Here is a 127443-nt window from a genome sequence, read left to right as displayed (position 1 = left end):
GTGGAAAAATTGGAACCCTTCTACACCACTGGTGAGACCTTAAAATGTAAAACAGTCTGGCAGTTCTTCAAATGGTTAAACATAGAGTTATCATATGACCCAGCAATTCCACTCCTATGTATTTACCAAAAAGAAAAGAAAACAAATGCTACACAAAAAGTAGTACACAAATGTTTATAGCAACAAAAAGTAGAAAAGAACAGAAATGTTCATCAACTGAGGAGTGGATGAATAAAATGTGGTGTGTCTATAAAATAGAATCTTATTTCTTAACAAAAGGGAAAAAAGTGTTAATGCATGCTCCAAAATGGATGAACATTAAAAATATGTTAAGCGAAAGAAGTGAGTAAGAAATGACTATGTGTTATTATGATTCCGTTTATGTGAAATGTCCAGAATAGGCAAATTCATAGTCAGAAATTAGATGAGTGGTCACCTAGACTAGGAGGGGTTTTAAAAAGGCTGGAAAAAATAGGAAAAGATTGCTAATGGGTGCAAGTCTCTTTTAAGGGCATTAAAATGTTCTAAAATTATCTTATGAAGATTATTTGTCCACCCAGTTAATATACTAAAAGAATTTGAAGTTTGTACTTTAAATGAGTGAATTACATAATGTATGAATTATATCTCAATAAAGCTGTGGAAAATTAAAAGCATATGTAGGATGCATACAAAAATACTACTTATCTTTATAAATGAATGAAATTCTGTCATTTGCAAAAACGTGGATGAATTTAGAGGACATTATACTAAGTAAAATAAGCCAGACACAGAAAGACAAATATCTCATGATACCACTTACATGTGAAATCCAAAAATGTGCACTCATAGAAGTTAAGAGTAGAATGGTGGTTTATCAGAGGCTGAGCAGGTCGGGTGGCGGGGGTGGAAAAAGGGGAAATATTCAATGGGATAATGCTTCAGTTAGGAGAAATACATTCTGGTGATATGATACACAGCAAAGTGACTGCAGTTACTCATAATATAGTGCATATCTTAAAAGCGCTAAAATAGTACATTTTAAATGTTTCACCATAATGTAATAAATATCTGAGGTGAAGGATATGTTATTTAGCCTAATTTGTCCACTTCACAATATTTACATGTATTGTACCACATTGTACCCCATATATATTTATCGATAAAAACAAAATTTTCAAAAGTTAGAAAAACAGATGTGCTAGATCTTCATCTAAAGACATTTCTGAGAAAAATGTATCTGTTTTCTTTCAGAAGAAATTTACACTTAATAGATATTATGGTAACTAAAGTAAGGCAGATAATTTTGGCCATCAGCTTATATTGTGGGATAATCTCTTTTTGCTGACCTTGAAAAGCTGTGGCATATTCACAACAAGTAGGAAAATTTTTTTATCATGATCAGGTAAAGGTTCTGCATGCTTCTATTTTGAATAATATTTTCCCCTTAGAATCACAAAGTGTGAATGCCTTTTATTTCAGAGGTCTAGCCCTAAATGGTTTAGTCAATTACATCATGCATTCTGAAATAAGTACTGGTGCATTTGTGAAGGTACTATATATAATTGTGTTTTTAATTTAACCATCATGTAAGTCTACTTTTCTAGTTAAGAGTCTATATTTTATAGAGGCCCTCCATATATATAGAAGAGCTTTTCTGACAGTATATCCATTAAATTGCAAAGATAAATAAAGGAACAATTTTGCTTTCATTTTTTATTATTGTTATTATTTTTCAAGGCTAGTCAAGTGAAGCAGTGGGAGTGGAGAAGGAACTGCTTTCATTTTTATATGTTGGTGTTACAGGCTGTATGTGACAGGCTATATATTTGTCTGCTGAATTTTAGAAACAAAGTGAAATATTTATTTCATATTTCATTAGATAGGGATGATGATTACATTGAGGGATTGGGACTAGACTGAAGGCACCACATCATCAATCACTTGGAAACAAAATTTTGCCTATGTGTTATGTTATATTGGCAAAAACTTTTATTGTGTCAGGCGATATAGCTCCCTATTGAAATATGTGAAAAATGCAGAGAAAAAAAGGCAGGATTGGTTATCAAGGGATATTTAGGCCTGAGATACATGATGCAAATATTGAAAACGTACACTTTTTAAAATTTAGATTTAAAATGTAAATTGAAGCAGAGCATTTAGAAAAAGACATAATATCTACTATAAAAGTCCTGGGTTAGAAAAGTTAAAATACTAAATGAAAAAATAATGCTTCTTGGGTGGCTTAAAATCAAATATGAGACAAAAAATTACTCAGAAATTTTTCTAAGATTAAAAACATGTATACAGTTTCTTTGATACAAAATGAAATAAATGTCTGGATGTAACTTTAATAGAATAGAATAGGGAGACAAGGGCAAAGAGCAGGTGTATGCAGAATGAAGTGAACATATTATTGTAACAATGAGAGGGACAGAGTTGAATGACTGCTCTTGGAGACAAGGAGTTTTGATGTCTAAGTTAATGACAAATCTTTTGTTTGCAAGTTAAAAAAATGTAACTTAAACTTGGTGAAGGAATAAAGGGTGGTTGGGGGGATGACTCTTTGTACATTAAACTTGTTTTAATGACTGATGAATTAATCATAAGTTCAAATGATTTTATGGAGGCCCTTTCTTTTTTATTTGATGTTTCTGGACTCCTTTTTTCTTTGTATTTGCTCCATTTTTACCTACTTGAACAATTTTTACCCTCGAAGTTTAGGAAACACTGTAACCAAATGTTCCAACAAGATGTGATCCCTGAAAGCATTTGCAGCTGGGGGATTAGAAAAAAAGGGCTTTCTCTTTCAACAAATGCATGTTAATCTCGATGAAAACTCAGAAGTTTAAACATGGTCCTCCTTGGGTCATGTGGCTACCCCAGGACCAATCATTGCACAAACATAGGAGATACTCTCAAAAGCCAGGCTGGAGTCAAGGTTATCCAGTGGAGTTTCCACTTTAAAAATCAGTTTTGTCAGCCTTTGTGTTTGCATATTACAGACATGATAGCTGTCTATTCCACTTCTATTAGAGATGAAAACTAAGAGCATATGCCCATTCAGAGGATTTTACATGAATCTTCATAGCAGCTTTACTTGCAACAGCCAAAACCTGAAAACATTCCAAATGTCCATGGCAGGTGAATTTGTGACTTATAAACTTACTATGGCATACGTATATAATGAAATAATACTCCCTAGTAAGAACAGAACAATTGATAGATGTAGCAACATGAATTAATCTCAAAAATAGTGATGCTGAGTGATCAGAAAGTATACATACCATATGATTTCATGTATTTGGAAATAAAAACTCATGGATAGTGACTGGAAGTGGATCAGTGGTTACCTGTGGAAGAGATGGGGGGATAGGCAGGAAAAAGTGAGTAGAAAAAACACAAGAAAACTTTGGTGGTAAAGGTAATGGATATGTTTGCTATTTTAATATGTTGCTGGTTTTATAGAGCTACAAATGCCAAGAATTACCAAAATGTACAATTGAAGTATGTGCAGTTTATTGCATGTAAATAAACCTTTTAAAAATTAACCGATACAAGTTGACTTACATGACCAGAAAGCTCTTGAAAAACTCTCCTGTTTTCTCCCCTATTTTTATTCTTGCATGCCCTTATAGACTGTGTTAACACATTTCTCATCTTACGGTTCTTTTGTGTCTACATTTCTCCAGGTCAATATAACTATCACCATGATTTCTTGGTTTCTCTTTAGTTCATCAGTAATTATGAGTAATGTATTGAAATGTTAATGATATGTTCATGCATTCAGAATCCTCTGCTCTCCGATCTACATAATAGTGAATTATGCTGTCAACGATTACACAGTATATTGCTTTTTTTTTCTTTTTTGAGACAGAGTCGCGCTTGGTTACCCAGGCTGGAATGCAATGACACATTCTGGGCTCACTGCAACCTCCACCTCCCGGGTTCAAGTGAGTTTCCTGCCTCAGCCTCCTGAGTAGCTGGGATTACAGGCATCTGCCATCATCCCCGGCTAATTTTTGTATTTTTATTGGAGACAGGGTTTCACCATGTTGACCAGGCTGGTCTTGAACCTCTGACCTCAGGTGATCTGCCTGTCTTGGCCTCCCAAAGTGCTGGGAATATAAGCATGAGCCACCATGCCCAGCCAGAATATTGCTACTTTTGCAAATAGCTACAAATGATCCTGATCTGGACACACTGAGTTGATCATAGCTTTGTAAAAGAGGATAGCATTGTAAAACTACAAAATTAGACTAATAATAAATAACATAGAATGCTTTCACTATAAGAAATAATACTATCCTAAGCAAAAATAAATAAATAAATAAAACTGGAGGAATTATATTTTCTGACTTCATATTATACCACAGAATTATAGCAACCAAAAGAGTATGGTACTGGCATAAAAATAGACCCATAGATCAATGGAACAGAATAGAGAACCCAGTAACAAATGTACAAATGTACCTACAGTGAACTCATTTTTGACAAAGGTGCCAAGAACATACACTGGTGGGAAATGGTATTGAAAAAACTGGATATCCATATGCAGAAGAATGAAAACAGACTAGTATCTATCACCAAATACAAAAGTAAAATCAAAGTTGTTTAAAGATGTAAAGCCAAGACCTCGAACTATAAAACTAGTACAGAAAAACTTTGGGGAACACCTCCAGGACATTGGTCTGGGCAAAAATATCTTGAGCAATACCCCACAAGCACAGGCAACCAAAGCAAAAATGGACAAATGGATCACATTAAGTTAAAAAGCTTCTGCACAGAAAATGATACAATCAACAAAGTTAAGAGACAATCCACAGAATGGGAGAAAATATTTGCAAACTACTCATCTGACAAGGATTAATAATCAGAATATATAGAAAACTCAAACAACTCTTTAGGAAACAATCTAATAACCTAGCTAAAAAAAGGGGGGCAAAAGATTTGAATAGGTATTTCTCAAAAGAAGACCTACAAATGGCAAATAGGTATAAGAAAAGTGCTCAATATCACCGATCATCAGAGAAATTTAAATCAAAACTACAACAAGATATCATCTCACCACAGTTTATATGACTTGTATGCAAAAGACGGGCAATAACAAATGCTAGCAGGGATGCAGAGAAAAGGGAACTCTTGTACACTGCTCCTGGGAATGCAAATTAGTAAAACCACTAAGGTGAACAGTTTGGATGTTTCTCAATAAACTAAAAGTGGAGCTACCATATGATCTAGCAATCTTACTGCTGGGTGTATACCAAAAATAAAGGAAATCAGTATGTCAAATACATATCTGCACTCCCGTATTTGTTGCAGCACTGTTTACAACGCTAAGATTTGGAAGAAACCTTAGTGTCCATCAACAGATGAATGGATAAAGAAAATGTGGTACATATACACAACGGACGACTATTCAGCCATAACAAAGAATAAGATCCAGTCATTGTCAGTAACATTGATGGAACATTATGGATCATTATGTTAAGTGAAATAAACCAGGCACAGAAAGACAAATGTCACATGTTCTCACTAATTTGTGGAATCTAAAATCAAAACAAACTCATGGACACAGAGAGTATAAGGATGGTTATCAGAGGCTGGGAAAGGTAGCGGCAGGGGGTGTTGTGGGAAGGTGGGGATGGCTAATGGGTATAAAAATAGAGAGTTAATAAGACCTACTATTTGATAGCACAATAGGGTGACTATATTCAATAATAATTTAATTGTACATTTTGAAATAACTAAGACTGTAATTGAATTTTTTATAACTTGAAGGATAAATGCTTGAGGGGAGGGATACCCTATTCCCCATGATGTGCTTATTTCACATTGCATGCCTGTATCAAAACATCTCATGGACCCCACAGATACATACACATACTATGTACCCACAACATTTTTAAACAATCTAATACAATTTTTTAAATGGCACTTACTTTTTGTTACCTTCAACTATTGTAAAATATATTCTATTATTTATGATTAGCCCTGTTGGAAAACAAATTTTAAAAACACTATTTAAAACCAAATAAATGGACTAGGAGTAACTTGCATAAAAATGACAGAAATTGCTGCTACTTCTTCTAATTATTGAGATGGTATTTCTGTATTTGTGAAATTATCTGTGATAGAAAGTTGAATTGTTTCCAACATTATTTTTATAATTAAATGTTATATTGCTATTTCTTTAAAAGTAGCCTTTAAAATATTACCAATCTACTTTAAAGTCTACTTGCCAAAATATTAAACTATTCTTAAAAAAAGTAATTTATTTAATTACCTAACTTCCTCAAAGCAATGTCCTAATTTTCTCAAGCAATTATCTGATTTTCTCAAGCAATTGATATTAGCAAGTTGTGCTAGTTAACTGCTGAGAATCATGGTCTACATATCAGATAAACCATCTGTCAATCCTTTAAAGAAGACTTTATGAGCCTTAGATATGTTAGTCCAATCTGTATCACTGACTTTAAACACTGGATAATTGACACTCCATGTTGCCTGTAAGCCTATTTCACAGCAGCTGAGTGATGTTAATAGGTACTTCTTGGAGTGCCATTTTCCTTGTAACCCTTAGATTAATTCAGATTGACTGAGTTCTGTGTCAGTGGAAATTGCCAGAATTACATCATTGTGCTTTGCATCTAGTTTCACTTTTCCAAAAGCCTACACAGATTTCAGATGTTTAGAAAATAGCTCTTGTTTTCCTTCTGGGTAATCTTTTTCATGTCACCACTCTTGTCAGCATCTGCACTGGGCAAATTTCCTAGGACCTCCCTTCTGCTTCTTTTAAAATACGAAAACAAAATCAATGTAGCGCAGCAAGCCAGGGAAAGTCTGCTTTGATTGACTTACGACCATAGTCACCCAGCAGTTCCTTCAGAGGTGGCTTCCCAAGTCAGACACTGAGTGCACGCGCTGTCCGCCTGCCTGCAGAAGTGGCTCTGAGAGCTGTTTGAGGAGAAAATGGGGGACTTTGGGCTTCAGCCCGAGGAGAACACGGTGGAGATGGAGGAGCCCCTGGGGGTCCGCAGGTTAACTGAAAACATGGGAGGACACAAGCGCGGGACCAAGTCTGTCACTAACCTGTAAAGAACTCTGACCAAGCTGACTGGGCACTCTGTCTGCGCGCCTTTCTTTGCCACCACGTGTGCGGGAATGCCTGGGGCACGACTGGGCCATCTCAGTGTTCTTGTTTCTAGCCATTCCGAGGTTACCCCTCAGCAAAACGCCAGAGGCCGGCAGACACAGTGGAGCATCCTGCAGTAGGGATCCGAAGCCGTGGAATCTCCAAAGGGCCACGACTGCTTCCCAGAAGCTCTAGCACGTTGCCCGGAAAGCCCAGGTGGTCTTTGGCAAGACCTCCCGGATTGTGGTTTTGATTTGCATTTCTCTGATGACCAGTGATGATGAACATTTTTTCATGTGTCTGTTGGCTGCATAAATGTCTTCTTTTGATAAGTGTCTGTTCATATCCTTCGCCCACTTTTTGATGTGATTGTTTGATTTTGTCTTGTACATTTGTTTAAGTTCTTTGTAGATTCTGGATATTAGCCCTTTGTCAGATGGGTAGATTGCAAAAATTTTCTCCCATTCTGTAAGTTGCCAGTTCACTCTAATGGAAGTTTTTTTTTTTTTGCTGTGCAGAAGCTCTTTAGTTTAATTAGATCCCATTTGTCAATTTTGGCTTTTGTTGCCATTGCTTTTGGTGTTTTAGACATGAAGTCCTTGCCCATGCCTATGTCCTGAGTGGTATTGCCTAGGTTTTCTTCTAGGGTTTTTATGGTTTTAGGTCTAACATTTAAGTCTTCAATCCATCTGGAAAAGTTAATAATAATAATAATAATGAAATATGGAAAAAATAAAAAAAAAAAAGACCTCCCGGAGACCAGGAACTTGGTCGGTGCTTGCGGCCTGAGATCGAGCTCTGGGGCACCTTCCTGTCCTTCTGCTTTTTCCTTGGCCGCCTTAGGGGGCGCGCCTCGCCATGGGTCTCCCTGCGGGCGGCGCGGTGGTGCTCCTGGATGTCACCTCCAGGCGCTTTTGAGACTGCGACCGGCATCGGGCGCCCAGCACCTGCGGATTGGCCTCCCCATGCCTGGCTCAAGGACCTCCAGCACTCCGCAGTGCGGGCTGCAGGCGACCTCAACGTGGAGCTGCTGCCAGCGCCACAGGCCCCAGGGAAGCCCAGGATCTGCTTCCCAGGCCCAAGAAGGGCAGTTTCGGAAAGTCTTTGGCGTGATGGAAGGCAGCGCCCATCTGGGGCGGGGCTGAGAACTAGGCTGGCGCCGCTGCCTGGTAAGCGGGTACCAAGAGGCCCACGGCCTCCATCAGGAACCAGGTGCTTCTCCAAATCCCGGACTTCAAGGAGCAGCAACGGCGTCAAGCTGGCTGACACCAGGAACACCCAGAAGTCCCCACTCCTGTCCTTCCGCACTCAGGAGTGGGGATGGCCACAGGGACACCATCCGCCCACAAACCACTGGCCTTTGCTGCCATGGTGCGCGGAGATGCGGTCCCCGAGGCCACTTTCGGCCAGGACGCCGGGATCTTATCAGCGGCAGCATCCCGCGCTGACACTCAGTATTGACTTTCCCCAGACATTGCTGGATTTTTTTCCTTTTTAAAACAATTTTGCAGTGGGAGAACAAAAAAGGGCATCCTCAGAGCTTTTACAAAATTCTCCTGGACCTGTGGTTCTATGGTGTTCACCTCTGCGTTTTACTGACCACTAATTGGCCAGAGCTCCTAAGGCCTATAGGGGTCCCCCTGCCCCACCGGGTGCTTTAGACACTCCTGAGGGACATTCATGGCTCAGGAGGATAAAGGTCCTCAGGGGCCTGCTGTGAGGAGGACATGCAGCCCCTCTGCCGCCGCATCTTCCGCCATTCCAGCCTGGAAAGAGAGACCTTGTCCTCCACCCCACAGGCCTTCATGACCTTGGGACCCACTCTTTAGAGGCCACGTGCGTTTCCACTGCCAAAGCAATGACACAGGAGATGGAAAGAAATTCTTGGCCTGGCGCGCTGGCTCACGCCTGTAGTCCCAACACTTTGGGAGGCCAAGGCGGGCGGATCACGAGGTCAGGAGATCGAGACCATCCTGGCTAGCAAGGTGAAACCCCGTCTCTACTAAGAACACACAAGAAGTTGGCGGGCACCTGTAGTCCCAGCTACTTGGGAGGCTGAGGCGGGAGAGTGGCGTGAACCCGGGAGGCAGAGCTTGCAGTGAGCGGAGATCACGCCACTGCACTCCAGCCTGGGCAACAGAGCGACACTACGTCTCAGAAAATAAAAAAAAAATTTTGCCTTCACTATATGTCCAAGTAATTTCTCGATTAGAGCCCAGAGTCGTGGGGCCCACACCGCCAGCTGACACATGAAAGTGTGGCAACGATGTGGTGGTGTCTGTATGGCAGTGTGTCCGCATTTCTGTGTGGTGGTGTATCTGTGTGGCAGAGTGTCTGGTGCTATGTCCATGTGGTGGTGTATCTGCATGGTGATGTCTCCGTGTGACAGTGTTTTGTGTATCTGTGTGACAGTGTCTGTGTGTCCTTGTGTCCACATGGCAGTGTGTGTGGTGGTGTGACGGTATGGAGGTGTGTCCATGTGACAGTGTGGCAGTGTGTGTGGCAGTATCCATATGGCAGTGTGTCGGTGTGTTCATGTGTGTGATGGTGTGTCCATGTGACAGTGTGATGTCTCGTGTCCCTGTGGTAGTGTGACAGTGTGTCCATGTGGTGATGTCTCCGTGTGTCTGTGTCCCTGTGATAGTGTGGTGGTGTGTCAGTGTGATTTCTCCATATGTCTGTGTGTCGTCCATGTGACTATGCCAGTGTGTTCGTGTGACTGTGTGACGGTGTCTCCATGTGGTAATGTCTCCGTGTGTCTGTACATGTGAGTCTGGTCATGTGTCCACGTGGCGGTGTGTCCGTGTAACAATGTGGCGGTGTTCCCTCCCCGGCTTGCGGAGCTAGCATCTTTCTCTCTCAGCCCAGGACGCCTGAAGAGGCCCCAGCTTGAACATAAAGTATTGATATTTTACACATTTGCACATAATTAGAATTTTGAAGCCGTAATTTCAGATAAGGTGTCTAGGACATAACAATATTGATGTAAGAAAGCCATAAGCAATGTTTATTTTCAATCAGATTTACTAAAAAATTTTATTGAACTGGTCAATTTTCTTTGCCAATATTACTGTATTCTTATTTCTAGTAATAGAAGTGTGAAAAAGCATCAAGGAAACTTAAATTGCATTCTCATACTGACTGCATACAATAATTCTGAAAACAGCGGAAGTTATATATATCCCCCATAAGTAAAACATGAGTAACACAACAAATGAAAAACGAATAGGAGACAATTCAAATAATGGCGACCTGTTATTCTCATCTAGTTAAGTACTATTATTTTCTAACAGGAATTTGCTATTTCAAATATATTATCTGAGATGTCTATATATTTATATTTTGAGATACTATACAAATTTGAGCCAATGACATAGAATTTTACAAATCAAGAAGCTTATTCTGGGGCCATTTCTTTTGACGTTTTCTCTAAACTACTAAAGAGGCATTAATGATACATAAATTATATTATCTACATTTACAGCATTTAAAATGTGTTCAGCATGAAATATTAGCTACAGGGGAAGCTAAATAAATTAAACATGGAATAAAGATTTGTCCTTAAATATAATCTACAAGAAGACTTTGATATTTGTTTTTCACAAGTGAAGCATTCTTATAAAGTGTCATAACCTTTTTGGGGAAACTATGGGAAAAAATGGGGAAACTCTGAAGGGTTTTAAGTATCTTACCTGAAGCTACAGACTCCATAACCTCTCTTTACAGGGAGCTCCTGCAGCCCCTACAGAAATGAGTGGCTGAGATTCTTGATTGCACAGCAGAGCTTCTCATCTAAACCCTTTCCCTTTTTAGTGTCTGTGTATCAGTATAAAAGTTCTATAAACTGTAGTTACTTATTTTAATCCCAAAGCACAGTAACAATATACTTCATCCTAGGGTTGGCAGTTTCTCTGAGTGTTTTGTTTAATTATCATTATTATATCTGCAGGATTCCAAAGCGCCTAAAAAGTAAAATATTTTAAAAAGGGGAAAGAGAGAAAGAGGAAGAAAATAAAATTAATAGCCCATTCTGTCACTGTTATTACACACCAGAATACCTTTTTGTTAATCTAATTAAAATTAGTGACATCATTTAACATTTATGTCTTCAACAAAAGTTTGGAATCCTGAAAAAGCCATTTAATTTGCTAATAAATATATTTGAATTGAATTGAAATCCTTATGTATTACTTTAAATAAAGAACACAAGATGAATTATGATGTAGAAAATTCTATCCCTCATTGTCCAAAATCTAATACTTAAATTGAACTTGTTAAATAATATTTTTGTCCAGGCGTGAGGCTTACACCTGGAATCCCAATAGTTTGGGAGGCAAAGGCAAGTGGATTGCTTGAGCTGAGGAGTTGCAGACCAGGCTCGGCAACATGGTGAAACCCAATCTTTACCAAAAAAAAAAAAAAAATTAGCCAGGCATAGTGGCTTGCCTGTAGTCCCAGCTACTCAGGAGGATGAGACGGGAGGATCACCTGAGCCTGGGGAAGCTGGGGCTGCAGTAAGCCATGATTGTGCCACTGTACTCCAGCTTGGGTAACAGACTGAGACCCTGTCTCGAAAGAAGGAAGGAAGGAAGGAAGGAAGGAAGGAAGGAAGGAAGGAAGAGAAAGAAAGGAAGGAAAAAGAAAGAAAGAAAGAAAGAAAAGGAAAGAAAGAGAAAGAAAAAGAAAGAAAAAGAAAGAGAAAGAAAGAAAGAAAGAAAGAAAGAAAGAAAGAAAGAAAGGCAGGCAGGTGAGAGAGCGAGGAAGGAAGGAAGGAAGCAAAGAAGGAAAGAAGGAAGGGAGGAAGAAAAATAATGGTTTTGGTGCCAATAATCTTTGTGGAATTTTGCTTTAATGAAATAGATTTAACTAAGTAGTGACATGATCTGCTTAAGTGTACTGACCCTAGCAATCAGAGGCATCTGAATCCCCACAATGACTTGACACTTACATTTGACAAACATTGATTCTCCTATCATACCTAAGGCATAGTCGGAATTTCAGAATTCCAACTTTCCCTATGCTATTTGAGCACATTGCTTAACATCTCTAAGACTCGATATTTTTACTCTTAAGATACTACTAATAATAGTACATAGTTTATATGATATAATGTGTATCAAAAGCATTATACTTTCAGGCAGACAGCAATTTCTCAATAAATATTTGCTAATGTTTTAGTACAAACAGGAGAATTGGATTATGATACTTATGACACTGTTGATCCTCCTTCTAGAAACATTTGTTTCTAAAACTTGTTTTCAAGTTAGAGCACTATTTTGTGTTCAAATTGAAAATACTGTATGTTCAGATTTTTTAAAAAACAGTATTGCATTAATGTTTTAATAAAAATATTCCTAAATGAGCTTGAGCAAGGAGGATGGGCAGATAAGTAAAATAAGGCTTTGTGGCATAGGAGACATTTGGTGGAAATCTTTCAGCTCAACTAAGATTTGAAAAAAAAAAAAGAGAATTTTTATAAAAAATGTAAAGGCAGGATTTACCCTGATGAGCTTGTGGAGAAAATACAAAGTCTAACGTAATTCAAAAGAGACTAATCAGTCAAAGTAGTTTTGAAGGAAATATCTTGAAGAGAGAGAACATAAAATGAAGATCAGGTATGTAATTATTTTAATAATCTATCCATGAGATAAAAAGCATTGGGATTTTTTTTATTTGTCAAAAAGGGACAATAGTTTTAAGAACCATTCTTTGTTCAGCCTAAAGAGGATTTTACATTTTGAGCCAGTGACATATTGTGCTAAGTAGGATAATATCCTAATTTGTGTCTATATCAACAATTTTGTTCTCAATAAAAACACTTTATTCACACAACTGATGATCATCTGCATTTGATTTAGTGCTGAACTGTCAAAGGGGGGCTAATAAAAACAAAATATTAGAGTTGCAAGTGGCATAAGTGGAAAATAATGATCATACTCATCACTACTGAAATAATAAAACAAAGCAAAAAATAAATAAGAAAAAAATTGACTACATGAACATTTGCTTCTCTCCTAAGAATCAAAACCCTTCGTTTTCTGTGGCAAAAAAGCATCTGGGTCCATGAACCCACGCAAAAGTCTACTGTTTCTGGGAGATAAGAAGCAGCAAAACACATCAGCTTTCCGAGAAGGTTAAGAAACCTCTCATAGCCTACCCTATCCCACCTGAGACCAGGCAAAGGATCACTGCTTCTGGGGGAGGGATGCAAGAAAAATACTTCTCCATCAGGAGAGGAACAAGGATTGTTTTGGGGCCCAGGATTTTGCACTAATGCAGAGTTGTGCTACTGTGGTAAAGGGTTGGAAAATCTCCATCCAGTGACACAGACAAAGGTGCATTGTTCCTATGGAAGAAGAAATAAAATAGTATGTCCTTAGTGTGGGGTTGAAAACTTGCAATGATATAAATCAAAGGTTTTCTACCACTGAGGTGGGAGGAGGGCAAGGTATCATTTCTTCCTCAAAAAACAACACAGATATGAGACAGTTTGATTCCCACTAGAATAAGAGTCAGGAAGTGCTAAAAATACCCCTTCTCTGAGTGTCCAATGATGAAACTGGCTCAAAAATAACATGAATCATCCCTCTGCCCCCAACCTGAATTTTCTGCCTAGTCACACACACACACACACACACACACACACACACACACACACAAAATGATGTTCTACAGTTAGAGAGGAACAAGAAAGTGGAGAGAGACCCTCCTATGACATATGTGGTAAGGACTATGGAAAGATAACTGGAACAGGAGCACTGGAATATGCCCTCCAGAGCCTAAGGCCCCACACAAGGCACATGATATAGCAGCCTGCTGCTGGAGAAATCTGAGTTACGTGGTTCACTGAATGTTTCAGACACCGTGGCAAAAACCAACCTTTGTTCCTGCCCACACTAATAGCATGACACAAACCAAAATGAAACATAAATATAAAACAATCTCAACATAAACAATTATCTCATGATCTACTGATTTTCTACATCTGATGATTTGCATTTTTTAGAAACTGGGAGACACATAAAACCAAGTTAGAAATTTGGGTTATGAGTTATAATATTTTCAAAAGATAAAAAGTCAACAGAATCAAATTCAGAGATAATTCAGATGTTGGAACTAAATGCAACTAATTTAAAATAATAATGATCAAAATGTTAAAGAATCTACTTAAAAAAAGACAACATGTATGGAAAAATGAGGAATTTCAGCAGAGATGGGAACAGTAAAAGGCAAAAGCTAGAAATAAGTGAAAGCATGAGAACAGAAATGAAGAATTACAACAGCAAGCTGATTAGCAGACTGGTCATCAGAGCTAAAGAAAGAAGCAGTAAATTTTATGCTAGGTCAATACAAATTATTTGAATGGTAGCACAAAGGGAGGAAAGAGAAAAACAAAATAAACCAATGAGCCAAGCAAATAAAATACTCCAGTGAATCCAAGAATTCTCTGGTAACATGAAATTAAGTAAAATACAATTAATTGGAATTCCAGGAGAGTAAAAACAGAATGTAAGGGAAGAAAAATTTGAAAAAGATGACTAAGGAGACCAAATAAACTCAAAAAGATCCAAGAAAGATAAATACAAAATTTAAAGAACGCTAGAATAATCACACTAGTCAAACTGCTGAAAACCAACGATTAGCAAAAATCTTGAATTCAGTCACAGAAAAATAGGAACACTGTGTAGAGAGATAAACAGAAATAGCCATTACAGTGAACTGCGTGTCAGCAACTCTACAAGTCAGAAACCAATGATACAAAATTTTTAAATAACTTAAAAAAAGTCAACCCCCAATCTTACATCCATTAACTATATAGTGAAAATAACAATGAAATGAAGACATTTTCAGATTAACACTGCAAGAGTCCCTTGCTAACAGGTCTGCACTAAAATAAATGTCAAAATCATTTCTTGAGGCAAAAGGAATATGGAAGCAGATGAAAGTTGAAACTACACAAAGAAATAAAGAGTGCCAGAGAAGATATAAAGATATATAGCCCAATTATTTTACATTGCTCTAAAGATAATTGTCTTATTTTTTTAAAAAAAGAGTAACTTTATATTATGGAATTCATAATATTTGAGACTATAATGCATGACATAAATAGTATAAAGGAGAGAGAAAACAAAAATATACATTTTAAGGTTTTTATACCATAGTTGGTATAATACAAATTATAGGTTACTATAATAAGCTAGAATAGGTATTGAAATCTCTAGAGAAACAATGAACATTTTCAAAAGATGGTATGTGCATTAATATTTTCATACAACTTCCAGCTTTTGTTTTTCTTCATTTAATTTTATTTATTTATTTATTTATTTATTTTTGAGATGGAGTCTCACCCTGTTGCCCAGGCTGGAGTGCAATGACCTGATCTCAGCTCACTGCAACCTCCACCTCCCAGGTTCCAATGATTCTCCTGCCTCAGCCTCCCAGATAGCTGGGATTACAGGTGCCCACCACCATGCCTAGTTAATTTTTGTATTTTTAGTGGACATGGGGTTTCACCACGTTGGCCTGGCTTGTTTCAAACTCCTGACCTCGTGATCGGCCCACCTCAGCTTCCCAAAGTGCTGGGATTACAGACTTGAGACACTGTGCTAGGCCCCAGCTTTTATTTTTTAAGGTAGTTGTTGTGTTATTACATGTGAAGTAAGGTTATTCTTGAATATCCACGTTTTGAGAATAATGACAAATTAATTTATCTCAACCTAAATAACATTTTATTATTGAATATTTAAATATTTTTATTATTTTTACTTTGTAACAGAAGTCATTCTAACTGGTGTGAGATGGTATCTAATTGATGTTTTGCTTTGCATTCTCTAATGATTAGTGATGGTATGCATGTGTTAATATGTTTGTTGGCCACGTATGTGTTCTTTTGAAAACTGTCTGTTCATGTTCTTTGCCCATTTTTTAATGGGGTTATTTTTTGCTTCTTGATTTGTCTAAGTCTCTTATAGATTCTGGATAATAGGCCTTTGCTGTATGCATAGTGTGTGAATATTTTCTTCCACTCTGTAGGCTGTCTGTTCAATCCCCCTTGAGAGTTTCTCATGCTGTGCAGAAGCAGCTCTTTAGTTTAATTAAATCACACTTCTCAATTTTCGTTTTTCTGGCAATTGCTTTTGAGGACTTACCCATAAATTCATTGCCAAGTGCAATGTCCAGACGAATATTTCCTAGGTTTTCTTCCAGGATTTTTATAGTCAGAGGATGTAATCTTATGCCAACGGGTCTTAATAATCAAATGACTCCACAGTGAGAATCATTACTCTGAAAAATTGATTTTGTTATAATGATGGAAATTTAAATATTTGAAAGTAAAAACACATGCCACCTTTTTCCTAGAACTCTGCAAGGCAAATTGCTGTAAGACAGGCAGAGGAAGCACAATATATATACATATCCAAAATATAATTTGCAGTGAAATAAATGAAAGCAAATTATAAATAAACTTACCTGATTTTACAAACTAACCTTTAAAGGGATTTCTACTAATTTTTCTATTGCCTGCATTGCCCTTTCTTCTAGATCCAATTTATATTTTTGTACTTCACCAATGTGTCTTCACCATTGTGTAGTTTCCATATGTTTTTTAAGATTTAATATTACTTTTTCCAACATCTTTTTATCCTCTTCAAGTTTTTTATATTCCTGTTGTATTTTTTTATAGATAATAACTCCTGTTGAATAACTTTTTAGTCAAATAGACATATTTTGAAGATACAGCTTTCAGCTTTGCTGTAAGATCATCGAACTACATTAATAAAATAATATAGCTTGATAATGAAGTAGGCTGAGAATAATCGCATACAAAACCAATAACAAATTTTGAAATACATTTACTTGCAATAAAATGTTATCTATAATGTAGATTCTTTAAATGTTAACCCGTACTCAGAAATTCAAGAACAAAGTAAAAGCCACCATGAGTCACAAACATATATTCTTTACTCTCATCATCTTTGCCACAGAACTTTTGCACTTGATCTTACTGTTGTTTTTCTGATAATTTGTGTTTTTTCCTTTCTTAAATGGCTCTAAGTTAACTCTTATTAGAAAGTTTCAAACCCCCTTCTCTCATCATCATGCCCCAAAACTTGTCAAAAAAAAGTTTCAGAGATATTATATTGAGTTATTTAGGCCAAAGGCAATAAATGGCTCTTACAATAAGACTTTGAAAATAATGTAATACTCTACAATAGGCATGGTGTATCATGCATATAATCCTAGCACTTTAGGAGACTGTGGCAGAAAGATCCCTTGAGGTCAAACATTTGAGATCAGCCAGAGCAACATAGTGATACCATAATCTCGACAAAAAAAAAAAAAAAAAAAAAAAAAAACGTGAAAAAATTAGCCACGCATGATGCCTTATGCTTGTAGATCCAACTGGTTGGGAGATTAAGGCAAAAGGATGGCTTGGACTCAAGAGTTCAGGGCTGTGGTGAATTATGATCAAACCACGGCACTTCTGCCTCGATGACAAAGACCATATCTCAAAAAAACACAAAATAATCCTATAAATAAGGATTCTAATGCCACAAGCCTTTCCATAGGCTGTAAATGTTTTATGCTAATTTGAATTGCATTTTAAAAAGTAATGATTCTTGGGGTAAAGGCCATAGAATACAGTCCCAAGAAATAAATCCACATATTTACCTTACAAGAAATAAATCCACATTCTTGTGTTACAAGAGCTCCTGAAGGAGACACTAAACGTAGAAAGGAAAAACCAGTACCAGCCACTACAAAAACATATCAAATTGTAAAGACCATTGACACTATAAAGAAACTGCAAACTAATGGGAAAAATAAAAAGCTAGCAACATCATGACAGGATAAATTTCACATGTAACAATACTAAATTTAAATGTAAATGGGCTAAATGCCCCAGTTAAAAGACACAGACTGGCAAGTTGGATAAAGAGTAAAGACCCATTGTTGTCCTGTATTCAGGAGACCCATCTCATGTGCAAAGACACACATAGGCTTAAAATAAAGGGATGGAGGAATATTTACCAAGCAAATGGAAAGCAAAAAAGAGCAGGGTTTGCAATCCTAGTCTCTGATAAAACAGACATTAACTGAAAAAGATCAAGAGAGACAAAGAACAGCACTACAAAGCAGTGCCATCTGCTTTTCCTCAGGCCTCTGCTCCATCAGCCATCAGGTGGCAGCCACTCAGGATGTTGGAACCTGGCCATCCCTGCTTCTTTCAGTGGGTGAGGTTGGTGGCTGCTCCACCTGCTCCAGGCACACCCTTAACAGAGGTGGCTGCTTGCTCTTTAAGCCAGCTTGGCCTTGCCTGGCATGCACAGGCCCCAGGGACCGACATGCTGCTCTGACTGAGACTGTCCTGACTTTGTCAAATTCTACGTCTGGCCTGGGCCACAGAAGCACAAGTCCCCTGGGTGGTACCACTGGCTGCTTTCTGGACTGGAACATAAAGTCCTCCTCAAGATGACCTGTGGTCTGCCTCTTGGCAACCAACACGCCCGCAGTGTCATACGACCCATGAGACATGGACTGAAGGCCCAAAGGGAGTGCACACCATGCTCCAGAGCCAGCTGCTCCTTTCCTCTATATGGCCCCATTTGTAGCACAGTTGTTGCACTGAGGCTTGTGCATGCTGGGCAAGGGCAAGCTGGCTCAAAGGGCAACCAGCTATCTTTGCACGGATGTGCCAGCAGCAGGCAGACCAGCCATCAACCTCACACGCTGCCAGTCAGGCTAAATCAGCTCTTCTACCATAAAGGTAGGGCCACAGTGCCATCTGGTTTTCCTAAGGCCTCTGTTTCTTCAGCCATTAGGTGGCACCCACTCAGGCTTTGGGAACCTGGCTACCCCGGCTTCCTGGAGTGGGTGAGCTGGTGGCTGCTCCACCTGCTCTAGGTGCACCCTTGCAGAGGTGGCTGGTTGCTCTTTGAGCCAGCTTGGCCTTGCCTGGCATGCACAGACCCCAGCTACAGACACGCTACTCCAAGTGAGCTTGTCCTGTCTACGGCCAAATTCTAAGTTTGGCCAGGGCCACAGAAGGCAGAGTCCCGAGGGTGGTAATCCTGGCTGCTTTCTGCACTTGAACATAAAGTCCTTCTCAAGACAGCCTATGGTCTGCCTCTTGGCAACCAAGAAGCCCACAGTGACATAAGACCCTTGAGGCAAGGACTGGAGCCCCCAAAGGCAGCATACACCTTGCTCCTGAGATGGCTGCTCGTTTCCCCTATATGGCTCCATTTGTAGCACAGTAGTAGCACTGAGGCTTGTGCATGCTGGGCAAGGCTAAGAGGGCTCAAAGAGCAACCAGTCACCTCTGCGAGGGTGTGCCAGGAGCTGGGGGCACAGCCACCAACCTCACTCGCTGCAGGACATGGAACATCAGTTCTTCTAACAAGAAGGTAGGGCCAAGGGCCACCTGCTTTTCCTAAGGCCTTTGCTCCATCAGCCATCAGGTGGCAGCCACTCAGGCTGTGGGAACATGGCCATCCACTTCCTTGACTGGGTAAGGTTGGTGGCTGGTCCACCTCCTCCAGACGCACCCCTGCAGAGGTGGCTGGTTGCTCATTGAGCCAGTTTGGCCTTGTCTGGCATGCACAGATTTGAGGTACTAACACGCTGCTCTGAGTGAGCTTGTCCTGCCTTGGCACAAATTCTATGTCTGGCCAGGGCCACAGAAGACCAAGTCCCCTGGATGGTGATCCTGGCTGCTTTCTGCAGTGGAACATAAACTCCTTCTCAAGATGGCCTGTGGTTGGCCTCTTGGCAACCAAGAATCGTGCAGTGGCATAGGAGCCCTGAGGCATGGATTGGAGAGCCGAAGGCAGCGCATACCCTGCTCCTGAGCCTGCTGCTTGTTTCCTCTCTGTGGCTCCATTTGTAGCACAGTTGTTGCACTGAAGCTTGTACATGCCCGGCAAGGCCAAGCTGGCTCAAAGAGCAACCAGCCACCTCTGCAAGGAAGAGCAGGTGCACCAGTTACCAACTACAGGTCGGAGATGGTACATCAGTTCTTCAACCCTAGAGTTGGGCCACAGTGCCATCTGCTTTTCCTAAGGCCACTGCTCCATCAGGAATTAGGTGGCAGCCAAGGCAGGACAAGCACACTCGGAGCAGTGTGTTAGTACCTGGGGCCTGTGCATGCCAGGGAGGCCAAGCTGGCTCAAAGAGCAACCAGACACCTCTGCAAGGTTTGGCCAGGGCTATAGAAGGTCCCCCTGGATGGTAATCCTGGCTGCTTTCTGCACTTGAATATAAAGTCCTCCCCAAGATGGCCTGTGGTCTGCCTCTTGGCAACCAAGAAGCCCGCAGTGCCATGTGACACCTGAGGCATGGACTGGAGCCCCAAAGGCAGGGTACACCCTTCTCCTGAACCTGCTTCTTGTTTCCTCTATATGGCTCCATTTGTGGCAAAGTTGTTGCACTGAAGCTTGTGCATGCCGGGCAAGGACAAGCTGGCTCAAACAGCAACCAGCCACCTCTGCAAAGGTGTAGCAGGAGCCGGTGTACCAGTCACCAATTAGCGTCCGGACATGTACATCACTTCTTCCACCCTAAAGGTAGGGCCACAGTGCCATCTGCTTTTCTTAAGGCCTCTGCTCCATCAGCAATAAGGTGGCAGACACTCAGGCTGTGGGAACCTGGCCATCCCCACTTCCTCGAGCGGGTGAGGTGGTGGATGCTCCGCCTGCACTAGGCGCACCCTTGCAGAGGTGGCTGGTTGCTCTTTGAGCCAGCTTGGCCTTGCCTGGCATGCATAGGCCCCAGCTACTGACACGCTGCTCCGAGTGAGCTTGTCCTGCCTTGGCACAAATTTTAAGTCTCGCCAGGGCCACAGAAGGCTTAGTCCCATGGATGGTAATTTTGGCTGCTTTCTGCACTTGAACGTAAAGTCCTCCTCAAGAAGGCCTGTGGTCCGCCTCTTGGCAACCAAGAAGCCTGCAGTACCATACGACCCGAGGCATGGACTGGAGCCCCAAAGGCAGCGCACACCCTGCTCCTGAGCCTGCTGCTTGTTTCCTCTCTGTGTCTCCATTTGTAGGACAGTTGTTGCACTGAGGCTTGTGCATGCCAGGCAAGGCCAAGCTGGCTCAAAGAGCAACCACCCACCTCTGCAAGGGTATGCCAGGAGCAGGTGCACCAGTCACCAACTAGCGGCCGGACATGGTACATCTTCTTCTACCCTAAAGTTGGGCTACAGCGCCATTTGCTTTTCCTAAGGCCGCTGCTCCATCAGCAGTTAGGTGGCAGCCAAGGCAGGACAAGCTCACTCAGAGCAGCGTGTTAGTACCTGGGGCCTGTGCATGCCAGGGAGGCCGAGCTCGCTCAAAGAGCACCCAGCCACCTCTGCAAGGTCTGGCCAGGGCTACAGAAGGCCCCCCTGGATGGTAATCCTGGCTGCTTTCTGCACTTGAACATAAAGTCCTCCTCAAGATGGCCTGTGGTCTGCCTCTAGGCAACCAAGAAGCCCGCAGTGCTACCCGACCCTTGAGGCATGGACTAGAGCCCCAAAGGCAATGCACAACCTGCTCCTGAGCCTGCTGCTCGTTTCCTCTCTGTGGCTACATTTGTAGCAGAGTAGTTGCACTGAGCTTTGCGCATGCTGGGCAAGGCCAAGCTGGCTCAAAGAGCAACCAGCCACCTCTGCAAGGCTGGGCCAGGAGAAGGTGGACCAGTCACCAACCTCACTTGCTTCAGGACATGGTACATCCGTTCTTCTACTCTAAAGGTAGGTCCAAGAGGCAGACCACAGGCCATCTTGAGGAGGACTTTATGTTCAAGTGCAGAAAGCAGCCAGGATTGCCACCCTGGGAACTCGGCCTGCTGTGGTCCGCAGTGCCATACGAGCTCTGAGGCATGGACTGGTGCCATGTGCTTTATAGAAAAATTAACTTAAGATCCATTAAAGAGCTAAATGTGCCATCTGATTTTCCTCAGGCCTCTGCTCCATCAGCTATCAGGTGGCAGCCACTCAGGCTGTTGCAACCTGGCCATCCCTGCTTCCTTGAGTAGGTGAGCTTGGTGGCTGGTCCAACTGGTCCAGGCCCACCCTTGCACAGGTGGCTGGTGGCTCTTTGAGCCAGCTTGGGCTTCCCTGGCATGCGCACGCCTCAGGAAATAACACGCTGCTCCCAGTGAGTTTGTCCTGCCTTGGCACAAATTCTAAGTCTGGCCAGGGCCACAGAAGGCCGAGTGCCCTGGGTGGCAATCCTGGCTGCTTTCTACACCTGAACGTAAAGTCCTCCTCAAGAGGACCTGTGATCTGCCTCGTGGCAACCAAGAAGCCCACAGTGACATACGATGCCTGAGGCATGGACTGGAGCCCCAAAGGCAGTGCACACCCTGCTCCTGAGCCTGCTGCTCGTTTCTATATGGCTCCATTTGTAGCACAGTTATTGCACTGAAGCTTGGGCATGCCGGCCAAGGCCAAGCTGGCTCAAAAAGCAACCAGTCACCTCTGCAAGGGTGTGCCAGGAGCAAGGGCACGAGCTACCAACTAGCAGCCGGACATGTACATCACTTCTTCTACCCTAAAGGTAGGGCCACAGTGCCATCTGCTTTTCCTAAGGCCTCTGTTCCATCAGCAATTAGGTGGCAGCCAATCAAGCTGTGGGAAGCTGGCCATCCCCACTTCCTTGTGTGGCTGAGGTGCTGGATGCTCTGCCTGCTCTAGGCGCACCCTTGCAGAGGTGGCTGGTTGCTCTTTGAGCCAGCTCGGCCTTGCCTGGCATGCATAGGCCCCAGCGACTGACACGCTGCTCCGAGTGAGCTTGTCCTGCCTTGGCACAAATTCTATGTCTGGCCAGGGCCACAGAAGGCCGAGTCCCCTGGATGGTAATCCTGGCTGCTTTCTGTACTTGAACGTAAAGTCCTCATCAAGACGGCCTGTGGTCTGCCTCTTGGCAACCAAGAAGCCTGCAGTGCCATACGACCCCTGAGGCATGGACTGGAGCCCCAAAGGCAGCGCACACCTGGTTCCTGAGCCTGCTGCTTGTTTCCTCTCTGTGGCTCCATTTGTAGCACAGTTGTTGCACTGAAGCTTGTGCATGCTGGACAAGGCCAAGCGGGCTCAAAGAGCAACCAGCCACCTCTGCAAGGGTGTGCCAGGAGCAGGTGCACCAGTCACCAACTAATGGCCAGACATGGTACATCACTTCTACCCTAAAGGTGGGCCACAGTGCCATCTGCTTTTCCTAAGGCCTCTGCTCCATCAGGAATTAGGTGGCAGTCATGGCAGGACAAGCACACTCGGAGCAGTGTGTTAGCACCTGGGGCCTGTGCATGCCAGGGAGGCCAAGCTGGCTCAAAGAGCAACCAGACACCTCTGCAAGGTCTGGCCAGGGCTATAGAAGGTCCCCCTGGATGGTAATCCTGGCTGCTTTCTGCACTTGAATATAAAGTCCTCCCCAAGATGGCCTGTGGTCTGCCTCTTGGCAACCAAGAAGCCCGCAGTGCCATGTGACACCTGAGGCATGGACTGGAGCCCCAAAGGCAGGGTACACCCTTCTCCTGAACCTGCTTCTTGTTTCCTCTATATGGCTCCATTTGTGGCAAAGTTGTTGCACTGAAACTTGTGCATGCCGGGCAAGGACAAGCTGGCTCAAACAGCAACCAGCCACCTCTGCAAAGGTGTAGCAGGAGCCGGTGTACCAGTCACCAATTAGCGTCCTACCCTAAAGGTAGGGCCACAGTGCCATCTGCTTTTCTTAAGGCCTCTGCTCCATCAGCAATAAGGTGGCAGACACTCGGGCTGTGGGAACCTGGCCATCCCCACTTCCTCGAGCGGGTGAGGTGGTGGATGCTCCGCCTGCACTAGGCGCACCCTTGCAGAGGTGGCTGGTTGCTCTTTGAGCCAGCTTGGCCTTGCCTGGCATGCACAGGCCCCAGCTACTGACACGCTGCTCCGAGTGAGCTTGTCCTGCCTTGGCACAAATTTTAAGTCTCGCCAGGGCCACAGAAGGCTTAGTCCCATGGATGGTAATTTTGGCTGCTTTCTGCACTTGAACGTAAAGTCCTCCTCAAGAAGGCCTGTGGTCCGCCTCTTGGCAACCAAGAAGCCTGCAGTACCGTACGACCCGAGGCATGGACTGGAGCCCCAAAGGCAGTGCACACCCTGCTCCTGAGCCTGCTGCTCGTTTCTATATGGCTCCATTTGTAGCACAGTTGTTGCACTGAAGCTTGGGCATGCTGGCCAAGGCCAAGCTGGCTCAAAAAGCAACCAGTCACCTCTGCAAGGGTGTGCCAGGAGCAAGGGCACGAGCTACCAACTAGCAGCCGGACATGTACATCACTTCTTCTACCCTAAAGGTAGGGCCACAGTGCCATCTGCTTTTCCTAAAGCCTCTGTTCCATCAGCAATTAGGTGGCAGCCAATCAAGCTGTGGGAAGCTGGCCATCCCCACTTCCTTGTGTGGCTGAGGTGCTGGATGCTCTGCCTGCTCTAGGCGCACCCTTGCAGAGGTGGCTGGTTGCTCTTTGAGCCAGCTCGGCCTTGCCTGGCATGCATAGGCCCCAGCGACTGACACGCTGCTCCGAGTGAGCTTGTCCTGCCTTGGCACAAATTCTATGTCTGGCCAGGGCCACAGAAGGCCGAGTCCCCTGGATGGTAATCCTGGCTGCTTTCTGTACTTGAACGTAAAGTCCTCATCAAGACGGCCTGTGGTCTTCCTCTTGGCAACCAAGAAGCCTGCAGTGCCATACGACCCCTGAGGCATGGACTGGAGCCCCAAAGGCAGCGCACACCTGGTTTCTGAGCCTGCTGCTTGTTTCCTCTCTGTGGCTCCATTTGTAGCACAGTTGTTGCACTGAAGCTTGTGCATGCTGGGCAAGGCCAAGCTGGCTCAAAGAGCAACCAGCCACCTCTGCAAGGGTGTGCCAGGAGCAGGTGTACCAGTCACCAACTAACGGCCAGACATGGTACATCACTTCTACCCTAAAGGTGGGCCACAGTGCCATCTGCTTTTCCTAAGGCCACTGCTCCATCAGGAATTAGGTGGCAGCCAAGGCAGGACAAGCACACTCGGAGCAGTGTGTTAGTACCTGGGGCCTGTGCATGCCAGGGAGGCCAAGCTGGCTCAAAGAGCAACCAGACACCTCTGCAAGGTCTGGCCAGGGCTATAGAAGGTCCCCCTGGATGGTAATCCTGGCTGCTTTCTGCACTTGTATATAAAGTCCTCCCCAAGATGGCCTGTGGTCTGCCTCTTGGCAACCAAGAAGCCTGCAGTGCCATGTGACACCTGAGGCATGGACTGGAGCCCCAAAGGCAGGGTACACCCTTCTCCTGAACCTGCTTTTTCTTTCCTCTATATGGCTCCATTTGTGGCAAAGTTGTTGCACTGAAACTTGTGCATGCTGGGCAAGGACAAGCTGGCTCAAAGAGCAACCAGCCACCTCTGCAAAGGTGTAGCAGGAGCCGGTGTACCAGTCACCAATTAGCGTCCGGACATGTACATCACTTCTTCCACCCTAAAGGTAGGGCCACAGTGCCATCTGCTTTTCTTAAGGCCTCTGCTCCATCAGCAATAAGGTGGCAGACACTCAGGCTGTGGGAACCTGGCCATCCCCACTTCCTCGAGCGGGTGAGGTGGTGGATGCTCTGCCTGCACTAGGCGCACCCTTGCAGAGGTGGCTGGTTGCTCTTTGAGCCAGCTTGGCCTTGCCTGGCATGCATAGGCCCCAGCTACTGACACGCTGCTCCGAGTGAGCTTGTCCTGCCTTGGCACAAATTTTAAGTCTCGCCAGGGCCACAGAAGGCTCAGTCCCATGGATGGTAATTTTGGCTGCTTTCTGCACTTGAACGTAAAGTCCTCCTCAAGAAGGCCTGTGGTCCGCCTCTTGGCAACCAAGAAGCCTGCAGTACCATACGACCCGAGGCATGGACTGGAGCCCCAAAGGCAGTGCACACCCTGCTCCTGAGCTTGCTGCTTGTTTCCTCTCTGTGGCTCCATTTGTAGGACAGTTGTTGCACTGAAGCTTGTGCATGCCGGGCAAGGCCAAGCTGGCTCAAAGAGCAACCACCCACCTCTGCAAGGGTATGCCTGGAGCAGGTGCACCAGTCACCATCTAGCGGCCGGACATGGTACATCACTTCTTCTACCCTAAAGGTGGGCTACAGCACCATCTGCTTTTCCTAAGGCCACTGCTCCATCAGCAGTTAGGTGGCAGCCAAGGCAGGACAAGCTCACTCAGAGCAGCGTGTTAGTACCTGGGGCCTGTGCATGCCAGGGAGGCCGAGCTCGCTCAAAGAGCAACCAGCCACCTCTGCAAGGTCTGGCCAGGGCTACAGAAGGCCCCCCTGGATGGTAATCCTGGCTGCGTTCTGCACCTGAACATAAAGTCCTCCTCAAGACGGCCTGTGGTCTGCCTCTAGGCAACCAAGAAGCCCGCAGTGCTACACGACCCCTGAGGCATGGACTAGAGCCCCAAAGGCAATGCACAACCTGCTCCTGAGCCTGCTGCTCGTTTCCTCTCTGTGGCTACATTTGTAGCAGAGTAGTTGCACTGAGCTGTGTGCACGCCAGGCAAAGCCAGGCTGGCTCAAAGAGCAACCAGCCACCTCTGCAAGGCTGGGCCAGGAGAAGGCGGACCAGCCACCAACCTCACTCCCTGCCAGACATGGTACATCCTTTCCTCTACCCTAAATGTAGGGCCAAGAGGCAGACCACAGGCCGTCTTGAGGAGGACTTTATGTTCAAGTGCAGAAAGCAGGCAGGATTGCCACCCAGGGGACTCGGCCTGCTGTGGTCCGCAGTGCCGTACGAACTCTGAGGCATGGACTGGTGCCATGTGCTTTATAGAAATATTAACTTAAGATCCATTAAAGAGTTAAACGTGCCATCTGATTTACCTCAGGCCTCTGCTCCATCAGCCATCAGGTGGCAGCCACTCAGGCTGTTGTAATCTCGCCATCCCTGCTTCCTTGAGTGGGTGAGCTTGGTGGCTGGTCCAACTGGTCCAGGCACACCCTTGCACAGGTGGCTGGTGGCTCTTTGAGCCAGCTTGGCCTTGCCTGCCATGCACAGGCCCCAGGTACTAACACGCTGGTCCAAGTGAGTTTGTCCTGCCTTGGAACAAATTCTAAGTCTGGACAGGGCCACAGAAGGCCGAGTGCCCTGGGTGGCAATCCTGGCTGCTTTCTACACTTGAACATAAAGTCCTCCTCTAGACAGCCTGTGGTCTGCCTCTTGGCAACCAAGAAGCCCACAGTGCCATATGACGCCTGAGGCATGGACTGGAGCCCCAAAGGCAGTGCACACCCTGCTCCTGAGCCTGCTGCTCGTTTTTATATGGCGCCATTTGTAGCACAGTTGTTGCACTGAAGCTTGGGCATGCCGGCCAAGGCCAAGCTGCCTCAAAGAGCAACCAGCCGCCTCTGCAAGGGTGTGCCTTGAGCAGGTGCACCAGTCACCAACTAGCAGCCAGACATGTGCTTCACTTCTTCTACCCTAAAGGTAGGGCCACAGTGCCATCTGCTTTTCCTAAGGCCTCTGCTCCATCAGCAATTAGGTGGCAGCCAATCAAGCTGTGGGAAGCTGGCCATCCCCACTTCCTTCAGTGGGTGAGGTGGTGGATGCTCTGCCTGCTCTAGGCGCACCCTTGAACAGGTGGCTGGTTGCTCTTTGAGCCAGCTTGGCCTTGCCTAGCATGCATAGGCCCCAGCGACTGGCACGCTGCTCCGAGTGAGCTTGTCCTGCCTTGGCACAAATTCTCAGTCTGGCCAGGGCCACAGAAGGCCGAGTCCCCCGGACGGTAATCTTGGCTGCTTTCTGCACTTGAATGTAAAGTCCTCCTCAAGACGGCCTGTGGTCTGCCTCTTGGCAACCAAGAAGCCTGCAGTGCCATATGACCCCTGAGTCATGGACTGGAGCCTGAAAGGCAGCGTACACCCTGCTCCTGATCTTGCTGCTTGTTTCCTCTCTGTGGCTCCATTCATAGCACAGTTGTTGCACTGAGGCTTGTGCAGGCCGAGCAAGGCCAAGCTGGCTCAAAGAGCAACCAGTCAACTCTGCCACGGTGTGCCAGGAACCGGTTCTCCAGCCACCAACCTCACTCGCTCCCGCAAATGGCACATCAGTTCTTCTACCCTAAAGGTAGGACCAAAGGGCCATCTGCTTTTCTGAAATCCTCTGCTCTATCAGCCATCACGTGGCAGCCACTCGGGCTGTGGGAACCAGGCCATGTATTTCCTTGGTTAAGTGAGGTTTGTGGTTGGTCTACCTGCTGCAGGTCCACCCTCGAATAGGTGGCTTGTTGCTTTTTGAGCCAGCTTGCCCTTGCCTGGCATGCACACGCCCGAGCGACTGCCACACAGCTCCGAGTGAGCTTGTCCTGCATTGGCCCAAATTCTAAGTCTGGCCAGGGCCACAGAAGGACAAGTACCCTAGATGGTAATCCTGGCTGCTTTCTGCAGTTGAACATGAAGTCCTTCTCAAAACGGCCTGTGATCTGCCTCTTGGCAACCAAGAAGCTCGCAGTGCCATACCATCCCTGAGGCACGGACTGGAGCCCCAAAGGCAGTGTACACCCTGGTCCTAAGCCTGCTGCTCATTTCCCCTATGTGGCTCCATTTATAGCACAGTTGTTGCACTGAAGCTTGTGCATGCCAGGCAAGGCCAAGCTGCCTCAAAGAGCAACCAGCCACCTCTGTAAGGGTACGCTTGGAGCAGATGGACCAGCCACCAACCTCACCCACTCAAGGAAGCAGGGAATGCGCGTTTGTACCATGCATTTCACTACAAGTATATTTCCCCTGAGGTTGGTGGCCTATGTTTTCTTCTAGGTTTTTTGCTTTTAGGTCTTACATTTAACTCTTTTATCCTTCTTAAGTTAATTTTTGTATATAAAGTGTAAGGAAGTGGCCCAGTTTCGGTTTTCTGCATATGGCTAGCCAGTTTTTCTAACACCATTTATTTATAAAATGGGGAATCCTTTCCCCAGTGCTTACTTTTGTCAGTTTTGTCAAAGATCTTGTGGTTTTACAAGTGTGGTGTCATTTCTGAGGCCTCTGTTCTGTTCCATTGGTCTATATACTTGGTTTTGTACCGGTACCATGCTGTTTACGTTACTGTGGCCTTGTAGAGTAGTTTGAAGTCAGGTACTGTGATGCCTCCAGCTTTGTTCTTTTTGCTTAGGATTGTCTTGGCTATGCGGACTCTTTTTTGATTCCATATGAAATTTAAGGTAGTTTTTCTAATTTTTTGAAAAAAGTCAGTGGTATCTTGATGGGGATAGCACTGAATCTATAAATAACTTTGGGTGGTATGGCATTCAGGCACAGAAATGTCCTTGTGTTAGGCAATACCATTCAGGACACAGGCATGGGCAGAGACCTCATCACTAGAACACCAAAAGCAATGGCAACAAAAGCCAAAATTGACAAATGGGATCTAATTAAGCTAAAGAGTGTCTGCAGAGCAAAACAAACTATCATCAGAGTGAACAGGCAACACACAGAATGGGAGAAAATTTTTGCAATCTATCCATCTGACAAAGGGCTAATATGCAGAATCTACAAAGCACTTAAACAAATTTACAAGAAAATAAACAACCCCATGAAAAAGCGGGCAAATGATATGAACAGACACTTCCCAAAGAAGACATTTATGCAGCCAAAGAACACGTGAAGCAAAGCACATCATCACTGGTCATTAGAGAAATGGAAATCAAAACCACAATGAGATACAATCTCACACCACTTAGAATGGCCATCATTAAAAGATCAGGAAACAACACATGCTGGAGAGGACGTGGAGAAATAAGAATGCTTTTACACTCTTGCTGGGAGTATAAATTATTTCAACCATTGTGGAAGACAGTGTGCTGATTCCTCAAGGATCTACAACTAGAAATACATTTGACCCAGCAATCCCATTACTGGGTATATACTGAAAAAATAATAAATCATTCTAATATAAAGACACATGCACACGTATGTTTACTGCGGCACAGTTCACAACAGCAAAGACTTGGAACCAACCCAAATGCCCATCAGTGACAGACTGGATAATGTGGTATATATACACTACGGAATACTATGAAGCTATAAAAAAGGATGAGTTCATGTCCTTTGCAGGGACATGGATGAAGCTGGAAACCATCATTCTCAGCAAACTAACACAAGAACAGAAACACATGTTCTCACTCATAAGTGGGAGTTGAAAAATGAGAACACATGGACACAGGAAGGGGAATATCACACACCAGGGCCTGTCAGCGTGGGGGGCTAGGAGAGGGATGGCATTAGGAGAAATACCTAATGCAGATCATGGGTTGATGGATGCAGCAAGCCACCATGGCATGTGTATATTATACCTACGTAACAAACCTGTATGTTCTGCACATGTACCCCAGAACTTAAAGTATAATTTTAAAAAAACAAATTTTCTTTTAATTAAGCTTTTATCATAGAACTTGTAAAGAAAATCGTTTTGAGTCTCTTACTACCACATCATAGCTGGGACAAACTGCTGATATTTTAAAAGCAACACAAATATCAAACAGAAAGAACTAGACTTAGGAACCAAACTCAGGTTTCTGTAGTGAACAGGGCAGAATCTTAACATTCGGTCCCCACCATTACTCCTTCAGTTTGGCCTTTGCTAGCAAAAGATGGCCTTGTTATGTAGATGAGACCACTTATATAAAAAAAAAGTTTTAAAAAATTTCCAACTGGATTTTCTGTGTTTTTTTTTTGTTTGTTTTTTGGGTTTTTTTTTTTGTTGTTGTTGTTGTTGTTGTTGTTTTGCCTTTTTTTGTTTTTTTTGGGGGTTTTTTCTTTTGGCTTTTTTGTGTTTTTTGTTTTTGTTTTTCATTTTTTGTGTGTGTTTATTTTTTTATATATTTTTTTTTATTTTTATTTTTTGCAGCCACAGGAGTTTTAGCCATTTCAGATGCCTTGCTCCCCACAATTTGGAAGATTCCTTTGGATTTGACCAAGTCAGGAAGAGATGGGAGAAAAGTGAAACAACAACAATAAAACCCCAAACATAAACAAACAGAAAGAGTTAAGCAAAACAAACAAATGCACAATTCATATGATTACTGAGTGTTCTAATGCTAAGGAGAAATTAAAAGCAGCTGGTGGGTAATCTTACATTTTATTCATTAAGGAAAAATTTTAAGACAAAACTCTAATTCAGCTACTTACCTGGAAATAAGGCTCAGGCTGGTGATCGTTCTCTGCCATCTTAGAAGCTGGAAAAAACTTACACTCACCTTCCCTGTCAGAAGCAAGCTGAAACTCAGGAAAGGAGATGCCTGCTCTCCATCGTCATGGAAGCAGGAAAACTTGCCTTCCTTTTTGGAAATGAGTAAAACTTCAGAAAAGGAGTTGTACAGCAAAATCAACCTTACATCTCAACCAAATTTTGGGAGATCAGGGACTCTCTGCAGGGGAGAAGCTCCACAACCTCAGCAAATTATCCTATTGGTTTGGGCAATTAAAACAGCCCAGGTTGGTATCAAGCAATGAGATTTATCAAAGGTCAGGACCACCTTTGTAATGTCCTTCTCTTTTTTATCTTTATTCGCATAGTCTGTTTTGTCAGAAAGTAGGAGTGCAACACCTGCTTTTTTCTGTTTTCCATTTGCTTGAAATATTTTTCTCCATTCCTTTATTTTGAGCCTATGTATGCCACCGCATGTGAGATGGGTTTCTTGAAGACAGCATACTCCAGTGGGTCTTGGTTCTTTATCCAGCTTGCCCCGTGTCTTTCAATGGGAGCATTTAGCCCATTTTCATTTAAGGTTAGTAATGGTATGTGTGGATTTTATCCTGTCGTCATGCTGTCAGCTGGTTATTTTGCAGACTTAACGTATGTGGTTGGTTTTTAGCATCACTGGACTGCGTAATTCACTGCGTTCTTCACTGCATTTTTGTAGTGGCTGGTGATGGTTTTTTCTTTCCATATTTAGTGCTTCCTTCAGGAGCTCTTGTAAGGTAGATCTGGTGATATTGAATTCCCTCAGCATTTGCTTGTCTGAAAAGGATCTTATTTCTCCTTCACTTATGATGCCTAATTTTGCTGGACATGAAATTATGGGCTGAAATTTCTTTTCTTTAATGGCAGTTGATGTGGGTTGGGGTGTGTGCTGCCCTCCTGTGTGCTGTCAGTGCAAGTAAAGCAAAATCCACCTGTGTAAACACACACAGCAAAGTGATGTAGGAAGTTTCCATATAAAGGGCTGCAGTATGGAGAGGTAATGTGCAGGCTGGTGCGTGGCCGTAGGGGCCACCTTGCTGCAGCTCTCCACTGATATGGTACGGTCCACTAGCACAGAAACTATGGTATGGGCATCTGAGAGTGCCCTGTAAGCAGGTGTGGCCAGGCTGGGGCCCTGGGAGAGGCAAGCAGACTAAGGAGTGCTGAGATCAGACCAGCCCCATCTCATGTGCAAGACTGCCCAGCCTCTAAAGATCAGGTCTCAGAGGAGAACTCTCTCAAAAGTGAATCTCCAGCACAGCACAGCTGCTCTACACAATCGTGGCTAGACTTCTTTTTTAAGCAAGTCCCCTTTTTTAAAAGGGGAACTCTCAGACCTGATGTCTGCTGGGCAATCTTGCACATGAGATGTGGCTGGTCTGACCTCAGCATTCCTAAAGTGCTGGGACAAAGTGTCTCACAAGGGCAAGTGGAGCCTAGAGAGATAGCTGTCCCTGCCCTCTGGGCTCCACATCACCTGACTTGCTGCTCCACCACTTTGCTTGTCTCCTGGGTGCTCCATCCCAGAGACATGTGAGTTAGCAATCACTCAGTGTAATCGGCCCAGGATGGAGGGTCTGTGCTGTGGGCCCAAGCCAGGGTTCCCTGTCTGGTGATGAGTAGTGGAGTGTGTGTGGTACCTATGGGAGATGGATTGGCTTGTTCTTTGGGTCAACTGCAGCTTATTGGAGGTGTTGATATGGCACTTAGGGTCTTTGCTCCCGTGATATATCTTCTGAGGATAGCAAGGGCAGTTCACTGCAAAGGCAGTGGCAGAAAGGATTTCATTTGCTCCTGGAAGCTCTGTCCAAGGAACTGCTGAGTTGCTACTGGCTTGATAGCTCCAGTGGTGGGCTGGCTAGAGACACAGGCCAGGAGGATCTGCCCATCAAGTACAGAGTCTGGCCACTTTTCTGAAGGGCTGCTGTGGAATGCTGGGGGTCCCCTCAAGTCCCTAATTGACTCGTATTTTCCAGGGAAGATGATAGCCTACCCCTTCCTCTGGGAGCTCTGTACCACTGAGGTACGAACCTGTTGCCAATCTGAACACACCAATAAGATGTGGCTGGAGGCAAGTTGAGAAGTCTTACCTAGTCAGGAGGAATAAGAACAGGGACTTGCTTAAAGAAAAAGTCTGGCCACGTTTTTATAGAGCAGCTGTGCTGTGCTGGGGGTTCACTTCAGCCCCTGGCTACCTCAGACACTCTGAAGCCCTAAGGCTGAAATGGCTGGGTCACCCAAACAGCAAAGATGACAATCTGGTCCTCCCCCCGGGAGCTCTGACTCAGGGAGGCCTGAGACCTCTGTCGGCCAGAGAACAGCAGTCAAGGTAGCCAGAGACCCTGGTTGAAAGACTTCACCCACTGACTAGAAATGTGTTCGGGGACTGACTTAAACAAGAGTCTGGCCATGTTTTCGTAGCGTGGCTGTGCTGTGCTGAGGCACCTCTTCTACCCCTTGTCAGCTTGGGCTCTCCAAAGCCTGCAGGCCAGAACGGCTAGTCACCCAAACAGCAAAGGTGGTGGCCTGCCCCTCTCTCCAGGAGCTCTGTCCCAGGAACATTTCAAATTTCCATTGGCCAAGGGATGCTGGTGGGGGTAGCTGGAGGCCCCAGTTGGGAGGTCCTGTCCAGTGAGGTGGAACAGGATCAGGGGCCTGCTTACAGAAGCAGTCTGGCCATGATTTGGTAAAGCAGCTATGCTGTGCTCTGGGATCTCTTCTTTCCCTGGTCAGTTTGTACTCTCCAAAGCCCTCAGGCTGGAATGACTAAGTTGCCCGAACGGGAAAGATGGCGGCCTGCCCCATCTTTTCTCTCAGAGTTTTATCTTGTTTCATGGAACTTAATTTTTAGCCTGTTGATTTTACTGTCTACATTAGACTTGTTGAGAAAGATTCTGTAATCTTTTAGGTTAGACAAATGAGAATTCATTGTCTTCTGTAAATAAACCTGTTCATGTCTTGTTCTCTGGAAAGAAGTCTCTTTCAGCTCTCTGACTTTGGTCACAATCATGTAGAGCAGTAGCCAGTCTACAATGATGTAATTGAATTTCCATTTCCAGTGTTTCGTCGTTGTGTCTTACATTGTCCAGTTCAGAACTGAGCATTTTATTCTCAGTTGTCAACATGCTAAGCTGTCCACTGTACAGAAATACTGTTTTTGTTAATGCTTCCTCATTGAATTTTTTTTAAGGTGTGCACTTTTTTCCAACTCTCCTTAAGTCAGAGTACAGGTAAGCCCTGGCTGCCTCCAGCCACTCTCAGGGAGACCAAAAGCCTTCATACACCCCAAGTTGGGGTACAAAAAAGGGGGGCCGCGAAGGCTGATCATTCTAAATAAAACAAAATTAAAAAGTATTTAGGCAAAGATTCAAAAAATTCTGCATTACGTAATTTGCATGAAAGCAATGCCATCACCTCCCCTGTGTGAATTAGGGAGAGGACTGGGCCATTCTCCTTAGAGAGAAGTGGGGTGGCTTTTAGAAGGGCAAGGGGCTTCCTGAAACAATGCATCTCACAATATTTGGAATGACTATTGAAAAGAAAAACAATGTACGATCAAAGTCCTCAGCCACATTGTAGAACTTTGGGGGAAGCTCACTCCAACCAACTGCTCTCGCCTTCACCATTCCAGTTTTTAAATCCTGAGTCAAGCCAATAAAAAACAAAACAAAAAATGAAATAAGAAAACAATTAAAGCCATACCAATCTCATGTGGCTTTCTGCGAAGTTTGGTTTTGTCAAGAAAGGGTGTAATGCAACTAAGTCAGCGTCCACCTAGAAGCATTTGCGGTGGACAATGGAGGGGCCTGACTCATCATACTCCTGCTTGCTGATCCACATCTGCTGGAAGGTGGACAGCGAGGCCAGGATGGAGCCACCGACCCACACGGAGTACTTGCGCTTGGGAGGAGCAACAATCTTGATCTTCATCGTGCTAGGCGCCAGGGCAGCGATCTCCTTCTGCATCCTGTGGGCAATGCCAGGGTACATGGTGGTGCCACCAGATAGCACTGTGTTGGTGTACAGGTCTTTGTGGATGTCCACATCAGACTTCATGATAGAGTTGAAGGTAGTTTCGTGGATGCCACAGGATTCCATGCCCAGGAAGCAAGGCTGGAAGAGCACCTCGGGGCAGCGGAACCGCTCGTTGCTAATGGTGATGACCTGGCCGTTGGGCAGCTCATAGCTGTTCTCTAGGGAGGAGCTGGAGGCCGCTGTGGCCATCTCCTGCTCGAAGTCCAGGGCAACATAGCACAGCTTCTCTGTGATGTCACGCACGATTTCCTGCTCGGCCATGGTGGTGAAACTATAGCCACGCTCGGTGAGGATCTTCATGAGGTAGTCAGTCAGTTCCCGGCCAGCCAGGTCTAGGCGCAGGGTGGCATGGGGGAGGGCATTCCCCTCATAGATGGGCACAGTGTGGGTGACCCCGTCACCAGAGTCCATCACAATGCCAGTAGTACGGCCAGAGGTGTACAAGGACAGCACGGCTTGGATGGCCACGTACATGGCTGGGGTGTTGAAGGTCTCAAACATGATCTGGGTCATCTTCTCACGGTTGGCCTTGGGGTTCAGGGGTGCCTCGGTCAGCAGGATGGGGTGCTCCTCGGGAGCCACACGCAGCTCATTGTAGAAGGTGTGGTGCCAGATCTTCTCCATGTCGTCCCAGTTGGTGATGATGCCGTGCTCCATGGGGTACTTCAGGGTCAGGATGCCTCTCTTGCTCTGGGCCTCATTGCCCACATAGGACTCCATCTGACGCATGCCCCCCATCATGTTCTGGTGCCTGGGGCACCCCACGATGGAAGGGAAGACAGCCCGGGGGGCATCGTCACCTGCAAAGCCGGCCTTGCACATGCCAGAGCCGTTGTCAATGACGAGCACGGCAGTATCATCATCCATGGTGAGCTCATTCAGTTGTAGACCCTTTAAAAGATTATCATTCTTTTTTTCCACACTTTCAATTTCCTCCAAATATTTCTTTTCTCTTAGCTGGCTCTGATGTTTCATTACGTCTAGTTCCAGTCTTAGCATGACAATTTCTTCCTGCAACGTACTATTTTCATGCAAGAGGTCTTTTTCTTTCTTATAACTAAGAGAAAGCTAAGTAAACAAAGGGAACTTTTAGTTAGCACTCAATAGATTGATATACCATGATTTCTTCTGAAATTAAAAAATAACATCTGTATTTGTATAATGAAAGAATCCCCATAGTGGATATTTAACTGGAAAAAACTGGACAAAACTCCAAACCTAGCAGAGTGTAAATTCCTCCAGTGATTTATTTTTCATAGTCTTTAAATAAAGATTTAAACTTTTAGGAATCTGCTCCTGAATTCCTAAAAGTTTAAATATTTATTTAAAGACTATGAAAAATAAATCACTAGAGGATTTTTAAGAATCTCAGAATTAAAAAAGCCTTTCTCTGAGTTACAAAAAACCCAGAGGCATAAAATATAAGATTAATACATTTGACTATATTTTTAAGATTAGGTTTATACTCTGATATCTAACCTATCAACCACACCATCCTAAGAGCCTTAGCTATGCATATATTTGGACAGAAGCAATTTCTCAAAGTTCTTTAAGTTTCTTTTACTGAAGAACGTTTTACCGATATTCTACATTTCTAATATTTTTATACTCAGTTATAAGAATTATATTTATTCATAACTTAAATCTAAGCACTGTACCCTTCTACACTGTACACATCTGTATCTAAGCATTGCACTCCTACATACAACACTGAACTCATTTAAGATCGTGATTCTTAAAAGGAGAAGTCAAAAAATATATACAAGATGCAGGATTTTCCCCAGGTCTGCTGATGCTACTTCTAGTGATCCTCCACAAAACCACAGTTACTTCTGTGGTGTAAATATATAAATACAAAAGAAGCCTTTTGTTTCAAAATATGAATGGTAAGTAAGATGCAACTTATAGAGATTTTCTTAGAAATCATGAGATTATTTGTCATTGTGATAACTTTTATTTCCTCTTTATAATGTTTGAAACAGTAGTAACTGTGAAATAGGGGAAATATACTCAACTATTTCTCTAGGAACAAAATACTTATCAATAAATTATCACTAAATGTATATCATGGCATGTCATTGTTTTCAAACCTCTTTACATTGAAATGAGAAATTACTTGGAGCAAAGTGTTCCTCTCCACAAAAGTAAGGATGATGACATCCACAATGTGGCCTCTGACCCAACTATACATTTCCTACTTTCCTATCAGTGAAAACCATCAATTGACTTCTCTATTAACATTTTTTAACAAAACTAATGTCCAAAAACTAGAAAATTTGTTTTTAGTAGCAAAACTTAGTTTTGATATGGAAAGATCATCAATTCTTATGAAAAATATCAAATGCTTCTCCTTTGGATTGAGGCCATTGTGAAGGTCACTACTCGACTGTTGCAGGCAAATGGAGTTGAATTAAGAACATGGCTTTCTCCTATATGTACAGATATAGATACATGACAAAGGATATATAGAATATATACACACATATATATGACTTAAAAATCCTTTGTATATCCAAAATACATAGTTTTTAAAAAATATATACACATATAAAAACATTTGAAAATAACTAAATACCTCAGAATTCATTTTCAGCCACTTCTATCTGCTTTTCTTCATGAATCAGAATCTCATCTTGTAATATTCCAGTGTTCTGTTCTTCAGAAAGTTGCTTCTGAGTATCATTTTGTTCATCACTAGAAAAAAAATTAATTTTCATGAAATACTGGAGGTGTCCCCAAAATGATCTACAGGGCAAGATGGCGCCATCAGATGTCATTCACACAATGTATATCTGCACATTATTCCAAGACAAGGCAAAGGGGTCTCACATCTGTTAACCGAGTATCCCCAACCATGCTGGCACCAGGGACTGGTTTTGCGGAAGATAATTTTTCCAGGAACCTGAGGTTTGGGATGGTTCCAGGATGATTCAAGTACATTACATTCATTGTGCACTTTATTTCTATTATTATTAATATATAATGAAATAATTATATAACTCACCAAAATGTAGAATCCGTGGGAGCCCTGAGCTTGCTTTCCTGCGACTAGATGGTCCCATCTGGGGGTGATGGGAGATGGTGACAGATCATAAAGGCATTTGATTCACATAAGGAGTGAACAACCTATATCCCCTGCATGAGCAACTTACAACAGGGTTCAGGTCACACTCTTAGGACGATCTAATGCCACCGCTGATCTGACAGGAGGAGCAGCTCGGGTGGTAATGCGAGCGACAGAGAGTGGCTGCAAACAGATGAAGCTTTGCTTGCTCACCTGCCTCTAACTTCCTGCTGTGTGGCCCAGGTCCTAACAGGCCAGGGACTGGTACTGGTCTATGGCCTATAACTCATACTTTTTGTGTTTATTTTTTGGAAACATTTTCCACTTATATTCTTGATTCCTATGTATTTTATAAACAACTTAGAAATTCCTTTTAGAACAAGACAGGGTCTAATATTATGTTTTTAACATAGGACTTTGAATTAATTTTATCTGTGTATGAGAGAGAGATGTGAAATAAACTCATCGTTAAGCACTTTCCATTTTACTTTTATTTCATGCATATTAAGAATAAAACTGGGAAGTCCTAGGCAAAGCAATTGGGCAAGAGAAATAAAGGGCATCCAAATTGGAAAAGAGGAAGTCAAACTATCTCTTCACCAATGATATTACCTTATACCTAGAAAACCCTGAAGACTCCTACAAAACACTCCTAGATTTGATAAATGAATTCAGTAAAGTCTCAGAGGTTACAAAATGAATGAATACCAATCAGTAGCACCACTACACACCAACTACGACCAAGCTGAGAGTTCATATCAACAATCCAATCCCTTTTACAGTGGCTGCAAAAAAGTGTGAAATACCTAGGAATATGCTCAATGAAAAAGGTGAGTGATCTATATAAAGATAACTGGAAAACACCACCAAAGAAAATAACAGATGACACAAACAAATGAAAATACATCCTATGTTCATGGACTGAAAGAACTGATATAGTGAAAATGACCACAGTGCCCAAAGCAGTCTACATAGTCGATACAATTCCTACCAAAGTACCAATGTCATTCTTCACAGAATTATTTTAAAATGCTGACATTCATGTAGGACCACAAAAGAGCCTGAATAGCAACAGACATACCAAGCAAAAGGAACAAATATGTTGGCATCACGTTACCTGACTTCAAATTATACTCTAAGGCCACAGTAACAGAAACAGCGTGGTACTGGTATAAAAACAGATACATAGATCAACGGAACAGAACAGACAACTCAGAAATAAAGCCGCTACAACCAAGTGATCTCTGAGCAAGCATACAAAAACATACACTGGAGAAAGTACAGGTTATTCAGTAAATAGTGCTGGGAAAAAAAGAGAGCCACATGTGGAGGAATGAAACTGGATCTCTATCTCTCAACATATACAAAAATTAATTCAAGATGGATGAAAGGCCCAAACCTAAGACCTGAAAACATTGGCCTAGGCAAAGAATTTATGATGAAGACCTTAAAGCCAATGCAACAAAAATGAAAATAAATAAGACCTAATTAAACTAAAAACCTTCAGCACAGCAAAAGAAATAATCATCAGAGTAAACCAACAACCTACACAATGGGAAGAAAATTTGAAAATTATGAATCTAACAAAGGACTAGTATCTATAACCTACAAGAAACTCAAACAAATCAACAGGAAAAACACAAATATTTCCATTAGAATGTGGCCAAATTACATGAATAGCCATTTCTCAAAAGAAGATGTACAAACGGTAAACAAGCATATAAAAACATGCGAAATATCTCGAATCATCAGGAAAATGCACAATAAAATGACAGTGAGATATCACCTCGCTGCAGCCAGAATGGCCACTATTAGAAAACAAAAAACAACAGATGTTGTTGTGGATGTGGTGAAAGGAGAACAGTGATACACTGCTGGTGGGAATGCAAATTCATACAAATCTATGGACAACAGTATGGAGAGTTCTCAAAGAACTAAAAATAGATCCTACCATTTTATCCAGCATTCTCATTTCTGGATAGCTACACAAAATAAAAGAAATCGTACTCTCACAAAGACACCCGCACACATATGTTTACTGCAGCACAATTCACAATATGCAAAGATATGGAATCAGCCAGTGTCCATGAACTGATGAATGGAATAAAGAAAATGGAGATATATAAAAATATATATATCTCACATCACATATATATATCACATATACGTATGTGTGTATATACACTCACACATATACGTATGTACATACCCGAGACTGGGTAATTCATACACATACATACCTGAGACTGGATAATTCATAAAGGAAAGAGGATTAATTGATTCACAGTTATGCATGGCTGGGGAGGCCTCAGGAAACTTAACAACCATGGTAGAACGTGAAGGGGAACCAGGAACCTTCTTCATAAGGCGGCAGGAGAGAGAGAATGGAAGGGGAAAGAGCCCCTTATGAAACCGTCAGCTCTTGTGAGAACTCACTCACTATCACAAGAACAGCACGGAGGAAACCGACCCCATGAGCCAATCACCTCCCAGCTGGTCTTTCCTCAACACCTGGGAATTACAATTTGACATGAGATTTGCATAGAAACACAAAGCCAAACTATTGTGGGGGGGTATCCTTATTTTTAAAATATCTAAATGTCATTATTTATAATTCAAAATAATAATTTTTATTAGTGATGATTTTGTTTGAAAATAGAATGATCTGATAAATTTTTTTCACTTTTAACCTATTCAGTCAAAATATATAAAAAGCTAGATTTGCCAGCAGAATATTGTAACTACTTTTTAATGAGATAAAAATGTATAACAACATCACTATTATTGTACAGAGAAAAAAGTGAACATAAAAAGGAATTTAAAAAGACAATATGACAATATGACTATCATATACATACATGAACTGACAGACTAAAATCTCCTACTGGAGATTATGTTAGGACTTGAGCAAAAGCTTCTAAAAATACCCAAAACAAACACAAAACAATTATTTTTAAGAAATAAATTATACAGAGAACTCTTCTGGTTAAGACGATGTATCAAAAAAAAATCTCCGTGAGAGCTATTATTAACCAAGTCATCATAACCAAAACTTTAAATCCACAATTCTGAAATATTAAAAAGTTTCATTTTGAACATAGTTAATGGAAGGCAACTTTTGAACAGAAAATTTCTGTTTAAAGTTGACTCAAACTTAGGAAAGAATTGACCTGTAGCCATGGTAACAAGAAGCCACCCAGAGCCAGTTCAAAATCTAGTCAATCGATCAATGACCACTGGCTTTGCTCACCAACCAATATCAATGTGAGCAGCTTGCTTCTGAAAGACAGCCAAGCAGCAACAGCTGCTTCATCAGAATAGACAGTGCCTGACCAGTATAGTCTTACTATCCGAAGCAAAAGATTCCAACTGTCTTTTTATTTCAAATACCAAAGGTCTATAATCCCTTGGAAACAATTTGTGAGTCCATTACATTTACCACCCTAATATTTTTTTAAATAAAATGCTAGTGGCCGGACATGGTGGCTTACGCCTGTAATCCACCCAGCACTTTGTGAGGATAAGGCGGGTGGATTGCCTGAGGTCAGGAGTTCGAGACCAGCCTGACCAACAGGGTGAAACCCCGTCTCTACTAAAAATACGAAAATTAGCCTGGCATCATGGCACGCGCCTGTAATCCCATCTCCTCAGGTGGCTGAGGCAGGAGAATCACTTGAACCCAGGAGGCGGAGGTTGCAGTGAGCCGAGGTCACGCCACTGCACTGCAGCCTGGGTGACAGAGCAAGACTCTATCTCTAAATAAATAAAATACCAGTAAAGTTTGCAATTCCTCTGACTCATTTTACCATAATTGCAATTATCATGATTACCAGTAAAAGAATAGTGAATAACCACAATATTGGACTTTTCTCCCTAAGTGAAAAAATATTAACATAAAGAATGTAGATTATAAAAAGCCAAAAGAATTTTAAAAATACATATAATTACCAGGCAAAATTGTTAAAATGAACTCTGTCAAACACTTTTTAAGTGAGAATCAATCAAACAATATAGCCAGGATAAACTCCATTCATTCATTTAATACTTATTTATTAGGTAGCTACGTCTGATAGGCTAGGCCTTTTTCTAAGAAGTAAGGATATGGTAATGAACAATAAAAACCCTATTCATGAGAGTGAGATAAACACACAATAACAACAGACAGATAAGGCAAAATACACAGTACATTAGAGGAGAAAAACTAAAGCAGGAAAATGAAATGTTTACCTGTTTGATGGGAAGGGTCGTGGGAAAGTTGGGATGGCCAGAAAAGTCCCTGATGAGAAAGAGGATTTTTCTTTAACACAAAGAAACTTTTATTTGTACATCAAAGACTCTAAAAAATGATGATGTTAACAGAGTTGATGTCAAGACACAAATAGGTTTGAAGTTAGAGATGATAAATCACTGTTTCATTGAACCTTCCCTCAATTACGTTAGAGAGAATCCCTGGTATGCTCCCAATTGAATCTTAAGCCTGATGCGTCCTGGTGATACAATCGTAATTCCTTTCTGTTAGTCCTCGTTATCTCTTTTTCTTTTTCTTCATTTTTCTCTGGACTAGGAATTGTGCTGGTACATGGTTCTTCCTCCGAAAGTGGTTATTCCTTAATGTGTTTCTTTTTACCCTTTTTCTTCTTCTTAGAAAGGGGATTTTAAGTAAAAAACTGAAGTAATGGAAACAGTAAGCTAGAAGAATATCTGGGGAAAAAGCATTCCAGACACGGGGAACTGCTAAGTGCAGAGGTGTGACTGGAGTTTTTAAGCACTAGAGATAGGTAAGGAATAGCAAGAAGTTCAGTGTGGCTGAAACAGAGCAAAAGAGATAAGAAACAGAAGTTTAAGCAGGAGAGATAACATGCCAGATGGTTGACTGCCTTTTAGTTATTAGGAGGAACTCTGACACATACTCAGCATGAAATGGGAGGCAATCAGAAGGGCTGGGGCAGGGGAATGACACAATTTGACTTATGTTTTAAATACATCCACTGAGTTAAGAATTGATGAAAGGGGAAATTTTTAAAAACCAGGACTATCAATTCCCAGTCTATGACACTCATCTAGATGGCAGATGATGGTGGCTCACATGTACAAGATATGACTGGCTTCTGGACATATTCTTCAGGTAGACCTGACGAGATTTACTGAGAGATTAGATGTGAAGTGTCAAGAGAGAGAGAAAGATGAGTCTAGAATGACACCGAGGTTTTTGGCAGAGCAACTGGAAGAGTTGCCATTAACCAAAGTAGGAAAGACTACATGAGGTGTAGATTTCAGGAAGGCCATCAGTAGCCCAATTTTGGATCTGACAAGTGTGTGATACTCAACAGCTAATCAAATAACTATTTATTAGGTAGCTACGTCTGATAGGCTAGGCCTGTCAAGTAGCCAGGCTGATACAGAGATCTGGAATTAAGGAGTGAGATCTGAGTTGGAGACATGCATTTGGAAATCACTAGCATATATACAGTAGAAAAAGTCAGGAAGGGCCAGGCACTGTGGCTCATGCCTGTAATCCCAACACTTCGTGAGGCCAAGGCAGGCAGATCACCTGACATCAGGAGTTTGAGACCAGCCTGGCCAACATGGGGAAACCCTGTCACTACTAAAAATACAAAAATTAGCCAGGTATGGTGTCACACACCTGTAATCCCAGCTACTCAGGAGGCTGAGGCAGGAGAAGCGCTGGAAGCCAGGAGGCAGAGGTTGCAATGAGCCAAGATCGTGCCAATGAACACCAGCCTAGGGGACAAAGCCAGACTTCATCTTAAAAAAAAAAAATGTCATGAGAAAGAAGATTGAGGACTGAGCCATGAGAAACAGCAATGTCCAAAAGGAGAAACATGAGGAGGAGCAAGCAAAACAGACCGTGATGAATGGACTAGAAAGGCAGGAGTAAAAGCCTGAGGGAGTGAGGTCCTGAAAGCCAAGTGAAGACGCCGTTAGGGAGAAGATGCCCTCCATTGGCTCAAATATTGCTGACAGATTAAATAAAATGAGGTGTAAGAAAAAAATGCATAGATTTATTTACAGAAAAAAGTAGTGATAACCTTGAGAAAAACAACTCTGGAGGAGTGCTGAAATTGAAGACTTACTGGCATTGAGATCAAGAGTGAATGGAAAGAAAATTTGAGTTCGTGAGTGTAGACAGTTACTTAAAGGACAACATACTTAACACTCACGACTGAGAATGATGTAATTTTCATCCACAGTCATGGAAAAGTGATAGACAAGAAATAGTTTCCAAATTTTACATAACAGGTGGAGGTTTCAAATGCTATGTAACAATTATATATTTCAAAGGTTATAAAAATTATACACATGTGGCATTAAATGCCAGACCAAGGTTTTAAAGGCCCCTAGAACATTTCTAGATTACATAAGCTGATTATCATTTTGTTCATGCTTATACATAAAGACCAAGAAATACTAAAGGTCTCAACGAGAATATTTCTTGCTTGATAAAAATCAGCCAATTCTAGGACAGTTGACACTCATCAAATATACAAAGTAATTGATCACAGTAAAATACTGAGTTCTATTAACAGGAATAAAGAGAGAGAAATGCAGAAAATAATCTTATTTTATAAATGAAGTTTTTAAAATTATATGAAGTCACTGTGGAAAAATATGGTGAGGTGAATACTCAAATATATCCTTTTCTCAAAGGAAAGATAATGTCACCCATGCAGGACACTTTTACATATAAGAGTCAATGCATTAGCAGCACCTTCCTTTTAGCACAAAGGTCAGCAAATAAGCACCTGTGGGCCAAATCCAGCCCACTGACTGTTTTTGTAAGTCAAGTATCCTGGAACACAGCCATGCTTATTCACTTTACAGTCCATAGTGACAATTAGCTGGGTGTGATGTTGCACACCTGTGGTCCCAGCTAGTAGAGAGGCTGAGGTGGGAGGATCACTAGAGCCCAGAAAGTCGAGGCTGCAGTGATCACACAACCATGATCACACAACTGCACTCCAGCCTGGGAAACAGAGCCAGACCCTGTCTCAAGAAAATAAATATATGTAGTCCACAAAGCCTAAAATATTTACTAATTGGTTCTTTGCAGAAAAAGCTGGCCAACTCTTGGTTTAGTAGATCAAAGATCTTTGATGTATTTTAATAAAAGTTTTACCCAATACACTGAAATGTTTATATTAAATATAGATCCCCATGTACAATCCCTTGGCAATATTCAGACTGAGGGTCCAATATTTCAGCACTCAGGCACTGACAACAAAAATTTAATAATTAGCAATCTTGTTGCTAACAAGGTACAGTGTCAATGTAGCATGTAGCTTCCATTTCCAACACAGCAGATATTACAAGAATTTTAACAAGAACTCCTAAGATGTGTCATTAAACTAAATGCTTTAAATACATTTTAATTGTGAAATAATCAGTATACCCTAGATCTAACCTCATTTTTCAAAAACGGTTGCATAATACATTATTTTGGGGGTATGGACATTGAGCTATTTCCTATTGATAAGGGAGTAGACTAGCTCCAAATTTTTAGTATAATAATGCTATAATAAATGTCCTTATATGTAAGTATGTATGTAACATATCTACACAAATATCCTTTACATGTATTATACATCCTTACTCTGTTATATATCTGTGTGTGTGTGAATATGCTACTAAATTAATGTTCAAAATGTATTTACCAACAGTGTATGAAATGTCTTTTTCAGTGAAACCATTTCCCTTGCAGCAACACAGATGGAGCTGGAGGCCATTATCCTAAGCAAACTAATGCAGGAACAGAAAATCAAATGCCACATATTCTTACTCATTAGTGGGAACTAAACATGAGAACTCATGGACACAAAGAGGAGAATAACAGACACTGGGGCCTACTTGAGGGTGGAGAGTGGCAGGAGGGAGACGACCAAAAAACTACCATTCGAGTATTTTGCTTATTATGTGGCTGATGAAATAATCTGTACCCCAAACCTCCATGATACAGTTTACCTATATAATAAACCTGCACATGTACCCTGAAGCTAAAATAAAAGGTCACTGAAAAGAAAAGAAAATGCCTTTTCCCTCACATTTGCCAATACTGGCTATTTTTCAAATAAATTAATGACTGGAAAAAATGGTAACTCATTGTTTACTGATTTTCATTTTTCTGATTAACAGGCAAGGCTGAATATCCTAGTAAAAGTATAAAATTTGTTCATCATGAATTAGATTCACAGCATAGAGTTATCTCCTGTTCAATGTTGCCACAGACTTACCTGTGATACTGTTCATTCTCAGTGTCAGGAAATTGCTGGCTTTCAGGTGTTCTGCTTTTCCTTGGTGGAATTAATCCATCATCACCATTGTCAGCAGTGGCACCGTTAGGCAGGTTTTCTGGGAATCCCATATGAGTACTTCCGTGCTTCTTCATTTCTTCTTCAACCTTGAATGAAAGTTTGATATTAAGGATAGTTATCCCTTTACTGAATAGAAAGAATATTTTTAATTGATTTTATCACTTGACCAGTTTATCATTATTTTAGTCATTAAAAACATTTCACTCTTAAATTGGATCATATACACAGAACTATTACCATATAATTTTAAGATGTACTTATCATATCACTAATATATCACAGAAATTTTTGTAAAGTTTGCTTCATTTCTGTTTCAATGAGTAAAACAGAATTTTCCAAAATTCAAAAAGGGCCCTCCTTTATTTTGTGCTTTTATTCTCAATCACTCTTCAGAATCTTATATATGTATTTACCCCCATTTGACTGGTGGGAACACATAAATAAAAAGACAAAGATGAAAAATGTGTCTTCATCCCTCTTTACCACCTAGATTTTACATTAAACAGTCATTTTAGAGGATGAGACACCGTGGGGCTTCAGGAATAGAACGGAAGATGGCCCTTTTCTGCACTAAGATATTCTTCTCCCCCACTGCCTTTGAGCATTCTTTTTTCATTAGGTTCCTAGGATATCAAAAACACGAAGGTGCTCACTGAAACATGGGAACCAAAGTTTCCCACAACATAAGGAGCAGAGTGAAACTGCAGAGGTACAATCATGGAATTCCAGAAAATGAGTTGCTCCCCAAATTTCACATTCGATAGCCATAAAATTTTCTAGCTGGAAAATACACAGAATAAAAAATTATCTACTTTAGCCACATTTTCTATTGATAATCAGACTAAAACCAAGAAAGATAAAATTATTGATCCAAAGCTCCTAAAGTGGCATTACTTAGCATTTTACGGCACCATTTGGGACTATTCCATAATAATGAAAGAATATCTCTAGGGTTTGCATCTCTTTAAAATTCAATGTATAGAATTCTGAGTTAAGTATTAAATTTTTCACTGATGATTTATGCTACTTACATGATAGGATCACGTATGCCTACACTTACTACACTTTGTTAAACAACATAATGTAAAAATCTAATTCAACGCAAACATTTGAATATAAAAGTATACCTTTCTATCACCACCCTTATTTATTTCTGGTTCTTGAGACATTTCCTGCAGATGCAAAAACAGAAGGTTAATTTGCTTGTTGTATTTCTGTGATGTCTCCTCTTTTGGAGCACATGTTTTTAAAATAATTTTATTCTTAAGTAATCAAGTATGGACAATAAAAATTAGAAAATAATTAAAATTAAACTTAAAAAATAAATAATAATTAAAATTAAGATTAACTTTTTAATCTATGTTTAGCTACCGCCACATCACTGGCTTCTAACATGTGAAAAATAATTCACCTTAGCCAAAGGGAGAAGAAAAACATGAACCAGCAAACTTAACTTGGTCACTATTTGTTCGGACTAAACTTAATTTGTTATGTGTTAAATCTACCAAAAATGAATCAGCAGATCATTTGTAGTGTTGCAAAACCTTCCTCACTTGAAAAGAGTTTACCTCATGAAACCCTAACTAGTGAGCCCCTACAGTGCACTGAAGTGCTTTTTCAAAAGATTCCTAACTGGATTGTAGGCACACTTTAAATTATTAGGAGCCGAAATCAACACCAAACAGAAAGAGATGCAAATTCTTACATTTTAATTGAAATTATATACTGTAATATGATAGTGTTATGTATCTAGATTATCTGCTTAAGTCCAGTTCTAATATATTCTAATATGTACTAATGACAGTAGATAAAAATTTTAATCTGTCCTGATTTTCTGCAACTGAAATAAATTAGAATGTTATTGTGTTTGTGCACTAACACCAAAGGTCCCATTCTGCAAGATATGATTCCTTTAATAGGCAGTTGGGTTGCTTTTTTGACCTGGTTCCCTCCCTGAACAGAAACACTGAGGTCAATGAGAGACCACAAGGCAGAATATATCTTTAACCTTAGTATCAGTGACTGACAATATAAAACTGCAGATTTTCAATCACTGGCCATGATTACTCTTTAACCATGAATCCAGCTCAGGGACCATCAGTGTTACATTGTTCATAATTCTATTGCTTAATAATATAATCCAATAATTGATGTTACATTCTTCATCATGTTAGGGTGTTGTAAAAATAAAAGAACAAAGTTCTGAAATTTGTTTTTGCCTCTATTCCAAAAGGAAAGATTAGCTATAAGCTAATCAAGAAGGCAGATAAGAATATTTTAAAATAAGAGTATTTTAAATTTCATAGTGGGTTATGTTGAAGTTAAATATCAAATATTAAATTAGAACCTATTGATTCTTTTAATAAGGTTGCTGAATTTATTACAATAAATTTTAAGAATCTATTAAAATATTTTTTTTTTTTTTTTTTTTTTTTTTGACACAGAGTCTTGCTCTGTCACCCAGGCTGGAGCGTAGTGGCAGATCTCGGCTCACTGCAAGCTCCACCCCCCAGGTTCATGGCATTCTCCTGCCTCAGCCTCCTGAGTAGCTGAGACTACAGGTGCCCACCACCACACCCGGCTAAGTTTTTGTATTTTTAGTAGAGACGGGGTTTCATCATCTTAGCCAGGATGGTCTCGATCTCCTGACCTCATGATCCGCCCACCTCAGCCTCTCAAAGTGCTGAGATTACAGGCATGAGCCACCCCCCCAGCCAAAAGATTCTTAAAAAAAGAATCTATTGATTCTCAAAGCCTAGTCTCAAAGGTAATTTCATTTGGACTATCTAATATTATTAAAGCAAAAAAAAAAAAAAAAAAAACGTTAAACCAAAAGTTTAAATTTAAGAGTTTCCATGCCTCTGGCTGGCTATTTTCACTTCCTTTAAGCCTTTGTGACTCTTCCTCTGATGTCAGCTTTAAGTCTTGTTCTGTTGAAAAATCCATATATTCAGTTAAAATCAACCACTTACAACAGTTAAAAACTATTGCCTTTTAAAAACAGATTTAAGACATTTCATTTTATTTCATAAATTGAGTGTTTAATCTTTCATGAAATTGTCATTTACGAAATAATTCTCAAAAACTTCAAAAAACCACTTGGGGAGACATCAGATGTCACCAGATTGAAGACATACACACATGTTAAAAATTCCCTCATAAATTCATCCACCCAACATAAATGAACAAAACCACCATAAACACAGCTTTAAAATACAGTAGAAACAATAAAGTGACACAGTATATTGTTCTCCACTTCCTAATAGTACCTTATAAATGATTTCCAAAATCACTGCTGACACCTTTATTACTGTACAACATTTTCCTAATATCTAAAATGTTTCCCTCCATAATTCTGACAAATTTATTTTAATTTTTTTTTTTTTTTTTAATGAGCCAGGGTCTTGCTCTGTCACCAGGCTGGAATGAAGTGGTGCGATCAGCTCACTGCAACCTCTGACTCCCTGGTTCAAGCGATTCTCCTGCCTCAGTCTCCTGAGTAGCTGTGATTACAGGCAAGCACCACCACACCCAGCTAATTTTTGTATTTTTAGTAGAGATGGGGTTTCACCATTGGACAGGATGGTCTCAATCTCCTGACCTCATTATCCGCCCACCTCAGCCTCCAAAGTGCTGGGATTACAGGCATGAGCCACCACACCCAGCCTTATTTTCATCTTTTGAAACAATTCTATGTGAAGTCTTCCTTGATTCTGCATGTCTTTCCCCAAATAAACAGGTATCTCCTTCCTTGAGGCTGCCTTAGTATTTTACTGATTTTTCTACGGCATCTTTACCCGCTAAGCTGTACATTATTTCTCCATATGTCTGTCCCCTCTGCTCCAAAACTGCAGGGGAGAGTCTTGCACATCATCTTTGTAAAAACAGTCTTTGTTTTACTCAGAAAATTTGTATTGAGTCCTGCTACATACATGCTAGGCATTAGGGTCTAAAAAGAATGAAAATAAAGCATCTCAGGGATGGCTTTTCTAGAACACATGCCCAAGCAGAGACTTAAATATTGAGGCTGGCCAGATTAAAAGGGGTAGAGGGCAGGAAAGGGTGACAGCATGGCCGGCAGCAGCAAGAGCGGGAGCGAGGCCTGAAAGAATGAAAGTATTTGCCTACAACAGAAGGATGAGTGAGTAGGGCACTACCAGCAGCTCAGTAATGCCAGAGAAAGGGCACACAGGGAAAAGGGCTAAAGATGGAGAGTGGGGCAGAAGTCAGATTATGAAAGCCTCATGTGTAATTTTAAGATGCTTGGACATTAATGTTCAAGAGTGGTCCCTGGTCCTATCTGCATTTAGATATAGATCACTTTAAATGCCAAAACCAATATTTGTAGTGAACCATTATTCATTAAGACAAGGTGACTGATAATTCATGTGGACACAACTGAAATGATACTATGTAGCGAATTCTCAATAATTCTCATGAACACTTGGAAAGTCAATTCTATAATAAAGTCATACAAATTATAATAAATCAGTAAAGATTTGGTTTGGGAAGATGCTTTGTAAAGTTATAGTGCATATGAATACAACTAAGAGTCGTGAATTCAGAGCTGTGACAATAAAGCAAAGAAATTACATTGTGTTTGAGTCAGCAATCTTTAGATTTCTATCCAGTCTTCCCATCCAGTCCATAAATTCTAAGTATAATCCTGGTACTCACTCTCAAGTTTACGTTAAATACTATCCCATACAAAAACCACTCTTTCTCTTGTTTTCATTATTTATATGTTGCCTTGTTTAAAGGAAGAACACAAAAATGCCCTGCTAAAGGGATTCTGTTTGGCTGCAGGCAGCAAGAGGGAAAAACACAGAGCATATTTTGCAGAAAATGATTTATTAGAAGTCAGAACTATGACACGAAGCCAAGCAGGGCACTCTAGGACTGAATTTGCTGTGCTGCCTTCATACGCTCCTTGCTCTTTCTTTTCTGGCAGCCGTGACTCACACAGCTCATGGAGAGTATCATTCCCTAAGAGGAACAACTCCGATATTCATCTTTATCTATTAAGTTCATCTGTCCCAATTCTGTGTTCTGTGGATGCTGACTTTCGGTCATGGATGGTGATACACATGGACATTTATCATCCACTTTCAGATTCTTGGATCTTTGACAAGTCTTATTAGTGAGAGTCAGACTACTAGGATGCAAGTTACAAATGCTGATTATCCAATTACCTACTCAAAATATCCTACACGAATATTCCATTAAACATGCATAGAAAAACATTAGTCATTCCTGCTGACCTGCTGTTCTTTGCTCTTCTGTATTCACCAGAAAATTTCCTACTCCTTCCTCACGTCTAGGTTAAATACTAGTGTACAACCTGGAAACCTGTACATCATCTGAGATTTCTCTCTGTCCCCCAAGCCTTTCTCATTCAATTATCACTAAATCATATTGACGATACCTCTCTTCTGCCTCCATTTTGTATTCCCACTGCCACTGGGAACATGAACATTTACAAAATGGCTTTTATTAAAAAAAAAACTGCCAACAATTAATGTTATTTCTTACGGGAAAAAAATTAAGCTAAACAAATGAAAAAAGCATAACACCAAAAAAAAAAAAAAACAAAAACAAAGGCCAACATATTAAAACGAGTAATTGAGATTCCTAACTTTATTTATTTCACTATGGACAGGTGAAAACCTTGTAATACATTGATGCTACTCCAAGGATGTATGACAAGGAAACCATAGCTGACTACTGCAAAAGCTTCCTTTGTCTCCTGGTTTCTTTACATAGTAAAGAACCTTCCATCAATCCCAGCAAACTATAGGCTACAGACTAAATCCAATCTGCATTATGGCATTGTGAGTAAAGTTTTATAGGAGCTCAGTCATGCCTGTTTGCTTACATATAATTCTGGTGGCTTTCACACTACAACAGCAGACAACAGCAGGGTTAAGAAGACATGACAGAGACCACATAGTCTAAAATATTTCCCACCTAGTCCTTTACAGAAAAAGCTTTCTAACCCGTTTTACACCATAACCAGAAGCCTTAATACTCAAATTTAATCTTGTGACTCCCCTGCTCAAATTTCTCCAATGAGCCCCTGCAGCACACATTGTTGGCTCCCTATCAATAGCCATTCCTTATTCTTTCTTGCAGAAGAAACACAAGTCTATTGGGATATTTATTATCCCAATCCCCCTCCTCAGCCTCAGAAAGAGAAATGTTTATTCTAAGCTAATCATGTATTTTCCTTCCCAGTGCCTGGTTTGGGAATGAGCAGGTACTCTGACCTAGCCAATGAAATATTACAGGAAGCCCTTGCATGCTTCTAAGTTTTCTCCCAGTTACGTGAATAAAACACTGCCAACAGCACAGCTGAAAGAGGGACAAGTGGGATCCTAGGATATCAATGAACAAACAAAACAACTCTGGTTCCTACTGTTTTAGCCACCGCTCATCTAGTATTTGCAGTCCAAAGCATTCTACCTGGTAAACTTCCCATGGCCCATGGGGTAAAACCTACTCATTTCTGTAGTATTAAAAAGTCTATCATGAACTTGCCTTAGCTAAGTATTCACCTCATTCCCAACCTCTCGTATCTCACACTTTTGGTATTAGCAAAAGTGAATTGCTCAGAATCCCTGCAAAGTTCACTCAAGCATCTTGTCTTTTGCACTTGCTGCTCTTTCTGCCAAACAGGCAATCTCATTAGATGTTCCTTCTGGCAAACACACAACCTCGTTGCATGTTCCTTCTGCCAAACATTATTCTTCTGCTTCTTTACCTAGAAAAATTCTTCTCTCTCTGCATGCTTACCTTAAATCATACCTACTTTTTTCCAAAATTTTCATTCCTCATCACATATGTCTGGCACATAATCAATATATAATAAATCATAATTATAAGCTTCCAGTGGGCATCTAGCACACAGTAAGCACTGAATAAAGTAGTAAAATAATGAAAATGACAATGATAATAACAAGCTCCTGTCTCTACTTTTAATTGTTTGTGCTCTGTAGCATTAGAAAAAATGGCTAGTATCTAAAAGACATTTGATAGTTATCTGTTAAGTGGACAAGTGAAAATAGAAATGTTTTCTTTGTAAATTCTGTTGAAAAAGCACAGAAATGAAATGGAGACAGCTCTATTATGAGCACCTTAAAGATGAAAACTACATCTATTCCATTTTTGTCTCCTGCAACTTATAAAACCTAACTTACAGAAGCTCTTTGATAAATAGATGGCTAAATTAAAGGTGTCCTCATACAGTTTGGACTATACAATGTATTAGGTGTCTACAATCAGGTAGCATACTAGCATTTTTGTTAGTGTGAAACATTTTTCTACTTTTATGATAATCTGCTGAGCCTAGAGTTGGGCAATTTGCATATTTATTATGACACTCTTTTGGCAAATGGTAGCAGAGCATCTTGTTCTAACAAAATTACTGTTATCATGACAATTAACCAGCAGGTAGAAGAACACATCTTGTTCCAAAAAAGTCAATATATCTCTTTCCAACTTCAAATGAGGAGGAATGAAGTCAGTAATAGTGAGACCTTATTGGGACAAGCATGTGTAACATGACCTGTGCTTCAGTGTTCTTTTGTGATCAAAAATTCCTTACTTTTAGTTTTTTATCTATGGTAGAACCACCCAGAGCAGGGGTCCTCAACTCCCAGGCCACAGACTCATACCAGTCCACGGACTATTATGAACCACACCACACAGGAGGAGGTGAGCACTAGGCAAGCCAAGGAAGCTTCACCTGTACTTACAGCCACACGCCATGGCTCATATTACAGCCTGAACTCTGCCTCCACTCAGATCAGTGATAACATTAGAAACTCATTGGAGCACGAACCCTGTTGTGAACTGCCTATCCGAAGGATCTAGGTTGTGTGCTTCGTATGAGAATCTAATGCCAGATGATCTATCATTGTCTCACTTTGCCCCCAGATAAGACCATCTAGTTGCAGAAAAATAAGCTCAGAGCTTCCACTGATTCTACATTATGGTAAGTTGTATAATTATTTCATTATATATTACAATGTAATAATAATATAAAATAGCACAATAAATGTAACATGATTGAATAATTCTGAAACCATCCCCACCTTTCCCCAGCCCATGGAAAGATTGTCTTCCACAAAACCGGTCCCTGGTGCCAAAAAGGTTGGGGAAAACTAACCTAAAGTAATTCACTGTTATAAGTCTTACCTGGATTGCTGTTTTCAGAAGAGACTTTTAGTATCTGTTTTTCTTTGTAGTCAGAAAGTAACTGGCAAATTCTATGTATAAAATTGTAATAAACCAAATTACTATTTTAATACTGATATAAAAAATACTTACCAAATGTGAAATTCTTAACAGTATTTCAAACAATATCAGAATATCAGAACTTAACAGTATTATCCCATCCACTTATGAGTACATTCTGCAAACTTCTCTTTAAGCTTCTAATTAAAGAAGAAAAAAATGTAGGGTGAAATACTCATAAATCGAGGGCATGTGACCCAGTAAATTAGGTTGCATTAACCTGACATAATAGAAAGTGTCCCAACTCTGCATAAGTCCTAGCTCCATAATGAACAGCTATTTGTTCTTGGACAACTTGCTTCTCTTAGGCTCAATGTCTTCTTCAACAAAGTGAGGACTTTGCTGCCTTATTTCCCTAGGTTCCGATAAAAATTTAATGAGATCACATTTTTTAAATGCTGAGAGAAATAGTAAAGCAATGGAATAATCTCTTCCTAAACTTTATGACTAAAATTATCTTGGAATCACAAATAAAACCCAATGCGTATTTTGTTCATAGGTTCTAATATGCAAATGTTGTAGTTTTCAGAAAATGTTATTAAGTCCTAATTTTGCCTCTTAGTTGTCCTACTCTTTATGGCTTATATTTCAGGGCATCTCAACTATGTCATAGTTTGTAACTAAATGTATTCCTAAATATCTCATTAAAGTAGATAATGTGATTGTCCACTATTACGGAGTTGATCAATCACACCAAGGGCAGAAAAACCAATGGATGTTAAGACCTGGTTTGGACCAATGAGCCTTCTCTACAGACTCAAACTCTGAGCCCGCAGATGTTGGTTACAATGATGCTTTATATTGATGTTCAATTCCGGCTGACATGGGAGACCAAAAGTCTACTTTTATTTTTTTTAGTTTCCATGAAGAAGTAGCAAGCTGACATTCTGTCATTTTCGACATACATACTAACAATATATTTTGCACCAAACATGTTATTCAGCTCTAAGTCATCTCATAGACCATCTTACATGACTATTTTTGCAGCGCAAATCACAATTTCAATATTTGGGTGGCACCCATTTCGCTTTGATTCACACTGTTTCCTTAGAGCTAGTCAGCAAATAGTCAAATGACCTTCCAGTGACTGCACAAAATATGGAATGCTTCAAAGATCTGTGCTGCCTCCTTATGCAGAAGCCACGCTAACTTTCTCCGTATTGTTCTAATTTTAGGATATGTGCCGCCGAAGCAAGCACAAAGCCCTACTTTTACACATGCCTAGTGATGCTTCATGGACAAGGCTTGGCTCTGTTGAGTCCAACTAACCTACCTGAGATTCTGAGATTTCTCTTCAATGGCTTCCTGTGAGCTAGAGTTTGAAAATATCTTAAAATCTTGAGCTAGAGATGGAAGTAGCTTGGACGATTTTCATTATCATGTAAATCGGGTCACTCAAGGGGCCAACCACAGCTGGGAGCCACTGCTCAGGGGAAGGTTCATATGGGACTTTCTACTGCCCAAGGTTCTATACAGGATATAAAGGTGCCTCACAGTATAGATCTGGTAGCAAAGAAGAAGAAACAAACACTGATCTCTTTCTGCCACCCCTCTGACCCTTTGGAACTCCTCTGACCCTTTAGAACAAGCCTACCTAATATCTGCTAGAGAAAAGACCAACAACGGCCTCAAAGGATCTCTTACCATGAAGGTCTCAGCTAATTCTTGGCTAAGATGTGGGTTCCACATTAGGTTCTGAATATGGGGGGAAGGGTCAATTTGCTCATTTTGTGTGTGGATAAAGTCAGGATGCCCAGGGGCCAGAGCAGGGGGCTGCTGCTTTGGGAACAATGGCTGAGCATATAACCATAGGTATGGGAACAAAAAACATCAAAGTCACTGTATCAATTGCCATGAAGACTCGAGGGACCTGAATCTACCGATTCATCTTAAGGCAGCAGGACCAGTTTGAGTGGCAACAATGCAGCAGCAGAATCAATGGAAACAACAGAATGATTGCAATGTCCTTTTTTTTCTCCTCCTTCTGACTTGATAAAAGGGACCGTCTTCCTTGGATTTAGTGAACCCCTTTGGTTCCTGAAAAATTCAAGGAGTATCTAGGACATAGTCCCCAGAAGACAGTACAAGACTTTCTGATAAACTGGACATTTCAAGACCCAAATAACTAATCAGAAAAATCAAAGATGTGATACTATTTTTTATCCCATGCATAGGTGCTACACTTGGATCAAATGAACAATGTTGGGATCTCTATGGATAAAGGTCTTAAAAGTCCTGAGATAAAGAATCCTGCACCCACTGGTACTTCTAACTTGTCTTGTTTTTTGTCTGATTTCTGGCTGATGCAGGGGACTAACTCACTGCCACGCGAAAACTACCTGAACTGAACTATGACATCTCACCTGATATGTAAGATGTAACTGTTATAATTATTTTAAACCTCAATTTAGCATTAACTAGCCTTTTAATGTAAACACTTACACATTATGACGACTAGAAACAGCATACTCTCTGGCCGTCTGTCCAGATAGATCTTGAGAAGATACATCAATGTTTTGCTCAAGTAGAAGGCTGACTATACTTGCCGATCCACAACATACAGCAAGTATGAGAACAGTTCTAAAATGACAGAGATAGGAACAGTAATAAAGTTATTTTAAAAGCTAATTTGATATACTTTACCAATTTAACATCTTGCCTGTCCGTGCAGAATCAAACATTTACATGCACTAAAAGACATAAGCATCTTCAGTGCTCAAGTGTTCATCTTTGTAAAATACCACCAAGGTTGAAAGGAAGGGACAAAAAAAAAAAAAACCCTCTTATCTCAGTGGGGTATTGCATAGCAGAAGCTACTAATTTAAAGTCCTTTGATGGACAAGAAACAATATTAGGGCCACTTATCTGAAATGAACAAAGATTTAAGTGAAGATTTCATCACAGCTTCCCTAGACTGATATGCTGTAATAGAAAATCAGCTAGGGGGTAAAATAAATAAGAGCTCTCTGCATGCTGAAAGCAAGTAAGATTAATAATAATGGTAAGAATAGTAGTCACAGGAGTTTCAGTTAATGATGCCAATAAGCATGTGCTAGGCACTGAATTAAATGCCACATATATCTTTCTTATGCACAGCAAACTTTGAAGGATATATTCTCCTACTTTTCATATATGACAACATATTTGGTGGTAAATAACGTTCCCAAGGTCACACACCTAGCAAGTAAGAAAGTTAGGAATTAAAACCAGTATTGTGTGAATCTAAAGCCTAACTTTTTTCTCTTTATCACACCACTACGGCTTGTCTTCATTAAAGGAAAAGTGTATCCACTTAAAACTATCTTCACTCCCTCTCTCCATACCAATTAAAAATAAAAACATCAAAATACACTGGAAATAAAAAAGGAAAAAAGCTGTTGAACCCACAGTACGTGGGAACAGCAATTAATTGTCATGCAGGGATAAGCTAACATTAATATTCTTCAAAGAAAGCAACTTAAGGCAGAATCATTGAAAAGACAAAAGGATTTTCAACCCCTATTTATGGTTAATACAGCGTATTTAGTGGAAAAGCATGTAAGACACAGGTTAAAAACTATTAGAAAGGGTTAAGAAGTTCAATACTGAGTCATAAAGTAAACTAAAATTAAAGTTCAAACTTCATAAAATATGAAATCCCTTTAGCTAACATAAGATCATATAACCAAAAACATTACATAGCAAATAACATCAGTCAATATAATAAAAGATGAATCCTACTAAAACTTTTATGTTGCCCAGTCCAAATAATTGTTTTTCTACCGAACTGATTTGTGTTCATACTGATCACTATATCCCAATAAGTATACATTAATCTTATTAATTTAATATTTATGACTTGAGTGACTGCTATCCATCTAGAACACACAGATTAAAAGAAAGAACTATACCTTCCATATCTATCCAGTGCATTTAAATTTGCTTTTTTCTTGATTAAGAATTTCACCACTTGCTGTTTTTGCTCATGTACACCAAGTAACAGTGGTGTGAGGCCATGCTGTAAAACAATATAAAGCAAAAACGTATGTAATTCAAAAAAGTACATATTCCTCAACCGAAGTGGAAACTTTATATAAGATCTTATGGACTTACATGCATAGAAAGTAAATAAAATGTAGTCGCTTCCTTCTCACTCTTCTGTGCTTTCCCACACGCTGCTCCTTCCCTTGGAAACACCCCTTCTCTGCCTCACCACAGTAACTCTACTCATCTCAAAAACTCACTTTAAACATTTACTGCTTCCAAGGCTCTTTGCTTCTAACCCAGCATTTGATATGGTATTATTGGATGGTAATATTTTTCCCATCTAAACAAAGAGCTCCTTGAGGGCAGGGGTTGTATCTTTTGTTTCTATATCCTCAACCCTAAGATAAATTGCGTATAAAGCAAGAATTTGCATGTAAAATATTTCTTTAGTTTCATGTTTTACTGAAAGTTCAACCTCCAACATGCAACAAAAATTGCTATTAAAACTCACACTGCCCATCTGAAAAAATTTTCCAACATTTATTTATTTAAAATCTATTTATATTTAATTTTCCCAGATTGTTACTAAATAATCAGTTCATAGGACTACTGAAACTAAATTAACAGAATTCCTATCTGCATTCTTAATAACTCCATGGTTTTAAGTGTGTAAAACTGCCATGCTGATTATGCCAAAGCTCTACATACTTAAAGAGACACACTGGACAGTCCACAATACAGCTTCAATTGATAAAAAACAGTTTAGAATTTGCTTAATTCCAATTGATAAAACTCTGCTCTTAATGACTTACTGACCTAAGCACTTGAATGACTGAACAAAGAGACAAAAAATCCTGAGAGGGCCATCCTCTACTTATTGAAAGACTGCTCACAGCAAACTACTAAAGACCTTCTGAATGGCAGTGAATAACTGATGGTAGAAAGGAAAATATATTATTCTGTAACCTGATATGTAACCTGATAGATACTACCAATAATATTCATTTTAATGTCTCAACCACAGAGATAAAAGTCAGACTAGGCCAGGAATGGTGGCTCACACCTGTAATCCTAGCACTTTGGGAGGCTGAGGGGGATGAATTGCTTGAGCCCAGGAGTTCAAGACCAGCCTGAGAAACATGGCAAAAACCTCATCTCTACTAAAAAAAAATAAAAATAAAAATAAAAATAAAAAGAAAGAAAGAAAAAAAAAACTGAGGTTGAGGTTGGAGGACCATCTGAGCTTCGGGAGGTCGAGGTTGCAGTGAGCTGTGATCACACCACTGCACTCCAGCCTGGGAAACAGAGTGAGACTCAATCTAAAAAAAAAAAAAAAAGTCAGATTAATGTTATTGGAAAGGAAAGATTTAAAGAAATCAGCACATATCCAACTCCAACTCTTCTAGAGATACCTTAAGTTTCTGAGATATAAGAATTTATATATTACATTTATGTATTCAGTGGTTCTTAAGCAGGAGTGTATCCAGATTTTGAGAAAATTGTTGCTGTTGTTATTGTTGCTGTCGTTGTTAGAGACAGGGGCTCATTATGTTGACAAGGCTAGACTCGAACACCTGAGCTCAAGCAATCCTCCCACCTCAGCCTCCCTAACAGTTGGGACTACAGCCATGCACCAACATGCCTGGCTTCAAGGAAACATTTTTAAATATACATATCCAAGCTTTATTAGACTTACTGTATCAAAATCTTCAGGAATAAGCCTAGACTTGTTGATTATTTAAAAATTTTCCTCAGGTTACTGGGATGCACAATTCTAGCTGAAAGCTAGTACAATAGACAATTACTTCAGTCTCATTTCTCACCACCCACATAACCAATTCCCTTTCTTATTTGAAGATTTGGCCAAAAAGAGTAAAGAGTAGGAGAGAGACCCATTTGCTGAAAACACCACATAATTTTTCCCGGTAACACAACAGGATCTAGTCAACTCAAAATCCAGCTTGATCTTGTTACTCATTTATCTTCCACCTTCCCATCCAGACACTCTAGATTTGAAAGCAGAGCTGAGGCTCTAATTGGCCACTTCTACCAGAAGAGGATACTAAGTCAGTTAATTACTTGATATTCCCCCTGCTCAAGGGTTTCCCCTTACATTACCCACCTATTCACTGCCAATCTGGTTCCTCAGAGGCCTCCTAAAATTCATCTCTAGGCAGTTTACAACCCACTAACTCCCTCTCCCAAACTGAAAACTGTCATTCTCTAAAATCAAAGAGAACTTTGTCTCACCATACAAAGGAAATAAATAAATGAACAACAACAACAACACCACACACACACAACCTCTTCATGGTCTTTTCCCTCTATTGCCTAATTTCCAAATTGGCCCTGATATTTCTGACTGCTCTCTTTTTCCCTTTCCACTTCTGCCTCATGAGCAATCAGAAATATCTTAAGCCTTGCCACTGAGAGGTGCATCACCTCGTATCTATTACTGTTTTTTAGGAACTTGCCAAAGAAGCAGGATCTCTATTCACTGAGACATGTTTAAGTTTTCTTGGAGTTTTCATGTAAAACCTATTTCAGGGCAAATTTTGCCATTTTACATTCATTAGGGGAAAAGAATCCTAGGAGGGAAAAACTGAAAAATAGTAAGTATTACCTTTTACAAATTCAGTGTTTTCAAAAAAAAGTATTTACCGCAAGTGCATTAAAAAAAAAAACTGTACCCTCTAATGCTTCTTTGAAAGTAACAATATTTAAAATAAAATCTTAGATAATTAGGTCATTTCAAAATATTTTCATTCAGGTTATGCTTGAGCTTCCAAATATGGAAAACTGGCCCTTACACAGGTCAATGTTAACACGAATGCATTTCAGTATTTTGAAGATAAAATTGGTAGATCTATACCTTGTTTTTTGATTCGATATCAGCACCGTATAAGAGCAGTGCTTTGGCCATTAATTTATCTTCATTGTAGATAGCATAGTGTAGAGCGGTATTTCCATACTCATCTGGAATATTCGGATCAGTGCCATGTTCCAGCAACATTAACGCACATTCATCTTCCTGGCATTGTACGGCCTGTCAGTATTACACCATAAACAAATTACAAATCCTAGGATTTCAAAATAACATTCCACAGCTTTCACCAACTAGTTATATTTAAAGGAGAAAACTCATTTTTATGCTATGTATTGAAATCAAACCCACTTCACGCTGACATAGTTGGCTACTGCATACCTTTGTCAGAGCTGTCCTCTTTTTGTTGTCAAGGATATTAAGTTGACATCGTCTGTCCAGCAGGAGTTTTACTACTTCTGAATTTCCATTGGCAGAGGCCAGATGTAGAGCAGTCCTATGAGGGTGAGAAGACTTTTTAGGAAATTGTAGTGCACTAGCTACAGCCATATCAATGATACACATAATCGCAAACACTGAATAGCCTGCTATTACTGTGCCTTCAAAACAAACATTTAACTTTCCCATGAAAAAAGCACACGATTTATTATCTCTCATTACTCGCTGTATTAATGAAAGAGCAGCCTATATGAATACAAAGAGCATAGCCCTTGGATGACATTCAACTTGGGCTGGAATCCTACTTGAAGCTCTGTCACTTTCTGGCTGTTGCTTAGCCTTTTGGGGTCTCAGTTTCCTCATCAATAAAATAGGAATGAAAATAGTAGCTTTCTCACAGGAAACCACTGTAATGCTTAAATGAGACTCGGCACAAAAGATACAGAATAGTTCCTAACACAAATAACAGCTCAATAATTGTTAGATATTATGATTTTTACTAATACCACTAAAGACAACATTTGAATTAAGTGAGATGATACAATTATACCTACACTTTCAGGTGTGTTTTAAATATTACAGCTAACATTGTATTTTAGTGATTCTGAGATGATCATTGTCTCCATGTTGTCTCCACTGAAATACCACTTACAATTCATGATTTACTATAATTGGCGGCATTTAAATAATTCTCTTATTGAGACATAAAATAATGGGGCATCGTACAATCTCTGGTGCCTTACATTAAGTAGAATATGTTATAATGTAACAGGTCTGGGGCGGTTCCAGTCAGATGACCAGCATTTAAATTTTAGTTCTTAAAAGTACTATGGAATAAGAGAGCTGAAGTGAAAACAAAAACAAATTTCTAAAATAAACCAATTCTTACTTTGGTTTTCAATAAACTTTAAGCCAAACAAAACTTGGAATTGAAATGAATAGCATGGGCTCATTTTTTTCAATACTTAGATTTATACAATGTATGTACATCAGATATTTCCAATCATTCATATTAGGATTTAAGACTGTTATAAATTTTCTCTTTTTAAAATGGATTTATGAAACTATTTGTGGAGCTTTTTTCAACTTTTACATTCAGGGGTACATGTGCGGGATGTGCAGGTTTGTTACATAGGTAAACGTGCACCAACGGGGTTGGTTGTACAGATTATTTCATTACCCAGGTGTTAAGCCCAGTACCCGTTCATTCTATTTCCTGCTTCTTTCCCTCCTCCCACCCTCCACCCTCTGATAGGCCCCAGTGTGTGTTGCTTCCCTCTAGGTATCTGTGTGTTGACATCATTTAGCTCCCACCTATAAGTGAGAACATACAGTATTTGGTTTTCTCTTCCTATGTTAGTTTGCTAAGGATAATGGCTTTCAACACCATCCATGTTCCTGCAAAGGACAGGCTCTCGTTCCTTCTTTTATGGCTGCATAGTATTCCATGCTGTTTATGTACCACATTTTAGTTCTTAAAACAACTAAAACAGTCTTTATCCAAGACTTATACATTTTCAAAAGGGCAGTTAAGGGTTGTCTTTTACTATTTTCTACCTTCAGAAATGCTTCTGTTTGAAAGGAGGGAGGAGAAGCTTCAATTGAGATTAAGTCCTAATGCCCCAATTTTAAATCTCTCAGCTTGCTCAAGCCCAGCAGGCAAACATAAATGTTTTCAAAGATGGAAGGATCCTGAGAGATAGTAGAATATGCCTGCCCCATAATAGGTGTCTGGCTTATGTCTGATGACTAAACGGATTGAAAACAATGGATGAACACAGCTTGGGAGTTCAATATTTTTAAAGAAAACTCCTGTAGAGTAGGGCAATACATTTGCAATAGTAATATCATTTATATTTGCTATTTTAATTTTCATAAATATATAACTCAACTAAAATGATTAATTCATACTTTTTACATGTTAATCTATATATAATGAAAAGGTAATTATGTAATAAAATCTATATACAATAAAATCTACAAGAACAGGTAAACACAATCCCTCTACTTCTGAAGAGGGTAAAAGTTCACAGTAGATAGCCAACCACAGAAATAAAAATAAATAATAGAATGTGAGAAATTATTTGCATCTATGCAAGAAGCATATTCCTTCTCTTCCCAAGGATTATGTCATTACTAATGAACCTAAACTAAAAGTTCAGATGTTCATTGCAGAAATCACAGATAAAAGGAAAAACTTCATTTACAAATCCCCAGAAACAAGTTTGATTATATTTTCTACATATTTTCAGCTAACACAAGAGCAGATTCTGTTCGTGTATATGTGTAACAAACTGATTTTTCTTCTCACTTGCTATAGCAAAGTACATCTTTGCATGTCGACATATCTCTATGTACTGACACCCTCAATAGTTACATATTATTCCGTCCTATGGATGCACTGAAATTTGTTCATGAAATCTTTATATGGGCTTTTCTAAATACACTGCTATTTTAAGCAATACTAAGAAAAACAGACATCTATTTGGTGAAGATATTTCAGTATAATGGAACTGATGAGGAAAAAGCATAACATTTTTAAAATGTGGTTCTTACCACTAAAGTGCCTGTTTGAAAAGCTGCAGCAACTTAAACTTTAAACAACTATATAAGTACCACTGTTATTCATCCTCACAAACTTTGTGGATAGAAAACAGTATTTCATTCCTTTTGTTTGTTTGTTTTTTAGATGGGGTCTCACTCTGTCACCCATGCCGGAATGTAGTGGCACGATCTCGGCTCACTGCAACCTCCACCTCCCTGGTTCAAGCAATTCTCTTGCTTCAGCCTCCTGAGTAGCTGGGATTACAGGTGCATGCTACCATGCCCAGCTAATTCTTTGTATTTTCAGTAGAGATAGGATTTCACCACACTGGCCAGGCTGGTCTCAAACTCCTGACTTCATGATCCACCTGCCTCAGCCTCCTAAAGTGCTGGGGTAACAGGCGTAAGCCACTGCACCTGGCCTTTCATTCCTCCTCTAACTTAAATAGAAAACAGTATTTCATTCCTCTTCTAATTTAAATTCCTTCTTCTACCAGGAATGCTATCTTTTCCTATGCACATAGGTCACTGGTAGATATGCAAAAAAGTACTTTGCCCAATTTTAAAATGTGCTTATTTTATTGCATATATAGGCCAGGCATGGTGGCTCACGCCTGTAACCACAGCACTTTGGGAGGCCAAGGTGGGTGGATCACGAGGACAGGAGTTCAAGACCAGCCTGGCCAAGATGGTGAAACCCCATCTCTACTAAAAATACAAAACAATTAGCCAGGCGTGGTGGCAGGCGCCTGTAATCCCAGCTACTCAGTAGGCTGAAGCAGAGAATTGCTTGAACCTATGAGGCAGAGGTTGCAGTGAGCCGAGATCGCACCACTGCACTCCAGCCTGGGCAACAGAGTGAGACTCCATCAAAAAAAAAAAAGAAATTTTGTGTATATATATATATATATATATACACATGTATATATATGTATATACGTATATATATATATATACATATATATACGTATATACATATATATACATGTGTATATATATCTGCATATGTAAATAGGCACTTGTGTTTTCTTCTGGTATGTTTCTCTTTTTGTATATTTAAAATTTTTAATCTATACTCTGATTTTTGTGATATAAACATCTAGCTAGTTTTCTCCAAAAATGAATTATGAACAATCCATCTTTTTTAAATAATACAAAACGTCACCATTATCAAGCGCTAAATTCCTACATATATTTCGGTATTTCTAAATTTCCTGTTCTGTTTTATTCATTGATGTCTTTTCAGCTGTTAGTAAACAATTTGTGGAAATAAATAACATGCACATTTTGACATCTGGAAAAGCAAGCCTTTGTCCATTCTGCTACAAAAAAATTAACTTAGCACAATAATAAAAGACAGCATGTGTAATTTAAAAACTCTAAAACTGCTATTTTTATTTGGCTTAAGTAAAAGTGATAAATAGAAAAAGCTCACTTTTTTTTTTTTTTTTGAGACGGAGTCTTGCTCTGTCTCCCAGGCTGGAGTACAGTGGCGTGATCTCGGCTCACTGCAAGCTCCGCCTCCCGGGTTCACGCCATTCTCCTGCCTCAGCCTCCTGAGTAGCTGGGACTACAGGTGCCTGCCACCGCGTCCAGCTAATTTTTTTTATATTTTTTAGTAGAGACGGGGTTTCACCGTGTTAGCCAGGATGGTCTCGATCTCCTGATCCCATGATCTGCCCTCCTCAGCCTCCCAAAGTGCTGGGATTACAGGTGTGAGCCACCACGCCCAGCCAAAAAGCTCACATCTTCAGAAAATTCAATCTTCCTATTCAAGCACAAGAACCATCTTCCCATTTCAGTTTCCTTCTAAGATTACTCAGTAAAGAACATATTTACATAGTGTACATTGATATAAAATCCATACTGGATTTTATTTGAAGAATATTTAGCCCTGAAGTTGATGTGTTATGGGGCTTCATTCTTAGTTCTCAATATACACTTTTTTAACGTATAGAACATTGTTTTAAAATCTGTACATTAAAAATAATCTGCTGCATCGACAATGTTGCGAGTTAAATCACTTCAAAACAGTCTATTAGTGTTCTAGGAGGGAAATTATAATTTGATTGGAAATCAGCTAAAGTTTTGTTTTTGTGTTGCTGCTCATAAAGGGGCCTGTGCCCTGAACTCTCTGAGGTTTCCACATCCAGGGTGGTGTGAGGCCTGCGGAGGCGAGAAAACCAGGCTCCCCTCCTCCCCCGCCAGGAGGGTATGTCCCCATCATCCTCCCACATCCCACCTCCTCCCAGCCCAGGCCTGGTTACCTCTTTTGCTTGTCCTTCTTGTTCATGTCAGTGTCCTTGAGCATGACGATGAGATCCTTTCTGGGGACTTTACCCCACCAGGCAGCTCTGTGGAGCTTGTCCAGATCTTCTCGACGGACGTGGTACCTCGGCTCCATGAAAGCGCTGTCGTCGTAGTCTCCCCAGGGGCCCACTTTGCTCTTGCCGCTCCCCCTGCAGCAGGGGAAGCAGTGGCAGCACCACTTGCCCATCTTGCTCCTGAGTGTCTTCATAGCAGAGTCGTCGTGGTCTCCAGAAGTGCCCACGTTGCTCTTGCCGCTCCCCCTGCACCAGGGGAAGCAGTGGCGGCACCACTTGCCCATCTTGCTCCTGAGTGTCTTCATAGCAGAATCATCGTGGTCTCCAGAAGTGCCCACGTTGCTCTTGCCGCTCCCCCTGCACCAGGGGAAGCAGTGGCGGCACCACTTGCCCATCTTGCTTCTGAGACCAAATGGCTTCTTCACAGAGGAGGCAGCCGGCATTGAACCAGCCTCAGCCACCATCTGCTTTTAACAGCCAGGGGAGGCCGGTAGTAGCCAGCAGATCGCGTCTACCAACCAGTTTCACCAACTAGCAGATAACTCCGGGTTTCTAATCTGTTTGAAGAGAAAAGTCCCGACCAAAACCTGCCAACCCCAGCAGGGGAGCCCAGCCCACCCCACCCAGGGAAAACCCACACCCACCTGGGGAAAGCCCACACCCACGCTGGGCGACCCCACGCCCACCCCAGGAAGGGCCAACCCCACCCCCCAAGAAAACACCCGGCCCACCCAAGGGAATGCCAAACCCAGAAGAGAAAAGGTCAAGTCCAGCGGAGTAACGTGACAGAAAAAACGTCAGTCCAAGGAAGGAATGTCTATCCCAGCAGTCACGCTGCCAAGCCAAGCAAAGGTCGCAGAGCCAAGTCTAGCTGCTACAGGCCAGCCAAGCCGTTACGCACGTGCAGTGTGCGCATGCCGAGTGTTACAGGCCAGCCAAGCCGTTAACGCGCGTGCAGCATGCGCGTGCAAGCCATTACAGGCCAGCCAAGCCATTACGCACGTGCGGCATGCGCGTGCAAGCAGTTACAGGCCAGCCAAACCGTTATACGCGTGCGGCGTGCGCGCGCGGCATGCACGTGCAAGCCGTTACAAGCCAGCCAAGCCACTGCCGCGCGTGCGGCGTGCGCGTGCGGCGTGCGCGTGCGGCGTGCGCGTGCGGCGTGCGCGTGCGGCGTGCGCGTGCGGCGTGCGCGTGCGGCGTGCGGCGTGCGGCGTGCGCGTGCGGCGTGCGGCGTGCGCATCTCTGGTGGTGTCAGTACACGTGGCACAGACAGTGGCCGATGCGTGCAACCTGCATAAGCCTTGGAACCACGAATGTCACTGACAGCCTGGTGTTTCCCGGCAAACTTCCTGGGAGTCAGCCTAGCTTTCAGGCCATTGAGAAGCCTCTGGTGAAAGAAAAAGCTTCTTGAAGCAGGACTGGGGCTAAGTGGCTGGAACTTGAGGATGCTGACAGCCTCCTCTGAAGAAAGCCCCCAGGACACTCCTGGTGGTGCTGTTGTGCATGGCCGCTGCTGCAGCTCAGAGCACCGGCTGGCGGAGCTGGCTGCAAATGGCCTCAAAATCACGGAGCATGTTCTCACTCACAGGTGGGAATGGAACGAGAACACACGGACACAGGAAGGGGAACATCACACACCGGGGACTGTTGTGTGGGGGGAGGGGGGAGGGATAGCATTAGGAGATATACCTAATGCTAAATGACGAGTTAATGGGTGCAGCACACCAACATGGCACATGTATACATATGTAACAAACCTGCACGTTATGCACATGTACCCTAAAACTTAAAGTATAATAATAATAAAATTTGAAAAAAAATCATGGAGCACAAGACGCCCACTGAGCCCAGCACCTGCCTGAGGTGCCTTCGATACCTGCTCCTCTTTGCTCCACACCCAGAACACGAGGCCATCAGCGAGGGGGCATTTGGGGCCACAGGATCGCAGCCAGCTCCTGCCCCGGTGCCCCCTGCCTGTCCAAGCCAGGGCCAACATCTGTGGGGCTTCTGGCCTGGGGGGCTCTGCTCCACTGGCATGCAATAGGGTCAAGGTGCAGGCCGCTGTGTCCAGGCCAGCAAGAGGGGGCTTGGAGGAGCACCTACCACTGATGGGGAGATGCAGAAAGGCAACCCCACGTGCAGATCCTGAGAACAAGACACTGAGCCTCCCTGGTGCTGGCCTCTGAGCTGGACCAGGGCAGTGGCACCTCAATGCTCCTGCCAGGACTCTCCTGCTGCAAAGCTTTATGCAGCCAGGCTCCAGTCTGCTTCACCCACACCACAGGTGCTTTGGTGTGGGAGGAAAAATGGATTCTGAGCCTGGACACCAACCTGCTCTTACCAAAAGAAGTAGAGGAAAAGCCAATCACAAGTGCAAAAAAAAAAAAAAGGTACTATTTTGTAACTGAAATCTTGCCTGATATGCAGGGTTAAGCTAAAGCTCCTCTTGCTTGATACTAAATTAAATTTTGAATGAAACAAAAAGAAGACACACACACTAAATTTCCTTGTTCCTCTGTGACCCCCTGAGCCAGGAAGCAAGAGAAAGCCTGGCCTCCTGGACTCTCTCCCCAGCTGGGGGGCTGAGCAATTTCCTCCAGGCTCACAGGGAGCAGCTGGGCTCAGTGGGGCCACGTTGCCCTTCCTTCCTACATGGGCATCCTCAAACCTTCCATTGCCCCATACAGAGTACCATGATCCGGGTTCAAATCCCAGCTCCGGCACTCGCCACCTGTGTCACCTGGCAAATGCCTTACCCCCAGACGCTTGCTGTCTGTGTCCTTCCTGACAGGAGGGATGGGAGCTGGTGGCCCTGGCATGAGGTGCTGTAACAGTCAAACACAAGCAGGAGCAGGTAGACACCTGGGTGGGGGACTGCCCTGCTGGGGGTGCTCACCAAAGAGTACCTACCCATCTGCCCACGTGGCCTTGCACATCTCAACACTTATCAGGCACCTGACTATGGGAAATCCCTAAACAAAGCCCTGAGCTGCCCTGGGGAATGTGACCAGGGCAATGCACCAGGAAGGACAGTCTGGGGTGCTTGGCATGAGTAAGGATAGGCTGGGGAAATGCCAACCTCTTCCCACCAGCTTTGTGTCCCAGGGCACCCTCAGTGGACAGAGAACCCAGAGATGCCACAAGGCTTGAGCTGCATCCTAACCATCCTGAGTTCCGGCCCAGCCATGGTCCAGGCCCGAAGGTACCTTGGGTGCTAAGTTGGGATGATGAGGGGCCAGGTGAGACACTCCTGTGTTCCAGGATCTGGTCAAGAAGGTGGTAGCCTGTCACTGCCTGGCTCCATCTGGTCCCAGTGGAACAAGAAGGGCAGGAAGCCTCTAGCACCCACCCTCTGGGCCACCAACACCCAGGTCCACAGTGTGGCCACCTGACTCAGCATCACCTGCCTTGGGGACCAGAACATGAAGGCCCAGATATGACGAGCATAGTGCAGCAATGGATGCAGGTGGGCAAGATGTGATGTGTGGATCCAAGGAGCCCCTCTCTGGAGGCTTGGGCATAACCTCTCCATCTTACTGACACATAATATTTTACCTCTTTGTAGGGTACATACAAATACTTGTTACATGCATAAAATGTGTATTCTGGTTACTTTGAATATTTACACATAATAATATTACTTAGCCACCACAGCCTGCTGTCAAACATTACAGCCTATTTCTTCTAAATGTAGGTTTGTACCCAATAGCCAACTTCTCTTCATTCTCCCTTCCACATACCCAGTCTTCCCAGCCTCTGGTACTGCCATTGTATTCTCTTTGTCCATGGGATCAAGTTTCTTTAGCTCCCACGTGAGTGAGAACCTACACAACTCCAGAATCGTTATTAAAATCAGGAATTATTGTTATTATTTTTTGAGACGGGCTGTCACCCAGGCTGGAATGCAGTGGTGCAATCTTGTCTAACTGCAGCCTCAACCTCCCAGGTTCAAGCAATCCTCCCACCTCAGCCTTCTGAGTGGCTGGGACTACAGGGGCGTGCTACCATGACTGGCCAAGTTCTGTATTTTTGGTAGAGATAAGGGGTCTCACCATGTTGCCCAGGCTGGTCTCCCACTCCCAGTCTCAAGTGATCCTCCTGCCTCAGGCTCCCAAAGTGCTAGGATTACAGGCCTGAGCCACCATACCTGGCCTGATCCCAGTTTTAGAAAAACTCTGTAACTAAATTTAGATGAAAATATATGAATCTGTCCAGTGATTGCTTTCCCATTTTCTAAACTGTGCTTTTTTTATATCATCGAGAATCTTCCATAAATGTACTTTGGTTTGAAATATTTTCTTGAAGTCAGACATATTTAGCTGTGACGTGGAACAGTTCTTCTCACAGCATCCCCTCCCTGCAAACTGCAGGTCCTGAGGTCAGTGGCCCTTGACTCTATGGACTCTATGTTCTTCCCTGGATCCAGACCCTAACTCAGGGGACAGCGGCACCGCCTCCTGCCCGGCTCTCGGCTGCCTGCACTGCTCGTCATGGTGACAGGATGGCCTGCCCCAGATGAGTGTCAGTGTGTGTGTGTGTGTGTGTGTGTGTGTGTGTGCTTTTGCTGCATTTCTTCTGTCTTGCTTTTGTCATGTCTCTTTCTCCCTTTCCTCCCTGAGGCCTGCACAGGGCAGCTGTGCTATCCACTTCTGAATGTGGGGTAAGCTGTGGCCCAGGCCTGGGTGCCTGCTGGGACCTCCCAGGAGATGTGTGGGAGCAGACAGCAGGTGGGCTCAGACACTCTAATGGGCACTTGTGCCTTGTTCTGTCCCTGTCATTTGAGGCCATTTTGGCCAATGGGAAAGCAGACCCCTCTGGCAGAAAAAGGTCCACTTTGACTCAGGCTGGGGTGGTAACTCTGCCTGCAGGTTGGACCTGTGGGTCTCATCGTGAACCCCCACGGGTGACTGGCACTGGGAGAAGTAGAGGACGTGTGGGTTCTGCCTGCTGTCTTCACGTGTGGAGACAGGGTCCTGCCAACCGGTCTCCTGGAGGGGGCGTTGCCTCCTGTGGGTGCCATGTGTGCCAGAATCCAAGCATGGGTGTACACAGGGGCTGAGCCCACTCACAACCCAGGACAAAGTTGCTTGGCTGTTTTGGGGCTGGGAGATCTCGAAAAGCCTACCAAACCCAGCATCATCAGTGGCTCTCCCACACTCAATGCCTTGGTCTTTCTGCTTTTTTGGCCGTCACATTGGCACATTTCTTGGTGCCACCAAAACAACTCAAAATAATCTTTTCAGTCATGCCTGAATAACATAACCGGCTTCAGGTTTCCTGAAAACAGAGAAAGTGAAAATCCAGAAAAAATGGCTGTTTTCTTCCTCTGACGGTCCAGCCTGTCTTCAACCACAGGACTCCACGCTGGCCTGGGGTCTGAGTCTCCTGCATTAGTCACTGTCTAGCTTTGACCAAAACCATGAGCAACTGAAGCAGAATATGAACGTGGAAAATGTTCTGGGTTGTCCCCATGTTGGGAAATTATTGTCCAACAAATGAGTAGCTGTCCAAAGCACTGCAAGACAACTAGTGTGCCTCGGAGCTTGTCAGAGGAAGCGTTCAAGAGTGCTTTCTCTGTCTCATTCAGCAAGTCTCACTTCCTTTTTATGTTCTAAATCAGAATGTTCTAAATCAGAACATAGAATCACGGGCCAGGCTTGCAAGAAGCAAACATTAACTTCTATCGACATGTACTTAGCCAGGGCTCATTTGAATGGCCATATGCAGCAGCAAAGAGGCTGGAAAGGAGTGTAATGGTGTGACTAGTGGAAAGAGGAGACACGTTTGTTGTTCTTCACCCCATGTATACTAAGGATGTTTTTAGAAAAAAAAATTTTTTTTTTGCTCAAGCACAGTTTATGCAACAAAATGTGATTCAGAATCTAATTTCACAAAATAAATCCAGAGGAGAGACTTGAGGGAAAAGGGCAAAGATGTAACTCAATAAAGTCCATAGCATCACAGAATAGGATGATGGTGATGGTTTCTAACCTTGAGAATGTCTAAGTGGGTTCTTCAGTTTCTAAAATTTATTTATCTGTTCTTGAACCCAAGAAATCAGAATAGATCGTAACAGAAAAAAAATGACCTAGCTTTCACCTAGACAAGTTAGAAAATGCAGAAGTAGCCTGGCAGAAGTACAACCATCTGACCTTTGACAAAACCACAGAAATAAGAAAGAAAAGGCTCACTATGCGATGAATGGCACTGGGATACATGACTAGCCATGTGCAGGACAATTAACACTGCAGCCCTGCTTGTCATCATATGGAAAATTAACTCAAGATGAACCAAAGACTGAAATAGAAGACTTCAAATATAAAAGTCCTAACAGACAACCTATTAAACACCTTTCTCAACACAGGCTTTTGCAAACCACTTAAGACAATTTAGTACCCAAAAGAAATGCAAGAAAAAACAAAAAGTACAAGTCTGGCCTAAGAAACTACGGACCTGCTGCACAGCAAAGCAATTGCCAACACAGTAAACACATAGCCTACATGATGGGAGAAAATGTTCCCAAACCAAGCATCTGACCAAGTTCTAACAGCCAGAATCTAGAGGACCTTACCTAAATCAAGAAGCAGAAAAATAACACAAGTAAAAAATGGGCAAATGATACAAACACACTAGTCAAAACAAGACCTAAAAAAGACCAACAGACACGAGAAAATGCTCAACATCACTAATCATCAGAGATGAGGTACCAGTGCCATCACACACCAGTCAGAATGGCCATTTGTCCAAACACAAAACATATTTGTGTAGCAGTACATAAAAGCGAAAACAGCTACACTCTTGGGGTAATGCAAACTAGGTCTCACACTGCGGAGAGCAGTTTCAAGATTCCTCAACAACAACAACAAAGAGGGAAAGGAAGCAGAGCTACCCTTCTACCCAGCAATCCAACCCTGTGTATCTACCCCAGGGAAAAATACATGTGTCTATCAAAAAGACACACACATTTGCATGTTCATGGGAGTGCTACTCACAGGAATAAAGACGTGGACCTGACCTAGATGCCCACCAACAGAAAATCAGGTGTTTTTAAATGTGATACCTATACACCACAGAATACTAACAAGCCACCAAGGAAAATCAAACACAGAAACAAAATCATGCCCTCAGCAGCAACATAGATAGAACTGCAGGCCACTCTGCTAAGCGAACTCAGGCAAGAACAAAAGACCAAACACCACAGATTTTCACTTACAGGCAGAAACTCAACACTGAACACACACGAACATAAAGATGAAATCAACAGACGTTGGGTACTACCAGACAGAAAAAGGAGGGAGACAGGAAGCCTTGGAGGAAGAATGATCCAACTGGCGCTGTGTTCACTGCCTGGGTGACGGGTAAGTTGGGACCTCAAGCATCAAAAGTCTGCTGTATAGCCATGTAGTGAAATGAACCTGCAGGCATACACCCCTCCATCACAATAAAAGTAGCTATCATTTTAGAAAACCCAGCTTTGGAAATGGAAATGGAAAAAAAGGAAAAAAATACAAGAAAACACACAAAACAAAAGAAAAAGCCTACAGTGGCCCAATCCATCCATTAGTGGCATGAACACAGAAAGATAACCGAATGGACACAACAAAGGAGCCAAATAATCAACCCACAATTATAAACACTGAACCCATGGGATTCTTGCTTTTCCCCCAAAAGCACACCAAAGGCACAATGGTTGAACAAACTGGGGGGTTCATGTGCAAAGGACTGAAATAAACCCTTCTCTTACACAAGACACAAAAAATGACACAAAATCCACTGAACACCAAAGAGCAATTGTGAAACCAAAACCTCCAAGGAAAACGCATAGGGTGTGTGTCTACTGTGGGGAAACTTGAACCTGTGAACCTAAGCTACAAACAGAAAACACATAGGAATCAACTACCCGTAGACCATACAATGGCTTTGCCATCTCGCTTTACTTCTCAAAGGGACACAGAAATCACCGCTAACAAAAGCTCATGTGACCACGTGAGACTAAGGACAACTTCAGAGCTTCACACAGCTTCAACACTGGAGAGAAAACAGTGAACCCAACAGAAGACATCCCACAGACTGGGAGAAAATTATGGAAAACTGTGGATCTGGAAGGGCTTCTTATCTAACATATTCAAGAAACTAATGGTCCTAAGTGGAAAAAATCATAAAAAACAATACATACACTAAAAATGCCCAAAGGACTGGCATAGGCATTTCTGAAAAGACCTGAAACAGACTTGCAGGTAACAGAAGTTTCTCCACATCAGTAATCATCCCCTAAATGTAAATCCCAACCACACTCAGATACTGCCAAACTCCCCAGAGAACGAGTATGACCAGGAACAGCAATAAAACTTTTTGAAGATAAGGGCAGTGTAGATTTGCAGACAGAGAAACTCTCACACACTATTGGTAGGAATGCAAATTTGTATATCCACTGGGAGAGACAGCAGGAGGTTTCTGAAATGACAATACAACTACCAGTTCCTCTAGCCATCCCAACATTGGGTATACCGGCAAAGCCAAGGAAACTTGAAACTTAAGGAGATATTTGCCTTCCCATGTTTGATGAAGTACTCTGGACAATAACCAGGGTATAGAGGTAATCTACCTGTCCATCCATGGAGGAAGAAATGCAGGAAATGAAGGACGCAAGCACAATGGTATACTCCTCAGCCATCAAACTTCTGGATATCAGGTCACTTCCAGCAAGGTGGAGAAACCTGAAGGACATTAAGTTAAAGGAAATGAGCCAGGCACAGGAGGACAAACACAAACACAGCACAATCTCACGCACGTGGAATCTAACGAAGTGAATCTCATAGAGGAGCAACGTCAGCAGTGCGTACCAGAGGCTGAGGGGAGGCTTGGAAACAGCTACAAAGTGACACTCAGATGAATGGCAAGAATTCTGGTGTTCTACGGCTTAGCAGGGTGACTAGGCTTAACAATACCCTAGCATGATATTCGATATAGCGTGAAGGGGTGATCGGGGTACGCTCTCCACCAAGAAATCCTCACTGTAGCCTGAAACAGAGACGCGAGTTCCTGTAATCTGATCACAACAGCACTGATCCATATGTCAAACGGTCCCTTGCACCCTTAAAGTAAAAGCATAGACCATGTGAAATTTTTGTTTTCAAATAGGATCACATCACATTTCTGAAAGTCCTGTGGGACAATGAAGTGCCCCGCACTCCCAAAGCAGCTCCTACACACATAAAGTCGGTGGAGCGCCATTACACTCTTCCACTTTAAACTACTTCCCAAAGCTTTAGTTACCCAGATTCCTACACACACAAAGTCAGTGGACCATCACACTCTTCCACTTTAAACTACTTCCCAAAGCTTTAGTTACCCAGATTCCTACACACACAAAGTCGGTGGAGCCATCACACTCTTCCACTTTAAACTACTTCCCAAAACTTTAGTTACCCAGATGATTTGTGATAGGCATTAGCAGAGAAACACAGGCCAACGGACACAATGAGGATGCCCAGGAGTAAATTCAAATTGATATAGCGTAAGCACATGTTTAGAAAGAACCGCAAAAGTCACCACAGGAATGGACAGTCTGTCCAATACAGCGTTCTGAGAACTGGATATCCCTAGGCAAAATAACAACATAGGGTCCTTATTGTGTGAAATTCACAACCATCTATTCAACATGAATGAAAGACCTATACCCAAAACTTGAAACTATCACTCTCTGAGAAGAAAGTATATGGTGTGCAGATACCTGGGTCAACCTGGATCTATGCTTACAGTTTGCAAAAACGAAAACGAAAAAATATGGGGGAAAGAAAAGAATACAAACAACAAACAAGCAAAACTCACAACAGATTCGTATGCTAGTGAATTTCCTTTATTTCATCAGTAACCAACGTGGTGGAAAACCACAACACTGCACACCCCTGAATACGCATCAGACTCATCAGACTATATGGCTTGGGGGCAAGAAAGAACGAAAACAATGAATGAAAAGAAACAAACATCCAAAGGATGATAAGAAAGATATCAGGGAAAACACAGCTAAGGAGACTTTTGGAAAAGGTGTAAGTAACTAACACTACTAACTAGCAGAAAACAGCAGAAAAGAGAAGGTAATTAGCAAACCAAAATTGGGCAAAGAAACCAAAGAGTCTTTTCTGCAAAGAACACACAACACTGAAAACAAATGTACTTGTTAACACCTAGTTAGTATCACTAATCATAAGAAAAATGAAAATCAGAACAAGACTCAGATATCGTGTCCCTCTCAAAGGAAAGAGTATTACAAAGAACTTCATATATATTAAAAGAAGGGAAACCACAAATGCTGCTGTGAATTTCCAGAGAGGGGAGCTCTCTTATCCACAACTGTTGGCAAGGTAAATTAGTACGCACACTACAGAGGCCACCTGGAGGCTCCTCTGAAAACTAAAAATACAACGACCATTTCACCGAGCCACGCTACCGCAGGGTGTGCACTGGAATCATATGTCACCAGTACACAGAAGACACATCTGCCTTCCCATGCTGACTCTGGAACCAGTCGCAATAGCCAAGATAAGGAATCAACCTACCTGTCCACCTGCAGAGGATGAGATCCAGAAACCGCAATATCCATTCACAAACAAACACTTTTTAGCCATACACAGGTACTGAAATCACGTCATCTGTGGCAACACTGTGGAACCTGGAGGACATTATGTTAAATGTCTGTCACTAGGCAGAGAAAGACAAACCTCACATTACCTCAGTCATGGGGAATCTAAGACCCTTTAATCTCACATAGACCTACAAAGCACCATAGTGCTTGCCAGGGTTGGAACAGAAGGCTGGGCATGGGTGGGGACAGGAAACAGGTACAAAGTGACACATTGCATAAGAGAAATGGAAACCTGCTGTTCTATTCCTCAGCAGGGTGACTAGAGAAAACTTTACCAGAGGATAGTTTTCAAGACAGCCAGAAAGAAGGGTTCTGGCTCTCCTCAACTCAAAGACAGGAACACTCTACAAGGCCAAAAACGACACTATATACCCTGATTTCATCACTATGTGATGCATGCATGGATCCAAATATTCCACTCTACCCCCTACCTGTACACCTTTAGGATGGGGTCGATTTTGTTTTTTGAAAGCAATGTGAAGAAACAATGAATGCTAAAATTCCCATGGGACCACAAAATGCTCTGAAACTCCAAAGCCAGGCTGGGAGATTCAGACGATGTCAGATGGACCACACTCTCCAATTTCAAATTTCACAGAAAAGCTACAGACCCACCTCCACCTAGACAGAATAGGAAACCCAGAAGCAACCCCACATACCCACAACCATCTGACCTTTGAAACACCAAAATTCAGATGTGGAAAGGGCTCACTGTGCAATGAATGGCACTGGGATAGTGTCTAGCCACTTGCAGATGAACAGCACTACAGCCTTACCTCTCACAAGATGCAAAAACTAACTCAAGGTGAATGAAAGATTTCAGCAGAAGACTACAAACTATACAAGTCCTACAAGAAAAACTAGGAAATACCTTTCTCAACACGGGCTTTGGTAAAGAATTTAAATAACTTAGTCCCTAAGAGCAACGGCAAGAAAAACCAAAATGGACAAGTTGGGCCTAAGAAACTAAAACACTGCCAGACAGCAAAATAAATCACCAGCACAGTAAAAACATAGCCTACAGGATGGGAGAAAATGTTCCCAAACTATGCTTCTGACCAAGACCTAATAGCCAGACTCTAACGTGACCTTAAAAAAATCAAGAGGCAGAAAGACAAATAACCCAATCAAACAATGGGTAAAAGACATGAAGACGTTCTTGTAAAAATAAGATGTACAAGTGACCAATAGACAAAAAAAACCCTCAACATCACTCATCATCAGAGAAATGCAACTCACACACACACTGAGATACCATCTCCCGTCGGTCAGAATGGCCATTTGTCCAAAGTCCAACATTTACATGCTGACAAGGCAGCGGAGGAAAGCAAACACTGCTACACTCTTGGAGGGAATAAAAACTAGTGCTCACACTATGAGAAGCGGTTTGGAGGTTCCTCAAAAAACTTAACAACTACCATCCAAATGGGCAATCGCATAACTGGGTATCTAGACAGAGGAAACTAAATCATAAACCCTTCTTTCAAAATGACACAGACATGGGTATGTTCTTGGTAGTGCTATTCACAAGAAAAAATAAAATAAAATTGACCTATGTTCCCTTTAACAGTTGATTCGATGTTTTAAAGTGTTGTATATAGATACTGCAAAATCCTACACAGCTTAAACAAATTCATGCTCTCGGCAGCAAGAAGGATGAACCTGCAGGCCACTATGCTAAGCAAACTAAGGAAAGAACAGAAAACCAAATACCACATGTTCTCACTTAGGGGGAAAATACCCATAGAAAATACAATGACTTTGCCATCTCTTTCTCTCTCACTTTCTCTCTCTCTCTCTCTCTCTCTCATGAGACACAGAAATCCATGCTGACAAAAGCAAATATAAACCTGTGAGACCAACACTTTAGAGCTTCCGCATGTGGGAGAAAACAATGACCCCAAAGAGAAAGCATCCTACCTTGGCGGAAAGGATGATTGGGGGAAAACTGTGGAAAATCATAATTTTGGAAGGGGTTGTTATCTAACATATTCAAGCACTAAAGCTACTAAGTGGGGAAAAGATTAAAAAAAAATACACGAGCTAAAAATATGCAAAGGATATACACAACCACCTCTGCAAAGGACATGAAACTGATTCACAGGTGAAACAGAAGTTTCTCCACATCACTAATCACTCCAAACATGTAAGTCAGAATCACACTCCGATATCAGATACCATCAAACTCCACTGAGAATGAATATTACCCAAACAGCAATAAAAATTTTGGACGGCAGCAACCAGTGTAGACTTACAGAAAGGGAAACTCATATATGCTATTGATGTCGATGTAAATTGGTGAACATACTGTGAAAAAAACTTGGGAGCTTCTCATACTGGGTATGCATTTAAAGCAAAGGCAACTGGTACCATAAAAAATTATCTGCCTTCCCATGTTTTATGAAGCGCTATTCACAATATAGAAGATATGGAATGAACCTACCTATCCAACCACACATCAAGAGATGAAGACACTGCAGTGTATCTGCACAATGCAATAATACTCTTCATCCTTAACAAAATAATGTAATTTTCATTTGGAGCCATATGGATGAACCTGGAAAATATATTGTTAAATAAAATAAGCCTGGCATAGAAAAACAAGCAAATTCATCTCACTTATATGGAATCCAAAAAACTTTGCCTTCAATAAGTACAAGGTACAGTAGTGGTTTTCCGAAGACAGGGGAAGGAGGAGATGGAAGGATTGGTTATGGAAACAAAGTTGCAGTTAGTTGGGACAAACACATTCTTGCATTCTATACCACAGCTGGGTGACTCTGGTTAACAAAATAGTACATTTTTCAATAAAGCCAGAAGGGAGCAATTTGAGTGTTATCACAACAGAGAAATAATACCTGTATGAGAACAGATACAGCAAGTACCCTGATTTGATCATTACTAAAAATATACATGTACCAAAATGTCCCAGAGGAAAAACAGTCCCAGCATACTCTCTAATTATATACTTTATTACGCACAGAAATTTAAGAAATGTGAATACGCAATGCTAATGATCACATGGAAATGGCCCTGAATGTCTAAGGAATCCTGAGAAATAGAAACTAAGTTGGAGGACTCACAATCCCTGATATGCCGCAGTGCTCCAGCCTGGGTAAGAGAATGAGACAGTCTCAAAAAAAAAATTGTTAGAAAATTTGAGGGAATCATAGAAGTGATAAATTGTTGTTACCAAACATGTACACAGAAAAAAGCAATACTAAGTAGCATAAAAATACATATCTGAACTCATATTGAGCAAAAAACTTGAATAGAGTTATCTGCAAAGATGACATAAAACTAACAGGTAAGAGAAAAGGTCCTCAACATCACTGTTCATCAAAAAAAAGTACTTCAAAACCACACTCAGATGTCATTTCACTCTTATTGAAATGAATGTTACTAAAAAGATCAAAAAAATTTTTTTGAGACAGGGACTCTGTCACTCAGGCTGGAGTGCAGTGGCATGATCATGGCTCATTGCAGCCTTGACCTCTCCGGCACAAGTGATCCTCCCACCTCTGCCTCCTGAATAGCTGGAACTACAGGCACACACCACCACGCCTGGCTAATTTTTTTGTATTTTTTTGTAGAAATGAAGTTTTGCCACGTTGCCTAGGCTGGTCTCAAATTGTTTGGCTCAAGTGATCTGCCCACCTTGGCCTCCCAAAGTGCTTGGATTACAGGCATGAACCATCACGCCTGGCCATAAAAAAAACATGCATGGCTACATCAAAGTGAAAACTTTTTGCAAGGAAAAGGAAACAATGAGCCCAAAGAGGAAGGCTGGGAGAACAAATCACATATCGGCTAATGGGGGTTGTTATGGAAAATATGCAACACATTAATAGTACTAAGTAGCAACAACAAACAAATGATCCATCCAAAACTGAGCAGGGAACCTGAATAGACATTTCTGCAAAGAAGACATTAAACCACATGGAAGGGCGCTTCCTCCACAGTCAGGTGGCCGTGACTAGATGGACAGAGTTAGGCAGACGCTGTGGGGGGCGGGGGGTGTTGAGAAAAGTGACCCCTATGTCCCGACGGCTGGGAAACAAATGTAAAAATTCAGTAGACCACCTGCAGTAGTTCATGCCTGTAATCCCGGCACTTTGGGAAGCTGAGGCGAGAGGATTGCTTTGAGCTCAGAAGTTTGAGACCAGCCTGGGCAACATGGCGAAACCTTGCCTCTACCAAAAATACAAGAAAAACAAAATTCAGCAGACCAGGCACAGTAGTTCACACCTGTAATCCCAGCACTTAGGGAAGCCGAAGTGGAAGGATTGCTTTGAGTTCAGAAGTTCAAGATAAGCCTGGGTAACATGGCGAAACCCCGTGGCCAGCAAAAATATGAAAAAAAAAAAAAAATAGCTGGGCATGGTGGCACAAGCCCAGCTAATGGGGAGACTGAGGCTGGAGAATCCCTTGAGCCCAGAAAGTGGAGGCTGCAGTGAGCGGAGATCTGCCACTGCACTCCAGGATGCACAACAGGGCCAGACCCTATCTCCAAAAAAATAAAACCAATTAAAAAATCAGCAAACCCTGGAGGTGGCTGGGATCCTTTCCTTCCACCTGAGGCTTGGATGCAAGGCAGCCAAACTGGGGCCTGGTCCCAAAACCCCACCTAGGCCGCGCTTCCTCTTCCTCCCACAGCCAGAGCTTTCCTCTCTCTCCATCTACATGGGGAGTCTCCCTCAGAAACAGCCCTAAAGCCTCCTACTCTTTCCAACCTCAAAAGCCCTCAGGGACTGAGTACTACTATAAAATTCATACTAAGATGGAAAGAAAGAAAAAAGGAAGACCCATCAGGAATACATAGAACATTCCAGAAAACGAAAGCTTCTGTACTCACCATGATGGAAGAACTCCCCGAAGAAGCCAGCCGCAGAGAAGCCACACCAAAGCTCTGTCCTCAGCCGTCAGCGCCACGGACAGGAGGTGTTTCTTCCCCAGGATGCAGCCTCAAGTTATCCCGAAGCTGCCGTGGCACACGGTGGCTCCTGAGAACACCTTGGCTCTTCCGGTTTAACACAGGCAAGTCAATAAGTGTGATAATCACATAAACAGAATTAAAAGCAAAGTCACATAATCATCTCAATAAACACAGAAAAGGCATTTGACAAAATCCAGCATCCATTTATAATTAAAACCCTCAGCAAAAAATGCACAGAAGGGACATAGCTTCAGGTAATAAAAACCATCTGTGACAAACCCACAGCCAACATAATACTAAATGGGGAAAGGTTAGAAGCATTTCCTCTGAGAACTGGAACAATAAATACAAGGATGCCCACTCTCACCACTTCTATTCAACATAGCACTGACAGGCCCAGCCAGAGCAATCAAATGAGAGAAAGAAATAAAGGGCATCCAGATCGGTAAATAGGAAGTCAAATTGTCACTGTTTGCTGATGACATGATTGTATACCTAGAGACTCCTCCAAAAAGCTCCTAAACTGATAAATAATTTCAGCAAAAATTCAGGATACAAAATTAATGTACCCAAATCAATAGATCTGCTATACACCAACGATGTGCAAGCTGAGAATCAGATCAAGAATTCAATCCCTTTTACAATACCTGCAAAAAAATAAAATAAAACACTTAGGAATATACCTAACAAGGAAGTATAAAAGACCTCTACAAAGAAAACTACAAAACACTGCTGAAAGAAATCACAGATGACACAAACAAATGGAAACACCTCTCATGCTCATAGATGGGTAAAATCAATATTGTAAAAATGACCATAACGCCAAAAGCAGTTTACAATTTGAAAGCAATTTCCATCAAAATATCACCATCATTCTTCACAGAACTAGAAAAGATAATTCGAAAATTCATATGGAACCAAAAAAGAGCCTGCATAGCCAAAGCAAGCCTAAGCAGAAAGAACAGATCTGGAGGCATTACATTACCTGGCTTCAATCTATACTACAAGGCCATAGTTAGCAAAACAGTATAATACTGGTATAAAAATAAGGACATAGACCAATGAAACAGAATAGAGAACCCAGAAATAAACCCAAATACTTACAGCCAACTGGTCTTTGACAAAGCAAACAAAAACAAAGTGGGGAAAGGACACCCTATTCAACATATGGTGCTTGGAAAACTGGCAAACCACATGCCAAAAAATGAAACTGGATCCCCATCTCTTACCTTATACAAAAGTCAACTTAAATCTGAGACCTGAAACCATAAAAATTCTATAAGATAACATTGGAAAAACCCTTCTACACATTGGCTTGGGCAAAGACTTCATGACCAAGAACCCAAAAGCAAGCACGACAACAAAATGAAGATAAACAGGTGAGACTTAATTAATCCACAAAGTTTCTGCACAGCAAAAGAAACAATTGGCAGAGTAAACAGACAACCCACAGAATGGGAGAAAATCTTCACAATCTATACATCTAAGAAAGGACTAATATCCAGAATCCACAAAGAACTCAGCAGGAAAAAAAACAATCCCTTTGAATAATGGGCTAAGGACTTGAATATACCATTCTCAAAAGAAAATATAAAAATGGGCAACAAACATGAAAAAATGCTCATCATCACTAATGATCAGGGAAATGCAAATCAAAACCACAATGCCATGCCACCTTACTCCTGGCAAGAATGGCCATAATGAAAACATCAAAAAATAATAAATGTGGGTGGGGATATGGTGAAAAAAGAACACTTTTACACCGCTGGTGGGAATGTAAACTAGTACAACCACTACAGTAAACTGCGTGGAAATTTCTTAAAGAACTAAAAGTAGAACTACCGTTTAATCCAGCAATTCCATTACTGGGTTATCTACCAGAGGAAAAGAAGTCATTATGTGAAAAAGATACTTGTACACGCATGTTTATAGCAGCACAATTCACAACTGCAGAAATATGTAACCAGCCCAGATGCCCATCAATCAATGAGTAGATTAAGAAATTATTATATATATATATTATCGATATAATATATACACACACACACACAGCCATAAAAAGGAAAAAAATAATGGCATTCACAGCAACCTGGATGAGATCAGAGATTACTATTCTAAGTCAAGTAACTTAAGAATGGAAAACCAAACACAGTTTGCTCTCACTCGCAAGTGGGAGCGAAGCTATGAGGATGCAAAGGCATTAGAATACTACAGTGGACTTTGGGGACTTGGGGGAAACGGTGGGAGGCGGGTGAGGAATAAAAGACTACAAATTGGATACAGCGTATTCCGCTCAGGTGTTGGGTGCACCACAATCTCACTAATCACCTCTAAAGGAGTTACTCATATAATCAAACACCACCTGTTCCCCAAAAACCTATGGAAATAAAAAAATACAATAAGTTTTTGTGTATCTGTGTATGCATCACATATTTTTTAACTTTCTTCACAAGTTCATTGAGATGTAATTTATACGTTATTTAATTCACTCATTTAAAGTGTACATTTCAATTTGTTAGTGTATTAACTGGGTGGATAAACAATCACAATATAATTTTAGAACATTTTTATGCTCCTTAAAAGAAACCTTGCACTCATTAGCAATCTTTTCCCATTTTCTCCACTTCCTTGAAACCCCTCCCAGCCCTAGGCAACCATCCACCCACTTCCTAACTAAGGATTTGCCTACTCTGGAAGGATTTGCCTGTTCTGGACATTTCATGTAAACGGAATCATAATAATACATAGTTATGTGTGACCCACTGCTTTCACTTATGTTTTTAACATTCATCCTTTTTGAAGCATGTATATTAATACCTTTTTCTTTTTTATTGCCAAATACTATTGTATTTCATGGACAGACCACATTTTATTAATCCACTCTGCAATTCATGGACATTTCTGTTGCTTCCCACTTTTTGTTGCTGTAAGTACTTGTATGCTACCTTTTGAGTAGACATTTGTTTTCATTTCTTTTTGGTGTATACATAGGAGTTAATTTACTGAGTCATATGGTAATTCTATACTTATCCTTTTGAAGAACTGCCAGACTGTTTTAAACTCTCATCAGCAGTGTATAAGGGTTTCAAATTTTCACATATTTTTAATCCATTCTTCAGTTGATAAACACTTAGGTTGTTTCTAAATCACAGCTATTATGAATAACTCTGCAATGAACATGAAATTGCAGATGTCTCTTTGACATACTGATTTTAAGTTCTTTAGACGTATATCCAGAAGAGGCATTGATGAATCATAATGTAAATATATTTATAATTTCTTGAGAAAGCTTCATACTATTTTCCAAGATGGTGGTAATAATTTCAATTCCGACCAACAGTGTACAACCGTTTTCTCCACATTCTAATCAATAGTTATCTTCCATCATTTTTTAATTATTTATTTATTTATTTACTGAGATGAAGTCTTGCTCTGTCACCCAGGCTGGAGTGCAGTGGCGCAATCTTGGCTCACTGCAACCTCTACCTCCCAGGTTCAAGCAATTCTTCTGCCTCACCCTCCCAAGTAGCTGGAATTACAGGTGCATGCCACCACGCCCAACTAATTTTTTGTATTTTTAGTAGAGACGGGGATTCACCATGTTGGCCAGGCTGGTCTAAAACTCCTGACCTCAGGCAATCCACCTGCCTTGGACTCCCAAAGTGCTGAGATTTTAGGTGTGAGCCACCGTGCCCGGCCACATCTTTTTTATAATAACCTCAGTAACATCTGTGAGATAATATCTTCATGGTTTTGACATCTATTTCTCTGATAATTAGGAATGTTGATGTTTTTTATCAACATTTTTGATAAAAATCTGGCCTTTTGTATGTCTGTTTTTAGAAAATGTCTATTCAACTCCTTTACTTATTTTTTAGTAAGCTTGTTTTCTCATTTCTGGGTTGAGTTCCTTACATATTATTGGTATGAACCCCTTACCTGAGATATGGTTTAAAAACATTCTCTTCCCATTTGTGGGTTGTCTCTTCAATCTATTACTGTTTCTTTTGCTGTGCAGAGAAGCTTCTTAGTTTTACGGCATCTCGTTCGTGTATTTTTGCTTTTGTTGCCTGTACTTTTTGGGGTCATCTGTAGAAAATCATAGCTGAGGCCACTGTCATATGGTTTTCTCCTGTCTTTGCTTGTAGCGGTTTTATGGTTTCAGGTTTATATTTAAGTCTTTCATGCATTGCTACTTGATGTTGGTATAAAGAGTGAAATAACAATCCAATTTTATTCTTCTGTATGTGAATAGTCAGTTTTTCTCTACATTATTTATTGAAGAGAATTTTCTTTCCACATTGTGTATTCTTTGTCCTTTTATCAAAAATCAACGGACCACAGACACATGGATTCATTTACAGGTTCTACATTCCTTCACACTGGTCTAGGTGTCTGTTTTTATGCTAGTGCTATGCTGTTTTAAGTACTATAACTTTTTAATATTGTTTAAAATCAAGTAGCCTGATGCCTCTGGCTTTGTTCTTTTTGCTCAAGATTGCTTTGGTTTTTCAGAGTCTTTTGTGGTTCCACTCAGATTTTAGGACTAATTTTTCTATTTCTGTGAAGAATGGCATGGGATTTTGACAGTGATTGCATTAATCTGTAGATTGCTTTCCGTAGCATTGAAATTTTGACGATATTAGTTTTTCAAATCCATAAATATGGGATGTTTTTCTACTTATGTCACTTTCAATTTCTTTCAACAATGCTATAAATTTTCAGTATACAAATATTTCACATCCTTCATTAAAATTACTCCTTAGTCTTTTATTTACTTATATATGTTATGATGCTATTATCCAATGAATTACTTTATTCATTTGTTTTTCAGTTAACAGTTTGTCATTGGTGTATAGAAACAAGAATACTATTTGTATGTTAATTTTGTAACTCTCAACTTTCAATGCGTTTATCAGCTTTAACACTTTTTTTCTTTTTTATGGAGTCTTTAAGATTATCTCTATATTGGCTGGGCACGGTGGCTCATGCCTGTAATCCCGGCACTTTGGGAGGCCGAAGTGTGTGGATCACGAGATCAGGAGTTCGAGACTAGCCTGGCCAATATGGTGAAACCCTGTCTCTACTAAAAAAATACAAAAATTAGTCGGGCGTGGTGGCACGCACCTGTAGTCCCAGCTACTTGGGAGACTGAGGCAGGAGCAGCACTTGAACCCAGAGGCGGAGGTTGCAGTGAGCTGAGATGGTGCCACTGCATTCCAGCCTCTTTCCTATTTGGATGCCTTTCCGTTCTTTGCCTTGTATGATTACTCTGGCTACATGATTACATATAACGTTTTCAGCATTTGTAATTTGACATCACATCCATCTGTTGTAATACACTGATTGTTACTTTTCAACTTGAAAACCTGGACATTTATCACTAATCTCCCTTTCTCTTCGTCTAGTTCTTATCCAAGAAAACAACCTGTCAATATAAACCAAGTTAGATAATTATTTTTCTATAAAACCACTTCAAATGCATTTAAAATTTTTTAACCTAACAATTTTTAAACTTTGTATGTCAATGATTTTCAACTGTGGTCTCTCAAAACAAATCCAATACTTTTAGTAGGAAAAATTACGTTAATTCCTACACTACCGTTGGGGCTACCCAAGAGTTGACCAAAGGTGATATTAATACATATGCTTATTTATTACCCTGTTCTCACAGTTCTAGTGTAAGTCTTGAAAATCAAGTAAATTTGGAAACATAGTTGCACAAATCTTCTCATGAGTCACACAGTTAATCCAGAATATTATTTCTAAGTTATCATAAAGCCAACAAGCAAATATGATGTACTGTTTAAAAAGAATAATCATAATTTTATATTATACAAATGAAACATGTATTCAATACTGTTTACTGAATATCTCAAGTATACTTATTTACGTAGAAACAAAGGAATCAACGGATATCTGTTATATAACGTTTAAATTACTAAAAATACTTTATATAGCATCGCTCCATAAATGCTAGTGTAAATGCTGACGAAAGTAAAAATGTCATTCCCTACATTTGCTAAATATATTGTGACACATTATAAGTGTTTTTAAAACATATCACTAAGGGGCAAAAGAAGTAGGCAAAAATAATTGTAAGTATTTAATTATGGAAAAATTTAGAACACAGCATAGTATTCATGTGATGGAAGGATTTTAAATGGAACCCAGAGATTAGCAGCAGCAGGAAGTTTCTATCATACTTAGGATTGGGAAAACAACAGAAGTTACTGGAACACAAAAGCAGGGTCATGTTATTAAAAACTGGGGCCATGGTGAGTGTCTGTGACCATTACCTAATATGTCACACTGAATAAAGACAGACAGCACATGATCTGAGGCTTTTTTCTTCCACAGATGCCTTCCATTGGCCAGAATTAGCCAGTATTTAGAGTGCACTGAAGACTGGGAGGGTCTGTTCTCTGTAACAGAGTGAACAGAAGGAGAAGGTGAGATGCTCATTACCTTAGTGATGGCTTCAATCGTACCCCAAAACTCAGTATCACACAATAAACCTGCACATTTTTATTCAGTCTAAAATAAAAGTTGAATTTAAAAAAAAATACAGAAAGCAGTTTAGACTTTACTAATCAGTAGTAAAGTCTTTAGAGCTGCTCTTCCAAAAGTAAGCCATTGCACTGAGAAAACTGACCATTTTATTCATCAGAAGAAAAATTCAATGAACCTTTACTGACTGACAATAGTGAGAATCAGAATGAATGAATCAGAATGTCTGTCCTAACTACTCCCTCTGGTTCTACTTCAATTCCTGCTGCCTCCATATGGTTCATCAGTGTGTGGAAGATGAATGTGGTAAAACTGAAGTGGCTGCTTGTACTTGGAGAACAACAACAATGCACTGAAAATTCACTGCTTAGAAGCTGTTGAAAGAGTTTGGCAATAAATACAACCTAATATTCACAATAAAGAGCAATGATCTATAAGCCCATTTTCACATCTATTGTAAAGGCCAACCATGTGTTTCAGCCAAAACAAACTGATTTTATTAATACAATGACCAGACATATATAAATAATAATATGAGTTTATTTTACCAGAGGAATTGGCTCTCACACTTGCATTCTATTGTAGGTTTTTACACTTATCCAATTCTAACAAGAGTTGGATAAACTCAGGGTTTTCCTAAAGTAACAATGACTATTCCTCACAAAAGAGTCACAAGCAAAGTCTACACCTGAAAATGTGTAGATTGCCTTCCATGTCCTGTGTGCATTAAGAAACGTTTTATTTTTACACCTGGTATACGGACAACATGGATGAATATGTTGGCTAATTAGAACAAGTTTATCAAGTTCTTTGAAACCCTTGGTAGACAAAGTAATTCAAGGATTCAGCCCAGATTAGTAGTGTGAAAGCCTGCAACAAACCAAACTGTAGAAAAGTAATAATGTAAATACAAATGTGATTTCAATCTCCGCTTGGCGACTGACCTCCCTCAGACCACTAAACTCTGTGCATCAGATGCATTAACAATGAGACATTGGTCACTCACTGGGGAGGTGGGCATGGTGAAAACCTTTTTTTACCCATAGATCTGGGGGAACTGCTGAAAAGCCTGAAATGCATTCAGTTGATGCACCAGACATCAGTTACTGAAGAAGCAGAGGCGATGAACTTCCCTTAACGTTGACCTAAGTGGATAAACGCATGGCAACATGCTGAGTGACTTCAACAATGCAGACACACTCAATGTCAAAATGCCACAGGGCTACCCGGTGCTGCAAGGCTGGGACTCGGTTTCCGTAAGACTGTCTTAAGGCAGTGGGATTTCTGATGGAACTGTGGACATAAGCATATGCCCCCATACGCCACTCCCACTACTCACTGTAGGAACAGCAGTGTAACATTTGTCCCGGCTAATGATGACAAACAATCCCCAAGTCCCTATGCAAACCAAGTGCTGGGGCCACACAGTGGCCTGAGCAACATACCTATGGGTAGTAACTATTGAGAAGACATTTCCAAGGGATTGCCATTCCAACAGGCGTGGGGAATGCTCAACATCACCAATCATCAGAGATGAGGTACCGGTGCCATCACACGCTGGTCAGAGTGGCCATTTGTCCTAAGTCAAAACATAACATGCTGGTGTGGCAGCAGAGAAAAGCAAACATGGCTATTCTCTTGGAGGTAATGCAAACTAGATCTCAAACTGTGGAAATCAGTCTGAAGATTTCTGGAAAAAAAAAAGGACAGAAAGCAGAGCTACGCTTTGACGCAGCAATCCCACCCGGTGCGTCTACCCCAAGGAAAAACACATGCATCTATCAAAAGGACACAGACACTCACATGTCCACGGGAGTGTTACTGACAGGAATAAAGATGTGGAACTGACCTAGATGCCCACCAACAGAAAATTGGATTTTTTAAAATGTGGTACCTATACATCACAGAATGCTGAAAAAACCACTAAGGAAAATCAAACACAGAAACAAAATCATGCCCTCAGTAGGAACATGGGTGGAACTGGAGGCCACTCTGCTAAGCAACTGAGGCAAGAACAGAAGACCAAACACTGCAGGTTCTCATTTATAAGTGGAAGCTCAACACCCAATGCACATCAACATCAATATGAAATCAACAGACGTTGGGTACTACCAGACAGAAAAAGAAGGGAGACAGGGAGCCTTGGAGGAAGAAAGACCCAACTGGTGCTGTGTTCACTGCCTGGACGACAGGTACGTTAGGACCTCAAGCATCAAAATTCTACTGTATAGCCATGTAGTGAAGTGAACCTGCAGGCGTACCCCTTGATCACAATAAAAGTAGCTATCATTTTAGAAAACCCAGCTTTGGAAATAAAAATAGAAAAAAGGAAGAAAACACACAAAACAAAACAAAAAGCCTACAGTGACCCAATCCATCCTCTTAGTGGCATGAACACAGAAAGATAACAGAATGGACACAACGAAGGAGCCAAATAATCAACCCACAGTTATAAACACTGAACCCATGGGATTCTTGCTTTTACCCCAAAAGCACAACAATGGTTGAGGAAACTGTTGGGGGGGGGTGGGGGTCACGTGTAAAGGACCGAACCCTTCCTTTACCCAAGACACAAAAAGTGACACAAAATCTACTGAACACCTAAATTCAATCCTGAAACCAAAATCTCCAAGGGAAACGCATAGAGTGTATGTCTACTGTGGGGAAACTTGAACCTGTGAACCTAAGCTACAAGCAGAAAACGAAGACATAGGAACCAAATACCCATAGACCATACATAATGGCTTCACCATCTTGCTTTTCTCCTCAAAGGGACACAGAAATCACCACTAAGAAAAGCTAATGTGACCATGTGAAACTAAGGACAACTTCAGAGCTTCACACAGCTTCAACACTGGAGAGAAAACAGTGAACCCAACAGAAAACATCCTACAGACTGGGAGAAAATTATGGAAAACTGTGGATCTGGAAGGGCTTCTTATCTAACATATTCAAGAAACTAATGGTCCTAAGTGGACAAAAACCAATATACAATGCTTGTCACACCTAAGTGGACAAAAACCAATACTAAAAATGCCCAAAAGACTGGCATAGGCATTTCTGAAAAAACCTGAAACAGCCTCTCAGGTAACAGAAGTTTCTCCACATCAGAAGAGTTTCTCCCCAGAGAACGAGTATGACCAGAAACAGCAATAAAACTTTGGAAGATAAGGGCAGTGTAGATTTGCAGACAGAGGAACTATTACATACTACTGGTTTGAATGCAAATTTGTATACCCACTGGGAAACAGCTGGAGGTTTCTGAAACAATTAACAACACAACCACCAGTTCCTCTAGCCATCCCAACACTGGGTATACCTGCAAAGCCAAGGAAACCTACCTTAAGGAGGTATCTCCCTTCCCATGTTTCATGAAGTACTCTGGACAATAACCAAGGTGGGGAATCAACCTACTTGTCTTTCTACAGATGATAAAATCAGGAATTGAAGGATATATGCACAACGGTATACTCTTCGGCCATCAAACTTCCGGACATCAGTTCACTACCAGCAAGATGGAGAAACCTGGAGGGCATTAAGTTAAAAAACATGAGCCAGGCAGAGGAAGACAAACACAAATACTGTGCAATCTCATGCACGTGGAATCTAACAAAGTGAATCTCATACAGTAGCAATGTCAACAGTGGGTACCAGAGGCTCGGAGGAGGATTGGAAATGGCTACAAAGGGATGCTCAGATGAGGCACAGGTACTCTGGTGTTCTACAGCACAGCAGGGTGACTAGGCTTAACAATATCCTAGCATAATATTCAATATTGCTGGAAAGGATTTGGAATGCTCTCTCCATCAAGAAATCCTCACTGTAGCATGAAACAGATGCTAGGTCCTGTAGTTTCATTGATTCATGTAAAAAGGTCCATTGCACCCTTTAAATAAAAACATAGACCATGTCCTATTTTTGTTTTCCAAATAGGATCACAACACACTACTAAAAATCCCGTGGGACAATGAAATGCCCTGCATTCCCAAAGCAGTTTCTGCACATACAAAGTCAGTGGAGTGCCATCACACTCTTCCACTTTCAACTACTTCCCAAAGCTTTAGTTACCCAAGCGATTCGTGATAGGCATTAACAGAGAAACACAGGCCAACGAACACAATGAGGGTGTCCAGCAGCACACTCAAATGAAGGTCTCAGTTAATTTAGAAAGTTTATTTTGCCAAGGTTGAGAACACACTCGTGACACAGCCTCAGGGTCATGATGACATGTGCCCAAGGTGGTCAGGGCACAGCTTGGTTTTATACATTTCAGAGAAACATGAGACATCAATCAATATATCTAAGAAGTATATTGCTTTGGTCTAGAAAGGTGTGACAAGTTGAAGCTAACTCAGAAGACTGGAAGGAGGGAGGGAGCTTCCAGGTCACAGATCACTGATACACAAATGGTTACATTCTTTTGAGTTTCTGATTAGTCTCCAAAGGAGGCAATCAGGTATGCATCTATCTCAGGGAGCAGAGGGGTGACTTTGAATAGAATGGGAGGCAGGTTGGCCCTAAGCAGATTCCAGCCTGAGTTTTCCTTAGTGATTTTAGGGGCCCAAGATATTTTCCTTTCACATTTCCCCCCTTTTCTTTTTAAAAAATCTTTTGGAAAAAGCATTTTACAAGAAAATGAGTCTCTGGTCTCGGGTTTCATCTGATCTCTCATGGCTAGGAGGGTTTATTCCTAGAGAGGTAGGTCCCAAAAGCTCATTTTTAGCAGGTTGTGATGTCTCACATCCTTTGAAGTTAAAATAGGGGGGAGGAAGTGAGAAAAAACAACAACAAACAAAAGAACAATCCTGGAAAAATCAATGTAAGCCACATTACTCTGCAGTCCATGCCTCAGTAGGCAGGTATGAAAGTGGCTTAGGTATGTCAACAGGTTGCTGTTATTTTCTTCTGAAGTTTAATTTGTCTGGCTTCAGTTCACAGGGTTTTAAGAAAGCACAGCTTAGTTTTCAGTGACTCCAAGTTAGGAATAATTGAAAAAAAAATTGAAAACATTAAAGACTTGTAGCCAAGAAAAATTAGAATTTGGTCCCAACTGTAGAAAATAATAAAAATTGAAAAAAATATTAGGCAAGACTAGAATCTAAAAACAGGTCTACTGTGGTTTTGAAACATAATTTTTTCTCTCTCCAGTTTTCCATTTTTACTAAAGATAAATCATGTTAGAACTGATTTGCTTTAGTATTCTTGGTCTAATTATTTGCATACAGTGCAACAACAATAATTATTTTTTACACAGGCTTTTAAATTGGCTTTGATGGAACTTTGTTCCATAGGAGGAATCTTAGATAAGACTTTCTTAAGCCAGGCCCAGCCATGGATTTGTGCCATCAAATACCTATGATTTCAGTGAATTTCCTCTCCTCTTGAGGTTCCAAGATAAACCTGGGGCTTCTGCACCTGTCAGAAAGTGACATTCTTTATTTACCACAGGTCAAAACCCTGTACAGGGACTGTGTACACAAAATATGAGGCCAGTTTTTCCACGGGCTTTATTGGCTTCTATAAGTCAAGTTTGATTCCTTAAAGGAAAGCACACCATTTCAGTCAAACCCTTGATAAAATAACCAACTTCTCCAACTGTGTCCTATTGCAAAATAAAACAGATTCTTATTGCACTTATGCAAATAACTATATTGCCATAAATTAAGAATACCCCCAGTTTCCAAATTCTGGAGAAATTAGGTAGAGAAAAACAAATATGCTCCAAATTTTGTTCACAGGAATATACTTTATTGTTAAAAGCTGCAACTAACAAAGTTTTCTTAACTCTGAAAAACTAAACAAAGTATCAGCAATGTTTTAAGCAAGAAGTCAAAAAGATTACTTCAATTTTCTGTTGGTTCAGTTATTTCAATTAACTCCTGTTCCGTTTCATAGTCAGGAACATTTCAGCTCTCCATGAGAGAGTTCCGAAATTTTTTGCTTTATTCCAATGTAACAATTTCCAAAATTATCAGAAAACCTGAATTTAAGTGCACCTGTTAAGAGTCCTACAGCTGATTATAAACCCACCTTATAAAGAGGGTTTAAAACAAGACAAAACAAGACAAAACAAGATAACCGTCTGTGGATGAAAAAAAAGTAAAGGCAGCCATAGTTAAAAGATACAATTGACAAGTGAATGTGTTACCTCCGTGGCACACGATAATTTTAACATAGCAATTATGATTATTACGAATAATGTACACTAAGTTATATCAGAATTACAGGAGTTTCCCATCATTTTGGAACACATACCAATAACATATTTATACAAATGGATATGAAAGAAAGCCAAACACCATTTCTTATCTGACAGTACTTTCCTGTATAAATTTTATACCAGATAAGCCAAATTATGTCATTTTTAGACTTTAGAGAAACTAATGTTCTATTTAGGATGGAAAAAGACATAATATATAATTTGATTTTGGAAAGTTTGTCAAATATAAAATGTTTAAAACACTTGATATTAAAAAATAGGATTACAGGTCATTGTAAAGTCATTTATTTAACCAAAGTGATAATTCAAGGATTTTTTAAAAGTGAAAACCTTCATCCTTTGAGACAGGAGACTTAATTTTTTAAACAAGAAGCCCTAATAAAAACAGCATGAAGCCAATTACATTTGTTTTTTAAAATTTTCTAAATCTATAAAATGTAATCTTGATTATAAAATATAACTTCCATAAGCCTTTTATAACCTGTACTAAGGAGTTGGTAAATGCTTCAAGAAAACCTTGTTAATCTGACACAGGGGTCCATATACTGGTTTTGCATCATTGTGATTTTGACATTAATAATTAATGTATAGAGAAACTGAACCAACTTTATCTTTCAAAATCGGCCCTTACAATCTTATGCTCCCACCTCTTTCACAATAGTCTCTTGGTCTTGAGGAGTTCAATAGCTTTCATTTCCTGCCCTGTGTCTCAGGAATGCAGCAGTTTATTTAAATTGGCATCTTCTACTGGTCCTGAAGATGAGGCTTTAATTGCTGTGGGTATTTAAGATTTAGCAGGAATTGGTTTTCGTTTTTAGACATAGGAGTTAAAAAGCCCTGTAACTCAATGTTGCAAGGATTTTGAAAGCATATACAGGAAGATACATGGATGTAATAACTTCAATTTTAAAAAATCTCAGTTTTTTTCCTAAGTAAACCAAAACTTAATGTGACAACTTTATTATATAAAAGTTTTTGGATTTTTTAAATATATAAATCCTTATTGTAACTTACATTGTTCATGACATGGTCAGACTTTCTGATTTGTTCTGAACATCCTTTCTTTTTAAACAACCAGTTATTTTATTTTAGGACTAAACTTACTACACAGGATTCTTTCTTATATAATAGTATTTCTCTTTAAACTCTTTTTTACCTCAAAAACTACCTCTTTACAACTTTCTTTACATTTTTTTATTTCCTGGTTCCTTTTACTTTGTTTTATATATAACTTTAAATAAGCTTTGAATTAGACAAAACATGTTCTTTTTTTTTTTTTTTTAGAAAAAAAGACACTTTTTTGGCAAGAATGTTTTCCTACAATATATGTGTATTGGAAAATACCCAAATAATGAAATATCTATTATTTAACTTAACTTTATATTCTAAATTATGACCAGTTTGTCTACAAGTATTTATCCCATTACAATTACCTAATTATTTTAATTGTTTATCTAGATTATTTATGAAATCTGTGATAGTCATGATTTAAAGTTATGAAGCCGCCATTGCAAAATTATAACTGAGACAGTGAAAAAAAGATTTGACCTAACTGGCTCCATCTTGCTCATAACCTCCAAGCTGTCCTTGTTCATTCCTGGGCATAGGCTGAACTAACACTGAGAGGAACCTGGTTTATAGTTTAGATTTGAAACAAAGGCAGTAACAGTCCTTACCTTATTGTCTGTGGACTAGACTGCCAAATGCCGCAGGATTAGAAGTGCTAGTAATCTTACTAAATTCAACATGCAGCTGTTTTTATTAAACCCCATATCAATGTCTTACTTATTAAAAATTACACAAGTAAAGATCATTCCGTTTTGGGCTGGGTTTATACTTTTGAAACCCCAATGCCAAATTTTGACACCTTATAGTATTTGGCAGGAATATGTATGAAATTGGTTGATACTAAATGTAAACAAAAATGTATGCTGCCAATTTTTAAGACATTTCTAATATTTTTTTACCAATAATTTTAAAGATAGCTTATTTATTAAAGATTTTGCTTAAGTTACATAAAGTTGAAAAAGCATTTCACAAGTCTTTCTTAGTATTTAACTTAAGTGGTTTTATTTTTCTTTAAGCCGATTAGAGCTTTTATATATTTTTAGTAGTCCAACATTCTGTACACAATACATAAATACATCTAAAAATCTATCAGGCATATCTATGGAAGTACTGAAACCACTTTTGCAAAACTGCAACTAAGGAAATTATGACAGTGAAAGAAATCAGACCTAACCGACTCTATCTTGCTTCTAACCCTTAAGCTGTCCTTGTTCATTCCTTGGTGTAAGCTCAACTAACTTTGGGAAGGAATTTAGTTCACGGTTTGACTCTGAAAGCAAATTGATAACAACCCTTTCCTGAAAAGAACCCCTTCTTGCCTGGGGAGCAGTCTGCCTTTGCAGGACTAACATATTAGCTACGAGATTAGAATGTACAGTTTAGGGGTCATGCAGTCTCTGGCTTCGAAAGTCTGAACCTCCCCAAACTGCTCCTGCAGGTAACATCACATCACTACTGTAAAACCTAAGATCAGGGCTTGATACGTGTTGCAGACCCTGCCCAGGCCAGTAATCTGGCCCAACCGGTTGTGCCGTCATACCCATGAATAGAAGACAGAAAGATAACCTAACTTCAACCCCCTATGATTCTATCTCCAACCTGACTAATCAGCACTCCCCACTTCCCAAGCCCCTACCCACCAAATATCTTTAAAAACTCTGATCCCCGAATGCTCGGGGAGACCGATTTGAGTAAAAACTTTGGTCTGCCATGCAGCCGGCTCTGCGTGAATTACTCCTTCTCCACTGCACTTCCTCTACCTTGATAAATCGGTTCTGTCTAGGCAGCGGGCAAGGTGAACGCATTGGGCTGTCACGGTACATTTTATAGATTGAAGATCTCCCCCTTTTTTTCTCTCTCAGACTTTCAGATTCTTGGTAACTTGTTTCACAACCCTAGGCAGCTGTCAACTAAACAGCCTTAAATTTGAACGTTAAGGGAAACAATTCAGGTGAAAATCAAATAGCAAAATTTACTACATAAAGCACACAAGGAAAGAGTCTGGTGGTGCTAGAGGGAGACACTAATATTTTCTTCGAGCCAAATTAAACATTAAATTAAACTACAGTCTTCCTTAAAAACCCAAGAGTAGCCTCTGTTGCAATAACTACTTTAGTCAAGAAAAATCAAGTGAAAACAGAATTCAGTCAACTGAGAAAAAAAAGACAAAAAAAACATAAACACATTTGCTCAACAACAACAAAAAGACAAGGTCTTAGGAGAGTAAAACAAACAAAAAAACAAAAAACATGAAGGCCTTTCAAATACAAACATGCGCACACATGCACACACATCTGGATGTTACCCTTTTAATTAAGCTGACTTTTACACAATTGTGCTCCTTTAAACAAAACTCTTTTAATCTTATTACCATATTTCAGCGAGGACAAAATGCTGCTAAACTAACAATGGTCACACAAATTATATGATTTCTGAGCACTCTGACGTGTAAGCAGAAATTAACACCGGCTGGTTGTTAAATGTTAACTTTATTCTTTAAAAGGAATTTGCAAGACAGAATCCAAAACTAGTTTCTTACCTAGTGATGGATCTCAGGCTGCAAACTACTCTCTACTATCCTAGAAGCAGGAAAAACACACAAACAAACAAACACACAAAACAAATTTGCCTAATAGAAGAAGTGAGCTCAAACTCTATAAAGTAGTTACCTGCCTTCCAACATCATGGAGGTGTGAAAACTTGTCTTGTTGGACGCAAGTAAAACTCCAAAAAAAAAAAAAAAAGAGGAGTTGTACAGCAAAATAAACTTTAGATCTTGACCAAAGTTTTGGAGATGAAGGATTCTTTGGAGGGAGTGCTCTCAGATCTCAGCAAATTGTCCTATTGGTTTGGGTCATAAAGTGAGCTCACACTGGTCCCAAGCACTGACAGGAGATTTGCCAAAGGTCAGGGGCATCTCCACTCAGAATCCCTCGTGGTTACCAAAGGGGAACTCTGAAAATCTGAAACAGGTCTCAGTTAATTTAGAAAGTTTATTTTGCCAAGGTTGAGGACACACTCCTGACAAAGCCTCAGAAAGTCATGAAAACATGTGCCCAAGGTGGTCAGGGCACAGCTTGGTTTTATACATTTTAGCGAGACATGAGACAACAATCAATGTATGTTAAGAAGTACATAGGTTTGCTCTGGAAAGGTGGAACAACTTTAAGCAAAGGCAGGAAGACTGGAAGCAGGGAGGGAGCTTCAAGGTCATGGATAAGAGATACACAAATAATTACATTATTTAGAGGTTTTGGTTAGCTTCTCCAAAGGAGGCAATCAGATATGCATCTATCTCAGTGAGCAGAGGGGTGGCTTTTAACAGAATGGGAGACAGGTTGGCCCTAAGCAGTTTCCAGCCTGAGTTTTCCTTAGTGATTTTGGGGGACCAAGATACTTTCCTTTAACAACATACGAGTAAGCACATGTTTGAAAACAACCACAAAAGTCACCCTGGGAAGGGAGAGTCTGTCCAATACAGTGTTCAGGGAACTGGATATCCCTAAGCAAAATAACATAGGGTCCTTATTGTGCGAAATTCACAATTCATTCAACTGAAAGAAAGACCTATCCAAAACTGATAAAGTCACTCTCTAAGAAGAAAGCATATAGTGTGCAGATACCAGGGTCAACTTGGATCTATGCTCATGGTTTGCAAAAAGGAAAACAGAAAAAATAAAGAAGACAAAAAAGAATACAAACAAGCAACAACCAAAACTCACTGGCAACAGATTGATAAGCTGGTGAATTTCTTTAACTTCATCAGTCACCAAAGTAAGGGAAAACCAGAACACTGCACACACCTGAAACTGCATCAGACTACATGGCTTGTGGGCAAGAAAGAATGAAAAACATGAATGAAAAGAAAGAAACATACAAAGGATGATAAGAAGCATTTGGAGAAAAACACAGCTGATGAGGCATTTTTTTGGAAAAGGTGTAAGTAACTAACATTACTAACTAGCAAACAACACCAGAAAACAGAAATTAATTACCAAACCAAAACTGGATAAAAAAACCAAAGAGGCTTTTCTGCAAAAGACACATAAAACTGAAAATAAGTATGCTTGTTAACACCCGGTTAACACCACTAATCATGGCAAAAATGAAAATCAGAACAAGACTCAGATACTGTGCCTCTCTTGGTGGAACGATTATTACAAAGACCTTTGTGTATCTTAAAAGAAGCTGCTGTGAATTTCCAGAGAGGTTAGCTTTCTTATCCACAACTGTTAACAGGTAATTAGTATGCACACTACAGAAGCCACCTGGAGGTTCCTCAGAAAACTAAACTTACAACCACTGAGCTGTGCTGCTACTGGAATCATATGAAATCAGTACACAGAAGACGTATCTGCCTTCCCACGCTGACTGTGGAAACAGTCGCAATAGCCAAGATAAGCAATCAACCTACCTGTCCACCCACAGAGGATGAGATCCAGAAACTGCAGTATCCAGTCACAACCAGATACTCTTCAGCCAGACATGGGTACTGAAATCAGGTCATCCGTGGCAACACTGTGGAACCTGGAGAACATTATGGTAAACAAAACACACTAGGCAGAGAAAGACAAACCTCGCATCACTTCACTCATGAGGAATCTAGGAAACTTTATCTCACACAGACCTACAAAGCACCATCGTGCTTGCCAGGGTTGGAAAAGAAGGCTGGGCAAGGGTGGGCATAGGAAACAGGTACAAAGTGACACGTTGCATGAGAGGAATGAAACCTGCTGTTCTATTCCTCAGCAGGATGACTAGGGAAAATTTTACCAAAGGGTGGTCTTCAAGACAGCCAGAAAGGAGGGTTCTCGCTCTCCTCACTCAAAGACATGAAAACTCTACCAGGCATAAAAGGATGCTAAATACCCTGATTTCACCCCTATACGATGCATGCATGGACCCAAATGTCCCACTCGACCCTCTAGTTGTACATATTTAGGACAGGGCCAATTTTGTTTCCTAAAAACAACATAAACAAACAATGCTAAAATTCCCATGGGACCACAAAATGCCCTGAAACTCCAAAGCCATGCTGAAACACCAAACGTCAGATGGACAAAAGGCTCACTATGCAGTGAAGGGCACTGGGCTAGGTGGCTAGACACATGCAGATGGACAACACTGGAGCCTTAACTCTCGTCAGATACAAAAACTAACCCAAGGTGAATGAAAGATTTCAGCAGAATACCTCAAACTATAAAAGTCCTACAAGGAAACCTAGGACATATCTTTCTCAGTACGGGCTTTGGAAAAGCATTTAAACAAAAAGCAACAGTAAGAAAAACCAAAAGGACAAGCTGGGCCTAAGAAACTATAACACTGCCAGATAGCAAAATAAATCACTGGCACAGTAAACACACAGGCTACAGGATGGGAGAAAATGTTCCCAAACTATGCTTCTCACCAAGGTCTGATAGCCAGACTCTAATATGACCTTAAAAAAATCAAGAGGCAGAAAAACAAACCATTCAAACAATGGGTAGAGAACATGAACAAACACCTCAACATCCCTCATCATCAGAGAAATGCAACTCTCATGAACACTGAGATACCATCTCACATCGGTCAGAATGGCCATTTGTCCTAAGTCCAAGCATTAACATGGTGGCAAGGCAATGGAGGAAAGCAAACACTGCTACACTCTTGGTGGGAATAAAAACTAGCTCTCACACTATGAGAAGTGGTTTGGAGGTTCCTCAAAGAACTTAACAACTACCATCCAAATGAGCAATCACATAACTGGGTATCTACACAAAGGAAAATAAATCATAAATCTTCCTTTCAAAATGACACAGGCATGGGTATGTTCTTGGAAGTGCTATTCACATGGAAATATAAAATAACATCGACCTATGTCCCCCCTTAACAGTTGATTACATGCTTTAAAAGTGCTATACATAGATACCACAACATCCTACACAGCTTAAAAAAAATTCATGCTCTTGACAGCAACAAGGATGGACCTGCAGGTCACTATGCTAAGCAAACTAACACAATCTAACAGAAAACAAAATACCACATGCTCTCACTTACAGGGAAAATACCTGTAGACAATACAATGACTTTGTGATCTCTTTTTTCTCTCTCTGATTGGACACAGAAATCCCTGCTGACAAAAGCAAATAAAAAACTGTGAGACCAACACTTTAGAGCTTCTGCATGGGGGAGAAAACAATGAACCCAAAGAGAAAGCATCTTACCTTGGCGGAAAGGATGATTGGGTTAAAATTGTGGAGAATCGTGATTTTGGAAGGGGTTGTTATCTAACATATGCAAGCACTAAAGCTACTAAGTGGGGAAAAGATTAAAAAAATACACAAGCTAAAAATATGCAAAGGACCTGCACAATCACTTCTGCAAAGGACATGAAACTGATTCACAGGTGAAAAAAAAAGATGCTCCACATCACTAATCACTCCAAACATGTAAGTCAGAATCACACTCCAATATCAGATACCATCAAACTCCACTGAGAATATTACCAAAAACAGGAATAACATTTTTGGAAGGTAGCAGCCAGTGTAGACTTACAGAAAGGGAAACTCTTATACGCTATTGATGCCAATGTGAATTAGTGAATACACTGTGAAAAAGTTGGGATGTTCCTCACACTGCGTATGCATTTAAAGCAAAGGAAACCGGTACCTTAAGGAGTTACCTGCCTTCCCATGTTTCATGACAGTATTCGCAATATAGAAGATATGGAATCAACCTACCTGTCCATCCATAGATGAAGGGATGAAGAAACTGCAGTATATCTGCACAACACAATACTCTTCATCCATAATTAATGTAATTTTCATTTGGAGCCATATGGATGAACCTGGAAAATATGTTAAATAAAATAAGCCAAGCATAGAAAAATAACCACAGATTCATCTCACTTATATGGAATCCAGAAAACTTTGCCTTGGATAAGTAGTGGTTTTCTGAGGAGAGGGGAAGGAGGGAATGGGAGGATTGGTTGTGGAAACAAAGTTGCAGTTAGTTGGGACAGATACATTCTTGTGCTCTATACCACAGCTCCGTGATTCTGGTTAATACTATATTTTTCAAAAAAGCCACAGGGAGCAATTCCAATGTTTTCACAAAAGAATAATACCTGTATGAGAGAACAGATATGCCAAGTACCCTGATTTGATCATTACTAAAAATATACATGAATCAAAATGTGCCAGAGGAAAAACAGTCCCAGCAGACTCTCTAATTATATACTTTACTATGCACAGAAATTTAAGAAACGTGAACACACAATGCTGATGATCACATGGAACCACAAATGGCCCTGAATGTCTAAGGAATCCTGAGAAATAGAAACTAAGTTGGAGGACTCACAATCCCTGATATGCCGCTGTGCTCCAGCCTGGGTGAGAGAATGAAACTCTGTCTCAAAAAAATTGTTAGAAAATTTGAAGGAAACATAGAAGTGATAACTACAAGGACTCTGTCACTCAGGCTGGAATGCAGTGGCATGATCATGGCTCACTGCAGCCTTGACCTCTCTGGCACAACTGATCCTCCCACTTCTGCCTCCTGAATAGCTGGAACTACAGGCACACACCACCACGCCTGGCTAATTTCTTTGTATTTTTTGTAGAGATGAACTTTTGCCATGTTGCCTAGGCTGGTCTCAAATTCTTTGGCTCAAGTGATCTGCCCACCTTGGCCTTGCAAAGTGCTTGGATTACAGGCACCAGCCATTATGCCTGGCCATAAGAAAACATGCATGGCTACATCAAAGTGAAAAGTTTTTGCAAGGAAAAGGAAACAATGAACCCAAAAAGAAAGGCTGGGAGAATGTTTTGAGGAATCACGAATCAGCTAAGGGGTTGTTATGGAAAATATACAACACATTAACAGTACTAAGTAGCAACAAAAAAACCAATGATCCATCCAAAAATGAGCAGGGACCCTGAATAGACATTTCTGCAAAGAGGACAGTAAACCACACTCAAGGTCCCTTCCCCCAGTCAGGTGGCCATGACTAGAGGGACAGAGTTAGGCAGGCACTGCAGGGAGTGGAGAAATGTGACACCTACGTCCTGATAGCAGGGATACAGATTTAAAAATTCACCAGACCGGGTGCAGTAGTTAATGCCTGTAATCCCAGCACTTTGGGAAGTTGAGGCGCGAGGACTGCTTTGAGCTCAGAAGTTTGAGACAAGCCCAAGCAACATGGCGAAACCCTGTTGCTACCAAAAATACAAAAAAAAAAAATAGCTGGGCATGGTGGCATAGGCCAAAATACTGTTGAGGCTGAGGCTGGAGAATCCCTTGGGCCCAGAAAATGGAGGTTGCAGTGAGCTGAGATCCACCACTGCACTCCAGCCCGGGCAACAGAGCAAGACTGTATCTCCAAAAAAAAAATAAAAATAAAAACAATTAAAAAATCAGCAAACCCTGGAGGTTAAGTTGGATCCTTTCCTTCCATCTGAGGCTTGAAAGCAAGGCAGCCAAACTGGGGCCTGGCCCCAAAACCCCACCTGGGCCAGGCTTCCCCTTCCTCCCACAGCCAGAGCTTTCCTCTCCACCTACATGGGGAGTCTCCCTCAGAAACAGCCCTAAAGCCTCCCACACATTCCAAACTCAAAAGCCCTCAGGGAATGAGTACTACTGTAAAATTAATGGCAAGATATCAAGAGAGAAAAAAGGAGTGAGAATCTAGCAGAAATACACAGAACATTCCACAAAACGAAAGCTTCTGTACTCACCATGAAAGAAAAACGCCCCAAAGAAGCTGGGCCACGGAGAAGCCACGCCGAAGCACTGTCCTCAGCAGTTAGCACCATGGACAGGAGGTGTTTCTTCCCCAGGATGCGCCCTCAAGTTATCCCAAAGCTGCTGCAGCACCTGGTGGCTCCTGATAATTCTAAAATTCATATGGGAAAAAAAAAACGAGCCCACATAGCCAAAGCAAGACTAAGCAGAAAGAACAAATCTGGAGGCATTACATTACCTGACTTCAATCTATACTACAAACCCATAGTCAGCAAAACAGCATAATACTGGTATAAAAATAAGCACATAGACCAATGAAACATAATAGAGAACCCAGAAGTAAACTCAAATACTTACAGCCAACTGGTCTTTGACAAAGCAAACAATATAAAGTGGGGAAAGAACACCCTACTCAACATATGGTGCTTGGATAATTGGCAAGCTATATCCCAAGAAATGAAACTGAATTCCCATCTCTTACCTTATACAAAAGTCAACTTAAATCTGAGACCTGCAACCATAAAAATTCTAGAAGGTAACATTGGAAAACCCCTTCTACACATTGGCTTAGGCAGAGACTTCATGACCAAGAACCCAAAAGCAAGTGCAACAACAACAAAATGAAGATTAAAAGGTGAGACTTAATCAAGCCAAAACGTTTTGGCACAGCAAAAGAAACAATAAGCAGAGTAAACAGACAACCCATGGAATGGGAGAAAATCTTCACAATCTATACGTCTGAGAAAGGACTAATAACCAGAATCTACAAGGTACTCAAATTAACAGGAAAAAAACCAATCCCTTCAAATAATGGGCTAAGGACTTGAATAGACAATTCTCAAAAGGAGATATAAAAAATGGCCAACAAACATGAAAAAATGCTCATCATCACTAAAGATCAGGGAAATGCAAATCAAAACCACAATGTCAGGCTGGGAGCGGTGGCTCACACCTGAAATCCCAGCACTTTGGGAGGCTGAGGCGGGTAGATCACTAGGTCAAGAGATCAAGACCACCCTGGCCAACATGGTGAAACTCCATCTGTCCTAAAAATACAAAAATTAGCCGGGAGTGGTGGTGGGCACCTGTAGTCCCAGCTACTCGGGAGGCTGAGGCAGGAGAATCCCTTGAACCCAGAAGGTGGAAGTTGCAGTGAGCCAAGGTTACACCACTGCACTCCAGCCTGGTGACAGAGCGGACTCCATCTCAAAAAAAAAAAACCAAAAACTCACAATGCTATGCCAGCTTACTCTGGCAAGAATGACCATAATCAAAACAGCAAAAAATAAAAAATATTGGGGGGCATTTGGTGAAAAGGGAACACTTTTATACTGCTAGTGGTAATGTAAACTAGTACAACCACTATAGTAAACAGTGTGGAGATTTCTTAAAGAACTAAAAGTAGAACTACCATTTAATCCAGCAATTCCATTACTGGGTATCTACCCAGAGGGGAAAAGAAGTCACTATATAAAAAAGATGCTTGCACACACAAGTTTATAACAGCACAATTCACAATAGCAGAAATATGTAACCAGCCCAAATGCCCATCAATGAGTAGATTAAGAAATTGTGATATACATCATGGAATACTATTCAGCCATAAAAAGGAAAAAATATAATGGCATTCACAGCAACCTGGATGGGATCAGAGACTTTCTTTTCGTTTTTCTTTTTTTTTTTTTTTTTTAGACAGAGTCTCTCTGTCACCCACGCTGGAGTGCAGTGGCACGATCTCAGCTCACTGCAACCTCTGCCTCTCGGGTTCATGCCATTCTCCTGCCTTAGCCTCCCAAGTAGGTGGGACTACAGATGCCCGCCACCACGCCCAGCTAATTTTTTGTATTTTTAGTAGAGACGGGGTTTCACCATGTTAGCCAGGATGGTCTCGATCTCCTGACCTCGTGATCCACCTGCCTCAGCCTCCCAAAGTGCTGTGATTACACGCGTGAGCCACCGCGCCCAGCCGATCAGAGACTATCATTCTAAGTGAAGTAACATTAAGAATGGAAAAGCACACATCGGATGCTCTCGCTAATAAGAGGTAGCTAAGCTGTGAGGATGCAAAGGCATTAGAATACAACGGACTTTGGGACTTGGGAGAAAAGGTGGGAGGGGGTGAGGAATTAAAGACTACAAATTGTATACAGTGTATACTGCACAGGTGTTGGGTCCACCAAAATCTCATGAATCACCTCTAAAGAACTTACTCACATAATCAAACACCACCTGTTCCCCAAAACCCTATGGAAATACAAGAACTTTTTGTTTATGCATACCACATATTTTTAAACATTTTTCACAGGTTCATTGAGATATAATTTATGTATTATTTAATTCACTCAATTAAAGTATAAAATTCAGGTTTTTTTAGTGTATTAACTGGGTGCATAAACAATCACAATATAATTTTAGAACACTTTTATGCTCCTTATAAGAAACCTTGCACCCATTAGCAATCTTTTCCCATTTTCCCCACTCTTCCTTTAAAACCCTCCCAGCCCTAGGCAATCATCCATCTACTTCCTAAGGATTTGCCAATTCTGGAAGGATTTGCCTATTCTGGACATTTCATGTAAGTGGAATCATAATAATATATAGTTATGTGTGACTCACTACTTTCACTTATCATTTTTTCAATGTTCATCCTTTTTGGAGCATCTATTAATACCGTTTTCTTTTTCATTGCCAAATAATATTTTATTTTATGGACAGATCACATTTTATTAATCCACTCCTCAACTGATGGACATTTCTGTTGTTTCCTACTTTTTGTTGCCATAAACAGTTGTATGCTACTTTTTGTGTAAGGCATTTGTTTTAATTCCTTTTTGCTGTATACATAGGAGTTAATTTACTGAGTCGTGATAATTCTATACTTAACCTTTTGAAGAACAGTTTCATTTTTCTGCACGTGGCTTGCCAATTATGCCAGCACCAAATAGGGCATCTTTTCCCACTTTATGTTTTGTTTGCTTTGTCAAAGATTAGGTATAGTCTGATGCCTCCAGGTTTGTTCTTTTTGCTCAAGATTGCTTTGGTTTTTCAGGGTCTTTTGTGGTTCCATTCAGATTTTAGGACTAATTTTTCTATTTCTGTGAAAAATGACATTGGAGTTTGATAGTGGTTGCATTTAATCTGTAGACTGCTTTCGGTAGCATTGCAATTTTGACAATATTAATTTTTTCAATTTATAAATATAGGATGTTTATGTCACTTTCAATTTCTTTCATCAATGTGCTATAATTTTCAGTATACACATCATTCACATCCTTCATTAAAATTACTCCTTGGTCTTTTATTTATTTATATATTTGTTTTGATGCTATTATAAACGGAATTACTTTATTAATTTATTTTTCAGATAATAGTTTATCATCGGTGTATAAAAACAAGAATACTATTTGTATGTTAATTTTGTAACTCTCAACTTTGTTGAATATAGTGTTTATCAGCTTTAATGGGTTTTTTTGGTGGAGTCTAAGATTTTCCCTATGTTAAAAGATTACATTTTCAGAAAACAGAGACAATCTCACCCCTTCCTTTCCTATTTAGATGCTTTTCCTTTCTTTGCCTTGTATAATTACTCTGGCTAGTCAATTACATATAACGTTTTCAGCATTTGCAATTTGACATCAAATCTATCTGTTGTAATACACTGATTGTTACTTTTCAACTCGAAAACCTGGACATTTATCACTACTCTCCCTTTCTCTTGATCTAGTTCTTATAAAAAAAACTATCAATGTAAACCAGGATAGATATTTTTCTGTAAAACAACTTCAACAGCACTAAAAAATTTTAGTCTAACAATTTTTAAACTTTCTATGTCAATGATATTAAACTGTGGTCTCTCAAAACAAATCCAATACCTTTAGTAGGAAAAATTATGTTAATTCCTACACTATCATTGGGTCCAGCCAAGAGTTGACCAAAGATGATATTAATAGATATGCTTATTTATTACCTTGTTCTCACAGTTCCAGTGTAAGTCTTGAAAATCTAATAAAAATTTGTAAAGACTATAATTGCACAAACTCCCTCTCTCATGAGTCACACAGTTAATCCAGAATATTATTTCTAAGTTATTATAAAACCAACAAGGAAATATGATGTAGTGTATAAAAAGAATAATCCCAATTTGATAAGTATATTCTATAAGTGAGACATGTAATTGATACTATTTACTAAATATCTCAATTACATTTATTTACATAGAAATGAAAGAATCAAAAGCATTATCTATTATTCAATATTTAAATGACTAAAAATACTTGAAATAGCATTGCTACATAAATGCTATGTAAATGCTGACAAAAGGAAAAATGTCATTCCCTGCATTTGCTGAATAAATTGTGACACATTAGAAGTAGTTTTAAAATATATCACTAATGGTTGGGTCAAGTCAGCAAAAACTATTCTAAGTACTTAATTGTGGAAAAATTTAGTACAGGGGATAGTATTCATGTGACGGAAGGATTTTAAATGGAACCCAGAGATTAGCAGCAGCAGGAAGTTTTAATTACATACCAGGTGCAGAGTTTAGGATTCAAGACGGAACCGTAGATAAAGTCTGACTCTTTCCAGCATAGCTAGGAGACATGGCTAACTCCACCTGTCTGGAGGCCTTACCTAGAAATCTAACGGCTCCAAACCAGATAAACAGAACTATTTTCCAAAGTCAATCAATTCATGACATTAAAGCACTTCTGAACTTTGACTTAAATTACACCAAATGGATAAATTTTGAAGATATTTTTATTTTACCAATGATTTTAACACTGTCTTTACTTCCCCAAGATTACTGAACTCACATGAAATAAAAGGCATTAGAGCTTCTGTTTTTCTGACAAAATATTTAAGAGCTTTCATTTTCTTTTAAGCCGAGCCACTAGAGCTCCTTTATATATACATCACATACACAACACTTCTAGACAGAAAAAGATCTAGCAGCTGTTAAGATTTTCTTTCCCATTTCATGAACCATAACACAACTTCCACAGAGCATCTATGACATGATTAAACTTTCTGACCTGTCCTGTATTTTCCTCTTTCGTAATTAGTCATTCTACTTTAGGACAACAATTTGCCATATAAGATCCTCTCTCATACAACATTTCTTTCCTTCATAACTTTTCTTACCATCAATACATCTTCACATCTACAACTTTCTTTAGATCTCTCTCCCCTACTAATTTCTGATGTCCACCTAAACCAAAAAGGTCAGATAACGCAAGGCAAAACAGAGGAGAGCCTTAGGTTTTGAGAAGGACCTGTCTGCTTAAAGTTCTTGGGGTTCCATGAGGAAAACAGAGTTTCTCCTAAAATGGGGTTTGTCGAACCTTCTATTTTTCCTTAAGGAGTCCCAGGCTGTCAGAAATTACCTTAGATCCTCTCACGTGAGCATCAAGAGTGGCAACAAGACAGACAAGGGAAATAATTCGGACAACTGAGCAGAAAAAGAAAAACTTACTACTGTCCCCACCATAAAGATGGATAAACTGAGGCACCATGCAGTTTAAAAATTCATGTTCACATAGAGTTAGGCTCCACAGCTCACTCTCTTACCATCCTGCAATTTTTCCAACTCTATGCCCAGTCACTGATGCCCCTGTATGGTAGCTCATGGTCCCCTAGGAACTTAGAACCTGAGTTTCATTCCTGCTCTACAGCTATATAATTTTACAATTTTCTTCTGAATTTGTTGGATTCTAACCCTGTGTATCTCAAATTTTATTAATATTACTGAACCTTAAAGGGGGCTGTGATGACTTTTGTCTTCAGAAATATTAAACCTACAAACAAGGACTATATGAGGTTAAACAGTATTCAAATTCCTATATGCTTTAAAACATGGATGCAATTTATTGAGAAACACACCTATGAAACTGCACCCAATCAACTCTGGACAAACATTTAGATATTATCTCTTCAATATAAGCTATCTAGTGGTAATTAGACATATTCTTCCATATATCAACAGTATCTTACATGCTCATAACCTTAAACATAACTGAAAAGTGTCCAAATTACAGGCCTTACACATTACTGTGGGCTTGAAAAATAATATAGATTGTCTTTAAAGCAGGCAAGAAAACGTATAAACTTCCAGAAGAATGAGTAAAAATAAAAATAAAAAAACGGTTCACACCAAAGGTAGTAATACTAGGAATAAAAGAGGGCTCAACACTGCAGGTTCTTAGAGGCAAAAGTTAATAAAGCCTTGTTTTTGGTTGTGACTCTTTGCCTTAAAACATTATACACGGCCAGGCATGGTTGCTCACGCCTGTAATTCCAGCACTTTGGGAGGCCAAGGCAGGTGGATCACCTGAGGTCAGGTGTTCTAGACCAGCCTGACCAACATGGTGAAACCCCGTCTCTACTAAACATACAACAATTAGCCGGGCATGGTGGCAGGTACCTGTAATCCCAGCTACTCGGGGGTCCAAGGCAGGAGAACTGCTTGAGCCCAGGAGGTGCGGGTTGCAGTGAGCCAAGATCGCACCATTGTACTCCAGCCTGGGGGCAAGAGCTAGACTTCATCTCAAAAAAAAAAAAAGAAAAAAGTTACACACAACTCTCCCCACTTCCTTTTTTCTTACAAAGAGGTGGTGATGAACCAGGTTTGCTCATGCAGGTGACAATACTCTTGAAAATGGTGGCAGAGAGCCAGCGTGGTGGCTCACACCTGTAATCCCAGCACTTTGGGAGGCTGAGGCAGGTGGATCACCAGAGGTCAGGAGTTCAAGACCAGCCTGACCAACATGGAGAAACCCCATCTCTACCAAAAATACAAAATTAGCTGGGCATGGTGGCACATGCCTGTAATCCCAGCTACTAGGGAGGCTGAGGCGGGAGAATCACTTGAACCCAGGAGGCAGAGGTTGCGGTGAGCCGAGATCGCCCCATCACACTCCAGCCTGGGCAACAAGAGTGAAACTCTGTCTCAAAAAAAAAAAAAGAATGAATGAATGAAAAAAAGAAAATGGTGGCAGACAAATAAAATGAAGAGAATACAGTTCACTTAATAATCTCATAAACTGGAACTTATTACCCCGGTGACTCTTGCATAGCTCCAGATAAATATGTGACAGAAATGAAATGACTGTTTGCTACCGATATTTTATGTGATGCTTCATTTTTGATTCCTTGAGTAACTACTTACAACGCATTAGCCCACTTATGCAAGAGGCTGCAATTTTTTGAATTTTTGCATGAGTGAAAAATCAGACCTTGTCAATGACCTTGGGCAGTAGGATGTAAGTTAATTCCTCATGCTCAGTATTCCAATAATGGAACACTAGGCATAAGTGGGTTAACACGATCATGAAAGCATACCTATTCAAGTGACTAATACAACTGATTTTTTTTCTCATCTCTAAAACACAGTAAGGGACCATTTATTTTAAAAATACAACACAGGGACCAGTAGTTTCTTTTTAACTCACTTTCGGTTTGTTGTTTGTTAAGGCCATTGCTTGGCATAAAGAAAATTTAAAAAGGAGGATAAACCACAATAGAAACATGAAATAGAAGCAGCAGCAAAAGAAAATAAAGAGAAACAAGAAGATGAGAAGAAGACAATACAGACTAGAAGAAAGAAAAAAGAACAGGTGTGGGAAGTAGAAGGCCTATTATGATACCTTTTATCCCCTCCCCAATTCATGAAATTTGAAAAAGTCAGAGACTATCACAACAAAAAAGAAACAAGATACACAAATAGTCACCCCCTAAGTTTTGTTAAGAATAAGACAATCCTGCCCCTCATGCCTGGCTCAGTCACCAGCAGGAGGAGGGCACCCTCCACAGATTGCAGGAGAAGGGGAAGGACTCCTCCTTTCCCTAGGTGCACCTCCACTGCTGCCACCAAGGCCTGGTACAGTACCCGCAGGTTCCTCCCCATCCCCAGGTCGGGCTGGGCCCTGCAGCGCTCCTACTCCCCCTTCCCAGCCCCCAGACTTAATGCTGATACCACCACTAGCACCGATGCCAATACAACCGTGTCGCCCTCAATGCAGCAGCCCACCCTACAAGGCTCCTACCACCTTGCCCCCGCGGGCACCCTCCTACCACTCCAGTCGAGCTGCAGTCTCCGTCGCTGCCACCAATCTCGTGAGACCAGCTGCAGAGCCATATGCAGGCTCCAGTTTACCACAGGTGACTCTTCCTTGTCCTCCTCCTCCATCCTGGCTTGGAGCAGCTGGGAGGGCAAAGCCAGAAAAGCCTAGAATGGGATGCAGAGAGTGGTAGCCTTAGAGCCTCACCTTGTCACGCTGGCCACTGGGTGGCAAGGACCAGTTTCAGGAAAGGCACTCACACCCACCCTCCAAAGTCCAGCTTCTCCTTCTGGCAAAGCTGGCCAAGAACTGGGGCCTGAGGTGGGTGTGAGTGCCTTCGCTGAAAGTGCCCCTGTTCAGGTGCAGCTGGCCAGAAATTGCTGGGCCCACCAGGGCTGCACTCCTCCAGGAGCAGGACTAGGAAAAACTCAGACCTAGGCAGCCCTCCCCACCCAAGTGCTGGTTCCTGTTCCTGACGCCTCCACCTACAGTGCCCTGGCCCCACAGTCCCCCATGATTCCCACTAATCCCTGCCCGGTAGTCCCAGGTGGTCTCCCCAACAGGCAGCATGAGGCACAGGCTGGGGAACCACGGGGGGTGTGGGGGCCCTGCTGTGCTCACAATTGCATGAGCAGGAGAAGATTACCCTCTAGAGTCTGGAATCTGGGAAAAGAAGAATGGTCACTGGAAGGAGAAAGGAGGCCACCACTGTTGCTGTTGCTGCCACCTCTGCAGCCCAACAATGCCACGCAGTGTAGCCCCTGACAGCACCCCTAACCTGCCTGCCCCTTGCCATCAGCAGTGTAGCCCCGGGATAGCACACCCAACACATCCCGTGCCAGTTGCAGGCATATAACCCCAGTACCCCCCCAAGCCACCACCCCCAACAGGCAGTGTAGCACATTACAGGGCCCACAACCCGACCCAGCCAAGGGGGTTGCTGCACTAGTCAGTGCCCCAAACCCGCCCCCCCCAACCCCACCACGGGCAGTGCAACTCCTGATAGTGCACCCCAAGTAAGTGAAGTGCAGCACTCCATAACACCCCTAAACCACCGCCCACTGCCAGCATTATAGCTCCAGATAACCACCCAACCCACCCCCTGCCGCAGGCAGTGGAGCAGAATATAGTGCCCCTAACCCATCACCCACAACCAGCAGTACACATTAGTGCACACAATCTGCCTCCCTCCACCACCCCCGCCACCGCAGGCAGTGTAGCCAGTGATAGCCAGCCAACCCCCCCCCCAACCGCCAGCAATACCCCAGAGAGTGCCCCGAACCAGCTGCCTGCCACAGGGAGTGCAGCCTTGGGCAGTGAGCCCCAAAAGGACACCCAACCCCTGCCCCCAGAGGTGGGCAGTGCAGCCCCAGAAAACTCACCTACCCAACGGCACGTCTACCACTCTGGAAGACCTGCAGTGTCCGACATCACCACCAACCGCAGCGAGGCGAGCTGCGGTGGCGCAAGCTCCAGCCTCCAGCATGCGTCCGTGCCTCTCCCTTCTACTCTTCCTCCTGCCCGGCAGGAAAAGCTCCCACTGCAGGCCACCCTTCGACCGCTCCATCCCCACCACCAACCGGAGACAGCCAGTGCCCTGGCTCCAGCTGGCAGCAGATGGCGGTCCCCTCTCCTAGTTCTCTAAGCGAAGAGCAGCACACCACCACTGAAGAACCTGAAATGACCTGAGGTTGCCCTCACCGTGCTTTATATACTGAGGTTACGCACATGCGTTCTTGGACTACATGTTCTGATTGGATGAGAGAAAAACCTCTAGGCCTACTCTGATTGGGCTTTATTTTCATGCTGTGATTTGTTGTCTTAAGACTTGCTCTCATCCAATCAGAACATGATAATAAAGTCCAATCCCAGTAACCCTGGAGGGTTTTTCTCATCCAATCAGAACATGCAGTCTAGGAACCTTCATCTATATATAACCTCAGTATATGAATGATCCTGAAGGGAAGGCTGCCCCTTTAAGGTTCCGGTATCTTCCTGTAGAGCTGCTCAGGGCCCAGCTTAGAGGACCGGGAATGGGTAATCACAGGCCGTACGCTGGAGGCTGGATCCGCGGTAGGACAGCTCGCCTCGCTGCGGTTTGTGGTGACGGCAACGGAGAAAGCAGTGTGGTGCAAGAGGTAGGAGGAGGAAAATAGTTTTGGGATAGATGGAGGGAGGTAAAGAGGGTGGTTAGTGACAAAGGGAAAAGAGAATAGCGAGCAGGAGAAGGTGTTGCAAAAAGACAGTGGGGAAAAGATGGTGGGAAAAAAGTTTTTGGGTAAATGGAGGGGGAGAAACAGGGTGGGGAGCGGGAGGGAGGGAAGGTTTTGCAGAAAGACAGTGGGTAAAAAGTTTATGGGTAGATGGAGGAGAAGAGGGTGGCAAGGGGGAGGAGGAAAGAGGGTGGGAGGGAAATGGGGGCAAGCAGTAGGGAGAGAAGGTTTTGTGAAAAGACAGTGGGGAGAAAAGTTTTTGGGTAGATAGAGGGGGAAAAGAGGGTAACAAGTGGGGGAAGGGAAAAGGGTGGCCAGCGGGAGGAAGACAGGGTTTTGCAAAAACACAGCAGGCAGAAAAGAAAGACGGGGCGGGGAAGAAAAGATGATGGGTAAAATGTGTTTGGGTAGATGCACGGGGGAAAGAGGGTGACCAGGAGGAGGAGAAAAGAGGGTGGCGAGAGGGAGCAGGGAAAGAGGGTTGGGGAAAAAATGGAAAAATAGTTTGGGGTAGATGGAGGGCAAAACAGAGTGGAAAGCAGGATAGGGCAAAGAGGATGAGTGGGAAGGGGGAAATACTGAAAAGACGGTGGGGAGAACTTTGAGGGATAGATGGAGGGGGAAAAGAAGGAGGTGAGCAGGAGTGGGGAGAAGGCTTTCCGAAAAGGCTATGGGGAAATGTTTTTGGGTAGATGGAGAAGGGAGAGGGTGGCAAGGAGGAGCAGGGGAAAGACGATGAGGAAAACAGTTTTTGGGTAGATGAAGGGGGAAAAGAGGTTGGTGAGCGGCAGGAGTGAGGAGAAGGTTTTGGGAAAAGAGGGGGGAAAATATTTTTGCTTAGATGAAGGAGCAAAAGATGGTGATGAGAGTGGGACGGGGAAAAAGAAGGTGGCCAGGGAGAAGGGGAAAAGACGGTGGGAGAAAACAGTGGGGAAAGTGTTTGGGTAGATAGATGGGGAAAAGGGTGGTGAGCGGGAGAGTAGAGAAGGCTTTGCGAAATGACGGTGGGGGAAAAATGGTGGGGAAAAAGTTTTGGGGTAGATGGAGGAAGAAAATGGGTGGCGAGGGGGAGGAGGCCAAAGGCGGTCGGGAAAAGAAGGTGGAGAAATAATGGTGAGAGACAAAGGTTTTGGGTAGATTTTTTAAAATCAGATTATTTGTATTTTTGCTTTTGAGTAGTTTGAGTTCTTTATATATTTTGTGTATTAACCCCTTGGCTGATGCATAGTTTGCAAATATTTTGTTCCATTCTCTGGGTTGTTTCTTCATTCTACTGATTGCTTCCTCTGCTTTGCAGAAGGTTTTAAGTTTAATGTAATTACATCTTTGCCTTTGTTGCTTATACTTTTGACAAGTTTAATGTAATTACATCTTTGCTTTTGTTGTTTGTGCTTTTGATGTCTATTTGTGCTCAAGATTTCTATACATTATGTTCATTGTCTGCTTTATCAGTAAAAGTATAGTAGAGACTGGGTTTCACCATGTTTGCCAGGCTGGTCTCGAACTCCTGACCTCAGGTGATCTGCCCTCCTCAGCCTAACAAAGTGCTGGGATTACAGGTGTGAGCCACCGTGCCCAGCAGTCATCTTCTTTCTTAGATGGAGTCTTGTGTGAAACACACCACAGAAGTTATGTTCACTTACAGCTGGGGGAGACTGACCACCTTGTGTGACAAGGTTGGAACCCAACTGCCACACTTCCCTGTGTGTCTCCACATGTCCTCAGGCCTGCTGGGGGCTCCCTTTTCCTGGTCTTTCATGCAGAGGAAAGACGTAGTGTGTGTTGAGAGCCAGCCTGGTGGTGGGATGTAGTGACTGCCCAGCCAGTGGAAGCTGCTGCTCTTGCCTCTTTGGACCGTCCCTCCCCTGTCCAGGACCTCACTTCATCTAAACACCTCAGGTCAAGCCCAGCAGGAAAATGAGATTCTCTTTTCCTTTCTTTTTTTCTTTTTTCTTTTTTCTTTCTTTTTTTTTTTTTCTCATGTAGAGTCTCATTCTGTTGTCCAGGCTGGAGTGCAGTGGCGAGATCTCGGCTCATCGCAACCCCTGCCTCCTGGGTTCAAGGGATTATTCTGCCTCAGCCTCCCAGGGAGCTGGGATTACAGGCACCTGCCACCATGTCTGGCTAATTTTTGTATTTTTAGTAGAGACAGGGTTTCACCATGTTGGCCAGGCTCGTCTCGAACTCTTGGCCTCAAGAGATCTGCCCACCTCGGCCTCCCAAAGTGCTGGGATTATAGACATGAGCTATCAAGCCCAGCCTAGAACTTCCCTTTTCTTTTCTTTTTTTTTTTTTTTTGTTTGACACAGAGTCTTGTTCTGTCGCCCAGGCTGCAGTGCAGTGGCGTGATCTCAGCTCACTGCAACCTCCACCTCCCAGGCTCAAACGATTCTCCTGCCTTAGCCTCCCAAGTAGCTGGGACTACAGGCACGTGCCACTATGCCCAGCTAATTTTTCTTTTGTATTTTTAGTAGAGACAGGCCAGGCTAGTCTTTAACTCTTACCTCAACTGATCCACCTGCCTCGGCCTCCCAAAGTGCTGGGATTACAAGCATGAGCCACTGTGCCGGGCCAAACTTCCCTTTTCTTTCCATTTCTTGGTATTTGGAAAGTGAGCAGCCATGGAACAGCCGGTGTTTTCAGCTGGTGCAGACCCAGCTGGTATGCTCGTAAGACTTCTAGCTGAAGGAAGTGTCCACCCTGCAGTCTCGCTGGCATCCCATCACCTTCCAGAAGCAGGATGCCAGCTGTGTGTGCTCTTGGCTCTGTGCTCGGGGTGCTGGTCTTGCCAGTTTTCCCACCCCTTGTTTCGGGTGAGGTCCCGCCCAGCTGGCATGGGAAGGAGGATGGGGATTGGTCACCACTGTGGTTTGTTGCAGAGTGAGTTTGGTGGCTGCCTTGCCTGGGCCCAGCTCCCATGTTTCTCCCGCTTGGCTGCAGCTCCAGCCCTGCTCTGTCCCCCGTAGCTTCCTGCCCAGCTCCACACTGCAGCCTTCCCAGCACCCAGAAACAGCACAAACCCCACAGAACTCCAGTGTCCCCTCCCCTAGTCCTTTACACACACCTGCTAAGCCAGGCCTGGGACCCACAGCTCCATCATGTGAGCTGTACACGGCCTGGCAGGTTGAGGTGCTAGGTCACCCCTCACCTTTAAAAGGCCTCAGGTCATACCATTCATGCGTGCTCTGGGGCCCTCAGAGCCCAAGCTCCCAGCCTGAGGGTCTAGGGCTGAGGCCTCACCCGCCCATAGTCCTGCAGTGACCCCAGCTCTGTCATGAGTCCAGCCGGCTCCAGCCGGGCCAGGAGCAGCTGTACTGGGACACGCTGAAGCAGCTGTCCAAGCACATCAAGCCCCTGCACCGCGTGGTCAACAAGATCGACAAGAGTGAAGGTGGGCTGCGGCCGGGGTGGGGGCCAGTGCCCTGGGGATGCCACCAGGCTCGTGTCTTATGGTCCCCTCTGCTGTCCCAGACAGAAAAAAGGACCTGAGCAAGATGAAGAGCCTTCTGGACATTGTGACAGACCTCTCCAAGCAGTGAGTTTTGCCCACAGCCAACGTAGGGTCCACAAGGGCGTGGGTCGTCCAGCCATGGATGGGCATTTGGTGATGATGTGGGGTTAGCAAAGGCCCCAGGCAGCTCTTTGGGCCCTGGACAGAGGCCTCCAAGTCTCCACTCTGGTGTGTGCTGGGGCTTCGAGCCCAGGCTTCATCTTGGCCGGTGCCCAGCCTTTGCCCTACTCCTGACCACTGCTGCGGCCCTCATGCTGGCCCATCACAGCCAGGTCTCATCCAGCCAGTAGTTGGGGGCCCAGCTTGCAGTGACCTGAACATCAGCTGGCCGTGATGGGCCTGAGCATGACCTGGAGTTCTGCCCCTGACTTCCCGGTGACCATGGACAGGGGACTGCATCTCAGTTACCCCATTTGCAACCCATGTGTGCTGTCATGAAAATGAAACAAGACGGTGCTGGTGAGAAGCAGGTGGAAGGCAGGGCTACCGGGCCACGGGCTGCTGTGAGCTCGGGCAGCACCTCAGAACCGCATGGTCGTTGGCCTATACTTCCCTGTCACCTAAACTCAGGGTGTCCCCCCACCCCCGTCTAGAAGTGTCTCTCTGTTTTGCTTGTCTGGATAGAATGCCAGTCACTATTGGGTGGTCCTCCAGGCCTTCTTGAGTTGATTCTTCATTAGGGTTATAGGACTGAGCAGGACAGGGACTGGCCTAGGTGCAACTGAGGCCTTTCCAGCCTGGTCAGGGTCCCGGCCACTGTCCCTTCTCTTGACCCACTGCCTCACTGCCAACAGGGATGGGCAGCTCCTAGGGGTGAGGGCCACCTGCCTAGACTCTGGGTCTGGGAACAGCTGGTCAGCTGAAGGGAGCTCCTGCAGAGGTTTCTGAGGGCCGAGGCCCAGTGGCAGTGGTTGGGATCCCAGATCCCAGCCTGAGACCTGCCATGGCTCCCAGCCCTCCAGCACAGAGCTCAGCCCAAGTCCCCTCTCTCTGCAGGTCCCCTGAAGACCTTGCCAAAGTGTGAGATCGCCCTGGAGAAACTCAAGAATGACATGGCGGTGGTGAGTGGGATGCTGGGGACCCCTGGGGGATCGGGGCTCCCTCAAGAGCTCCTGGGGGCACCACTGGAGGGGCCTTCATGGTCAGGCTGGGTGGGGGCTGGGCCTGATCTGAGACCCTGCCCACCAGGCCTCTTCCAGGCCAGGTTTGCTGTGCTGGGAGGGAACGTGGGAGAAGTCACCCTCTGTCTGTGGCCCCCGTGGGTGCCTCTGCCACCCGGTCCAGAGACAGCAGGGACTCTGGGGAGGACAAGGCTGTGGGGGTGGGGATTATACCCAGGATCGGCCAACATTGTCTGCACAAGGGTGGAGGCTGAGAGAGAGGCCTCGGGAATCTGGCTGTGAGTGAGGACTGGCCAGAGGTGGGAAGGCCCCCTAAATGGAGAACCCTCAGGTCCCGGGCTTCTGACCGTGCGCATCCTACCGCCAGCCCGCTGCCCCTGGTGCCGCTGACCAAACAGCAGTACCTATGCCAGCAGCTCCTGGGATGCTGTCCTGGCCAATATCCGCTCACCCTCTTCAGGCATTCCCTGTACCGCACATTCGCTCCAGCCATGACTGCCATCCACGGCCCACTCATCACATACATCCAGCTGGGCTGGGCTTTGCAGAGGGCGGATGGCCAGCCCTGGACCATGTGTGCCCACTGTGGTCACCATGCTGCCTCCTCACGTCCACAGTGGTGTGCACCCGGAAGCACAGGCTTGAGGACGATGAGCGGCAGAGCATCCCCAGCATGCTCCAGGGCGAGGTGGCCAGGCTGGACCCCAAGTGCATGATAAACCTGGACTCTTCTCGCTGCAGCAACAATGGCACCGTCCACCTGGTCTGCAAGCTGGGCGAGCGTCCAGGAGGGCCAGGCCGGCACAAGTTCGCAAGCCTTGTCCACAGCACCAGGTCTCTGCCATCCGAGCCGGAGGGCACCGTGCCCAGACCCCACCCTGTGTTCACACCCCAGCAGGCTGTCTGCTTTGTCTTCACATACACGGAGCCCAGGACAGACTGGCCATGCCTCTGCCCCCACGCACCCTCACCTCCCCAACACAGATACGGCTCTGCTTGCCTGGGGCCCTAGGGAGGTGACAGGCAGGACCTCTGGGCACCCATTGACGCAGGGCACTCTGGGCTTCGGTTTGGAAATTTGAGAGTCAGAGAGACATCCAGGCTTTGCCGCATGCCTCACCAGAACCTCCCGGTGTGTGAAGAGTCCTGTTCGGGAGCAGGGCTGTGAGGCGGGGCAGGCCAGGGCTCGTGCGGGTCACAGGTACAGTCTTGTGTGTTGCAAACGACAAGGACCTCCCAAGTGTGCCACCATGTGCCCACCCACTACCCTGCCCAGAGTCCACTGTGGATGGACTGGCAGTGGCTGTACAGTGGGCAGACCCAGAGGAGCTGTCTGGGGGCCCAGGGCAGGCAGGGGTCATTCTGGAAAACCAAGCTTCTAGTGCTGCAGGGACAGCCTCTGTGCCCCTCCCCGGCTCAGGCCCCTTCCTCCCCTCTTCTGGCTCCTCCTGTGTGGAATCTCTCAGGTTCCAGTGGTCATCTGAGAGATAGGAGTCTCTGCTCTTCTGTGTCCCTTTGCCCCTTCATCTTGTGTCCGGTCAGCTTTCCAGGGTGGCTGTGTTCAGTGGCTGAGGGGTGAGAAACCCTACGGCTCAAGGACAGACCCCGCTTTTCCCAGAGGCCACTAGGGAGCTCAGTGGAGCTGACAGGTCCTACCAGTAGCTTGGGCACACAAGACCCCATCTGGGTGATGTGTCTCCAAAAAAAGTCATGTTGACAGGAGTCAGTCTCCCTGAGCCCAGAGCTGGCACATAGCAGGAGCCAGGGCTGGGTCCCCAAGGTTGTCAGGGGCAAAGCCTTGAGCTCCAAATCCCGTTCAGATTCAGTTCTTCACTGATGATGAGGCTCCGGGAGGAGAGCCTGATGGCCAGGCAGGCAGCGTGCAGGGATCCTCCTGGTGCTTCAGCCAGTCCTGGGCTGCCACTTCCCAGAGCACTGCCGGGTGTGCAGGGCGTGGGTGCAGCGCCAGCTGCCTCAGGCTCATGCCCACTGTTCGGTTGCAGGCACCAACCCCTTCCTCAGGTCGATGCACCACCGCGTGACCTCCAGGCGGCTGCAGCTCCCGGACAAGCACTAGGTTACCACCTTGCTCAGCACCTGTGCCCAGAGCATCCACAAGGCCTGCCTCTCGGCTGCCTAGCCAGGACTGCAGGGATGGCCCGCAGCCTCATCGGGGCCAAGGATGCATGCCTCCTGTCAGACACTTCTAGATGTTGGCGTCCATGGAGAGCCTGGAGTTAAGTTAGCTTTCCTCCTTTTCTCTCCTGCCTTGGGGATCTGCCAAATGAAATCCCACACTTGTACAGACTGATAGGTGCGCAGTGGAGTGTGCTGCCTGCAGGGAGTTGGCTGTCTTCTTGGAGAAGGCACTCCATGTGACTTCCTCCATGAAGCCAGACACAGTCCCCAGCCACGATCCTCGGGCTGCTCTCACCACGGCCTGTCCAGGGTCCGGGTGCATCTCAGCAGCATGAGGTTGTGCTCAGGTTGTTGTTAGCGCGTCTTGTGTGTGCTCGACACACCCCTGCTGCTTTCTATAGGAGAACACAGAGGACATAGGAAACCCTTCAAACACACATGGGACTCTCTGCTCACAGTTTTGGGTTCAGGCTGCACTGCTTTGGGCAAGTGGGGCACCCCCTAGGGAAGCCCCTGAGTCCAGGGCACAGGATGCCTCTTTCAATACTTGTTTTTTTTCTCATACTCAGGATCTATACTGTAGACTTTATAACACTGTACCCTTAAGCTACACCAAATTTATTAAAAAATATTTTTTCTTTGATAATTAACTTTTCTGTAGCTTTTAAAATTTATAAACTTTTAAATTTTTTAACTTTTTGACTTGCAATAACAGCTTAAAATACATTGTACAGCTAGCTGTATAAAAATATTTTTCTTTATAGCCTGTAAGTTTTTTTATTTGAAAAACGTTCTATTTTAATTTTCTTGAAAACTCTGTTAAAAGCTGTGACGCAAACATATACATTAGCCTAGGCCTACACTGGGTCAAGATCATCAGTGTTACTGTCTTCCACCTCCACATCTGCTCCCATTGGAAGGTTTTTAGAGGAAATAACGTGTGGATCCAGCTGTCATCTCTTGTAGTAACAATGCCTTTTTCTGGAGTACCTCCTAAAGGACCTTCTGAGGCTGTGTTTCATAGTTAATTTTTTATCTTTAAGTAGGAGTATACTCTAAAATAACAATAAAAAGTATACCATAGTAGGCTGGGCCTGGTGGCTCACGCCTGTAGTCTCAGCACTTTGGGAGGCCCAGGCAATGGATCACCACCTGAGGTCAGGAGTTGAGACCAGCCTGGCCAACATGGCAAAAGGCCTTCTCTACTAAAAATACAAAAAAATAAGTCAGGTGTGGTGGCTTGCAGCTGTAGTCCCAGCTACTCTGGAGGCTGAGGCAGGAGAATTGCTTGAACCCGGGAGGTGGAGGTTGCAGTGAGCTGAGATCACACCACTGCACTCCAGCCTGGACAACAAAGTGAGACTCCATCTCAAAAAAAAAGTATATTATAGTAAATACATAAACCAGTAACAGTTATTTATTCTCATTATCAGGTATTGTATACTATACATAATTGAATGTGCTATACTCTTTTTGTATGAATAGAAGTGAAAGTTTGTTTACACCAGCATCGCTGCAAACAAAAAGTAATGCATTGTGCTTGGACATCATGATGGTTATGTCACTAGGTGATAGGAATTTTTCAGCTGTGTTACATATTGTCTGTCATTGTCTGAAATGTTGTTATGTGGCATAAGACTATTTACTTTTTTTGGAAATTATTCTTAAATAAGGAAAAATTCTGATATCTACTACTTGTTCTCTGATCTTATCTTCCTGTGCAATGGCTGCATTAGAGAAGAGTCGTTAGATAGTTACACTTAGTTACATCAAAGTAAATACATTTGTTTAATCAAAGTTTCAGCTTGATCTAAGGTGAAACACCTCAACTTAGAGTGAGGAAAAAATACAGTTGAAAGAGAGCAAACAGTAAAACCAGAATTTATTACATCATTTAATAAAACATTTGCCTAGGCGTTAAGGGGCAGTTATAAATATAAAACCAAACTATTTGTAAGTTTTGCCATCTCTCTTCTGTAGTGACATTCTTGAATATAAATGTGTGCATTTAAATAGCTATTCTTCCCTTCTGAGGACTACAGCCCTTCAGTGTTCTTGGGTATAATAACAAATGCATGTTTCACTTAATCACAGAAGATGGTTCATTTGTGTTGTAGATATGCATGTCTGCTTTTTAACTTTGAAAGACAGCCCGTTTACTTGGACATTTGTATTATGGGTCCACAGTTGGTATACAGTCTACTATTTCTATGTTATATATATGTTTACATAAAGGCATTCATGTCAAAATCAGATAGTTTTGTGTTCTTTTAAAGAAGAAAAGGAAGGAAATATGTTATAATAATAGGTGATATTAGATCTAGAATATAATTATTGGATTTTTGGTTGAAAAACATCTATGATTATTTTAATTCATCCTATGTCTCTGTAATGGAAACATATTTTCCATAAGTTTACCTTTCTCTGAATTCTTTCTGTTTTATGAATGTTCTTCAGGCAAAATGCGTGCATTCTGTACCTCAAAAGAGATGGAGTGCCATCGAAGGAAAAAGCAAATTTTACAATTAAACTAGTAAATACAGAGATTGTCTAGATAACATATTTCATTAATTCTAAGAAGCACTTATTTTTACTCTTCTCTGAAATTGGGAGTGTATCTTATTTTAGATGGTGTCTTACAATTGACAGTGTGTTTTCATTCCTTTTGGGACATCAAATAATGCTGCATCTTAAAACGGACAATACTGTAGAGTCTGTGAAATACTTGCGTATATGTGTGGGGAGTGTTTGTTAATGAGTTACCCAGTGTGGAGATTTGTGAGAACTATAGACCAAATATTTTTTCCCTTATGTTTTTACATTTTGGAAAATAGTTTTTTAAATAGGAGGCTTTTTACAACCTGATATTAAGCTTTGAGTATTGTAGTAGATTTTCATTGTTTCATTAGATTGATTAAAAAATAATATAAATGGTGCAAAAACAATTTCCATTTTGTAAGCTTAATAATACTGACCTTATGCTTACTACTGAGTGTTTCTACTTATACCACACATTTGGTAGTATAAAAATAGCTTTTTTCAAAGTTTTCTCATAATAAATTTCTTTTAAAAGGTTGGATAGCTATTATCCTGAGTCTTATGTCTGATACCATGTTTTTGTTTTGTTTTTAGAGTCTTATATTTAAAGAAAAAGTAACAAGCCTTAAATTTAAAGAAAAACCTACAGGCCTGGAGACAAGAAGCTGTAAGTATCTTCTCTTGTCCATGGTGAAACTAATTCATGCAGATCCAGAGCTCTTGCTTTGTGTAAGTGTTTTTTTATGAAATGTGTCAAAATTACCACACTAAGTTCATTTGGTTTAACTGAAACGCCAAGACCTTGAGGGTAATTTTTAGCTCAAGAGCACTTACTGATCCTTTCTGATCATAACTGAAAACTAAGACGTCTCTAAGAAACCTAATGTATAATGAATACTGATATAATTAGATCAGATTCTTAATTGCCCTTACCATTTCTTAACATTTCTCTTTCTTCTTAATTTCCGTATCATTCAACTGACATGCTTAACATAACTAAGCTTCTCCAAACTTGTATTCATTATGGGAGAATGCCATTCTTATGTCTGGTTATATCTGCATTAGGTTATTGTTGATGGTAGTAACAATAAATTTTATGTTACTGCAGCTCACAAGTGTATTTTTACATCTGCAAGAAATTAACTAGTCATTAAATGCTTAGTAGCACAGAAATTCTCAAGTGGTTGCAGGAAATTTTGATCTGCAGGAATAAATTTCTTTCTTAAAAATAAGGTAAACGAAATGACATCTTTAAAAAATGAGAGAATATTTGGAATGGTGATGGGGAGAGATTAAGAAAGTGTTTTATAGCCAAATTAGTTTCTATTTCAGCTCCTCCTTCCCCCCAAGGTTCTCAAAAGGATATATATGTGCAGAGGACAAGGGCTGGCAAATTAGCATTTTAAAATTATTCTGAAGCTTTGGCCGTAAAACCACACTGTTGATGAATTCTAGTTCTAGTTGAGTTACATAGGTCTCTATGGGACAGGCTAGGAAAAGTGGGGACTGCTATAACCAAAGTAGCTTGAGGAGCATATTCTATCTTTACTCTCAAGTTCACACATAGACATAATTCATACGTAAAATTTAACATATAGCTTCTATAATTAATCTAAGAATTCTATTATGGCATAGATTTGGGAGTACTTGATTTAATGAGTTTTTTGTCCAGTTCTAGAATCATAGCTCTGAGAAATCATAAAGGCCTAGATGTCGTGGCTAGACTAGTCCAGAGAATTATCTATCAAGAAGCAAAAGGGAAAAGGTTGAGGGTCCTCAATCTAGGTTTATTTCTATTCCTCCAATAAGGGTTTCACATCTTGAAAATTTCACGACACTTCTCGGGGTGGAGTGAAATTTTTTGATTCTGCACTATTGAAACATGGTGAGGTTGTGGCAGATAGAGAAGAGTCTTACATTTCTTCTAACATATAGTTTCTATAGTTAATCAATTTAGGAATTCTATTATGGCCTAGTTTTAGGAGTACTTGATTTAATGAATTTTTATCTGGAACTAGAAGCATAGCTGTGAAAAACCTTAAATGTATGAAACTCATATCCTTTTCAGTATTATACAGCTTGTTATTAATAAATTGTCTCTGTTTAGAAATAGACTAATGGTGAAGTGGGTTTATTCACATCTGGCTTATTTGATGTGTTAATGTAGCAGAATTTGGCATTATTCCAAAGATATGGAAAGAGATTAGACTTCAGACTTTCGTGCCCTTGCCTATGGCATAATCTCCAGAATATGAGTATGAGGAATCCAGTAATGAATTCGTAGTGCCCTGGTCAGCACAGTCACTCTTGTGATATACTTGGTGTATATACCAGTGTTAATTACTGGTCCAGAAGAACTTAATCTCAAGAGTCAATTTCTAGTTATCCCAACATGGCACGGATAAAATCTTGCAGAAAAAAAATCTTTGTCATTGAGACCAAATTATAGTTTTCATACAGTGGATATACATTGTTGATGTTTTACTTATGTTTATGTTAGACTTAATTTATATTTGTAGAATCTACTGTTTCTGATTATTTAGAGAATGGGAAACTGAAAGAAATTTTAAAGACATTAAGTGAACATTATTTGTTCTAATGGGTTTCTAGTGAATTTC

At 41.7% G+C, this 127443-nt stretch overlaps 1 protein-coding gene, 1 long non-coding RNA gene and 5 pseudogenes across 2 annotated transcripts, besides 2 other annotated features; 4 read left to right on the top strand and 3 right to left on the bottom strand.

Moving 5' to 3' along the window:
- On the top strand, positions 6904–8572 carry GRAMD4P4 (GRAM domain containing 4 pseudogene 4; annotated as a pseudogene).
- Positions 26739–27239: an enhancer, noted in NCBI's record as "H3K4me1 hESC enhancer chr14:19979352-19979852 (GRCh37/hg19 assembly coordinates)". NCBI's record gives its function as "activates a minimal SCP1, AML or CMV promoter by ChIP-STARR-seq in naive H9 embryonic stem cells {active_cell/tissue: H9 hESC(naive)}" and the evidence as "EXISTENCE:reporter gene assay evidence [ECO:0000049][PMID:30033119]".
- On the bottom strand, positions 31341–67659 carry POTEM (POTE ankyrin domain family member M). The gene is made up of 11 exons (NM_001145442.1): positions 67087–67659; positions 62219–62333; positions 61886–62059; positions 58938–59044; positions 57490–57627; positions 54949–55019; positions 49612–49682; positions 47880–47924; positions 46672–46838; positions 37934–38052; positions 31341–36426 (listed from the first exon to the last, which is right to left on the bottom strand). The coding sequence occupies exons 1-10, from the start codon at positions 67605–67607 to the stop codon at positions 37935–37937; spliced, it is 1527 nt and encodes a 508-aa protein (NP_001138914.1). The 5' UTR covers positions 67608–67659; the 3' UTR covers positions 31341–36426; position 37934.
- ACTBP10 (ACTB pseudogene 10) lies at positions 34506–36233 on the bottom strand (annotated as a pseudogene).
- Positions 54300–58345, top strand: LOC100508046 (uncharacterized). Its single transcript, NR_110505.1, has 2 exons — positions 54300–54745; positions 56223–58345. It is a non-coding gene; the product is annotated as an uncharacterized LOC100508046 (long non-coding RNA).
- On the bottom strand, positions 56140–56246 carry RNU6-1239P (RNA, U6 small nuclear 1239, pseudogene; annotated as a pseudogene).
- Positions 57117–57618: an enhancer, noted in NCBI's record as "NANOG hESC enhancer chr14:20009730-20010231 (GRCh37/hg19 assembly coordinates)". NCBI's record gives its function as "activates a minimal SCP1, AML or CMV promoter by ChIP-STARR-seq in primed H9 embryonic stem cells {active_cell/tissue: H9 hESC(primed)}" and the evidence as "EXISTENCE:reporter gene assay evidence [ECO:0000049][PMID:30033119]".
- A 50478-nt stretch (positions 67660–118137) lies between the features above and the next one.
- On the top strand, positions 118138–122437 carry MED15P6 (mediator complex subunit 15 pseudogene 6; annotated as a pseudogene).
- NF1P7 (neurofibromin 1 pseudogene 7) overlaps positions 125419–127443 on the top strand; it is an 8349-nt pseudogene continuing 6324 nt past the window's right edge.

This window comes from Homo sapiens, chromosome 14 (genome assembly GCF_000001405.40).
Source record: "Homo sapiens chromosome 14, GRCh38.p14 Primary Assembly".
Taxonomy (NCBI): domain Eukaryota; kingdom Metazoa; phylum Chordata; class Mammalia; order Primates; family Hominidae; genus Homo; species Homo sapiens.
This window is presented reverse-complemented; position numbering and strand designations above follow the sequence as displayed.

Excerpts from the sequence above, each read along its gene's own strand:
- POTEM (NM_001145442.1), bottom strand. The coding sequence starts at position 67,607 with ATGGTGGCTGAGGCTGGTTCAATGCCGGCTGCCTCCTCTGTGAAGAAG. Across the intron at positions 62,334-67,086 it reads AAGAAGGACAAGCAAAAGAG|GACTGCTCTACATCTGGCCT; the intron begins GTAACCAGGCCT and ends TCACCCTCATAG. Across the intron at positions 59,045-61,885 it reads ATATCGAATCAAAAAACAAG|CATGGCCTCACACCACTGTT; the intron begins GTATAGATCTAC and ends ATTGTTTTACAG.